The 144,179-nt window shown below is 35.0% G+C and overlaps 1 protein-coding gene and 1 pseudogene across 1 annotated transcript; one reads left to right on the forward strand and one right to left on the reverse strand.

Moving 5' to 3' along the window:
• Positions 1-25,047: 25,047 nt before the first annotated feature.
• LOC118902035 lies at positions 25,048-92,622 on the forward strand (annotated as a pseudogene).
• A 10,163-nt stretch (positions 92,623-102,785) lies between these two features.
• RERGL (RERG like) lies at positions 102,786-111,370 on the reverse strand. Its single transcript, XM_036866884.1, has 5 exons — positions 111,291-111,370; positions 110,128-110,184; positions 105,993-106,066; positions 105,357-105,505; positions 102,786-103,083 (listed from the first exon to the last, which is right to left on the reverse strand). The coding sequence occupies exons 1-5, from the start codon at positions 111,340-111,342 to the stop codon at positions 102,801-102,803; spliced, it is 615 nt and encodes a 204-aa protein (XP_036722779.1). The 5' UTR covers positions 111,343-111,370; the 3' UTR covers positions 102,786-102,800.
• Between the last annotated feature and the right edge of the window lie 32,809 nt (positions 111,371-144,179).

Here is a 144,179-nt window from a genome sequence, read left to right on the forward strand (position 1 = left end):
AAAATATTGAAGCATATTACAAAAGCAAAAGTTGTAGCTATTGTCAGTAACAAAGGATAAATGATTAAATTCATGCAGAGCACATTTAAGACTGATGCAGAACTTGAATGTTTCTTTGTTCATGTGAGAACCTGCATGCCTAATGGAGATGTCTATAAATGACATTCTGGAATGAAAAACTTAGAAAATGTTATTACAATGGTGGAAATTAAAGACATCAAAGAACACTTGAATGGCCTATTGACATTTGATCAGAAGCCCTTTTTCTTATGGTCTTTTAAAATTGAAGATTACAATGGCCTCCGTGCCTACATAGTCTAAATTGTTTTATTCATCTAAAAATTATAAAAGTGTATCTCCAGATGTAAGTGCCACACAGGTGCACATTTGGCAACAAATACAAGAATATTTTTATCAATAAGGTAATTTGGTTAGTATTTGTAGTCACTATTTAGTAGTTTCTCACTGGATATCAAATCAGATTACTTGCACAAGAGCTAGCTAGGTTTCCTATTTTCTCTGGGAATCTAAGTAGGTATATAGAGTGTCCTATATTTTAATTTTGTATTTGTGTTTAAATTCTATTCAGATGACTATACGTTTTCTCTTGGAATTGCTGTCAATTTCCTCATTTCAATCAAGAGTTTCATTTGCTTAAATTAAAGACTAACATAAATGTCTGTGTGTGTTTGTTTATCCCAAGTATAAAGGGACTTTTCCATGTAAATATGTAAATGTATGTACCACCTTCTGAGTGTTTAGTACAATTGGTTGGTAAGCTGTTTATATTTTACTTTCTCATGGATTTCTCAGACTACACTTTTGCTTCAAAGTATGTAAGTAACATATTATGCCAAACATATTGAAGACATGTTCCTTTTGGAGTGTTCAGTTGCTAGGCACCTCTTTCATATCCTTATGCCTCAGTTTTCAGTGGGGTAATTGTATCTACGTTTTAAGTTTGCTGTGAGAATCAGTGCATTCATAGATGTCGAGTGTTCCTGACCTATGATAAGCAAGTTAAATATTAGCTAATCATTTTCCTTAGGTAACTAATGTCTTGCTATCTATCAGAAACACATGGAAAAAAATGCTATCCAACTAAAATGTTTAAACTAATTGATTTCCGAAGTTGGTTATACCTACAAAGTCTTTCTTTTTGTTCTTTTGAATATGTAAATAAAATTTAGATCAATGCCTTGATACTCTACCAAATATCATAAAGTTCCTTAGAACTTTATTACAGCCTTCAGTCATATGAATTGCTACTGCATCCTGCTTTTTATTACAAATCGTTTTTAGTTTCTTAGATATCTTATTTAAATATTTAACTGATACTTATGACAACTTCAAAGGCTCTCCACAATTAGTCTCTAACAAAGTCAAGACCGACCTTCAAGATATTCCATGATTTTGACTCCAGCTTATCTTTCCATTCAGTTTCTTAATAAGGCAAACTGAACTTCTTGCTGCTTTTGATTCACATAGCAATATATGTGATTCCTGTCCCCCCCCTCAACCTACGCAATCCTTCCTCTCATATTGATAGGCTGGATATTCTCATGAAAATGCTAACTCCACACCATATGCAATTAAGCCCTGATCTCAATTATGTCCAATATTTCTTCACTAATACACCATATACACATGGGAGATAAAGTTCTTATTCCAGACTTGTTGGTGTCTATAAATAGGCTTAGCTAAAAAGGCTCCTACTAGTGCATGAAGTGGGTGAAAGCTTATGTTTAAAAAGTTTTCACCCAAGCCCTATTCCAGTGGCACCTTGGAAACATCTCATCTTGGGTGAAATAATGAGGTGGTAATGAAGAAAGCTACTATAAAATAAGCCAAAACAAAGCAAATATAAAGTTACTCACAGCCAGGATATGAACGACAGGGAATGAATTAATAGCAAAATCAACATTAGATATCATAGGAAAGGATTTTATCAGTTATATAAACATTTACTATCAAGTCTGGAATTTGAGTCTCAGAAACTTTTTTTATACCAAAATTTTCACACTCTCACTGGGTGGTTCCAATTCCAGGTAAGGTGGAGTAAACACATGCTTTCCTTTCTCTCTCACTGAAAACTATTATAAAACCTGTACAGAATGTATAGCCTAGCTATTTGAGGACTCTGAAAACAAAATAGCAACAAGCAGTTTGGGGAAGAACACCAGAATCCAATGTACTACCAAATCTGTGCTGAGTTTACCTTTTCCTTTTTTTTTTTTTCTTTTATTTTCTCTAGTATGCCCCAACCTGAAGTCATCTCAGTCTAAGAACCCAAAAGTAAGTAATGCAGGGCAGACTAAGAGAGAGATACGAGAGTATTCTATCTTGAGGAGTAGAAAAAGGAACTCCTTACAACTCAGAGTGAGGAAAAGTCCCATTTTTCTTTTATCCTTTCTCGCCATTCTTTTGTGCTCTAACTCCCAAGGAATTTCACACTGGCAACTGGAGCCTATAGGAAACAATTCTAAGGGATAAAAACTCTCCTCTCCATTCAGTAAAACTGGTGTCCCATGAGTAACTTTCTCTCTCTCTCCATTTCTATCTCTATCTCTCTTACTCTTACTCTTGCTCTCTTTCTCTGTTTCTTGGCTGTAGGTTCAGTGCAATCACAGAAATGAGCAGTGTCTGCTAGTACACCAAAATGTAAGCCCTTTAGAAAGAAAAAGTACTTGGTAGAGAGCAGGGAGGGAGAAGCTTGGGAAACCTACTCCAGGAACTTAAATAGGAACTCCTGAGCTCACCACTGTACTGTGCACCTATGAATCTGACCCAGACTCTCATATCGAAAACTTTGAGAATAAAATAATGGCGGATCTCCACCCAGATCCCAGACTGACCACTGAGTGACTCACAAATAGGCAGATCTGAATAGCACTACAAAGTTTTGAAAACTGAACTGATCTTATAGTACCAGTTCAAAGAATGTATGATGGAATTTTTAGCCTAAATCTAACAAGGTCAACGGCCTGCCAGAACAAAAATATCAACATTCTCCAGAGGATCTAAATAAGGCTCAGTTTCTCATAACATAATATTTAACATAATATTCAAAATGTCCAATATAATCCAAAGGATGCTGACTGAAGTTCAACAAAAAATATTTGAAGAAATAATGACATAAAATTTGCCGAATTTGGCAAAAGACAGAAACCTACAGATTCAAGAAGGTAAGCAAATCCCAAACAGAATAAAACCTAAGGAATCCCATGCTTAGATACTTCGAAGTCAAATTTTGAAGTCAAACTTTGCTAAAAAACAAAGACAAAGCAAAATAAATTAATAAATTAATAAAATCTTAACGGCAACGAGAAAAAAAGAGCACAATACCTACAGGAGAACAACAATTTAAATGGCTGTAAATTTATCAGAACAACACAACCCGGTAAAGCTAGCATAACACTTTCAAAGTGTTGAAACAAAATAATTATAAATTCAGAATTCTGTATCTGGTGAACATATCCTTCAGGGATGAAGGGGAAATCAAGACATTCTCAGAGGAAAGGAAACTAAGAGAATTCATAGCCAGCAGACTTGCTCTAAAAGAAAAAAAATATTAAATGAAGTTCTTCAGAAAGGAGGGAAATGATATCAGAGAAATATGAAACACCAGGAATAAAGAAAGAGTAATAGAAATTGTAAATGTCTGGGTAAGTAAGGTTTTTCTTCTCATGTTGAGTTATTCAAATTTTATGTGATGACTGAAAACAAAAAAATACATTGTCACACTAGCTTTTCAATGTATGTAGATGTAATATATAAGACAACTATAGCATTAGTAGGAGAACAAAGTAACCTATATGGTAGTAAGATTTCTACATTCAATTAAAGTGGTAAAATATTATTTCTAAATAGTCTTTCAAAAGGGAATTATGTATTTTGTAATCCCTAAAACAACCATTAAAACTATTATCAAAAGAGATTTTGTTAAAATCAAAGTGATAAAGTGAAAATGAAATATTAGAATGTTCAAATCACACAAAAGAAGCAGAAAACAGGAAAGGGGAAAGTGGAGAATAAAAAAAATAAAAAAAAGAGGGAACAAACAAAACGAATAGTGGTATAACTAATTCCAAACGTATCAAAAATACTAAGTATACATGATTTAAACACATCTATTAAAAGAAACAGAAAAACTACAGGTCAATTTCTCTCATAAACATAGAAACAAAAATCCTCAACAGAATATTATCAAATTAAATCCAGCAATATATAAAAAGAATATTATGGCATGAAAAAATAGAATTCACTCAGGAATGCAAGGCTGATTCAATATTCAAAAATCAGTCAGTATTATGCACTATGTTCAGTCTAGAAGAAACACATGGTTATCTCAATAAATGCAGAAAAGCATTTGACAAAATACAACTTCTGTTATTGATAAAAATTCTCAGCAAATCAGGAATAGAAGGGCATTCTCTCCACCTGATGAAAGGCATGTATAAAAACTTACAGTTAACAGCATATTAAATAGTGAAAGACTGCTTTCCCTCTAAGATCTGGTACAAGGCAAGGATATCCAGTCTCAGTGCTTTTACTCAGCACTCAATATTCACCACTCTTATTAAACAGTGTACAATGATTTCTTTATAATTCCATTTCTCCAATATTAAATAAGTCCCTCTTTCCTCACACTTGTATGGAGGGCTAAGGAATTAACAAAGGTGACTGGAACCCCATCAGGAGGGCAGTGACAGATTGGGGAACTAATGTGTCACCACCTGATCGCTCTATATCTAAGTTCTACCATCCTTTAGGCTCTCCCAATGCCACCACCATCATGATCTCCTATGTTGAAGCAGTTTCACCATCTTAAGAATGACACTACAATTGTTTTGTGCTTTTCTTCTTTTTTACAACCAATTTTTCTAATAAATATGGTTGTGCATATTTACAGATATTTACATTCTCTCAATGTCTTAATATTTTAAGTATTTCAAGGGCTAAGCCTACACTAATCATCTCTACTACCTAAAATAAACATAGGGACTAAAATTGGCAGGCCGTCAAATTTATTTAATAATCAGTAAATGAATACAACTAAAACCTTTCTCTAACTCACTTCCACAAGTACATTCCATTTACAGAATTTGGTCTCTTGTATTTCTCACCTCTATATTTTTTATAATGACTTTCATCTGCAATACTTATCCAAAGATGTATTTCAAGCAATTAAAATAATTGTCCTGTTCTTCAAGAACCATCCTTTCCATGATGATGCTGCATTTTGTGTATTATTTAGACATCACTTGGCAGTAAAATAAGTTTTTCTTTACTCCATATATCTTTCCTAACTTGAACATAAGCTCCTTGGAAACAGGGACTACGGTGTATGGGGTGTGTGTGAGTGTGTGTGTGTGTGTGTGTGTGTGTGTGTGTGTATCTTTACAGGGAAATTGGCAGTAAACATATGTTGGATATTTGTATGTTTTTTTTAAAAAATTGCAATTCTTTCATCTGGGTTATTTAGAATAAAAATGAGTATTTTCAACCTTCTACTTATTGTTGTTCTATTTAGATTTAGCCATTGAACCTGAGACCACCTATTTGTTAGATTGAATATGATCACAGCATAAATTATTCATTTTCAGAGATACTGCCTTCTATTCTTTGTTCCTCAAATATGGGTTTTGCACTAAGCATATTTTTACTGGCATAAAAAAACAAAATGAGCCTTTCTCCCACACTTTCTAAAATTCCCCTTACTAATATAAAAGCATCTGTGTCAAGCATGTGAATAAGTAAAAGCGTACTTTTATCTATCTCCCCACCCCCAAAAAAATATATCTTGATAAAATTATTATTTAAAGTTTTCCTAAGCCTTTTCTTCTGCTGCCTCATGGTGGAGACAAATTCCTATCAATAAGCAATATAATCGTTAGTATCTTTGTCCCCTTTTCCTGACCTAAGCCAAGTTGAACTATTTTTGCAATTAAAATAAATGCATTGATAGCACATCATGTGGTTATTTGCTATGTAACAAAATAACTGCTTGTTCTGGGTAAGTGGGAATTTCAAAGAGATAATATTTTTAATACTTTCCTAAAATTTTTACTGATACTATAAAAATCCTGATGCTCATTTATATACTATATAATACAAATTTTTAAAAATCATGCTGACTTTATTAAAAGGTATTCTCTCCTTTTTTTCACTTATAAAAACTAAACTCAAATCCCATAGGCTTAAACTCTAACTGGAGTCTATAAGACTATTCAAAATTCAAAGTTGCTTTCTGAACAGATTGCACCAGCTAGTTGATGAAACTTGAGCTAATTACACTAATGTTGACAAATGCACTGGCACAAAAACAAATGTCACATTTTTCAAAAAATTACACCTCTTCAAAAGATGCTAAATAGATTCAGTGATTTGTGGGTGTAACTGAGCTATTTGTGCAAAAACAGTTTCGAAAATTCTGATTTAAGATATAAAAAGTCTAAGTACAGTATGAGTGCTTATATGCCATTTTCAAATGTATTTTAATGAAATATTTGAATTTTTGGAACAATAAAGAAATTACTATATTTGACACTGGAACATTTTCTCTAAGTTGTTTATTTTAAATTTTGTACCATATACAAAAATAAAATCTTTCTATCTTAAGAAATGCCTTTATGTATTATAAATTGAGTTGGTATAGATATCTGAAATGAAAATGCAAATTTGAGTCTGTATACTATTTCAGGAAGAGTATTTCTTTAAATTCAGCCACAAACACAGTTATATTTTCTATTACTTGCAAAATAGCTACTTTGTGCTAAAAGTTTTATGCTAGGAACTTGCTAAAAGTTTTATGTAAATGATCTGATTTGATCTTTCTAATAGTCCTGCAAGGGAGAAGTTTTCAAAATGAGGTACCTGAGAATCAGAGAGATTAGATAACTCATCCTAGTTAATGGGACTGGAATTGGTCCATGGTCTCCTGGACTCTCAAGCTTCTACTGTTCCTACTGCCCCACCAGGGACCTCACATGGAAAGTTTGATCAGCTTCCTTCTATTTCACGTTGGAGAGAATGTTCCAATGATGTTTCCAGAATATGTCAATGATTCTTTTAGAGGTGGGATTTGTCTTTTATTTGCTGTTTTGAACAATCCCAAATTGCTGTTGTGTCATCTTAGAAGCAACCTACGTGGGCTGGATATGTTCACTGAATCTCAAGTAATCAATCTTGTCTGATTCTTTAATGATTTTTAATTTAAAAGATTAAAATGAATGAGAAATATTGATGACAGAAATCAAGCTAGTCATTACAAAATAAAAAGTGAGTTTAAATTACAGAAGTTCTGTTAGTCATGTGGGGAGATAAGGACTCTTCTTGACAAAGACTGTTCTTACTCAGCAACAGAAGGATAAGATTCAACCACTCAGGATAACATCAGCCCTGTGATCAGGGTTCAAAATGGTCCTTCCCGTAGCCTCAGTTAGAAACAACCAAAGTCGTCAACACGTCCTACTGGAGTCGCTGATGCATATGACTGTTTGACCTTTAACTATCATCTACAAACCAATATTAAAGTTATAAAGGAAAATCCAGTTTTCAGGGTAAACATAAAAGAGATAGCAATACTTTTTATTATTCTATCACCTATTATGAGCCAATTAAAATTTCCTATGTATTAAAATTGATCTTCAGTAGATCTTGCTCTTGTCTCTGATTCACTTGGATAGTTTGGATTGTTGATGCCTTATCTTTTACTACCTGACTCTCTGACCCCTAATTTAATCTAAAATTTGTTTACTGTTTCCTAGCTACATAAAGTTCTTGTCCTCCAGACTTTTGTTCCTCTGGGACAACTGGTTTACCTTAGTTTAGGGGAGCTATGAGGCTTCTCAAATATTCCTCTGTATGCTTACCTTCTGGGGGCTTCTGTAGGTTTTAGTCCTTTAGCAACTAGTTGCATTAAGCTGAAATATCTTTCTGGTTGCCAGGCACACAGGCCATCACTCATATCTGAAACAATATCTTTGGGACTAGAGACCACTAATCTGAATCCATAAAATAAGTGAAATTTTTGTATTTATTTAAGATCAGGATTAACGGTTTCAAAAATATATAAATTTGGCTCTTCCTTGAAACCTTTGGGGCTTTTTAAACTGATTAAAAATAACATTCAAAGAGGTCTTAAGTTCAGAAAACTAAGATTACTTCTACTTTTCCTTCATGTTATAAAACTTTCCTAAAGATCATTAATGTCCAGTTTTCAGCATACCTACTCGGTGCTTCCACTTTAGTAACTGGTTTTACAAGAGGACAACTCTCTACATGAGGTGAGGCAGCTGGGGTGGCACCTATTTTTTTTTTTTAATTGGTCTTTCTTATTCACATCCAATAGTAATAAAAATATTATCTTTGTTCATTGGATGCATGTTTCCAATTCTCAATTGTATTATTTTAAGTCTGAATTTTTGTAATATTAACATTCTCTTTTAAATGGTCTAATATTCAGCTATTTTTTATGATGACTTAATGTAGTGCAAAGAGCAAAGGCCTGGGTAAAAAAAAAAAACTGGGTTCAAATTTTAGGAAAGTTACCTACTAGGTACTAGGTATCGAGTTAGTTATTTGACCTTCTTTGTGCTCTACTTTACTTATCTAAAAATAGAATAGTATTCACTGCCTAAATGTTAAATACACAAAATCTTCTCAAACTATAACATGCAGCATATCAAGAACTAACATTCTTAATTAACAGTATACAGGTTTAATGGGATGCTAATGGAAAAACTACTCAAGTGAGGAATTTTGTTTTCAAATTACCAAAATATAGAAGGAAAGCTCACGACTGATATGAATTCAGGTGGATCTCTCTGGGATATCTTGCATTCACAGCTGTTTCATCAGGTTGGCATCTATCACATTCTTTGTCATTGTTCTTTATTATTTCCCTGAATTTGGTGTAAGTATTTTGAGTAAAGCTGAATTCTCACATTTTGTTTGCGTGAAAATAAATATGAAGATATAGGGAGATTCTTTTCTGGTTATTTTAGAATTGATCATTTCTAATTAATTATTTCAAAAGTTTACCAGACAAATCATTTGAACCAAAGACAATGACTTTCCGTAAAAATAAATAATGACTTTCACGAACACTTAGGATGTTCCACTATCTAATTAATGTATCCAGAACTTACTCAATTACAGACTGATTAATGCATCTAATTATAAATTTGATTTCATATTTATATGAAAAATGAAAGATATAGTCATCCAGATGTTTTAAAATATTTATTATCATGTAGGGAAAACATCTGGATGAGAAAAGTTTTCTTCTGGGTGTTGCTGTTCTTGCTTTTGCTTTTCCCTCAAATATTTCAGCATGTTATAGAGATAATCCAGATATCAATCAAAATAGGCACAGTACAGAGAGATCATTATTATCTTTACTGGATATTAAAAATCTTTAACCTGTTGATTTATTCAAATGAAGATAAAGAATAAATATTTAGTTTCAACAGATTGATAAAAGCATCATAAATATTGTTATTACTGTATGAAATTTTATTATAAAAAACACAGTATGTTTAAAAAAAAATAAACTCTAAAAGTTTGTTACCAAAGGCTCAGCAGAATGGGATCTGCTCTGCTCTTGTGCTGTATGCTTGTGATCATATCTAGGTTATGCCTATCATTAAGTGGAAAATTGCTTCTATCCTTAAATTTGAATTTTGATGACCTACATTGCTAAATATACATATTTTTAAAATAATATTAGAAATAACACCTTTGCATATTTCATCTTCGATAGCCCAGATAGAATAGATATAAGCTGTCTCTACCTCTACAGCTGTCCTTCCTCTAATTTTTTTGTTACTAAATTTGATTTTTTTATCTTTATTTTTTTAAATTACAGTATAGTTGATTTACACTACTGTGTTAGTTTCAGTGTACAGCAAAGTGATTCAGTTATGCATATATATATGTTTACATTATTTTTTCAGATTCTTTTCCATTATAGGTTATTACAAGATATTGAATATTGTTCCCTGTGCTATACAGTAAATCCTTGTTGTTTGTATATGTATACATATAGCTGATTCACTTTGCTGTAAAGCAGAAACTAACACACCATTGTAAAGCAATTATACTCCAATAAAGATGTTAAAAATAATAATAATAAATAAATTTGATTTTATGATTAGAGAATAGTCAAGATGTGGATTTGATTTTTGCTTATTGTATTTTTTTTTATTTTAAAAACAAACTGTCACTTCTGTTTCTCCATCTACTACTATTTTATTAGTTTAAAATTAGACTAAAAGAGACTAATAAAATACCTTAAGCTTTCTTCTGGTGATTTTAATCCAACTAGTGTTTAGTAAGCCCATACACTGGCTGATAGAAAAAAATTACTTTTATTCCAGTAGACATTGTTATAAATTATATTGGAAAGGTGAGACCAGATCTTGTTCAAGAAGTGCCCCTGTTGTGAGGATATGGGAAACTTTTTTTTTCCTAAGATATTTAAATTTAGTTTACAAAAGGTTAATTTGGATAAAGTACCCAAGTTAAAAGTTACTTACTCCAATCTATCTATCTTAAATGCAGACTCACTAAGTAAACCTTCAAAATCTGTTCAGTGTTTCAAGTAAGACTGCAGTGAGAGTCAAAATAATAAAGCCAACCTTGAAACAGTTAAATTTTTGTCAATATCTGGTCAGAGAATGAAGGTGATTCATTAACCAGTCCAGTAACTGTTTATTTTCTTATATTTCAAAAATAATAAATACCACCCGAATTTTAAACTATCCAAGATATTAGGAAAATAAATGAGGAATTCAGAATTCAAGGCATATTTATTCAAATAGACAAGTCACATAGAAATAAACCAAAGAAGATTACTGGACCCACTTTTTATGTCCCTGAAATCTAAGGTAATATATAGATTCAGAGAAAGTTCAGTTAAAAACCTTGACCCTTGTAAGGGTCGTCATATCAGTACAAATCTTTTAGTTTTCCATTCTTAATTAGCAGAGCTGCCCACACTGTTTTGATATAAATCTCTAGAGAAAAATGGAATATAAACTCCTTCCCCTATTGTTAATGCTTGTTTTATAGATGATGAAGTATAAAATGATTGATCATGTAATATAATGATGGATAAGGCCAATTTCTGGAAAGGTCAAACCTATTAAATAAATCTTAGAATATATTTAAAAACATCGTATCTGCCTCACTGGAGCATGGTAACTCTTTTCAATGACAGGCAGCCTTCACATCAGAGGAGTAACAGCAGTGGCAGACAATAGACATCCATACTTCACTAAAAGAGTGTTGGAAAAAGAGTGAGGACTGTGAAATTACCACTGCTAAAGTAAGAGGCTATCTTGAATAGAACAAAATAAATAAAGACCTTGACTACAGCTGCATAATCCTGGAACATCCTAATGAAAAGCAATGCAAAACAAACAAAACAAAACAATTGAACAACAACAACAAATAATCCTTTCCAACCCTCAGATATTTGTGGACATTGTAACGTAAAAATACTGGAAAAAATTCTTTTTTTCCACGCCATGCAAAAAAAAAAAAAAAGAAAAGAAAGAAACACTAATAAAGAAACACTAATAACAGGTTCTTTAAAAATGAAAGAAAACACAACCTTTCTAACAAACATGTATTTTTTTCTACCATGTACTCAAAAGCTTTATTTCTATCAGCTTAGGAACTTAGAAAAAAAATTTCACTTAGATTTAACAGAATTATGGAAACCTATAGCTGGAAGGAACATCAATGCTCATCTTGAAGACACAATGCATATTTTTTAAAAATCTTGTTTTTATTCTCTCATACAACAAATTAACCATTCCACCCACCTTCATTTATAACTTAATAGATATAATTTCCTTATCTTTAAATTATTTGTGAGAGATAGTAGGTGGGTAATATTCCACTGCATGCATTCATCAGCCTAATATTAATGTATTTAGCCATCCTCTTTGAAATCTATTCCCAAATTCCAATTTTTTTGGTAGTTGCTTGAATAGGCTAAAATTCTTCATGTTGCTATAGTTTGTATTTGCCCTTTTTCTGCCTAGAATTTCCTATTTAAACTTAATATCCTTAGAAAGTTTCTTCTGATTCTTTGTAACTTAACCCAAGCATCAACTCTTCCATGAAGTCTTTTTAGCCTTTCCCAGAGAGCATTCGGTTCTCCGTCAGGTTGTCACAAGGCTCCTTTATGCATGCCTCATTTATAGGATTGGGTTAGAAAACCCTAAGTCTTTCTCTTTCTCTGTGTGTCTCCTTTATTCTCACACTATTACCACACTCACATTACTTCTGACACAAGATGTATGGAGGAGGGGAGTGGGGTTTCTTACACCAAGCAATTCTCTGTAACATTAGCTGGATGTCCTACAATTTAACTCAATTCTGACACTATCTACCTGGAGAGAACATCAGACCCCAGGTTAAGGACTCAGTCCCACGAGACTGCTTCCACCTCACTTCAGATGTCATTCAATAATCCAGGTTGTCACCTGTGTTTCTGACCAATCCACTGTACATCTGAGGTTCCCATGACTCTCTCCTAGGGTTTAATTAACTCACTAGAGCAGCTCACAAAACTCGAAGAAACACTTAGTTTACCAGTTTATTAAAGGATATGATAAAGGATACAGATGAACAGCCAGATAAAGAGGTACGTAGGGCAAGGTCTGAGAGGATCTCAAGTGCAGGAGCTTCTGTTCCTGTGGAGCTGGAGTGTGTCACCTATCAAGTACATCATGAGTTCACTGACCTGGAAGCTCTCTGAAACCCATGCTATTGGGAATTTTACAGAGACTTTATCACATAGGCATGATATAGCATTAACTCTGTTTTTAGCTCTTGTCCCTTCTCAAGAGAATTAGAGGGGGCAGGGGATGAAAATTCCAAGCTTCTAATCACGGCTTGGTCTTTCCAGTGACCAACCCTCATCCAGGAACCATTCAGGAGTCCACAGAGAGTCTCCTCATTAGAACAAAAGATGCTCTCATCATTTCGGGATTTACAAGGGTTTTAAGAGCCCTGTGTCAAGGATTGGGAACAAAGACCAAGTATATATCTCTTATTACAAATCACAATATCACAAAGATTCAACACATTACTGTAATTACTTCTTGACAATTTTTCTTTTCAACCAGACTTCTAGACTCTCAAGATCTGGGCCTATGGTACAATAATTTATTTATCTGTAACACCTAACACAGCCACTAGTACACGATACACATGTAGTTTACAAACAAATGTGTGAATGACTTAGAGAAGCTTCATATGAACTTGCATAGAGAATGTGGTCGAATGAAGCTATAATGACATACACAGTGCTACCTCAACCACAGATATGCAAATGTCTTACATACTGTATTAGTTTCCCAAAGCCACTATAACAAATTACCAAACACTTAGTGGGTTAAGTAAGACACATTCATTCTCTTATAGTTCTGAAAGTCATAAGACAATTTCGCTGGACTAAAGTCAAGGTACCAGCAAGGCTGGTTCCTTCTAGAGAATGAAGGGAGAATCCATTTCTTTTCCCTTTTCAGCTCCTAGTGGCGGCCTGTATTCCTTGGCCTTTGATGCTTTTCTTTGTGTTCAAAGTACATCACTCTGCTATCTGCTTCTATAACCACATCTCCTTCCCCTCTGACTCTGATCCTCCTGGGTCCCTCTTATAAGAATGCTTATGGCTTCATAGAATCTACCCTGATGATCCAGGATAACTTCCCTTCTCAACATCCTTAACTTAATCACATCTGCAAGGTTATTTTTCCCATTTGAGATAACATTCAGAGGTTCTCGGGACCAGAACATGGACATATCTGGGGGCCATTATTCAGCCTATCACTAATATTCAGTTGCAATCTGATAGAGAATTGTATAAACATAATTTAATCTTTTTTGATGACATAACATCTCCATTAATTTGAATCAATTACTCCAATGTGCTATAACAGAGTAAAATACCCACTGCAGAAAAGAAATACCTTACTCTACAACAGAGTTTTTCAAGCTGTTTTTTGGGAGAAGTCACTATGGCAAGGGTCAGGGAGGAGAAAACATGACAACAGAAACCTTTTCTCAAAAGTAGATTTTGGGAAAAGCCTCTGTATATCAAACAAGTGAAAACAAACTACTTAGATAGAAGCCGAGTGGAGGGTCCAGAGTTCTGGTGTATGGCTCATCTCTACCCCTGCATGGCCTTTAGGTACATCCATAGTACCCTGGGGATATGAAGAATTCAGTTTGAAGGATGCTAACGCCCTCCTCCGTGTTTCTACTACTTGCTGTGGTAGAAATTGTTTCTACCACTTGCTGTTGATTTTATTTCCTTTTGGTTCAAATAATATCTGTTTCAAGCAGCTGATCTTTATTTGCTTAGTATGTTAACCTAATAAAAAGTTAAATTTGGCAAGATTTGTCTGATTGCATGTAATGATGAATCCCTAAAGAGGAATAAATGAAAGATGATTCAAGATTTTAAGGATGAGAAATTTAGAGAATGATGGTACTGTTCAAATAATACAGAAAATTTTTTTAAAAAAAGGATAGAAGTAGAATGAAAGACAGATGAGTTCACTTAAAATATGTTGAGTTTCAGAAACTGGTGTTATGTCTAGGTAGAAATATCCTGCAATTGCTAATGTGAGACTGGATTTCAACAACAACAAAAAAATTAAGATTTTAATTGGAAGTATAGGCTGAGAATCAGCTACACTGACATAATTGAGGCATTTGTAATTATAAACAGGTTTAACAAGGAAAATATTGTAGGAAGGACGAGAGTGTTCCAAGGATAGAGTCTCATAAAATGCCTACAGTTAGAAGACACACATCTTCCTTTACTTAGTCCTCTCTCTTTTTCTCTCTCTCTCTGAGCATAACACTTGGAATGCTCTAAGAGTTTGCCTGGCTGGTTATTTGGAGCCTAGATTCAATACTGGCTTCCTATCACTGAAGTTAAGATTCTGGAATTTGTCTTTCATACTGTGAAGGATATGCAATATTGGAGTGGATCTATTGTATGCAATTTTTTCTGCTATTTCTTAAATGTACACATGTGTAGGGCCCAAATATATTCCCCTTACAAAAGCTTTAAGAAAAAAACATTTATGGTGGAGTACCAGCATTTTGTATAAAGCTCTTTGGCGGCTTCCCACTGTAAGCTGAAGATGGCCATGGTAGATTGAGCCATTTAATTGGGTTCCCCAATTTCAGTGTGAATAATGGGATCCCAAAGTTGTAGAAGCTGGGTGGTAGTGATACTAATGATTAGAGACAAGAGGCTGAAGGGCCAAAGTTGCATTCAAAGAATTTTAACCACAGAATCTGTAGCAATAGTTAATTGATTGTGAAATCGCTATGCATGAAAGAGATTGGTGGTCATTATGATGCTGATTGATCTGTATATTCAGAGAAAAATTCTGTGTCTGGAAATTGCAGTCTCAATGAGTTCCAGACCTAAGCCAGTTTGTACAACGAGAGTCTTTTATTTGTAGGGAAAGGCTAGCTCACTGTGAATAAACCACCTGCAATGGAGGTTCAAACATATACTCTGAATCTTCCTTTAAATCATTACCAGAGAAACTTGGCTATAAGTTGGTGTTTATACACTACTGAAATGGAAATACCTAGAACTGTGTGGGAGTTATTAAATACTCACTCGGAAGTAACATTAATTCCTGTGGAACCAAAATATCACTGTGATTCAATCATCAGTAATGTTTGCTTATAGAAGTTAGGTGACAGATGAAGTCATATCCCAAGTCCAAGTTACAGTGGATGCAACAGCTATTTCTCTAGTGCTTAAAAGTATAGCTAAAGTAAAAATATTTGGCAACTAGCAGAATCCTTACATTTGTTCCCTGACCTATATTTGTAAAAAGATTCAAGACAAATGAAGAAAAATCCCCTGAAAGTTGACTCCCTTCCACCACTACAATAATAATCTAAAAACACATCAAATTGGCATAGCCCCTGACATTCAATATACAGGTATTGCCTCAGCAGACTGGTTTCTTTTAATTCCAAGTAGTTACAACAATCAGAAATAGTTTGTCTTTACCTAGCAGGGACCTCTGTAGGCCTTTACTGTCTTAAATCATGGTTAGGCCAAATCTACTGCATTCTGTCATGATATGACCTATAAAGCATAATTCTTGAACAATACATTGGTAACATTATTTTACTTTATGAGACAGAAGTAGTAAGTACCACAGATGGTAGATGCCATAGTAACTAACATCTTAGTTAGTTAGAAGGTGAGGGAAATAAAACTATCCACACAAGTCTGAGGTCTGCACATTACTGAAGCTTTAGGGGTCCAATGGTCTTGGAATGCCAAGATGATTCTCTAAAACGAGTGACAATTTGCAGCATTTTACACTATCACCATGAAGAAAGAGGCACAACAGATGGTGAGCCTATTTAGGTTTGATGTCTGCTATTCTGATCCACTTACTTAGTAATCAATAAGTCTGTTAGCTTTAACTGGGTCCAATGCAAAATGTGGCTCATGCAGTTATGGGTCTTATGTCAACCACTGTGAGAAGAGCATGCTGTGGTTAGCTGCTGTTTATAGGAGAGACATGAAGCAGACCTGCATATATTATGCAGGATGAAGAATCATCAGTGAGAAAAAAGAATGTTTGTCTTAATCTACAGAGATTTTAGGGTTCTCTGTCATGCATGGTTATCAGAGCAACAGTAGAATAATACAACAGGTTCCGAGGCCATGGTTAGAAAGGAGAAAAGCTTTACTAGGGAGCACATTCATGGAAAATGAGGCTGATCATAGGCATTTTGGGTTTTACATGTCTTGGAATCAACAGGCATCAAGATGGTTATTGTAGGGGTTGGAGTAATGGTTTCCCTATTACCAGGGGAGAGTGGGGTTCTGGTTACACAGTTGGAAGCAAGATATATCGGGAACCTAGGGGATTAAGTCGGGTGACACTTAGAGCTCTCAAGTTCATGAATAATGTTAAATGGAAAAGCAGGACAACCAATAAAGATGGAATGACTTAAGACCCAGATTCCACTGGAATAGTCACTTAGCTAACCTATCAGATAGGGCAATCCTGCCAGCTGGTAGAGGATAAAGAGAATACGAAATAGATAATGGTGAAAGAAAGTTATGATTTTAAATATTGGCCTCATGACCAGAAAGAGTCAGAGATTATAGAAATTTTACCTATCTTTTTTGATTATTTGTTTTCCTCCTTTTCCATGCCAATAGTATGAAAAATAATGATTATACGTATTATTATCATTTAGGTTCTAGATAAGAATAAAGTGATCTGGCATCATCCCATGATGCTGAGTCTGATGATAGTTTATGTTTCCTCTGCACTGTAAATAAGAAATTCTTCATTTGAGTAAAGGACAAAGGAAGTAGCCTATACAGGTTATACGCCATACTCCCTCACCCTAACTCATGCATTCTCTTCCCTGTTCAGCGCTCCAGGTGGTTGATACCATGGACTCCCTGCCAGTTTGCTTTTAGTTAAGTTTGGCAAAAGACAGGCACTAGTGGGAGACTGAAGGATAGGGAAATAGAGAATTCAAGGTATTTCCTTTTCTTTCACAATTTTCTCCTTTTTTTCTTCAGTTCTGTGGGTGGTGATGACCCCTTTCTCTTGTAGGCCTCTGAATGCCTCTGAAATCTTTCTTTATCTTTGTATGCAGTTACCTCACTAATTCCCTTTAGTGTTAACCATCTGACTTGTTTTTATGTCATGCCAGTGCCTTAAATGACACACTTTTCTCTGAGTACCTTCATCCCTCCAGTATAGGCTATGTATTTGCTCCATATACTCCCGAGTCTGGTCCTCTATAAAATCCCTACTGTAATCCTTAGCACACAGTTTTGTCATCATTTGTTTTCTTGTTTGTATCTTATAAAAAGCAAACCTGAGAGAAATCTGGGACTTTTTCTCTTATTTTTACAGTTATATATCTCTAGGCTTGGGTAGTGTGTGACTTATACCAAGTATTCAAACGATCTTGTTAAATGAATGAATTAGTGAATGAAGATTCACAGAATCTCAAGAAGTCCTTTAGGCATTAAGAGGTAAATTAAAATTTTGACCTCCTAAGGAATCCAAGGAAGAATTACATTTCAAAGAAAAAATGATAAGTGGGAAAAAAAAAAGTCAAAGGGAGAACAGAACAATGACTTATGACTATGTAGATATCTCAGTTAAGGAGAGATAAACAGAATAAGTGTAAAAGAAGGGAGAGAAAGAGACTGACCATAACTATTTCAGTAATGGGATAGTGGTAAGAGACAGACTGCTATCAGACACAAAATAAGTTGGATCTGAGAAAATGGAATCTGGGAATAAAAAACTTTTATAATAATTTTGGTGGGGAAATACTGGAAAGTGAGGCAATAATAAAATCAGACGTTATCAGAGTCAGAAGGAAGTGTGTTTAGAGGAATGAAAGAAAAGGTAAGATATCAGGAAGACAATAATTTTGGGGATTTGAAGTAACTGACCAAAGTAGTAGGAGGTAGGAAATCAAGTGATATCAAATATCTGCCTGGTGTGACAAATGATTCCCCCCAAAAAAAGTTGATGGCTGAAGCAAATGGGAATTGTGGAACATCTGAAAATTGTAAGGAGAATGAAGAAAATGTGCATTGTGAATATTAGAGATGGAAAGATAATACGGAATAAAATAAATAATATCTTTTATACTATTAGATATCATGAATGGTGCAGGACAAATTAGCAATATTCACCTCAAGGTTTTATGCATTAAAAAGCACACTGAAATGATTAAGAGAGCAAGACAGCATGGAACTTAGCAAGACTTCCTGAGCCTCAGTTAGGAATCGATACACAAGCCTTCTTCAGACATAATTTTTATTGACCTAAACTAGACTCAGAAAAGATCAAGGCTACTAAATTTCCAGAGATGTGGAGTTGATTTGAAGAGTTTTCCAGGGAGTTTCTATTTTTTGTACAAAACTCATGAGAGTTTCCTAAACCCACCTATGTTCAAGGGTCATCTTAGTACTCCACATATTTTTTTGTGATTTTCATAGTTATTTGGTCTGTATCTATTTGGTTTGGTTGTTCCTATCGGTACTTGGGGTCTTGCTGTGTTAAGCTTATCTAGTTATAATAAACTCAACACCAGGATCTCTGTGGAGAAATATCCATTAAAAATCAGTTCTGATGAAAACTTTCTTTGGTCATTCAAAGCAGACCCAACAAAGCTGACGATTTTCCTCCAGTCTCTTATTTTTTATTTATAACATTTTTGTCTATATCCTTGAATTCAACTCTATATTAGAATTAAAGTTACCAAAGTCTATCATAGCTATTGACTTCATAGCATTCTACAATGTAAGAAGATTGTAATCAGAAGATTAATCTTTGTATCTTGAGTCTTATAGGTGGAATATTTCAAGTAGTGATATTGATATAATGTGATATACATTTGTTTCTATAAGTGGTTGAAATAGAATGAAGATTGAAGCTATTATAGTTATGAAGTGTTGAAGATACAATTAGGTCAAGGTGTCAAAAGAAGTATCAACTTTGGTATTGGACCTTTTGTAAGTAATAATATTTAGAATAGTAAGTACCTTTATTAAATACCTACTATGTGCCAGCAATTAAACAATGCACTTTGGGTAGCACATGTGATATTTCAAGAGCACTAAAAGTAGAATTATGGCCCCATAATCAATGCGCAATAATGCTCTAGTCCTTGTAAGAGGTCCTGCTAATCTGATCCAAGCTTGGTAGATTTTAGCTGGGCTCACCTATGTATTTGCAGCCAGCTGGCCAGTAGACTAGGAACTAGCTGGTCAAAGATGATTTCAGCTGAGATGATTCATCTCTGGTCCTTGTGGTCTATCTCCTTTACTGGATTTGTTATCATAGCAGAAGTAGAGTTCTGAGAAAGAGGTCTCTTGAACCTAGGTTAGAAATTGGCAAACTCTCATATTCCCCACATCCTATTTGCCAAAGCAAGTCACAAATCCACTACAGATATAAAGGTGGAAAAGTGACTTCATCCTTGATGGAAGAAGCTGCAAAGTCATATTGCAAAGAATATTTGAATAAAAGCCATTAATTTTAGTTATCAATGCAAATAATCTATCACAACACCTGTTAGGTAAATATCAGAGCTGGAAAGGCAGGGTTGAAATACATCAAGTCTAATGGGTTTCACCCTAATACCAATGTGCATTCTCTTCCACTACCAATGATGAATGAATAAAGAGGAAAACTGTGAACCAATATGGGAGTAATCTAGACGTTGATGAGCCACACTATTGGGTATTGGGAAAAGCTGGTAAAATCAAATGATATGGACTTCAATAGAAAAGATACAAAACTGACTTTTATCTCTACCACTAATAGGAATATATGAAAAAAGAGCCACATTCACTGGGAATGCTGGCATGGGAAGTGAACAAGGTTGAGGGAAAAATGAGTGTCTGTGAAAGAAAAGAAAATGTAAGGTAAATATTAAGGATTTGGTAATGAAATTTGGTTCTCAGTCTAAAAAACAGTAGACCTTCTAGAGGGGCTGGAATGGAAATGGAGTGAGAGTAAGAAAAAATAGAGGATGTGTAAGCATCATATTTAAGCAATATATAAGGGAAAAAATTGTCTTACTACAATGTAGTATGTGAATGCAAACATAATATATCATTAAAATGAAATGGGGGTTTCTGTTGGTTAAACAGATGCATGTATTATTTCCCTTCCCAAAGCCCCATTCAATACTGGTAGGACATATTAAAAAGGACATAATAACCAAAGAACAAAGTGAATGAGACAGGAGGTATGAGTGCAAAATCTTAGACAAATAAATTCCAAAATAGTCCAAAGTTATTGACTTAGCAGTGAAAGAAAGCCAAGAAACAATTTGATCCCTGAGTTGACAACATACGGGAAATGTGATCACATAGGATCAGGAATAGTTTAATAGAAAAAAAAAAAGCAGCCAGGGGAGAATTGGAAGAACACTTATGTAAAGTTACTGAACTTCACTTGAAGTGATGTAGTATTATTGAAGATAGACTGTAATACGTTAAAGATGTATACTATAATCTCTGAAGCAATCAACAATAAAACAAAAATTATAGCAAATAAGCCAACAAAAATAAAATAGAACCCTAAAAAATGTTCCACAGGTACAAAAGATAGAAAAAGAAAAGAAAGAAAGAAACAAAGAAGAGACAGAATAAATTAAAAACTAATGGCAAGTTGGTAGATATAGATCCAGCTGTATGTCTAATAACTTCAAATGTAAATAGAACAAACACAGGTATTAAAAAGCAAAGATTATCAGATTAGAGTTTTTTAAAAAGCAGGACTGGACTATATGCTCTGAATAAGAAATATATTTTAAATATAAAAATATGAGTAAAACAAAAATAAATAAAGGGAAAAATATACTATGCTAGCACTATTCAAAGAAAGGTGGAGAGGGCATATTAATATCAGACCAGTATAATTTAGAGCACAAAATATTACCAGGTTACAGTGTCATTTCATAATGATTGAGGTCAATTTAAGAACGCATAAAATTTCTAGGCATTTATGCACCTAATAACAAAGTTCAAAACACAAGAAGCAAAAGCTCAGAGAACCAGAGAAGAAATAGACAAATCCACAATTATAACCAGAGATTTTTGCACTCCTATCCAATAATTGATGGATTAAGTAGACAGGAAGTCAATAAGTATGTAGAAAATTTGGACATTAGTACTAACCAATTTGATCTACCATAAAGCATCCCTGTCAACAGAAGCAGAAAACATGCTATCTTCAATTAAACACAGATTATTTGCCAAGACAGACTATATTCTGGGTCATAAAATAAGTAACAATCAATAAATAATTTCAAATCATGCATTGTATATTCTCTACACATCATGGAATTAAATTACAAGGCAATGTCCGAAAGATATCTGGAAACACCCACAAATAATTGCAATCTAAATAACATATTTTTAAATAGCCCACACACCAAAGAAATAATCAGGGGGATATGCAAAACTTTCAAGTGAAAAAAATGAAAACACAACATAAGAAAATTTCTAGGACCAAGCTACAGCAGTACTTAGAGGAAATTTATAGCAATACACATTAGAAGCAGAAAGTTGTCAAATCAATAATATTAGCTTCTTTCACCAGTTGGGAACATCAGTGGATGGCCCCAGACTCCTTTGGCAGTTGCCTTGGGCATTGCTTAGTACACACAGGACATGCTATTACTGCATTAACCAAGTCACCGTGTTTCAAGGGCAATTGGGCATCCTTGGCAATATGCCATTCCACCTGGGCACTAGGGTGTACCCAATCTGCTGTACCTACCAAACTGTCATTGCTACTCAAGCTAGGACATCAGCTTCCTGACTGCCAGGGGATGACAGGGGGTGACAATGCCTTATGATCCGGGATGTGGAAGACAGTGAGGACTGCGTCAGGCTTTTGCAGGCAAACCCAAATGTCTTTTCACATATCCTGACCTGCAAGGGCTTATTCATGATCATTCACCCTTCAGCTTCCCGTTGTCCAAGCCACAGGGTTAATCCCTTTAGAATAACCTAACTCTCAGTGCAAAACATTAACAGCCAGAGCTCGTGGGTGATTACCAGCCAAACCGATCATTGGCTGCTATGGTTCATTCCTGTTTCCATCCAGATGGGGTCAGTGTTGGGTTAAATAGTGGCTGCAGTTCACCTGGATGGATTTCCCCAACTAGATTTATTGTATCTCAGGCATCAGCGGAATTTCCCCCACTCCCTCCCTAAAACCCGCAGGAGCCACCACAGGTGTAGGGATGGGGGAATTTGGAGGTTCTACATACTCACAAAACCTAGTAGCACCCGAATTTCTAAGACTGGCGGGCAGGTTGCTCCCATACTGCAAATAGGCATTCCACTTAGGCAAAGTGGGAGTTTGAGGCATGGTGGAGGTGGGTGGATGGGACATATCCTCATCTCAGGAATCCCTCACCCTTCTTACGTTGTTCCTTCCTGAGAGGCTCTACGTGCAGCTGTGCTCTGCACACTGGGAGGAGCTGCCGCTTTCCGGGTAGAAGCGGTTTCTGTTTCCTTCGAGAGCTGAGACCAATGTCCTAGGGTTTCTCTCTCCTTTTGTTGTCTCAGCCACAGTGCCCAAGCCATACCTTTCAGAGTCACAGACATAGCTAACTCAAACAGCAGCCCTGCTTGGGAGATGCCCAGAGCTTTAATCTGCTTCACTAATATTTCCACCTTCTCAAAGGTGACCCCAGTCACCTTTGATCCCCAGTCTCACATGTGCCCTCTCTTTACCAGGTGGTATAAGGATGGAGGCAGTGTTCCAGGTGGGGAATAAAAATCCTCTAAAATCCCAGATCCCTACAAACTTGGACCTCTTTCACATTCTTGCACATTGGACAGGCTTACACATTAGCAATCACAGCTTCTGGGAAAATACACATCTTACCCGACCAAACAGCTCCCCAAAACTTTAGGGCAGTGCCTCCACCTTGAATTTTCTGTGGTTTCACTGCCCATCCTCTCCCTTGCAGATGTTCCAGCAAGTCTGCAGAGGGTCTTGCAGCAGAGGCAAGTCTTCATATGTTAACATTATATCATCAGGGCCATTTTGCTGATGTGGGGAAGGAGAACAGGCACAGGTCTTGGGCTACCATCCCACATGAAGGCAAACTGATCTTGTGACTCAGTGGCTAGGGGTCTACTGTAAAAAACACTTGATAGTTCAGTGCAGCATGGTATCCTCCTAGAACCCTGGACAAGGAATCTAAGTTGGTAGCAATGTTGAGCTCAGTCACATGGATGGGGACGCACTACCTTGTTCAGTTCTCAGTAGTTCATGGTCATCTGCCACAAGGCTTTTTCACCAGGCATCCTGGGCTATTGAAAGCACTACAGGCAGTGCATACGATAACCACTTGGTGTAGCTCTTGGATAGGTTCTCCTATTTCCTTAGGCCCTCCGGTCTATCTGGACAAACCACATTTGCTTCCAGGTTACTTTCACTAGACTCTTTACAGCCAACTGAGATAGCCTTCGGCTTTCCAGCTCCCTCTCTGTCTTGGATCTTTCTCACAGCCCATACCCATTCCTGGGATTTGTCAGTCTTCCCCAGATCAGCAATAGATCGCCCCACTTCATACATGGCTTGTCCCAGGACTAGACTCAGCATGGATACCAGTGTCCCATGCCTGGTGCTGGGGGCAAACTGGAGTATCTTAGCTTTCATTCCTGCAGTAAATGTGGCCCCATTAGGGCCCTCAAAAACTGGCCATAGATGGCCTGTCTCATACTCAGTTCCCAAAGAAGTTGATATACCTCCTCTATATATTACTAGGGCACCACATGCTCAGGGAGATCCTCCTCGTTGGGTCAAGTCTCCCTACAGGCTAGAATAATCCTATGTATAAGAATGAGTACCTTGAACCCACCGAGCACCATGCAGGCGCTGCAGGTGGCAGGATGGGTGGCGCTGTTGCTCATTTCCTCTGCCTCCTGCCAGTCAGAGAAATGACATCACACCCGGTATCCCGTAGCTGCACTAACCATGCTTGGAATCCATCCCTGGCCTTTTGCTGGAACTTGGTAGCTATCTCAATAAGCTCAGCAGAAGTATATTCTCTCATCGTGAATGTTTCCTGAGCTGGGGGCTGCCCCGCTGGCTGGAGTTGCTGTTGTCCTGCTTTTGCTTTCCTTCATATTAGGGGTTGGACTGCACAGCCAATTTGTCCGTTTCACTGTCAGTCACCACAGCCTCCTCCTCTTCACTCTCCTCACTTTCCCAGGGATCCCACCTCTTGGCGTCCCAATCAGGCTTTGTCACCAGAGCTCAGACCTGAGTCTGCAGCAGCTTGTGCCCTCCTAGCTTTATAAAACAGCACGATAAGGTCTCCAATTTATCATCTCACTCTCCCACATTGTATGCCAGCCTTGAAACTAGCAGAGCAGTGGACAGACACACGTCCTTCTCAAACCTCCGCATTCCTTCCAGCTTCTTAACTCAAGCTCCAGGCTCTAGTTGGGCGTCGATGGTGAGGCCAACTGCCCACAGTAGAGGTCAGCCCACCGCACAGCCATTCACCCCCTTCTCCGATGCAGCACACTCTGGGCAGTTCCTCAAACAAGCACATCAAGCCAGCCAGCGTTTTGGGGCATCCCCATCCTCACATGGTGGTCCACAAGTGTCTAATATACGGGCCACACCTCTCCACAGAGAGTCGACGGCCAACTTAGGATTTCCCCCATGGATGCCTCTGTCCCAAGGCCCATTTCTTCCACCTTCTGGCTGGCTCACCAATTGTTGGTTCCAAAAATGGCCCTTGTACACAGAGGGCAAGGAGAGACTGAAGAAAGAGGCAGATCACTTCAGATGGGCAAGTGGCAGGTTTAATAAGCAAGGGAACTTACATACAGGGCTTGTCTTGGGTGGTCCCACGATGAGTAGATCTCCACACTCGTCCACCAGAATCTTATACAGAGATCTTAACTGGGTTCAGTCTTGTATACCATCCAGATGATCTCAACCCCACTTTACGATCTCAAGGTTGTGTCCTTGGGGCAGCTTCTAGTGTGGGAAAGGCAAGCAGAAGGCACATTCCAAGGAGAGGAGAGTAGGTAAGGAGACTCTGACTGAGCAGGTCAAGCGCACAGGTCAACACCTCAGTCACATCCTCTGGATGACCTCTTCCAGCAAAAGAATGTGAGCTTTCAGTGATGTAGAAAGAACATGTTCTGGAGGTCATGTACAGCAGGGTCACTATAGCTAACACTGTATTGTATACAAATAACACGCTTAAATACATGGAGAGGAAATTAACACTTCAGTAGGGTTTGGGGATAAATTATAAACTACCTACAGTGAGAGGTACTCAGTGTTAAGAAAACTGTAATAGACCATAATCATCTAGACCAAAATCGTCTAGGAAAAGTTGTACAGAAATTAAATGTAATCATAGTATACTGCACAGCTCAACTGTTAAATAATGCTCACATAATCATAATATTAATTATCAATTTAACAAAAACTATGGGTATGACTATACTGGTAATGTAAAGGACACATGTACAAAGGTGGATAAATAAAAAACCTGCAGTAGGAAGTCAAAAGATACATCTAACACTGGAAAATCAAGAAATAAGAGAATAATTATGTTATTCATTATGTTATATATGTAATATGATATTAACAAAATACAGGAATAAAACTTGTGTAAAGGGTTTATTCTGAGGAGCAGAGATTGAGTGTTGTTGCTGTGTAAAAGTATTTAAAAAATTTTTTTTCCTACTATAAACCCTGTAGAACTATTTGACTTAAAAGAATGCACATATATAGATGTGATAAAAATAAAATTAAAATGGGAAGAGGCTAGCTCTGCATAATATACTGATCACAATGAATAGCACTACAGTTCAATGCTAATGGTAACAAAAGTTTAATAGTGTCAAAGTAAAAATAATTTTGAGGTTTACTCTGGAATTATAAAGTTACTAAATCATTGGCATGGAAATGATAGTAGTTGTCTCATTAGGTCGTTCTCATAAGATAGGCAATTTCTCCAAAGTCGGCTTCTCTCTCTCTTTCTCTCTCCTTCTCCCTCTCCCCCTTCTCCCTTAACCTGTGACATCCTGATAAGGAGTGTTTAACCTGCATTCTCAGAAACGTCTACATGTTACACAAAAAGAGACTACCAATCTCTTTGCCGCTAGGCAACTGTCAGTTTTCACTAAGTCCAATTATCATTGGGTCCCATTCTAAGTTAATTTGTTACCTGATTTGTTTCACTACATTTTCAGACCTGTTTTACTTGCTCTTATGACAGATTTATTTCCGCCATTTTAGCAGTTGGATTGAACTGTGGAAGGCAATTGATTATTGAGGAACGGTAACTCAGCTACACAGCAGCGCCATCTTTTGGCCTTCGAAGGAAAATGATCCAAACTTGTCAATTTTGAAGTCTGTATTTCTGGTATGTTCACTATGTGAATCACATTTGCAGTGTAATTAAAGTAAGAAAGTGGCTTCAAAGGGAATGAAATCAACATTTTACATGAGCTAGGATACCCACAAACACAGATCTTTTGAAAGGAAAAAAGAATCTATATTTTATTCATTTTACACAAAGTAATATTTTAATAAATATTACTTTAGAAACTGTATACCCTTGGGATACTTAATTTCTTTGTTTCTACTTATGAAGTGAGTATGCATTAATTTTGTATGATTCTTTAATATTGAACATTTAAAGTTATTTATACTTTTGACTTATAAAAAGACTTTCCACAATTTACTTATTTGTTGAAATACAGGTCCCAAGATACTCTTTCTTCCACTTATGTTGCAATACATTTTTTTCCCAAATATTCATGATTTTAATATATATTTATCAAATATTTCTATCTTTCCACATCCTATTATCAAGTGTCTCCTGAAGAAAATTTGCAGGAAGTGCAAATCCTATGAAAACTAGATTTTAAGTCTGTGTAGAGAATAAAACACATGTTATGTCTGTGAATATCACTTTATTTTGCCATTACTAATTTAGTTACAGAAACTAAATATATAAAATAAACAGAATGGAGCATCAGAAAATGTTTTATTCTGATCTTAAAAATGACTAGCTAGATACAGGAGAGAGGTATTGCCATCTTTGTTATACATAGAGAAATAGTTTCTAATTTTGATCTAAAAATTGCCTTTCTAACTCACATAAATGTTTCTGGAGTATTTTTTATACTGTTAAAATTTGTACCGTGGTTTCTTTAATTTCACCAAATAAAACATTGTGACATTTAAAATCTTTTTAAAATTATATTTTCCCACTATAACCTTTCAGTTTTTCTACAATTTTATTGTACCTATGTGTGTAAAGCCTTAAGAAATGCTTATTTCCACAGTCCTAAGGAAAAATACTTTTTCTACAAGTCTTTTTAATTAAAATTAATCTTATAGTATAAGCTTAACATATTTATTAATAACTTTTTCTCTCTTCCTTCAAGTCCAGTGTGTCATTTAGACCACTGAGTTGGATAATATTCAGAAATAAAAACATAAAACAGTTAAGTGTATTTTTTTTTTTTTTTGGTCATGCTGCATGTCTTGAAGGATCTTAGTTCCCTGACCAGGGATTGAACCTGCTCCCTAAGCAATGAAAGTGCAGAGTCCTAACCACTGGACCATCAGGGAATTTTCAAAACAATTAAGTATATTTTCAAGTTATCTAGATTTAGATCTAGATCTGTGCTGGTTAGTGTAAATAGCCACGAGCCTTAAGTGACTGTTTAAATTAAAATTAAATAAATGTTAAAATTCAGTTTTTCAGTCACACTAGCCACATTTCAAGTGCTCAGTAGCTACAAGTGGCTAGTGGCTTGGACATTGAAGATAAAGAATATTTCTACCCTCACAGCAGTACTCTTGGACAGCACTGATGACTAGTCATATATGAAACATTATTATCTAAAATGTTAGTAGAAATCTAATGGTATGTCAGATTTTCAACAACAAGTTGAAGTATTTAAGACCTATAAACCTTTAAATAGCTATTTTTAAAATAATGGTAAGCATTCAATAAACAATTGGGCATTAAGGTTTTAGCAATTGAAGAAATTAAGCTTAAATCTTATGCTACTTTTCTGTATTATAATTTCCAAAGCTTTTTTTAAAAAAAATCAAAGAACATGGATATTTCAGATAAATAAAGCACATTTTCCTTTATTAAATGACAATTGCTTTGTTTAAAACTTTGTGGCAAAAGTTAGTTATAAGAATTTCAAGTCAAATAGGTAGTTTTTCAAAGAAACTTGCTAAGGACTGCCTGAAAAAAAATTCATTGTATAAAAAAACTCTTTACCTTCACAAAACATCTCACTCAAACCATAAGCACAGGGGTAAAAAATTAAACAGAACACTGTTGATTGTGTTAATTGGGGAGGAACTCTAGGCGTCTTTTTGATTCAGTGTGCTTTTATTTGTTACATAAAGTTAATGAGAGGTTGAGGGTTGGTTATTCCCAAACCACACGCAAATTCTAAATTACTGGTGTATGAATATATTTGAGGTCTTTGGCTTCCCTTGCTTTCCCTTCCCTTGATTTATACGATCAATTTCTACATGTGTGTTTAGATTCTGTGTTTTCCTATGTTATGCTTCTTCTTTGTACACATGGTATATGTGAGGTGCAGTGGGCAATACTTGGGTGCCCATCCAACCTATAAGTATCACCCCTTCCTATGCATGGAGATGTAGACTTGGCAGCCATGTTCTTGTTATATGGCACCATCACAGTCAATTGTACTAGGGTTATGCCAGCTATGTACACTGAACATAAATTAGGTCCACCAAATAATCTCTCTTAGATTTGAAAACAAACTCAGAGATAGTTACTGTTTCCTGTGTCTGGCTAGGACTCTGGAACAAGAATTTTGGTATACTGACACCTAAAAAAAATTCAGTTTCTGATACAAATAATAACATAGTCAAATAGGGATCAAGAAGACAATATACTAGGTTCTTAAAATAATTCATTATCTTAAACCGCGTTAGTCAGTGTAATCTCAGCTATGCTACAGTAGCAAATGGCCCTACAATATTAGTGGGTTTAGCAATATTTCATGCTCAAGATTGTATCCATTTCAGGTCAGCCACAGCTCTGCTTCACATTCTCTGCATTTTGGGACCTCGACTTAAGTAGCTAGCTGGAACATGACAATCTCACTGTAGCAGGAAAAGTATTATCAGAATGCATGATTCCCCTTATTTCTTCTGCACAGAAGAGGCACATACAACTTCCACTCATATTTCAGGGGATAAACCCTGTCGTATTGCCAAGACTGATGACAATGGAGTGAAAAAAAAAAAGAAAACGATTCAACTTCCAGATAGAGACCTGTAGGCAGGAGTGAAAATATATTTAGAATCTACTTCAAGGCTCTTCCTAGAGACTTAATACATACTTACCTTGGATCCTTGAAGACTTCCATAATACAGATATCAGAAAAGATTTCAATTTTTTAAAAATATGCATTTTTTCTTTTTTTTCTTGCGGTTATATTTCTACAGCATAAAATTTATTATTTAACCTGTTTTAAGTGTTCTGTTCAGTGGCATTAGGCACATTCACATTGTTGTACAACACTTTCCACTGTTCATCTCCAGAAGTTGTCATTTCCCACAACTGAAACCATATACCTGTTAGTTACTAACTAACTCTCCATTTCCACCTCCTTCCCCTGGTATCCACCATTCTACTTTCTGTCTCTATGAATTGATTATTCTAGGTACCACATATAAGTGGAATCACACATATTTGTTATTTGTACCTGGCTTGTTTCACTTAGCATAATATCTTCAAGGTTTACATGTTGTAGTATGTGTCAGAATTACCTTCCCTTTTGTGGCTGAATAATATTCTATTGTACGTATATACCTCATTTTGTTTATCCATTCATCCGCCAATGGACACTTGGGTTACTTCCACTTTTGGACTATTGAGAATAATGTTGCCATGAACATGGGCATGCAATAGCTTTTGGAGTCCCTGCTTTCAATTCTTTTGGGAATATACATACAAGTGGAGTTGCTGAATTATATGGTGATTTTATTTTAATTTTTTGAATTCTATCTTATCACCATTTTCCCCAGAAGCTGCACTCTTTTACTTTCCCACCAGCAGTGCACAATGGTTCCAGTTTCTTCACATTCTTGCCAACACTTGCTACTTCCTGTTTTTGTTTTTGTTTTTAAATAACCATACTAATGGGTATGAAGTGATATCTCATTGTAATTTTGACTTGCATTTTCCTAATGTTTAATGAATGTTGAGCATATTTTCCTGTTCTTATTAGTTATTTGTATGTCTTTTTTGGAGAAAAATCTATTCTAGTCCTTTGTCCATTATTCAATCAGATGGGGTTTTTTTGGTTGATATTGAGTTGTAGGAGTTCTTTAGTTATTCTGAATATTAATCCCTTACCCCATATATGATTTGCAAATGTGTTCCTCCATTCCATGAGCTGCCTTTGCATTCTGTTGACAGCATCTTTTGATGCACACAATTTTAAATTTTGATGTAGTCTAATTTATATATTTTTCTTTTGGTGCCTGTTCTTATGGTGTCATGTAAAAAAATTACTGCCAAATTCAATGTTGTGAAGATCTTCCCCCATGTTTTCTCCAAGAGTTTTATACTTTTAGCTCTGACATTTAGGTCTTTGATCCATTTTGAGTTAATTTTGTATATGGTGCAAGGGAAGGGCCCAATTTTATCTTTTGATTATGAATATTCAGTTTTCCCAACACCTTTTGCCAAAGACGTTGTCCTTTCCCCATTAAATGGTCTTGGCAACCTTGTTGAAAATAACTTGACCACATGTGCAAAAGTTCAGTTCTGGCACTCTATTAACATTCCATCAGTCTATATGTCTGTCTTTTAACTAATATTACGCTGTTTCAATTAGTCTGGCTTTGTAGTAAGCTTTTAAATCAGGAAGTGTGAGATCTCTTTGTTCTTCTTTTTCAAGATTGTTGGCTATTTGGAGTCCCTGGAGATCCCATATGAATTGTAAGATGGACTTTTCTACTTCTGCATAAACACTGGGATTTTGATGGTAATTGCATTGGATCTGTAGATTGCTTTGTACAATATTGGTATCTTAAGAATATTTAAGTCTTTCAATCCATGAACATGGAATGTAGTTCCACTTATTTGTGTCCTCTTCAATTTATTTCAGCAAAGCTTTGTACTTTTGAGTGTACGATTCTTTCACCTCCTTGGTTAGGGTTATTTAAGTATTTTATTCTTTTTGATTCTATTGTAAATGAAATTGTATTATTAATTTCCTTTTGGATTGCTCATTGTTAGTGTTCAGAAATGCAAGTGATTTGTGTGTTTTGATTTTGTATCCTGCAACTTTGTTGAATTCTTTTATTAGTTTCGACAGTGTTTTTGTTTGTTTCTGATGTTTGTATAGGTATGTGTGTAACTTTAAGGTTTTCTACATATAGGATTATATCTTCTGCAAACAGACAATTTTGCTTCTTCCTTTCCAGTTTGAATGTCTTTTATTTCTTTGTCTTGCCTAATTTCCTGGCTAGGACTTTCAGTACTATGTTGAAGAGAAAAATAAAAATCAAGAATTCCTGTCTTGTTTCTGATCTTAGAGGAAAAGTTTTCAGGTTTTGAGTATGAGTTATGATGTTAACTGCAGGTTTATCATATGTGGCCTTTATTATGTTGAAATAGTTTCCTTCTATTACTAATATGTTGAATTTTTTTTTTAAATTAAATTTATTATTATTATTATTAATTTTATTTATTTATTTATTTATGGCTGTGTTGGGTCTTCGTTTCTGTGCGAGGGCTTTCTCTAGCTGCGGCAAGTGGGGGCCACTCTTCATCGCGGTGCGCGGGCCTCTCACTCTCACGGCCTCTCTTGTTGCGGAGCACAGGCTCCAGACGCGCTGGCTCAGCAATTGTGGCTCACGGGCCTAGTTGCTCCGTGGCATGTGGGATCTTCCCAGACCAGGGCTCGAACCCGTGTCCCCTGCATTGGCAGGCAGATTCTCAACCACTGCGCCACCAGGGAAGCCCTGTTGAATGTTTTATCATGAAAGAATATTGAATTTTGTCAAAAGGTTTTCTGCATCAATTGCAATGGGTTTTTGTCCTTCATTCTGTAATGTGGTGTACTATATTAATTGATTTTCACGTGTTGCAACATCCTTGTGTTCCAATAATAAATTCCACTTGGTCATGGTATATATTTTTTAAAATATGCTGTTGAATTCAGTTTGCTAATTTTTTTGAGAATACATTTATTTTTAATTCAACAACAACCACAAAAACCATATAAAATATGTAACTCTTTCCATATAGCAAATGTCTTTTAAGGAAAATATGAGGTCCTTAAATATTGATATTTGAGATAATAGATAATATTTTACTCTCTTTTATTCTGCTTTCCTCACTGCAGCCAGAACATTTTATCTAAAGTGTAAGCCTTATCATATTATTCTCTGTGGTATATCACTTATAAAAATGGTCTCATTTCTTCACAGCTCCTGTATCTACACCTTTTAGAATGTGTCATTATAGCTCCTCCTATCAAAGAGGGAGTGTATTTCTCCACCCCTTGCATCTTAGCTGGCCTTGTGACTTGCTCCGGCCAACAGATTGTATAAGAAATGATAATGCACCAGTTCTGAATCCATGTCTCCATAGTCCTTGTGTGCTTCTGCTACTCCTCTTAGGACCTCTGTCTCTGCCATGGGCTAGAGATAAAAGAGTATGGAGCATAGCTGAATCAGCTGAGTTACCCCAGCTGAGGCCCCAGACAGGTAAGGGAGCCTAGACAAGATCAACAAAGCTGATTCTCAGATGATAGAAGGTGCGTGAAGAATCTCAGCCAAGATCAAGAACAGCAACAAAAAAGGCATCATTTCATCTTAATTAACTTGTTGACCTGTAGAATCTTAAGAGAGTCATTTTTTTAAGCCACTAAGCTTTTGGGTGATTTCTTGGGTAGGATTAGTTAATTCATTTTTCTACTTAAACTCCTTCAATAACTTTCCATTTTTTTAAGGAGAAAATCAAATTAATTAAAATAGCCTAATGCATAGTAGAGGCTTGATAAAATACATTTGGATTAATAATTAAATAATTATCTTAATATAAGCTGCTTTTGTTATCTTTAAAATATAAGACATTCAGAAAGATGAAACTGAAAAAGAAAAGAGAAGCTATTTCTCTGATGTGCATAGATAATTCTAAAGTAAAATAATATGTAGCATTATCAAGTAATAAAAAAAATTTCTCCTGTGTATTCAGTGACTGGAGAGAAAATAGTCTGCCTTAATTCCATGAGACCTAATACTTTACCTTATTAGTATAGAGAATGTATCACTGGAAACCAGAATAATCTCATCGTTATAAATGGCAGCTGGGCCTTCAGTTACACCTACTCCCACACACATACAAGTTGTGCCTATGACTTTTTGAATTTTCACAAATAATCAATTTTTTGGCTGACAAAATATTCAGTTCCTATGAACCAGAAGTTGAAAACTTTCCTGAGTTAAATCACCATCTTCATGATTAAACCTTTCCCAAAAAGTGTTGATGGACCTGCCTTTTGTACTTACAGTTAGATAGTGCTTAAAATGAAAACAAAGTAAATAAGTATTTCTTACTATGTTTACATAATTTACAAAGTTGTAGATAGAAATTCTATTATCCTGTTAGTAATGTACTATTGGCACTTAATTGGTAATTTGGCCAATGAATGAATTCTGGTCAAATAACTGAGTTAAATATTTAGGACAACTGATATGATATAATGTCAGTAAGGCTAAAAATGAAAAAAATGATTAAAACCGAACTTTATTTTCTTCTTTCTGTGTTTGCTATTCTCAGTTAATAAATAGTGTCATCATGTTAGAAATCCGGTTAGTTTTGTTAATTCCTCATTCTCATTCATTCACCATTTTCAATCACCAGGTAATATTAATTATGCCCTTTATATACTTCTAAAATCTACCTTTTCACCTCCATGGTCATTGTAATTTCTCTGAATTGAGCCACACTTTCCTACTTGATTATTGAAAACTATAAGTTCAAACCACTAACACCAAGTTGGCTGTCAATTAAATTTCCCAGTTCTATTCCTATTCTCACTCTCACAGACGTCTATTTCATAACCCCCAACAATATCTGCATCTCCATCTTCACTCTTAACTTATGACATTGCTCCCTTTCTCCTTGAAAAAATAAAAATAATTAGAAGACAACTTCTACTTCCTTCCTCCATTTCATCATCCCACCTATAAACTCTGGCCAGTGTATTCTACTTTCTCTTCTGTTGTTGTGTATATCAGTTTCCTAAGGCTGCTATAGCAAGATACCACAAACTATGTGTCTTGAACAACAGAAATTTATTCTCTCATAGTTCTGGAGGCTAAAATGTGAGTCACGATGTTTTGTCCTTGGGCTGGTTCCTTCAAATGATTGTGAGGGAAAATCTCTTCCATGTTTCTTTCCTGACTTCTGGTGGTTTGCTGCCAATCTCTGGTATTTTTTTAGCTCATAGGTATCAGTCCAATCTCTGCCTTCATGTTAGGATGGTATTCTCCCTGTGTATTTGTCTTTGTCTAAATTTCTCATTTTTATAAACACACAGTTATATTGGATTAAGGCTCACTCTAATGACTTCATCTTAACTTGATCATCTTCAAAGACCCAATAGCTCTAAGCATACATCATCTATACTCTTAGCCAAGTTAAACTCTCTCTTTATGATCTTCATCCTAACCCCTCTCACTTATTCAAGGACCTCATTTTCTTATGCACATTTCCTGTTCTTCACATCCAACTTCTCCTTCTCTAATAGGTTGCCATAATCATATAACCATGCTATATAACATTTAAAAAATAGCTCTTTAGACATCTGATTTTAGCCCTACTTGCTCTTGGACGTTGTCATCCCTGTCATTACAGCAAGAAAAATTGGTGGGCAAACTGAAAATCAATGACTTAACACTTAATGGAACCCTTAAATGGTCATTTTAATGAATTGCCTGAGACTAAGGATGGACAGCATAAGACTGAGAAATTCTTGGGGATTTCAATCTTAGGAGGCCCCCAGACTTTCATGAACTTTACACCAAGGAAATCCATCAGTCCCTCAGAGTAAAGCTATGAGAATGTTCCCTCATGGATTTTTCAGGGAGAGAGAATGAGTAATCCCATATTTGGAGAATTTCATTCCTTCACCCCAGGCACCTTTAGCTTTCCTGTCTCACCTGAGAAAGGAAAAAACAAAAACACCAAACATAGTCAAAATGGATTAGGACTTCATGGAAATAAACTGGGAACACTGCAGCCAGATAAGGGTGTAAAGGACAAGGGTTGAAAAAAGGTATATCACTGTGGAAACAGTGGTGAAAGTCACAGCCCTGAGACACAGACCCACTACAACAGAGATTCAATAGAAGAATTGTAGAATAATAACCCTTCCTCACACATTACACCTCACCAATGAGGGTCTGGTATATTAACAGTGGGTTACAGCTGAATGAGCTGCAAAACACAATCTCTCCCTCTCAAGAGGAATACAAAGGGAAACCCAGACGAAAGAGGAGAAGGAAAAAACAAAACCACTAAAGTAATTTAAAGCTTCTGGCATCTATAGCTATAGCAAACATTAAACACAGTCTAACTCTTAACTAGATTAGAATAAACTCTCAGGCTAAGGGCTTATATACCTCAGTACCCATTGCCCAATACAACATGTCTAGGTTTTTTAAAAAACAAAATTAAAACGTGTCTAAAGGAGAAAAGAAAAAAGCAGTCAGAAAGATGAAGTCACATCAGAAACAGACTCAGATATGACACAGATATGGAAATTATAAGACTGGTAATTACCATGATTAATACGTTAAGGGCTCTAACGGAAAAGACAGACAACATGCAAGGAAATAAGTAATGTAAACAAGGAGATGAAAACTTTAAGAAAGAATAAAATGTAAATTTTGGAAATTAAAAACACTAACAGAAATGAAGAAAGCCTGTGACACACATCAATAAATCCAACACAGCTGAAGAAAGTATCAGTGAATTTTAATAGTTAAATAAAAAACATGCAAAGTTGAAATACAAAGACAAAAAAAGAATTAAAAAACAGAAGCATAACAGAACATCCAATATCTGTAGGACAATTTCGATGCATAACAAGTGTGTAACTGTAATACCAAAAGGAAAAGAAAGAATGAAGCAGAAAAAATATTTGCAGTAATAATATTTGAGAACTTTACAAAATTCATGACTGACACAAAACCACAGGCCTAGCTCAGAGAATACCAAGTAGAATTAATGTGCCAAAAAAAAAAAAACCAAAGAAAACACCTAGGCCTATTACATTCAAACAGCAGAAATCTAAAGACAAAGAAAAAAATTCTTTTAATAATGCCAGGGGCTTCCCTGGTGGCGCAGTGGTTGAGAATCTGCCTGCCAATGCAGGGGACACAGGTTCGAGCCCTGGTCTGGGAGGATCCCACATGCCGCGGAGCGACTAAGCCCGTGAGCCACAACTACTGAGCCTGTGCATCTGGAGCCTGTGCTCCGCAACAGGAGAGGCCGCGACGGTGAGAGGCCCGTGCACCGCGATGAAGAGTGGCCCCCGCTCGCCGCAACTGGAGAAAGCCCTCGCACAGAAACGAAGACCCAACATCAGCCAAAAATAAATATAAATAAATAAATAAAAATTTTTTTAAAAAAGCCCGAAAAAAACCACCTTATTTATAGAGGAAAAGAATATAATTACAGTGGAATTTTTGTCAGAAACCATAAAATGAGAGTAAAATAAAATAGTTAAAGAAAAAAATCCAACCTAGGATTCTATATTCAGCAAAAGTATCCTTCAAAACTGAAGGAGAAATAACGATTTTCTCAGATAAACATAAACTAAGGAATTCAGCAGCAGCAGACCTGCCCTGCATAAAATGTTAAAAAGAGTTATTTAGAAAAAAGAAAAATGACATAGGCAGAAACTTGGATCTACAAAAAGAAAGAGAAAGCTGTAGAGAAGGAATAAATGAACATAAAATTAAATTCTTTATGTTTATCACAATTAATTGATTTAAAGTTTCTGTTTAAAGCAAGAATAGTAATAATATAATGGGTGATTATAATCACTTGTGTGTAAAAAACTGACAGCAATGTTATAAGAGATGGGAGGAAGGAATTGGTTATAGGATAACCACACTCCATGTGAAACCATATAGTGTTATTTGAAGTATAATTTAAGGTAAACTTAAATTATTTAAAAACGTGTATCCTAAACTCTAGAGCAAGTACTACAGAAATTATAAAAAGCAGTATAATTGATGTTCTAAAAGAAGAGATAAAATGGAATCGTATAAAATGCCCAATCAAAACAAGAGAAGATTAAAAAAGGGGGGGGGGATAAAGAACAAAGGCAAAAAGTAGAAACCAGTTATAAACATGATTGATATTAAGAAAAGTATATCAATAATCTCTTTAAATTTGAAATTAATTAAATTAAACTAAATTTAAAAGAACTATGATATATATAAGAAGCCCATTTTAAATATAAAGACTTTTATAGGTTAAAATTAGGTGGCACAGTGGTTAAGAATCCACCTGCCAGTGCAGGGGACACGGGTTTGAGCCCTGGTCTAGGAAGATCTCACATGCCGCAGAGCAATTAAGCCCATGCACCACAACTACTGAGTCCACGTGCCACAACTACTGAAGCCCATGCACCTAGAGTCCGTGCTCTGCAACAAGGGAAGCCACCGCAATGAGAAGCCTGTGCACCACAACCAAGAGTAGCCCCCGCTCGCAGCAACTAGAGAAAGCCCGCACACAGCAATGAAGAACCGATGCAGCCAAAAATAAATAACTAAAATAAATAAATTTTTTAAAAAATTAAAGGGATGGAGAGAACCATCCAATAACAACACTAATTAAAAGAAAGGCAACGTAGCTATAATAATTTCAGAGAGAGTAGAATCTACAACAGGAAAAATTAATAGAGATTAAGAAAGGTATAGTAGTAAAGGGGTCAATTGTCTAACAACACATAACAATCCTAAACATGTATGCCCCGAATAGGAGAGCATCAAAATGTCTTAAAAGTAAAAGAAGAAATAGAAAAATCCACTATTTTAGTTGGAGAACTCAATACCCCTCTCTCAGTATTTGACAAATCAAAGAGATATAAAATCAGTATGAACATAGATGACCTGAACTATATTATCAATCAACGTCATATAATTGTTATTTAAAGAGTTCTCCAACCAACAAGAGTAGAGTACACAGTCTTTCCAAACCACATAGAACATTCACCAAAAGAGATGACACGTTGGCTATGAAGCCCACCGGTTGAAATTATAACAAATTATGTTATCAGATGACAATGGAATTAAACTAGAAAACAATATCTGAAAGATAGCTACAAAATCACCCAAATAATTGGAAATTAATTTGCACACTTCTGATAATCCATGGTTTCAAAAAGTCTCTCAAGAAAACTAAGACATATTTTGAATGAAATGAAAATTAGAATGTAATTTATCAAAAGTTGTGGGATGCAGTGGAAGCAGTGCTTAGAGGAAAATGTATTAGAAAAAAGAAAAATCTGCAATGAATAACTTAGTTTCTACTTGAGCAAGCTGGAGAGAGAAGAGAATTTAAGAGTAAACAAGAAGAAAAGCAATAATAAAATTAGGGCAAAAATAAACAAAACTGAAACACAGGCCAAAAATAGAGAATATTGACCAAACTAAAACCTGATTATTGAAAATATTGATAAAATTAATAAACCCTAGCCAGGCTAATCAAGAAAATAGAAGACACAAATTACCAGTGTCAGAAAGCAAGGATGGATCATCACAATTGATCTCATGAATATGAATAATAAAGCAAAATACCAGCAACTCTATGCCCACAAATTTGACAATAAATTTCTTAACATACACAAAGTACCAAAATGCACAGAAGTAGACATAACCTGAATAGCCCTATTAACTATTAAGTAAATTGAACTAAAAATTAATAATCTTCCCCAGGGACTTCCCTGGTGGTCCAGTGGTTAAGACTCTGTGCTCCCAATGCAAGGGGCATAGGTTCAACCCCTGGTCGGGGAATTAAGATCTCGCATTCTGCAAGGCAGGGCCAAAAAAAAAAAAACTCCCCCAAAAGGATAGTATTAAGCCCAGTTGGTTTCACTGATGAAACCAAAGAAATAATACAAAGAAATATACAAAAATAATAAGGTCAATATTACCCTAATATTAAAACCAGATAAAGACATTACAAGATAGGGAAATTATTGACCAAGGTCATCAAAAACAGAAAAGTCTGAGAAACTGTCACAGCTAAGAGGAGACTAAGGAAACATGATAACTAAAAGTAATGTATCCTGGATGGGATCCTGGAATTGAAAAAAGAAATTAGGTAAAAATTAAGGAAATTAACTAGCATATAAACATTAGTTAATAATAATGTGGGTATACTGAGTGTGGGTACACAATAACTCTCTGTACTACAAATTTAACTGCTAAGGACTAAGGGTTTTCTTTTGGGATGATGAAAATGTTCTGAAATTAAATAGTAGTGATGGTTGCATAACTCGGTGACTATGCTAAAAACCACTGAATTGTACAATTGAATAGGATGAATTTTAGGGTATGTGAATTATATCTCAATAAAGATATTATAATTCTTTTAATAAAAAATGAAGTGAATGCATGAACTACACATTTAGAGATCATTGAATTCTATTTTGTTACTTTTATGATATGTTTGAATTACATTGAATTTATACTTGTATACATCACCAATACTCCCACTAGAGGCTTAAGAAATATTTGTTGAAAAAAATCAAACATTATGTCTAGATAAAGATAATGTGTAAACTTTCTTCATTATAGATTCTTAAATATGGAATTCCTCTTTTTTCTTGTAATTTAAATGTCACTGAATTCCACCTTGATGCTAAATTATTCAATCAACAGATTCATGGAGGTACAATCACGAAATACATTACTTCTCAGTTCTATCGCTAACCTACTTCTTTGTTGGTTTCGAGAGATATCCCTTTTATAGCATAGTTTCCTTGACAAAGTTTTATTGCAATGATCCTGCTTTTGACACTGCTTTAAGTGAAAATGTTACTATACTACTTCATAGATATTCAGAATCTTTCAGGTTTTGGATGAAGAGGTCTGATTGAAAATCAGATACAGACTTATACGTTGAAGTTAACTGGAGTGGGCACTTGATTATTATGAAGGTTAGAATTGGATTGAAGAATCATACTTAAAGGTGTAATAGAGCTCAGAAAGTGCCAGACCTTAGAAGTACCTGGCCCTTGATTGTAGCAGCTGGAAGTGATTTAACAAGCACTTGAGGTGACAGAATCAAATGCTTTATGTGATGAATGGGCTGTTTCAATATAGTGAATTATTTTGCTCTTTAAAAATCAGAATTAAATAGTTTATGTTTTGTGGAGGGGGAAAAAAGAGCTCCAGTGGAAGGGCACACAATCACCTACATAACAAATGGGAACTCAAATCACAGACACATTAATACATTTTTCTTTGGCCCACTACCCAGTTTTATGTTCTGTGTTAACTATATGCTCCTTTATTAACTAAAGGAAGTTATGCCTCAGTGATTATCTCTTGCAGCATTTGTTAAGGCTCTGTTCTTTAAAGAAATAATATTGGCTGGCATTTTAAAGCAGGTTGATACTGCTTAGAACTTTCAGACACATTAAAAAGTTATCAATTTATTTAATGTATTAAGGTATCAATTTCTTCCATTTCTCTAATCCATTGACTAAATTGAGTTATACATTTGTTTGTATCTTTCATTTATTTACTCAATCATTCATATGTTTTTTTTTAAAGAATTGGTTTTAGCTCTGTTTCTTTTTTTTAGTTAACTATTTTTTTTAATTAATTAATTCACTTATTTATTTTTGGCTGCGTTGGGTCTTCATTGCTGCGCGGGCTTTCTCTCGTTGCGGTGAGTAGAAGCTACTCTTCCTTGCGATGCGTGGACTTCTTATTGCGTGGCTTCTCTTGTTGCGGAGCAGGGGCTCTAGGCATGTAGGCTCAGTAATTGTGGCTCCTGGGCTCTAGAGCGCAGGCTCAGTAGTTGTGGCTCACGGGCTTAGTTGCTCCGAGGCATGTAGGATCTTCCCAGACCAGGGCTCGAACCCCTGTTCCCTGAATTGGCAGGCAGATTCTTAACCACTGTGCCACCAGGGAAGTCCCCATTCATATGTTCTTGAGCACTAGTCATTTTCTAGGCACTTACACAACTACATCCTAGGAATATAATAGTGAATAAGAGAGTCCTTGCTCTCAAAAGAAATTATCATATATAGATATCAATCACTTTAAATGGGAACCTTCCTATTATGAAAAAAAATCTTTGTGGATTATGTACTGTTTCCAAAATTTCCTTTTTTTTTCTTGAAAATTTTACTAAACTCTGAGCATTAGTATACCTTGATTTGGCTAGTTTTATGTCATCCAAGTTGCTGCTCTATTACCCTTACTAGCACGCCCTAAATTAATGAAGTAAAAATCGTTAAAGTCCCCAAACAACTAATTTCCCCTCTGTGTGTGTGTGTGTGTAACAAGATGTAATTATATAAATGGTAAATTGAACAATATATGATTTAAATAAATATATTTGGCTTTTATTTTACTGAATTATGAAATGTCCTATCAATAGCATTTCTTTGCCCTTACTGTCAAAACCACCAAAACCAAAACAAACATACACAAACTTTGGAAAATCAATTTCTGTTAAACATTTTAATTAAATAATAGTATTAATAAAGAGTTATAAAAGATACATTTTAAATGACAGAATTAAGTTACCCAAGTAATTAATTTTAATCTGAGGCTATAAAATTGAAAATGGAAGGAATTGCCCAGGAAATTTAAGTGACTCTAAACCAAACAAAAACAAAAGAAATTCAGCAGCAACTACATATTTTAAATGAAAAAAAAACTGGGTAATGAGGTGATTTTTGTTTGCTTCATCCCGTTTTACTATTGATCCTGATTAAATTAATTAAATCTACATGCATATTTGAGCTGTGAAGGTCACAACTTTATTCTTCATTTGGAGTTCCAATTCTGCCCTGTGCATGTTTCTCTAATTTTATTTTGATTTTTTAATTTCTTAATTCAGGAATTACAGAATTGAGTGAATTTATTTTTATTTGGATTCACTGATTTTATAGTGTATAATACAGAACCTCAAATCTATTATATACACAGTGGGTTTTAGTAAATAAATGAAATTAGCATCTGCTCTGAAAATAATGATGGTTACTTCTGGGTAATAGAGAAAAATATGAAAATAAAGTTAGTTATTGATTACTCATTCTCCACCACAAATATTTTAATTTTATTACTTACATAATTCTTTATTAATCGCTACAGTTATTTGCCTATATGCCTTCCTCACTCAAATTCAAACTTCCCCATCTCCTTCACCCTTATCATTTCAATTAAACTAATTGTATAACATAAACATTCAAAAAGATATCTGTAACAAATGAATAAAAATATAAAAATTAATAATTCACTGTTATATTTATTAAATAGTATGATATTTTAAGAATAAACAAATACATTTTTTCAGAAATAATTTTATAATAAGGGTATATTTAATAAAGCTTTGTCAATGATTTCTCCTTATAGCCTCAAAAAACTTAAACATATTGGAAATTTTTCCCTGTGACTGCCTTTACATCATAATTTTATGATGCTAAATCTAAACTTTGGTTATGAATTTCTGGATATAAAGTTTAAAATTTTAAAGTCAAATTTAACACTTTCATAATAATGGCATCCTAGGTTTTTAATATAATTTTTCATAAGTCAAGAGATATTTACCCTTTGATTCGTGTTGCTTTACTTATCCCATAAGTTATGTATTAGGTTCAAGTAAATGGCAATTTATTATAGCTATGTTTTTATACAGTGCATTATAAAAGACTATTATATCCTGGGTGGCTATACTCATTTCTCTGTTTTCAAAATGACCCTAGCTCTTCTTAACATCATACTTAACAGATAAATTTTCAATACACATGGTGTATTTTGAAATTATATGAAATATATGATATAATTCTGGAAGCATCAACATGTTTATAAACATCCAGTCTTCCATTCTAAGAACAACAAAGCATCTTGCTCCATTTTCCAGGACTTCTCATATACCTCTAAATAAACTGAAGCGTATGCCTTCATTAACTTCTCATTAATTCTTTTTAAGGTGATTTATTATTTTCCTACTTAGTTTACATTTTTATTGCACACAGCTTTCCCCCTTATACTTTCTTTCTGATTATTTTGATATATAGAAAAACTACTGAATTTAAAAATGTTGATCTCACTATATTACTCCATTAACATGTGTCAGTTGATTCTCTTAAGTGTTCTAGACAAGCAATCATATTCATGCTAATGAAAATGTTGCCTCTCTCCTCCCAGGGCCCATAGCTATTATTTGTCTTTCATGTATCTGATTGGCCAAAAGAATGGTACAGTAAACATTTTAATTATTAGAAGAGTTCTTTTTGTTTGTTTGTTTGTTTCTTCTTTTTTAACATCTTTATTGGCGTATAATTGCTTTACAATGGTATGTTAGTTTCTGCTTTATAACAAAGTGAGTCAGCTATACATATACATATATCCCCATATCTCCTCCCTCTTGCGTATCCCTCCCACCCTCCCTATCCCACCCCTCTAGGTGGTCACAAAGCACCGAACTGATCTCCCTGTGCTATGCAGCTGCTTCCCACTAGCTATCTATTTTACATTTGGTAGTATATATAAGTCCATGCCACTCTCTCACTTCGTCCCAGCTTACCCATCCCCCTCCCCAGGTCCTCAAGTCCATTCTCCACGTCTGCGTCTTTATTCCTGTCCTGCCCCTAGATTCTTCATTACCTTTTTTTTTTTTTTTTAGATTCCATATATATGTGTTAGCATACGGTATTTGTTTTTCTCTTTCTGACTTACTTCACTCTGTATGACAGACTCGAGGTCCATCCACCCAGCAATCCCACTACTGGGCATATACCCTGAGAAAACCAAAAAGTGTCATGTACCACAATGTTCACTGCAGCTCTATTTACAATAGCCAGGACATGGAAGCAACCTAAGTGTCCATCGACAGATGAATGGATAAAGAAGATGTGGCACATATATACAATGGAATATTACTCAGCCATAAAAAGAAATGAAATTGAGTTATTTGTAGTGAGGTGGATGGACCTAGAAGAGTTCTTTTTAAGATCATTCTTAATTGCCTTAAAAAATAAAACTGTAATATTGATTTATAGACACCAGATCATCCTGATACTACTGTAGTCCAAACTATGAGGTATAGTCCTTTTCCCGAGATTTAATCATGCTGTTTATTCAGGTCATGCTGATTATTTTTGCTAAATACATTATTAATTACAATAATTTGATGAGCAACATTAGACAATCAAAAACTTTAAAGACAAAATAGGAGATGCTGCTAATTGCTTGTCTGATACCTACTTTTTCTTGCCAGCAGAATCCCAATTTTGGGAGGATAGCAACACACATGATTATAGACACTGTCTCCTCAGACACCCTTAGAACTATAAAAATCCACTGCTTTCTATCCTGATAAAAAGTTCAGAGATTCAAGAGCATGTGTTTTACCCATTTGCTCATACCCCCATTTTTTAAAATATAAAACATGGGTGTAGTGTCCAGAGCTTCGGTAAACCTCTTGCTATAAGCATTGAGATGATAGCCATGTATTAAAGTTAGCAGATCATGGGGAGGGAGAATTGGAGGAAAGTGGTCAAAAGGTACAGACTTCCAGTTATAAGATAAAGAAGTACTAGGGCTCTAACATACAACATGATGACCATAGTTAACATTGCTGTACGATAAACAAAAGAGTTAACAGTGAATCTTAAAGAGTTCTCATCACAAGATTTTTCTTTTTTCTTTTCTTCTCTCTTTTCTTTTTACTGTACCTATGGGAGATGAATCTATTGTGGTAATTATTTCACAATACATGTCAATCAATCAAGCCATCATGCTGTACACCTTAAAATTAAACAGAGATATATGTCAATTATTTCTCAGTAACACTGGGAAAAATAGCTTTAAAAAACTTTAAAAAATAGCAGACCAGTAAGAAATATGCCTAGATCTTTCAACACTAGAAGCACAATATCAGCTGATTTCAGGAACTTATTACCATCAAATTGGTTACTTGTTTAAGTCACTCTGGTCAGGTTCCAATCACATAGACTTAAATGCAAATCTGCATGTTTAGATAATTTTTTTAAATTTAATTTAATTTAATTATTTTTATTGAAGTACAGTTGATTTACAATATTGTGTTCATTTCAGGTGTACAGCACAGTGATTCAGATATATATATACATATATATATATATATATATATATACACATATATATATATACACATATACATGTTTATATATATTCCTTTTCAGATTCCTTTCCTTTATAGATTATTACAAAATACTGAGTATAGTTCTTTGTGCTACACAGTAGGCCCTTGTTGGTTATCTATTTTATATATAGTAGTGTGTATATGTTAATCCCAACCTCCTAATGTATCCCTCCCCCCGCCACCCTTTCCTCTTTGGTAACCATAAGTTTGTTTTCTATGTCTGTGAGTCTCTTTCTGTTTTGTAAATAAATTCATTTGTATCATTTTTTCAGATTCCACATATAAGTGATATCATATGATATCTGTCTTTCTCTGGCTTAAATAACTTTTAAAATAACTGATTCATTACAATAAAATTAGGCAGCATTAAAAATATCTTTATAAGTTTGTTCCTTTATATTAGTATGTAGTTAATAACTTTTTTTTTTAATCAGTTGGGCAGTTGGTCTTCAAATGTCAAGCTTTTGGCATCAAGGACTCAATTATTTATCATTTAGACCAACCATATTCCTCAGTCTCTGCTTTAGTCATTATTGGTGCTACCAAAAAAAACAAAAAGACTAAATATATCTTATAACCATCTTGCACTCAGGCCTTCTGTTTCTATAGAAAAGAAAAGAGGGTTGTTTTATTTTTTTGAGAACACAAATATCTTTATATTTCTTTTTCTTTTTTTTATAACTCATTCATAAGGAAGTAATATCTGCCCCCTGATTAGAAGACTGAGCTTTTTCTCCTCTTCATAAAATTTATTATTCGACATACCAAAATAAAATGCCCCATCAACTCAGTGTATCCAAAACACCTTAATAACTCCAGCTACACCTTGAGCTAGTAACTTCAATGAAAACCACCTTAAGTGAGAAGATCCGTATCCCCTTACACAGATTCTAGTGTTTAAAAGCAGAGTATTGCTGATTTCTTCAAATGATATCCTTTGACATTTTTGTTCTCCAACTGAGATGGAAATTTTAGAAAAATTGTCTTTGGATGATTTGGTTTCTGTCCCTAATATGAGTGTTCAGTTGTGAACAAAAGCTGAAATATCATACGAGCTATAAGAAACTCTTTTGAACATGAAATGATGCTTGAATTTTTTCTTTTATTTAAATAAAGAAATAAGCTTAGAAAAATCTTTTAAAATATTCAATGCAAAGGATAAATTTAGACAAATACATTTTTACAATAAACTAAAATTAAAGAATATTTTAAAATTAATTATCTATTAAAAGGTTTAAAATACTTAATCAAAGTAATAAAAAGTAGAGTTCATTAATTTATGTTGCTGAACATCTGTTCCTACTTATAACAAAGTTGGAGTGGTTGCAGAGTGTATCTTCACATTTTAGATCATCTAAAATCTGATGCTTTGAAAATTTTTAAGTGTATTAAACTTGGTGATAGATACCACAGTCTTGGAAAAAATTTCATTCTGTATTATTTGTACTGTTGAAAACAGACATTATTTAAAGATGAAATCAGTATTTAAAAAATTGAAATAAAGTTGGCATATACTAAGACATGACAGTAGGGCCCATGAAATGTCTTGTACTATGATATCTACTGGTATATAAGCTTTCAGATTTTTCAAGTTTTATTTCCTATGTACCAGGTATTAGCAAAGTTTGGCACATTGGACTCTATAGTATCCTCAATTTACTGTGGAATGCAAATCTAAGGGTATTTTTCAAATCTGTTAAGCTACATATAAAATATTTCTGTATTTAAATAAATTTCTTTAAATCATTTTAAAGAAGAAAGGCATTCGCTCATACAACACAGGGTTTTCAACCTTGTTTGTATGCCAACAATGTGCTAACACTGTTCTAGGTGCTGGGGATGCAGTAGTAAACAAAATTTTTCTCATACTAGTATGCATTCTAATAAGCAAGTTGCATTCTAATAGAAATAAAAAAGCTAAGCAACAAATTTTATTTTAGCAATTATACCCAGCTGTACACATCTCTTGCGTATATCTAGTTCTACTTAGATTTAAATCATATCTTCTCACTTTTCTATCTAGTGGAAACTACTCAACCTTTAAATTTCACTTCTTCGAAGCTTCCTTTTATACCACTTCTATCACTTCACCCCTGTGTAAAATCAATTACTTCTTCTAAATTCTGATAGTAGCAACTGCATTATATGTGCGTGTGTGTATATATGTATATATATACTCACTAAATTTCTTTATTATTAATCACATCCTTGACTGTGAGCTTTATTATTAATAACATACTTGACTGTAAGCTTTTTAACATATCTTATATGTTTTCACAGTTCCTATACCTAACACAATGTTAGATATATGTAGCCACGAAAAAATATGTATGTCTATTATTTATATATCATATATATACTCCTATGTATAGGAATATATATAATATATATATTATATATATGTAGGAAAAAAGTGAATGAAAAATGAATGGAAAAATTTGGGGATGTCTTCATAGATAGCATATCAAAAGGATAAAATGGTTCAATGAGGAACTAATATTCTATTAGATTCTAATTGCTGCCATAACAAATTACCACAAACTTAGTAGCATAAAATATTAAAAATTTATCATCTTGCAGCTCTATAGGGTAGAAGTCTGACATGAGTGTCACTGGGCTAAAATCAAGGCAAGGCTGCATTCCTTTCTGTAAACTCTAGGGGAGAATCTGTTACCTTGTCTGTTCCAGCCTCTAGAAGCTGCATGCATTCTGTCGCTTATGGTCCCCTTCATCCATCTTCAAAGCCAGCAATATCTCATCTCTCTGACCTGTCTCTCTCTGTCCCTAGCCAAGAAAGTTTCTCTGCGTTTAAAGATTTCTGTGACTAGATTGGGCAAATGAGATAATCCAGAACAATCTCCCCATATCAAGGTCTTTAGCCTTAATCATATCTACAAAATTCCTTTTCCATATAAGGTAAAATATTCACAGGTTCCTGGGATAAGGATGTGGACATCTTTGTTTTGGGGTTGGGAGCATTATTGTGTCTATTACGATTAAGAGCATAATAATAGCTTGGACATGGGTTGTAGTGACTGCTAGTAATATGTAAAAAATAAAAAAGACCAGTAATAGAGTAAGTTGTAATAGTCAAATTAAGACATTATAGAAATGTATCTAGTGAAGATATTTCCTCCATACCTTTTGAAGAATTGAATAAATAAGTAATTGAATAAATGGAGTCAAGGAAAATTACATAAAGAAGTAAGCAAGCAAAAAAAATTTGACAGACTAAATATAGGTCTAAAAGCATCAAAGCCAAAAACAAGGTTTTTTGTAGAAAATTAGTTTCAGAATTATAACTCTCTTCCAATAGAGAAGCAGCAAATATGAGGGGAAATTCAGAAGTCTGAACTTCAGACTTCAGTTGCCAGATATAAGTTTTGAATGTACTGAAAAAAAATAGATCTTTTGCAATTTCCCCAAAGAGGTCAAAGCACTGTTAGGGCAATTGTCCTGATGTCCAGGCTGTAATTTCAGCGGCTCAGTTTTGTCCCATCTCTTCTACTTACATTCCCAGGAGCCATCCACAGGAATTCCTCACCATTTTGATAAACACATCCATCAAATACTACTACTTGTCAATGACATCAATTTAATTTTATTGGAGACAGGGTCAGGAGCAAATATCCAATTGACTACCATCCTCTAAATCACATATAAAAATACCCATATTTGTTGTTGTCACCACCGTTTATTTGAAGGAGAGAAAGAAAAGAAAAAAAAGAACATTTACCCTTGTAAATGTCAGCAAGGAACAAAATTTGGATAAAAGGAGAGTGGTGATCTCTCAAGGAATGATTTTTTTTTTTTAATTAAGTTACTTTTTGAATTCTGGTCTTATTTAAGTTGAAAAGCTGGGGGGTTTTTTGTATTTTTAAACTTTTTTGGCCTTGCCTCGCGGCATGCAGGATCTTAGTTCCCTGACCAGGGACTGAACTTATGTCCCCTGCAGTGGAAGTGCAGAGTCTTAACCACTGGACAGCCAGGGAAGTCCTGAAAAGATGTTCTTCTGATTCTGGTTTTGAGCCTATTCATTTGGCTTTTCAACATCTAACAAAACTGCCATTCAGACAATATGTCTAGCCCCATAAGCATGTGAGGTTTGCTTATCTCCATAAATCAAATGATTAGTTCATTTGTGTAAAATACAGTTACAAACCTGTGCTTTGCTATAGAAGCAAAGTTGCATTATTCTCTATTTTAAAATATAATCAGATGATTTCAGAGTAATATTGTATTTAAGAAATTATCTCATTTAAGCCCACACTTTAGAGATGAGCAAACTGGAGGGATTGAGTGATTTGTCCAGGGTCACATAGCTAGTTGGTGGCAAATTAGGAAGTAAAACTCAGTTTAAATATATTTCAATATTCTTCCTCACAACCAAGCTTACCTTTGGAATTTCTCCTTTTTTCTAGCAACATCAACATTTGCATTCACGTTGTTCTATAATATACGTGTATATTCTCTCTCCTAATTCATGGTAAAGGACCAGATACTACTGTCAGATAACATCTGCCATGATGATATTTGCATTTTTAAAAGATCACTCTGACTTTGGGAACTAAGGCATGGATTAGAAGAGGGGAAAATAGTACACATAAGATGAACTGTTAAGAATAGATTGCAGTAGTATAGGTGGGAGATGTTGGTAATTTTGTCTAAATGAATGTCCATGTAGAAGCAGAGAACATAGTTCTAAATTAGTTAAAATTAATAGGATATGGTGGTGGGATAGTTATGGAGAAAGAGGGAGCAGGAGGTGACAAAAATGATTTCCAGATTTTGGGATTACACAGTTAGAAGTATGGTAATATTATTTACTAAGATAGGAAATGTTAGAGGAGAACCAAAGTATTAAGCAGATTTTGGTAGGCTACGATGCATTAAAATAATTCCCCAATTTTAGTAACTTTTATCAGAACAAAGTTTAGTTTTTTTCTGCATCGTTAGAAATACAGACTCTGGAGTTAGACTATCAGATTATGAATCCCAACCACACTTACTAAATGAATATTCATGAGAAATTTACATAACTGCGCTCTGTCTCAGTTTCCTCATTTTCAGATGAAGAAAGGGGGATTCTTCAGATGAAGAAAATAATTGTAGTTTCTTCCTACAGTTGTTGTAAGAATTATATATATATATATTTTTTTTTTTCAAACAGGACATGACACATAGCAAGATTTCAATGAATGTTAGCTAATATTATTACTATTCCTATAGTCATTCCAATGAAGAGGAAACTAAAGTATAAGAAGTTGTCTATGGCCGTACCACCCTGAACACACCCGATCTCATCTGATCTCGGAAGCTAAGGAGGGTCAGGCCTGGTTAGTATTTGGATGGAAGACATTTCTTACGACCTAGAATATTGTCTTACCTAGTAAATGATTAATGTATACCTAAAAAGAGTGTATATTCTCTTAGAACAGTAGAATGATTAATGGCAAAGTTTCTGGGGGTGAGTGCTTGGATTTGCATCTGCACTTGAGCACTTTCTAATACGTGATCATGGAAAAACACTTAACCTCATTGTAATTTTGTTTTTCTATTTGTGAAATGGGACTAGAATGAAAATACCTAACTCATACATATAAATATCTTGCTCATCTTTTATAAACAGTAAACATGCCATATATGTTAGCTGCTATTTGTTTTATGATTATCATAATACTTGCCTTTGTCGTCATCATCCACAGCAGCAAAAATTACATCAAATAAACTTGAAAAACACATTGAGACTCAGTAACCTGATACAGGTTACTATGTATCAGGTTACTGAGGGTGATTGGAAAGTGTGTGATTGGAGAAGACATTAATAGATCATCTCCAAGGTCATCTTCTCTTCTACTCTATACTTCCTCTATGGTCAATCTCATCCACCTAAATTCACGCAGAACTTCATACACTAAACATACATTTATTCATGATTCCCAGATTTAAAATTTTGAGCCAGACCTCTCTGAACTCCAGCTGTCCTAAGCCACTGTTTACTAAAAAGCATTACTTAGCTCTTTCAAAGGCTCTTGAGGCTCCACATGTCTGTCTCTTTTGATAGACGCACATATATGTCTCTCCATAAGCTCCCAGTTGCATGTCAAAGCTGCATTTTGAAAGATAAACAGTCCTGTGCTGCAGAGGACAAGGTCTTGCACCAGCAATCTACGGTTCTCTGCTGCTACATTCTTAGCTTTTTCCTTGGGACTTGCCAGAAATGACATCTAGTATTCTCATTTTATCACATATCATTTGTTCTAAAGCTTGAATTTGTGCAGAGCTTTCTCTTGCTCTGTAGCCTACTCTATACCAGTGGTCTTTTGAGTCACTAAGTATGTTACTAATGTCTACAATATCCTAAAAGGCCCACAAAGCACTGTGCATCTTTCTGAGAGGTAGGAGTTACAAAGAGCAATGACTTGTTCTTTATCTTTGATGGGATATATTAGATCATTGTACCTCTACAATATTCACTAATAAAGTAGTCCACTGTATCTCTGTTGGATTTATTTTGTATCCTCTCATGCTCATGTCTCCTACTTTGTCATAGTTCTTTCCATCTCCTGCTTCCCAAATATAATTAAAATGTGTCATCAATATAAAAGAACAATTTGAGATTTCATAGAATATCCAGATGATCAAGTTTTCTTTGGACTATATTGTGACAAAGAGCAAGAAAATAATTCAAGCTATAGCATAAAACAATGAAGATGTATTGCTGTCCATTCCAAAGGAACACAAATTGTTCTGTTCTGTTCCTCTTTGTCCATAAGGACAAAAAGAATGCATTCACCAGATCAATAGCTGCATATGAGTGCCAGTGGCTTTGTTGATTTGTTCTTGTACCAAACCCATATTCAGCATATCAGCTGTGATGGGGACTATTATTTGGTTACCTTAACAGAGTCTTCTACCATTTGCTAATCCAGAGGGTATTTTGATGAATTGAACTGTGATATGGTGAGACTACCACACCTAAATCCTTTAAGTCTTTGAAAATAGCACTAATTCCTGCCATTCAACTTGAGATAATTGTATTGCTTCTGATTTTCTAACTGAGCCAAGGATGTGTATACAGTTTCAAAGGCATCCTCTTCAGCTTCCCTACAGTAAAGTCTTGGTTCTTACTCCACAGGAAGTCAGTGTGAAAGTTTTATCAGCTGCTAAGTGTTTTTATCCTTATTATGTACCCATGACTGGAAAAATGACCACTGGTTGGTGTTCTTATCCATTGGATCCACTGTGGGGCAAACTTAGGGCAGGAATGCATTTATCACCTGACCTGTGTGTTCCTCCTCTCTAATGGAGGGCCGTCGTGGTGTTTTAGCTTCCTTGGTATTGCTTAAGTTCCTGATTTATATCTAATAGCCCTTGGAAGACCTATTGCAAGTAAGGAAACTGGATTATGATTTTCCACTGTGGTGACTAACATCAGTCTACTGCTCGCCAGCTGTTTACTGTTTTTGATGTTTAGTCAGATAATGACCTCACTGGCTGCCCGTCTTTCTTAGGTCTAATAACTTAATGGTTTGGCCCCCTTATCGTATATTCTATGTATCAATGCGCCCTGCTGGCCGTTCCAGTCTTGTTGCTCATTACAGTAATTGCATCCACCTTGGGTCTGACAATTATGCGCTGCTACCTGGCTTCTGCTGTTCTTGAACCCAGTCATCCCCATTGACACCATATTTCGAGTGTCATATCTGCACAGAATTGCTTCTTTGGACCTCCTGCCCTTTTCTCCTCCCAATGCCATCCTAAGCACCTATACTTCTAGGCCGATGTTAAATTCATTCTTTGTCATAAAGCATTCTCAGATACACCGGCCAGAATGAGTCAGTCCTACGCTTTCCTCATATTTAGTTTGTAGTAGATCATCACGTCTTCTCAGGGTCTGTATTGGAGGTAGTTATGTATTTTACTAAAGTATAGGATCCTTGAGTAGGGAACTTTGTCCAGTTTATCATTGCATCTTCTAAAGTTCTTTTCCTAACAGTTTGAGCTCCTCCTTTTTGAAATAGATGAAGTCACCTGAGTAAAATTAATGGACATTTTGAGAAAATATGAAACATATAGGACAAAGGTTCTGGATGCTTATCTATTTCAATAATTAATATTTCATTAATTTGTGGATACTAGAAATTAAGAAATAAAAAACAATTCAGAGTTGTGATTCCCTAGATCTATGTAAGGCAGGTGCTAAGGTGTATTCTATAAAAGTGTATTTATTGTATATGAGAATTTCATCTGTAAAGAATGGCAGGTAAAAAGGAAGTTTATTAATTTTAATGGAGCAACTGATATGTATTACACCAAAATCCTTCTACATCTAGTATATTACATTTACCAGTGACTAATTTAAACAAAGTAACATGGATGAAGTACTTGTAATGATCCACTTATATATACATTTATATATTTTATATATCTACACATCTATAGATATAGATATATCTTGAAATTGTTAGAGGAAGGAATATAACAATAGCGATTTATTTATGTTAGCAATTCTGTGCTAGTTTACTTTATCTAAAGATCTCCAGGGCTTTACAAACATTAACATCTCCTTCTTATCCAGTGAGATAAGTATCATTATCTAAGTTTTATAGTGAAATGATGGAGGCACAAAAAGAGATTAAGTGATTTCTTCAAGGTTACCGTCAGTTGTGACAGGAAAAGGATAGAAGTTAGATTTACGAATCTCAGACTTATGCTTTAACTATCCTTGGGCTCTGTGTATTAGTTACCCAAAGTATCCAGGTAAGAAGTTTGAGACTACAGTGAACAAAGACCATATAGGTAAAAACTAAGTATTTGGATATTCAACATCACTGATTAAATAAGTAAAAGGCTTAAGCACAAATCTGGAAAGCAGATTTTATTGAAAAGGAGGTTGTCCATAGTTTGTAATTAAATAAGATTGGAAGAGATTGTGTTACCTTATGTGCCAATCAGTTTGTATATAAGTGTATACAACTGTGCTTTGAGAAAATTCTAAAACTTTATATCAAGTAAAACATGTTTACATGTTTACATCATTTGAACTCATTAACCTGGCTTAAGGCAATCTATAGACCTAAAAGCTACTTTTGGGTAACATGTTTTCATTGTTTTTTTTTTTTTTCCGGCCATGCCACACGGCTAGTGGGGATCTTGGTTCCCTGACCAGGGATCTAACCGGGGCCCTCAGCAGTGAAAACACAGAGTCCTAACCACTGCACTGCCAGGGAATTCTCTCATTGTTCTTTGTTTTAACAACACATCCTGTCAGATTATAAGGGTTAAAATTAAGTGACCTCTACGCAAAGCAGAATTCTATTGTGGAAACAGAACAGAATTTATTCTTGTATTCTGGTGAATCAGACAAAAGAATTATCTTTGTGCAGATTGCCTAAGAAATCATAAATCTGTACCTGTAACATGTATTTGTTTATCTAATGATTGTTTATAAGAAATAAAATTGATCACAGGCAACTACTACAAAGTTCTGGGCATTCTTTTTATTTAAACAGTGGACTTTGAGTCTTTTGAAGGCAAGCAATGTTAGCAGAAAATGAGGCAAGTCATCTGAAGTTTCTTCACCGTGAGCCAGGCTTTCACTTTTGCAAATGAAGGATGTCTGCAGATGCCTTAATATTTGCAGTAGGAGTTCTTCTATATCCCCAAATGTGTTGTCTTCCCACTAATACACCAATACCCTCTTCTATTTGTAGTCAGATGTGAAAGGACAACAAAAGGGAGAAAGGTCATTTGCACCATAGCTCATGGATTACCCAGTCTCTGGCAGGCTGCTGTTCTCCTTCAATCCCTTTGACCCATATCCCTCTGCAAGTAACATAAAATAAACTGCACATATTTAAGATGTATATTTTGATAAGTTTTGACATATGTATACCCCCTTGAAACAATTACCACTGCCAAGATAATGAAACGTCTATCATCCTCCAGGTTGCCCCGTTATAATTCTCCCTTCCCACGGCTTCCTAACCCCACCCCTCCGTTCCCAAGCAACCACAGATAAGCCTTCTGTCACTATAGTCTAGTTTTCATTTTCTAAAATTTTGCGTAAGTGGAATTATGCAACACATACTCTTTTTCATGACTTATTTTACTCAACATAATTATTTTGCTATTTACCTATGTAGTATATTTAAATAGTTAATTTTTGTTTGTTTTTTGAAGTTTTTCCAACTGTCTTCATCCAATTCCCCACCTCCCCATCCCATACTTCCACCGCTTCTAGTAACCACAAATCTGATATCTTTTTCTATGAGTTTGTTTGTTCATTTTTGAAGTATAATTGACCTACAACACTATGTTAGTTCCTGTTACGCAGCATAGTGATTTGATATATTTGTACATTTCAAAATGATCACCACAATAAGTCTAGTTAAGGTCTGTCACCATACTAAGATACTACATAGTTATTGACTATATTCCCCACACTACTTTTCATATCCATGACTCATTTATTTTGCAGCTGCAAGCTTGTACCTCTTAACCTCTCTCACCTATTTCTTTCCTCCTCCAACCCCACTTGCCTCTGGCAACCACCTGTCTATTCTCCGTATCTATGAATCTGTTTCTGTTTTGTTTGTTTTGTTTTTCAGCTTCCACATACAAGTGAAATCATAAAATATTTGTCTCTCTCTGTCTGACTTATTTCACTTAGCGTAATGCCCTCCAAGTTCATCCATGTTGTCACAAATGGCAAAATTACATTCTTTTTTATGGCGGACAAATATTCCATTGTATATATGCCACATCTTCTTTACCCATTCATCTATCAGTGGACACTTAGGTGGCTTCAATATCTTGGCTATTGTAAATAATGCTGCAATGAACACGGGAATGCATATATCTTTTTGAATTGGTATTTTCATTTTCTTTGAATAAATACCCAGGAGTAGAATTGCTGGATCACGTGGTAGTTCTATTTTTAATTTTTTGAGAAATCTCTATACTGTTTTCCATAGTGGCTGCACCAATGTACATTGCCACTAAGAGTGCACAAGTGTTCCCTTTTCTTCACATCCTCACCAATGCTTCTTGTTTGTTGTCTTTTTGATAATAGCCATTCTGACAGGCATGAGATGATATCTCACTGTGGTTTTGATATGCATTCCCCTGATGATTAGCGATGTTGATGTTGAGCATCTTTTCATGTGCCTGTTGGCCATCTGTATGTGTTCTTTGGAAAAATGTATCTATTCAGGTTCTTTGCTCAGTTTTTAACTGGTTGTTTGGTTTTTTGATGATGAGTTGTATGAGTTCTTTATATATTTTGGATATTAAGCCCGAATTGGATATATCGTTTACAAATATCTTCTCCCATTAAGTAGGTTGCTTTTTCATTTTATTGATAGTTTCCTTCACTGTGCAAAAGCTTTTTAGTTTGATGTAGTACCATTTGTTTATTTTTGCTTTTGTTCCCCTTGCCTGAAGAGACATATCCAAAGAAATATACTAAGACAAATGTCAAAGGGCATACTGCCTATGTTTTCTTCTGGAGGTTTTATGGCTTCAGGTCTTACATTTTAGTCTTTAATCCATTTTGAATTTATTTTTCTTCATGGTATGAGTGAGTAGTCCAGTTTTTGTTTTTGTTTTTTCTGTAGCTGTCCAGTTTTCCCAACATCATGTATTGATGAGGTTGTCTTTTCCCCATTGTATCAATATATTTTTGCCTCCTTTGTTGTAGATTAATTGCCCATATAAATGTGGGTTCATTTCTGAGCTCTCTATTTTGTTCCGTTGATCTATGTGTCTGATTTTGTATATAAAGAGCTGATTATTTTATTGCTAGACAATTGTCCATTATGTGGGTTTACCACATTTTAAAAAATTCATTTACCTGCTGATAAACATTTGAGTGGTTTTCAGTTAGAAATAAAGCTTCTATGAATATTTGTGTACAAGTATTTCTACGTACATACATTTTTATTTTTCTAGGTAAATACCCAGTAGTGAAAAGGCCACATCTTAGGGTACATGTATGTTTAAGGTTGTAACAAACTATCAAATTGTTTTCCAAAGTACAATTTTACATTCCATCAACCATGTACAAGAGTTCCAGTTTCTCTACATTTTTGCAAACTCTTGATATAGCAATTATTTTTAATTTTTGACATTGTATTAGGTGTGAAATGATATCTCATTGTGGCTTTCATTTACACTCTCTTAATGACTAATGATTCTCAGCATATTTTCATGTGCTTATTGTCATCCAAATATGTTATTTGGTGAAATACCTGGTCAAATCTTTTACCCATTTTTTTTTGATTAACATCCATCAAAAATCTGAAAGATACTACAACTGAAATCTACAGATGATGTGAGACCAGATCTTTAAAACATAATATGCTTACACAATACTTACACAATCTAATGACCTTACAAATATGGTAGCAACCAGTTGCTTGGTAATAGTATAAACAAATAGATGATTCTCTACATTTTTATTGAAGCCATTGTATTAATTGGTTAACTTTGTCTTAGAAAAATATCCTAAATTTCTACAATATTATTTGCTCCCTCAATGCATTAACCAGGAGTCCTGCATATTTGTTCTTCCAGAAACTAACAGAAGAGCTGGCATAATATTTGAAATAGGCAAATATTTTATTTTCATGTAATTAATAAGGTAATTGGCTAAACAAAATTTTAAAAAACTTCTGTGATCATCTACTATGCGCAAACTATTGCTTTTTGCTGTAATAATAAATAGAAATAAATACATATTATCTAGATGCAGACTCAGCCCACAAAAGCCAGATAACCAAAATATTTATGCCTCAAAAATATTTTTACAAACTTTTAAAAATATTTATAAAATGTCATGCTTGTGCCAATTCATGTTAAAAGTTCAGTGCGGTATTTTTGGATAGATACTTTTGTGTCTATTTTTTCTATTTTTCTATTTCAAGAGTTGTGCATGTCACAAATGTCAAGGTTTTATAAATGGTGATGAATTTCTTTTCTTTTAACACATTTTAAATCTAGTCTGTGTCTTTCCTATTGCGTGATTCTGCAAATTTCTACCAAATTGATAAAACTTCTTGTTCTCTATTTATTTATAGTATATAAATCCTACAATTTTAAAAGACATAGCAATTAGGATAGTTGTTTTAAAGTGCCAGTGGTGTATAATTTGTACTGATTCAAAAAACATCACAACAGAGAAAAACAAAAACACGTTCCACGTATCAGATATTGAAACACATAATATGCTCAATATTCTATATGCACAATGCAATTTTAAGTTGTCTTAGAAATGTGAATAATCATGTGCAGACCAAACTTCCATCTTGTATATTGACAAGCCAAGTTTGATTTTAATATGCAAGAATCTAAGTGTGTATGTGTTTCTCTGTGCACATGATGGATATAAAAAGACATATAGTACAAGGGAAGATCAAAATAATATTATTTGGTGTCTGTCAAAAAAAAAAAAAAAAAGACATATAGGAAAAAATGGTATCCATTCCCTGCAACTCCTCTCTTTTCCCTAACTCTTAAGACAGGAAATGTAGTACATATAATATTCCCAAGTTCCAACAAGTTTTTTGTGACTCAGTCTTTCCTCCCACTGAAATATTTGACAAGTTGTTTTTGTTTGTTTGTTTGTTTGTTTTTAAGCAAATTGCTGTTGGGGGAGGAGAGGGCATTATTATTCATTAATTTTCAGAAAATTGACATAGAATAAAATCTGAAGCGTTTAACCTCATTGATGACCATGATTGATTCTGATGATTTGGTCAAGTGAAGTTCCTCGTCATCCTTTGAGTAAAGGACGCATGGATTGATGCCTTGCTCTACTTATTCCAAACTCCTGCTCAACCTCAAGGTAAGGTCCAGATTCCACCTATTTTCTTAAGCCTTCCCTGATTTCTTTAGAATATTCTCTCTATTAATATATACTGCTTTATTATCTATCTGTCTCTCCAAAAGGCTGTAAGTTTCCTGACTTCAAGTATGGTATTTTTTCATATCAATAAGTATTACATATATATCCATAAATACTACTACTACTACTACTACTACTTCCTCTGTTATTACTACTAATTTTTATTCTAAGTTTTCAGAAATAAAAAATAAAAAAGTATCTTTATAAAAAATTATCTTTCCTTAAGTTTCCTTAAAGTTTAGCAGAATAAATGGGCAAAAAAAATTAGACAGCAATATAATAAGCACTCTGGCAGATATATATATATATATATATATATATATATATATATATATATATATATATATATATATATATATATATATATATATATATTATTTGAGACCATACCCTGAGGGAGTCAAGGAAAGCTTCCTAGAGGAGGTGGCCCCTAAACTGAGTAGTAAAGAACAAGTAGACATTAACCAGGTAAAGGATGGGTGATGAGCGGTAGTCCAGACAGATGGGACAGCATGAAAAGACTTTGAGATGTGGAATAATAGAGGCAGATATAGAACCTGAATGCAAATTTTGAGATTGGGATCAGAGAAGTTGAGACTGGAGCAGAAGTCAGATAACAGACTATAGAAAGCATCTTAACCTAAGCAACCATATATTTCCATTGGACCAGATTTTGTTTGCACTGACACAACTAGAAATAATATTCCCTTTTATTCACATGTCCTAATTTGAACAATAAATTGTAAGGTCACTGTAACTTAAGACTATCTCCTATTTTTTTTTCCTGCAAATAGTAAGAAGCCTTTGAAAGAAGTTTAAAAATATTAATAAGGTCAGGTAAACCATTTAGAAAGATTAATCTGGCACCTGGTTGGAAGATGGCGTCAGGTAAACCATTTAGAAAGATTAATCTGGCACCTGGTTGGAAGATGGCATTCAAAGGAGTAAAGCTGAGGCCAGGAACACTAGTAAGGAGCCTCTGAAACAATCCAAATGAGAAATGGTAAGGACCTGAATGGCGGGAATAGTAAACAGGGCTGTAGAGGAGAAATCATTTCCGGAAGTATTTAGGAAGCAAAATAACCATCAGTTGAGAAGGGTGGAGAAAAACAAGGAGAAAACAACTAGATATTAAATGTTATGCAGAAGAATAAATGCAAATAAATGAAGCCACAGAGATGGGGAAAACTATAGGATGTGTTCTCTGGTGATGGAACCGCAAAAAATTGATAAAGTATGAAATGTGTGTGGAAGTAATTGTAAGGTAACTCTGGTAGAGTTTCTTGGACACAAATACCGGACAACTTTGATGTTAGCTCTTTGAAGTGTGAGGCTAGAGAGAAGCATAGGATAATCAGGAGCCTGTCTGGACCAAACATGTGTGGGGTGAGGGAAGGCGGGCTGCAAAGTTCTGCAGTAATGTCCAGGTATCAGCCGCCCAGTGAGTCAGCTGTCAGAGCCAGCAAATCAGAGCTGGAATCCGGTAAACAATGTATTTTATTGAGACTAAAGGTGGAGAACAAGATAGGCTGAGGATACAACAGGTAATCAGACTAAAGCACAGATAGGAACAAGGTTGAGGACTCCCTACTGGGGCAGGGAACCACAGCTGAGAAAATTGTCAAGAAGAGATGACCATCTGTGGATAGAACTCATATATGTAGTTGAAAAGCTGCTCCCGACCACAGAAGCTGGAAGAATGACAAGGCAAGAAGCAGGCAGAGGAGACAGCATAACCAAGTGTTCACTCAGTGAGGTTAAATTTTACCCCAAAAGGCAAGCTGTCAAATGCTACTACTTAATAGATCCCTTTGTGGATCCACAAGCAACTCCATCCAAGTGCAGTCTATGCAAGGGCAGAAGGTTTTGCTAGGGCCATGGTAATTTAATTTTTTTATGTGCAATTAGGGCAATTAAAAAATAAAATAAAAAATATGAGATGATAAAATATGTGTTGGTAACTATATGATAAGGTCTATGCTTTATAAGATATCTGGAGTATTCTAACTCTTATAATTAGTTTTTATTTTATAGAGGCATATGTAAAAAGTTAAACAGCTCTACCTATTGTCATGTGACTGAATTTTTTCAGTGAAACAAGTTATATAAGTAAAAATTTCTCTTCTGATAGAATATTTTATCTTGTAGATATCCTTATTCATTTTTCCATCAACAACCCTCATATTTTTCAAAAAACTAGGATTTTGCTCCTGCTCAAAAAATCCTCTCTTTAAAAGGATGTGTCCTATTGAGTTACAGTCACAATTAATAATCAACAGGAAGCAAACTGGGTGCAAAAAGCTATCATGACACTAAGGTTTGGAATTTAAAATAACAATTTTCAAAGCGGTAACTGTCAGATGCAAGACAATATGTCTACTCTTACAGATCTGCTTAAAACTAGGATGTTCTATCACTATTTATTGATTGACTGATTTATTTATGCACTTTAAAAGCTTTGTAGATATTTTGCATCATATCCAGATGAATTGTGGCAAAATGCAACCTACCCTCTTATTGAACAGACACTCCGTTAAACCAAAACAAAATGCCAAATCACCTTTTGTACCATAATCTGGAGATCATCTGTTCCAGAAATAACTATCTGTGGCTCTATGGTTAGGGAAGATTACACACAAAGAACTGATATATTAAGGAGCAATAAAGACAATAAGTATGAATGTAATCTGTAAAAAGCCAACATAATTAGTATTTGCAAAAGAAAGTGCTTATTTTAAAATTTGGTTAATAGGATTTAAGCAAATAAAGTTACTATTTAATTCTGAGTTTTTATACATAACATAATTAATATGTCATTAAGGCCCCTTGTTAGTTTCACTGGGAAATTATCTTTTCATTGCATATGTCCAGGCTGAATACAATTCATTTTATTGTCGCCCATAACTCACTTCTTCTGGTTTTATGAAAGCAGATGTAGCAGTTTCACCTCTGGCTCTACCCTCCATCACAAACTCATTTAAATAGTGATATTAATGATTTTAGAAATCACTACAAATGGCTGGCAGCATCGTTGTCGTTAATGTCTCAAGGGAGCCACACAAGTGAGTTTTATCAGCTTGAGGCTGAGGTATTTGATGAAGTAATAACAAACTAGCTCTGAATTGTCTTTCATTACCCTTTATCTCTCCTAGAGAGAATATAATCTTATTCAAATTATAATGGCCTTTGTTATCAATGAGTTTTACTATTTATTTACCTGCATCCACACGTGCAAATGCCCATGCATTCTGCTTTTTCAAGTTACCTATAATGAAATTTCTTCACTATCAGAATCATGCACAATCACAAATTACAAACTAGTTACTAGTATAATTTGCTTAGCATAAAAAAACCCTACTCATTCTTTTAATATACTATCTTGATTAAAGGAGTAAAATCCAATCATTAGGGTTGAAATACAGTAGATGCTAAGCAACTTTTAAAATAAGAAGTTAAATTGTGCTGAGGCTAACTTAGGTTAAGTAGAAAATTGTTAAAGACTGTGGTTCTCCTGTTCGGCACAGATCACCTGGTATCTAGATAATTACTTTTTGTTTTAGCCTTTATTTATGATAATATTTTGGTATTTGTGTAAGCTAGATAATGTCAAAGAGCTTTCATACTCCATATCAATTTTATCCCCTTAACCAATCTGTAAAGCAGGGTAAGGAGGTATAGTTATGTATAGCTGACAGAGAGGAACTGCAATTCAGAGATGTGCTCTGATGTCATATAAAGAGAATCAAGGCAAGAGTGTCCACTAGGCTATTTTTCTTGTCTCTCTGACTCGTCTGCTTTTCACCTTGACAATAGTTCTATCTTCCTTGTCTCTTTTAACATATGCTAACAATGCAAAAAATAATTCTTACAATGAAGTTAATGGTGATCTGTAAACTAAACCCCTTTTTAAAATTGATTCATTCATACAACAAATATTTACTGACTACTTACTCTGTGCCAGATACTGTTCTAGATATGGAGGATAATGCAGTGATGATATAGACAAGAATTTCTACCTTCACCCTATTATATTGCAGGTGATAAATATGTAAATGCTGTGGAAAAAATATAAACTCATGTAAGGTGAAGAGAGACTGCTAGTGGTTGTTTTTAATTTTATAAAGTATAATGGGGTAGTCCTCAATGCAATAGTAATGGACTAGAAAGAGAGGCGATAGTAAACCACCTTATAGAAAAAATATCAGGTATTTGTAATAATAATTTCCAACGGCTTATCGTCTTCTATTTTGCAAAATATTCTTGATATATCATCAGATTCAAGGCTATCAATAACCTTACGAAGTACGCAGAACAATTGTAACTACCCTTGTCTTAGAGATGAGAGAATACATTTGAAGAAGTTGAGTGTCATAAACAATACCTGTATTAAATTTTAATATTCTCAGGGCAATGCACCAGCTTCATTTGGGATTCTTTCAAATCAATGAGCTTTCCTAAAATTAAAAGATTAATATTATACAAGGCAATAACATCCACAAAGGTGGGATTATGTCTGTTTTATTCCCTAATAATTTGATTTCATTAAGCTTATGACTGCCCAGACACACTGGAGTTCCTCCTGGTTCTCAAATACACCCCTTAATTGTTCTCCCTTCTGCTTCCTCTGGCTGGTAAGTAGTCAGAGTCAGTAGTCTCTGACTTGCACACATACTCTCTTTTTCCATCTATCCATTTGACATCAGATCTTTTTTAACTGATGCTGTTTTCTCAGATTCTCAGTTGCAAAACGCCATCTTATCATCTGGGTCTTAATTCTATTATCACGTTCAGATTATTTATTGTCTGCCTACTCTAACTAGAGTATGTGCTCCCTGAGAGCAGAGATACACGCACCATGATCGCAGTGCAGGTTTTCAACTCAGAACTTCACAAAGTACATTGTAAGCACCTTGTCTTTGTTGGGCTAATGAATGAACAGCTATCAAGTCATCTAACAGTTCCAAATATGTTCTAAGCATCAGTAACTAGAAAGCACTTGAAATTAATAAAACTAATATTCATTATATCACGTTCTTTTCTTAGCATTAAATGATTGAAACACCACTACTGTTATCATGTTTCAGATCAGAAAAGTGAGCCACAGAGGGAATTTTTCTAACAGCCAACAACACTCAGTACCAAGATTTGGGTACATAATCTTAACTACTTCACTCTATAAAATTGCCCTTTGAACTATCCCAAAAGATTATGAATATTTCCTTTGAAAGACTGTAAATGTTTCCAACACATTGCCCAAGTCTAGGGAGTGCCATTTGCATTATTGTTACATAACCACAGAAAATAATGTGAATAAATTCCCTTGGGTTGGGCAGTATGAAGGTCATTGTTTTATTTGGAATGCTTTGAACAACGTCATCTTCTTCCTAATTCTACTTTCTTCTTCTCTTTCTGACTGGTGAGTAGTTAAATACTTGCCCACAAACTCTATTTATCATTTTTCTATTCACCACTAGAAGAAATGTTAGAAAAAGTGTAAATATAAGAAAAAATGAATATCTTAATTCTACAATGTTTGTATTTAAATATGCATTGGAAAGCTTGGATTTATACCTGGAGGAAGGAGGAAACCCCATCAAAATCATAACACAAATTTTGGTGATAGTTGCTAAGAGTTGGGTAGGCTTATGCAAGACTTTTCCACATACTATGAAAAGTGAGCTCTTTCCTCTTTGCCTTAAGGTGAAAGGAAAGGTGTAAGATAGAGGAAGCATGTCATTAGCTTGTACGCTTCATGAGGATCTACGTAATGGCATGAAGCTCTATACCGTGTGCCCAGAACACAATGTTTATGAAATCACAGAAGTGAGCAATAATTCCTCAGTGATCTATATTAGAGTTATTCAAAGTGTATTCTGCAGAGCACATAAGTAGAATATTAAGAAGTGTTATACAAAACAAAATTCTAGCAGATACATTTTAAAAATGCTTTAAGTTAGTCAAGTGTTATTTCTGAGAAACTTCTTGGAAGTTTTAGTATACCGATGTGAGTTGTAAGTATTCAAGAGATGGTTATAGGTTGCAGTGCTTCCCACGTTAACTTGAACTCAAAATTACGTTTTCATAAAAAAGAATGATGAACCTTGGAGTTTACTTGAGGTTGCTGATTATTCTGATTGGTAGTGATAGGAAAAGCAAATTAGCTTATCTCACTCACCAGTTAATCATGTAAAAATAGTAACTAGTATGGTTATGATGGATAGAAGATAAATGGAGAAAAATGACTTGATAGGATTTTGATATAAGGTGTTGACTGTTCCTAGAGGTAAGATTCTCTATATTCAAATACAGGTTAAATTACATTGCTATCTTCTTAGAAAAAACTTAGGGTATATTAAACTGTAGTTGAAGATTTTAAGATTATTTCCAAAAATGTATTTTAAAAGGGTCTTTTTATACCTAGATATATGTATTTCTTTTAATTCTTCTTAGAATTAATTATTGCTTATATGTATTATTAAATTAAAAAGATTTGTAAAAAATCACTAATAATCGCAAAAAGGATGTGTATTCCTATAGGCTCTATTTTTTAGCTAAATGACAAATTTAGCTTTTTAGACCTTGAGCTCATTCTAAGAATAGATACCATTTATAAGTAGCAGTTTTCTCATATTAAGTACTGGTACCCAGAAAGAAGTAGCCTCTAGAGTTCTAATTTTGCATATTCAGTCAATAAAATAGTAGAACATGTGAGACTAAAATTCACTAACTAGGTCTCTTCCTGAATCTAGGATATATGTTACAAATAAAATACTGAAGAGATGAGTATGAAATTTATTTCATAGAATGTTTTGAGTCTTGGAAATGAAGAAGATTATACCAAATAAATGAAAAATCAAATGACAAATAAATAAGAGATCAAATAAATGAAAGATCAAATGAGAATACTGTTACCTCCCACTTCCCACCTGGCCACAAGCAAGCCCATAGGCTTCCTTCAGCTAATGCCCAGAGCAAATATCTTAAGGGACCTCTTCCCTTCGAATACTGGATGTGACCACCAAAGTAACTAAAGATAAATGGTGATGCCTGGCAGAATATTAGAGGGGTTTAAGGTAGGAAGGAAAATATGGTGAAAGAAAGGGGAATCCATAGAGCCTGACCAAGTAGTTAATACAAATATAGTGTTTGGTGAACTTTTTAGGAATTTCTAAAATATGTTTTATTGAAGGATAACACAAAAAAAGGAAAGAGTAGATAAATCATTAATGTGCAGTAAAATTAATCATCATAAAGAGAACACAGCCAGGTAAAGATATAGAACGTTACTGATGCCAGGGAAATGCCCTTGAATCCCTGCCAAATATAACTACCCCTCTCCTTTCCAAAAGAAACATCATAGATTTTCTGGTCTCCTTTTGAATTGAACATAAATGGAATCATATACTATGTACTCTGCTTTCAGTCAACATTATGAGATTCATCCATGTCATGCCATCATGTGATGACTGTACTGATTTGAAATTTTAAAAAATAACCAAGTTACTTATGGCAAATCATAGACAGTAATATACAAAATTTCCAACATTTTGAGACAGATGTTTATTTGGGTAAACCAATGACTTTTTTTCTTTATTTCAAATACGGAGCCGATGATTAATAACTAAATGTAAGCCTTCAGTTTCCTACATTACACTGGACATAGAATAGGGCTAAATATTTTCATCATTGGGCTATCATCAAAAGCCAAAGAATTATCCTGAGTGCTTTACACAAAATTATGATAAAAATTAAATACAATATCACATGAACATAGGAATTCTCTTATGCACATAGGAAGTGTAACTACAGTGTAGAAAGAGTGATTTTCCTGTATGGTCTATAGGATCCTTTTTGTTTCTTGGCCTTTGAATCATGGGACCTTTTGAGAATCTGGAGATCACTTACATTGGAAGATCATTCACTGGAAAATTTTCCATATCTACATACACAACATTCTGCATTTAGCTTCAGAGTGTCAGAGACCACGTGAGGGAATTCACAAATCTATGATGCTGAGATGAAGAACATTAATTTTGAGTTATACTTTTGCAAATGTTTCTTTACAAAACCATGAAAGACTGTTTAGAACAATACTCATACTCTTCTGTAGAGAGGAAAGTCACAAAGGTTTTTGTCATCTTTTAAAACATAATGATAAGTCGGCAAACAGTTTGCTTTTCTGGTAACTGAAATGAGGCCACTGAGGTAGAACTGCTCTTGCCTTTGAGTTGTCTAAGAATCGTCTCCTAAATCATTTCAAATTCCCTTGTTCTACGCTTGTCCCATGCTTGTCCCCAGATACAAGGTATCGGGATTCTCTCTCAATTTCTTCATCCTTCTCCCTCTCTCTCTCTCTGATACTCTATTCTAACAGGTAATTTTTTCAAACATCTTCAGAAATTCTTCGCTTTTTCTCATTTTATCACTGAATCATTTTGTGAAAATACTGGCATCAGTCAGGGTCTAGCTCGCAGCTACCAGAAACTGCTGTAGGTATTTCTGCAGAAAAGGCACTTAAAAGGAATTAAATGCTAACAAAAATCAATGTTTGGGCCTCTTTGAATAATTCCAAAATCACGTCACAGAATTGACCACTAGACTGCCAAAATCAGGAAATGAAAGGAAGACACTGCTCTCCCAAATTCTGGCTTCAGGATCACAAAATCTTAGCAGGAACTTGGAGAGCAGAGAGCTGCATTGCAATTGCTGGTTTGGGGAACACACGGTCTGCTGTGATCCAGGAATAAAGAGGCTCCACCAGAACGGCTGGCTGCAGGTTCTGCTCCCCCAGCCAGGTTGATGCTAGGCCCTTCTCTCCACTTAGGGCAGCTCTGAATTCAAGTCTTACATGAGTACACATGATCAGTAGAAACCAAATTACATCCAGAATTCTTGCTACAAGGTAGTCCTGAAAATGCAGTCTTCAGCATTTCACATCTGCACAACACAGGAAAGGCCACAAGGAAGTGGAAGAGGTGCTGATAAGATAATTTACTTTATGTGCCACGAATACCTAGCAGCATTCAATCCTGGTTTCACGACCATTAGGATGTGAATATCACAAGAACAGCAATAAAACTCCAAAATAAACTTGATTTAAAGGCTATTCATTTTTTTAAAAAAAGGTTACCCTGTATTTAAGCATCAGGGCTATTATAGAACTAAAGCCATGTCTATTGAATCACATACAGTGAATAACAGAGATTGTTCAAAATATCTTGCGCTACTGAAATTATTGTGCATTAAATATTGTTTGAAATAAGAGCTTGAAATCTGCTAGGACTTACCTTTTTGAAAAAATGTGTGTGTGTTCTGCTTACAGAGGGATTTTTCGCTTCATTAGCATTTTTTGTAATAGAAATTGATATTCATGTTCCAGACATCTAGAAAGACAACAAGAAAAGCAGAACATTATTTTTTTCTGTATTTAAATTTTTTCCTTACACAAGTTAAAAAGAGTATTGTATTATAAATATATTTTTTAAACATTTGCCTCAATAATGCTCTATAAAAGTAATGTCACATATGCATTTCCTGAAAGCAGATGTTTTGTTTTTAGTATATAAAAACAAGAGATCAGAATTTTTTGTTCATTCTTTGAATGTCCAGGTAGCTGATCTAAGTGTCAGGCTGCTTTTGAACTCTAAAGAAAGGGCACTTGAATTAGTTCCTTTTTTTGGTAATTTATGTATAATAAAAATAATTCTGGTTATAATCAATAGCTAGAAAAGTTCTTGTATAGCATGGTAAAATATAGGGGAAAATAAGTTAGTAACTGAGACATTCATCATATGTCAAATATAAGGTGTCAGATACATCCTTATATCTTTCATTCATTACGACTAAAAGAAAAACTCTTTGGTATGCTAATACAGTAATTTTTAGGACATTGCTCTGTAAAATTGACCTTTATATATAAGCCTTGTTAGTAGGTGATAACACTATTTGATATACGACCTCAGTTAACACTGAATTCCACCCAAACAGGTAGGAAAAGATGCCAATTTGAACAGCCCAAAACTACTGTATAGGCATCGTTAAAGCAAGATTATAAACAATAATATATCAAACAAAAAACGTGCAGTGTAATGGAAGCTAAATGCATCCAGAGCCTCAATTATAAGAAAATATGCCTGCATTTCTCACAATTGCAGAAAGGAAAGTGTGTCTTCATTTCCACCACCGCACTTCTCCACTCTGACTTTCCAGCAGGAGGTGAGAGAACCACAGTAGAAGACCTCTGGCCAGTCAGCCATGCAGCTTGGTGCCCTGATCCCACCTCTGGCGATTTCTGGTGTATCTCACACTGAGAATCTTTGATCTTTGTGTGTCTGTGTCTGTGTGTCAGTGGGAAAGGGAGTGTCAGAAAGGGAGTGTCAGAAAGTGGTGGGGATAATGAAAACTCTTTCCAGTGTTGTCATAATTTTTCTCAACCCCTCCTTCTACTATCAGGAACTATCAGCACCCCCTACTGGGGAGAAAGGATGTAAGCCTGGGTTGAAATTCAGCCTCCAGTGCTTTCTAATTCTATTCCCTGGGGCCAATCCCAGCATTTGTGAGTGTCAGAAAGGCTATTTACCCTTAAATACAGAAGTCCTATCTTCAAAGCTATTGTAAGAATTACATAATTGTATGTAATATGTATAAAAATGCCAAGCCTCAAGGTCCAGGGAGAGTACATTCTCAATACACGTTAGTCCCCTTCCTCTTCCCCCAGCTCACACAAGTCTGTATTTGCCCTCCGCCTAGTGGCAGACCTCCCACACGCTTTATTTGCGTAAATTACTCACACCAAACACTGTTTTGCTTTCAACAATCCGCCCAAAAAGTCAAAAGATAAGACAATATTATGACCAAATTAAACACTGTGGAAAACAAACAAAATGCAGACCTTCTAGAAATAAAAAGAATACAAATACTAAATGGAGTAATTCTTTTAGCCTGAAAAGAAGATAAAGATGAGAAAATATAAACAACATAATTACAGAGAAGGAAGCGCACGTGCTGCTTGCCCAGCCTGGATGTAATTTTTGGTTCTGGTTGTCACAATTACAAGTTAAGTAGCATTATATTGTTCATGGGTAATTTACTTCTGGGCTGTTTGAAAGGACCAGCTCTCAGTGTGTTTTTTGTGTCGACACATCTGTTGACACGGCCGCCATCTTAGAGTCAAACTGCAGAAGTTGATGATGATTAGGGATTCCATCCTCTGCTTAGAAATACGACTGCTTTCTAAGAAACTTTTGCTTCTGTATTGCAAAAATCTCTGCTGTAATGTCAAACATTGCAAACCATGTTTTTTTTACTATAGCCCTATTTCTCTCTTTTAGTGTAATTTTATTGGTCACGTTTTAAGGGTTAGACAAGAGGTAACTTCTTTGTTCTTCCTGTACGTAACATTGACAGTGTTGTCCAGTCATTCACAGAGGCTTTTTATTTTTATTGTACAAACACCAAAAAAGCAAAATTTTTTAAATTTCTAATGGGTATGAATGGCTTAAAATTTTTATTGACTTGTGACTTAAAAGTTAAATTCTCTTAAAGAGAATAAAATTTTACCTGAATATATTTTTGAGAGAAAAAGAAACTTTAGTAGCACCTTTTATATCTATGTTCAAATATCTCTTAAATACCCTGAAAAATTCATATTTAATGTTTATTAAATAAAGGTTTCTTGAATATTATTTCTAGGAGATAATTAATATTGGAGTTACAGAATTAGCTATTTTGTGGTGACTTTTTTCCTCCTTTATAACTCTACTTATCTTCATTTGTTGTCTTTTACAGTTAAGAAACATTCAGGTCAGCCACATCAATAGGTTTTATTACAAAAAAACAGATGTTATCATCACCTATTATGTCAGTTTAATTAGAAATATTGAAATGTGTTATGTCCCTGTTAAGCTTGTTTTCCAAGTTCTTCAAATTCTTATACAGCGACTACTTCAAAAAATGAATCATTGTTCACACTTTAATGCGACCAGAGAAGAAGCAAAATTTTGGCATTTTTTTAAACTTTTAAACAAATCATCTAGAATGTTTTAGTAAGGTCTGATAGCATTTAACATTGATTTTAATCCTACAGATCATGACACTATTTTAGAGGCATAAGCCCCAAAGAGATGAATTTTAACAAGCAGACTTTGCAAATTTCCTCTCTGTCTACACACCTAGTTCATGCTATAGTTATTTATGGTGAGAGCTCCCTTCCTGGAACAGGTCCTCTGTCTACATTCTTTTTGGCAGTTATGGGGAAAGTCAGAGTTTCTTCCTAAGTCTTTTGGGCCTTAAAAAAAGTCAACCTAAATTAATTCTCATGCCAAAGGGACACCATTTGGGGTGTTGCTCCCCTACAACTCTGTCCTTCAAAGTACTGACAGCTACACAGCAACAATGAGGTCATCTAAATAGTGGGCTTAAAGGGGAAGGCAAAATCTTCTGTTCATGAGTTTGTGACTTTTTTATATATATTTGAAAGATTTCTTCATTGTACTTCTGATTCTCAGCTACATTTTGAATTAAGTTGTTAAATAGAAAAATTCTGAGTGATTTGAGTGCCATATGGAAAGTACAGTTCAAATAGGCAAAGAATCGTGCATATACACGCATATACAGAATAACTGTTGTATAGGTATTTAGATGTAAGTGCATATTTCAGAACGTCTCATTAATATTCTCCCTAGTTAAAGTTAAATCTTGCCCAGTGAGCATACATTTTTTTTTCCCTGTGTTTACTGGTGTGCACTCGTGTAAGGCTAGATCCAGGTTGGAAGAGACCAGCACATTCCAATTTAAATAGTTTTCTAATTCCCTGTTGCTGTCTTAAATTGGAAAACAAGTACTTTAATGGAACGAAGCCACTGAATCTGCAAGAGTGCTAGAGAACCACTCAGCAAATAAGAAAAAGACTTTCATGTAAGTGCAGAATATGTCTGATAGACTTGGCTTCCTAGGTATAACAAATAGCAAATTAAGGTTTGAGATTATCAGAAATACAATATTTATGAAACAATAAAATCCTGGCATAGACACAGAAATAGAGGCTCACACACACACATTCATGCACCAAGAAAATCATCTTATACAAAATTGCCACAAACAAAACTGTATAAAAACTATTTCTATCCCATAGAAAATATTTCCAAAGTGTGTCCTAACTTCCCAACAGGAAAATTAGCCTTTCTTATGGAGTGTGATATTAAAACTGTGCCCAAGGAGAGCAATTCACATTCAGAGAATACCATATCTGTATTCTGTTCCCTCATGAATGAAGGCATTGAATTAAAATGTCAGAGTTGGAAACTGCAACTAGAAAACCTGGAGTTCATTTTTTCCAGCTTCAAATGCTAGTTAGGAAAATTAACTTCAAATTCTTATTAGTAAAATTCTGCAATTAATTGTTTTCTAGTGATTGATGCTTACCATATAACTTAACCCACTGAATGAGGCAAGTAGCTAGTTAAGACATGTTCTCTACAGTAATATTTTTTCAATTATTTAGTTTTATTTTAAAACTAGTTTCTGATTTGTTCTACTAACATATTAAAGACAGCCTGAAAAAAAAAAAAGGTTGTGAAGAACCTAGGGGCAGAACGGGAATAAAGACGCAGACCTATTAGAGAATGGACTTGAGGACACAGGGAAGGGGAAGGGGAAGCTGGGACAAAGTGAGAGAGTGGCATGGACATGTATACACTACCAAATGTAAAATAGGTAGCTAGTGGGAAGCAGCCGCATAGCACAGGGAGATCAGCTCGGTGCTTTGTGACCACCTAGAGGGGTGGGATAGGGAGGGTGGGAGGGAGGGAGACGCAAGACGGAAGAGATATGGGGATATATGTATACGTATAGCTGATTCACTTTGTTATAAAGCAGAAACTAACACACCATTGTAAAGCAATTATACCAATAAAGATGTTAAATAAAGAAATAAATGAAAATTTAAAAAATAAAGACAGCCTGACAAAATAGTTGACAATGACAGTGTGTCCGCTGCCAGCACAGTCTAGAAGTTTTCAACATCCAAAGTAAAGAAATACCTTTCCAAACGATACCTACAGGCTCAAGTAAGACAATAGATTACTATAAATAAAATTACACTTATGGAACATGATAAAGAAGACTGCCAAGAGTGAAATTCCTCTAAAACAGACAACAACAAGAGGATTTGGAAATCGAAAGACTGAAGTTCTAATCGCTGCTTCACTTCTTGCAACACAAATTAAGTGATTTTTTTTTTCTTATAACAAGAGTACTAACTCAGAGCCTCAATATCTTGATCTATAAAATGAGAATAATAACACTAAAACAAGTTTAGTATTTATTATTTAGTGCAAGGTAGTGTGAGTGAACACAGATGTGAATATAATCCAGAGGTATATTAGTTTAATTTTCACACCAGAGTATCATTCACTTTTCTGAATTGTATGCAAACCTCATGTGTTCCCTTCCTAGATAAATAAGGGTGAGTTATGTACCTGAGTTTGGAAACCAGGAGAGAAAGAAAATCCTCACTTTCCTACAAAGATGCTCTCGGGATGTATCAGAAATGCCCCAGGTCAAGACAATGTTTCTGAGTCTATTAATTGCCTCAGTGCTTGGTCACAATAACTGATATCAAGATAGGAGTATGATATTTTGCAGTTACCCTCAAGGTGTTTCTATCCTGCATAACGTCAGAGCATTCTGAAGACACAGTTCCTGAAGAACTGTGACCGTAAATAAAAGCATGATGTGATAGAACCACTAGAAAACTCAGAAAGCATGATTATACCGACTTAACAAGATGACAGCAACAGGACATTGGAAGCTATCGTTGGAGGAAAAATATTCCGAGCAAGTAGGTTGTTCTTGGTTGCTTCTCCAACATTCATTTCCCCTTTATGTCTTCTTAATGAGGCTCTGAATTTCCAGAGGGTGTCCCCTGACTTGGCTAAATCATTCGATGTATGCCAAAACCCCTTAGCTGCAGTGTAGGTGTGGGGATGGTCACTTTAGCCATAAATACTTGTTCTACTTCAAACCAGTCAAAGGAAAACTCAAGATTTGTTGTTGATAAAGGAAAGAAGACCTCTCTTTTTCTGTGAAGGAGGAAGCCTTTAGCCCCTGAATTGACAGAAGTCATCTTGTTGCCATGATAAAGAAGCCAGTTGCAAATGGAGGGCAAAGGTGAGATCCACAGAAAAGCCTCAGTCATGAGCTTCTGCTGCTGGATATTTGTTCATGTGAACAAATCCCAGTTTGAGTTGCATTTGTCTATATCTCGCTACTGAAACCATCATAACTGATACACAAAAGTAATAAATCTGCCACCACAATTTGATGCTTCGTGATATCATGCAATGAAATCAGACTGATAATGATTAACTTAAGAATGGTATTATAAGCAAAACCTATGAGGTAGGGAAAGATATTAAGAATTGGAAAGAAACAATATGTAAGTGTGTAGTAAGAGGAGAAGAATAATGAGAACTTGCAGACAAAGTAAAAATTCAGAAGTGGCTGTGAGCACATTGTAGCATTATTCACAATAGCCAAGAAGTGGTAGCCATCTGGATGTCCATTGTCAGATGAATGGATGAAGAAAATGTGGTATAAATACACAATAGAATATTATTCAGGCTTAATTTAAAAAGAAGAAGAAAATCCTGCCAGATGCTCCAACACTGATGAACCCAGAAGGTATTATGCCAAGTGAAATAAGCTGGTCACAATAAGACAAATAGTGTAGGATTCCACCTGTGCAAGGTATCTAAAGCAGTCAAACTTCAGAAACCGTAAGTAGAATGGTAGCTGCCAAAGACTGGGGTAAGGGTGGGCAGTTGTTGGTGAATGGGCACAGAGTTTCAGTTTTATAAGATGAAAAACTCCTAAAGGTTTGTTGTACAACAGTGTGAACTCGGTTAACATTGAACTGTACACTTAAAAATGGTTAAGATGGTAAATTTCGTGTTACTCGTTTTTACCACAATTTTTAAAAAATGGCTCTGGAGTGAGGGGAGAATGGAGATAGATAGCTTAGTAGGCATGCAGTTTTCTTTTGGGGTGATAAAAAATGGTTTAGAACTAGGTAGAGGTGGTGGTTGCATAACATGTTGAAGGTACTGCATACAAATTTACTAAAATGGTGAATGTGAATTTTTAATGGTAACTTTTATGTGAATTTCACATCAACAAAAAATAAAGGAAAAAAGTGACTTCGAAATCTATTCAAAGCAGTAGCAAAGCTCACACATACCTAGGGTTTACTCTGACCCAGTCAAAATTTAACTGCTTTAGATGTACTAAAATCATTTAATTATCACAAGCCTATAGAGTAGGTGTTACTATCATCTGTATTTTACAGAAGACGAATCAAAATATTTTCCAAGAACACAAACTTGTAGGTCACTCTAGTGAGGACTGAAGTGACGCTATCTGCAATACCGCTTCTTGGGAAGGAAATAGAAATGAAGCTGGTCTCCAGAGGCGTTTCATTTACTGAAAGAATTCTTCTCCCAGGTTCAGTCCATGTGATTCCTAATTACAAATCACATGTTTATTAAAGCAGCTGGAATGAGTCTCGGTTCCTTGCAACCAAATGACCCTACCTAGAACTCAAATGGAGAGGGGATTATAGAACAAGATGGGCCTCTGTGCTCAGAAGAAGAGCCTGAAATCAGGGTCAGATTATCAGCGAAGGAAAGGTGATACTGAGTAAAAACAGCAGAGGATGAAGAGAAGCGGGACCTGGAAAGACCCAATTGGTCAGAATCAATTTATTTCTGCTTGATGAGGTGAAAGTTGTAGTGGATTGAAATCAAGTTTAGTCAGATGGTTGAATCGGAATCTCAAAAATTTTAGATAGGACTCTCACCATCTATATAGTCCCTGGAAAGTAAATTAATTTTGCTTTCAGCTGCACCTGCAAAAAGTGATCATGTTGTTCATAGAGGGATACTACAGCTTAGGCTATGCTATTTTCTGCAGTATTATTAGTTATGCGCTCATGATCCATCACCCTTTTAAAAATGTGAGGTCTTGGAGTTAGAATAGTTTGAGTCCAAGTTATCACTTACTAGTCAAACCATTTGAATATGTCCCTGAGTATCAGTTCTTCACATGTAAGATGGAGACGAAAATATGTTCCCTGACAAGCGTGGAGAAGGATAAAACAGAAAATATGTAAATTAACTACCCAGTGCCTCATTGGTGATTCCAAGTGGTTCACTATTATGTCACTATAATACCCATGATTATCATTACATGTGTAAAATATCCAACCACATAGAAAAATTCCTAAAATAACAATCACTCTGTAAAAGCAAGTTCCGATTTTTTCCACATATTAATTAATTAGTTATATTGACTATATTTCCCACATTGTATGTTTTATACACATGGCACAATTATTTTGTAACTGAAAGTTTGTACCTCTTGATCTCCTTCCCCTATTTCTCTCCTCCCTTCATCCCCGCTCCCCCTGTGGCAACCATCTGCTTAGTTTCTGTATCTATGACTCTGTCCCTATTTAGTTATGTTTGTTTCATTTCTTTTGTTTTTTTAGATTCTACATATAAGTGAAATCATTCAGTATTTGTCTTTCTTTGTCTGACTTATTACACTTAGCAAAATACCCTCTAGGTCCATCTATGTTTTGGCAAATGGCAATATTTCATTTTTTATGCTATATATGTATATACCATATGTGTGTGTGTATACATATTTATGATTTTCAATGGTCTTAACAGTATGTACTTAGGTGTAATTTTTACTGTATTCATATTTATTGAGTTTTTCAGTACTTCTTGAGTGTGTTTTAACTAATTTTTCCAATACTTTCTAGTATGAAGTATTCCACTACTTTCTAATATTAATGGTTCTTATATTAATTTTCCCCCACATCCCATGTCCTCTATTCCTGGACTTCATCAATATCAATGTTAGACCTTCTTTCTGAGTCTGACATTTACTCTGACACTCTTTTTTCCCCAATGTTTATAATTTTTCTCTATGCAAATGTTCAAATATCTTCCATTGTCATAATATTTAGTTCTGTAATCCTATCATCTGCTGTATCTAATCTAATGTTAGACTCTGTTAATGAGTCATTTTGCCTAAAGATAAATAAATATATAATAAAAGAATCTACATCTGTCTGCATTACATAGAAGTCCATTTATATTTTCTGTTTTCCTCTTGGTTTTTGTCCTTATGATACGGTTTTTGCCGTGCTTTTTAACTTCTGATTGAATTTCAGATATTATGACTCTAAAATATTGTAGAGTTTCATATCATATTTTCAAATGTTATTTTCTATATCTGGGAAAAGCCTATCTTTCGTTTCACTGTACAGATAGAGCAGTGACTGATCATCTTAATCCAACCAGATTATGATAAATTAAAGGGGGTGAAGTTCTAGTAAGGTTTAATCTACCTCTGATTTATACTGCTTTCTAGGTTTTTGTTTTGTTTTTATTTTTAACTAAGAATATGGTGTAGGCCTTCCCTGGTGGCGCAGTGGTTGCGAGTCCGCCTGCTAATGCAGGGGACACGGGTTCGAGCCCTGGTCCGGGAGGATCCCACATGCCGCGGAGCAACGGAACCTGTGCGCCACGGCTACTGAGCCTGTGCTCTGGGGCCCGCGAGCCATGGCTGCTGGGCCCGCGTGCCACAACTACTGAAGCCCGCGCACCCTGGAGCCCGTGCTCCGCAATAGGAGAGGCCGCCGCAATGAGAGGCCTGCGCACCGCAGCGGAGAGTAGCCCCCGCTCGCCGCAACTGGAGAGAGCCCGCGCGCGGCAATGAAGACCCAACACAGCCAAAAATAAAATAAAAAAAAATAAAAAAAAAAAAGAATATGGTGTACTCTGTGGGGTGCTTTCCCTACTAGGTAAAAAACTCTAATCTCTATTCTCATGAGAATGCTGAAAACTCTCTTATGTTCTTCAGTTTTTTCTGCTATTCTTATCCTTGGACTCCATGGAGCCCCAGCATTTGGCAAGTGTACTGAAGGAAAATTAGCAATGTACTTGAGTCTCTAAATTTACATCCAAAGTCTTTGATTTTCTCTGCCCTTTCTCAGTAACTTCTCTTGGATTTTGTAATGGACTTCCAGCTTCTTCAAATGCCTGGGCTTAACAAATGCCCACAGGTTGTTAAATGTTTCAGAAGCCATCTTTCATCTCCAAGTTTTTTCTCCCAGAATTTTCTTGAGTTCTTTTGACCCCAGCAACCCTCCATTTCCTTCAGGTTTTTTTTTCTGTATTTTAGCTATATTTGATGTATTTTATTTTATTTATTGTATGTATTTTATTTATGTTTGTCTATACTAGATGGGAATGCTCATCTGCTGTTAACTACCATATCTTAATCAGAGCTGAAAATTCCCAAGGCAAAAATCATAAATACATTTGTAACTTAACAATATATAAAATTAATTATTTTCTTTAATCTTCTTCTGAAAATTCATGCTCTTTTCTAGCATTCTAGTCCTGTTTTGAACCTTTATCTATTCAATTGACATAATATTCTTACTGTTTTACACTGTCATTGTTTCTCTAGATTCAACTACATTTACAATATATCTGATGCATTACTGTTACATATTGGACTTTCCTTCTGGGGGTATTTTTATGTTTCTTATATGTACATCCTTTGGATAATAAACATAAATCATAACTAATTAAGTCTGCTGTGTAACTGCCTGAGTTTCTAGGTGCTACTCTGTTTAACTTTGAAATCTAAATGAAAAATAGACAATTGTAAAAAAATATTAATGCACTAAGCTCCCAAAGATAGTTTTAGAACCAGGAAAGGGTCACATTCAAAATTATATACATTATTATTTGTTTATATCTTTTGTCTGAGAGCTTTGGTGTTACTCTGCAACTATGAGACTCCATTAAATTAAGTCTGGTTTCTTCTCATCTTTTCGTGAAACTAAAGCTAATGATGCTGGTTTTTAAAGTGCTGCCTAATCTATGTTAATAGAATGCAGATTATTATGGAAGCTATAATAATCACAGAGAAATTGATAATGACTTGAATCAGTGCCTAGCTTGTTAATTGTAAAGCTTTTACTATAAAAGGAAATTATTTAACAACTGCACTTAACTAGTTATGAAGTTTTAATAGACATAGAGATTAATGGTTCTTATGATATCTAGCACAGGATATAAAACATTATTGTGTTTATGGTAAAACTGTGATCTTCACACGTTGATAATCTATATCCAGGTAAAGATTTGGAAATCATAATGTTTCATTTTTTCCATGATTATATATTTAAATGATTTTATTGACAATAATATAGTGATAGAAGTTTTGTGACTAATAGAGCCAAATATTCAAATAGAGTGACACTTGGACAACACAGGTTTGAACTGCTCAGGTCCACTTATACACAGATTATTTTCAATAAATACATACTGCAGTACTGCATGATGCATGATTGCTTGAATCCATGGATGTGGAAACTTGGAAACAGAGGGCCAACTGTAAAATTATACGTGGATTTTTTATTTCACAAGGGGTTGTCACCTCTAACCCTTGCCATTGTTCAAGAGTCAACTGTATTATCACCTCCTACAGATAAGACTTACTGAAAGAAACTGTATCTCAATTCCACCAGCTTAAACATTTTAGAATCCCCTTTAATACAGAATAAATTTGATACTTTACTATTACATATAAAGCTTAAAATTTGAAGGCCCTCAGAACAAGCAATTCATTCACAAAACTCCCTTTAGTGTAATTTCCTGATATTAGACCCTTTCAAGAAAATATATTTTAATAAAGAAAAGTAGGTGAAGAGGTAAGAAACACTTATTGACTGGCTTTTGCTTGTTGTACAGTATACTAGTTGCTTTAAATATGCTAGCTGATTTAACACCTCCAATTTTATAAAATAGACATTGCTATTTTTATGTTCAAGATGCAACAACTGCAACAAACAAAGTTTAGCACCTTGCCACAAATCTTGAGGCTACTGAGTATGAATCTTTAATTTGAAAAGCAGGTATGTCCAAATTTTCCCACCCAGTAGATATTAAATGTAAAAGTTACAGACAAATAGAAGGTGGAAAGTTTTAAAGGAGGAGAAGAAGACAATGAGTGCCTAAAAACAACTTCATTATCTTCATGAACTTCTGGTAAGGCAGTGCTATAGATTCCCCCAAATCCGATGACCACTTGCTTAATTTTCCACATTTTCTCCTTCCATTTTATATATAGTCCATTTTATTGCTTAGAAGATTCCATTAGGAATGACCTAAGAGAAGGAGGTGTAGAGAGAAAGAGTGGGAGCGAGAAAGAAACAGAGAGAGACAGAGACAGAGAGAAAGGATGCGCTTTGAGTATATTTGGTGGTGTTCATACGATTACAATATTTACCATCATCCAAATTAACACCAAGAATTAACTGCAGTCCTTCTCAATGACTTTGTATTCTGTAACTAGATGAGGCCCAATAGGTTGACACAGGAAGATAATAGAGTAAGCATTTCAGGCCACGGTAAAGATTATTGACTTTAATGGCAAGGAAGCTTCTGGAGAAATGGCCAATTTGTATTTCCCTTTGTGAAACATTTTCTGATCTGTACAAGAGAAAAAAAGAAGGGACAGAGACCTAACAAAGAAAAACTAAAAAGGAAAGAAAAAAAAAAGAATAGGAAATTAAAGAAAAAAGGAAAAGAAGGAAAAATAAAATAAAATTAAACAGAAGACAAGAAAACTCCTCTATAGTCCCAAGGCACTTTTATACCACTAGTGTGATCCAGATAAACAGCAAACTTTTCCCCTTACTCCGCTATATAAGGAGATTTCTAGCTGAAACTATTGAGTTATTTGTGATAACGGAAGGAGAGTTGTCAAGTCAAGGGCAATTAAATTAGGCTATAAAATAATACAAAAGAAAGAGGAGAAAATATTACCAAGTTAGGACTAGTGTTTTGAGAGAGGAAAAGACTTTTGTTTTAGATGGAATTAAAAAAAATTGTAGGAGGACATCTGTAATATTTAGGACTTTGGGGAGACTAGCAAAGGTAAGTGGAATTTTAGGGGGTTTGCTCTGTGACATGTGATATAATTTCTTTTGCCACTTATCTGAGAAATTTTAGTGAAGATATAAATTGCTTTTCGGTGCTTTGCAGACTTCAAATTGGTGACTCTTTTGAATATACGTTGATGCTGAAATTGGCTTCAGGACAGCTCAACAACTAGAGCAGTGGAATGGATGTTATGTTAGAATTAGTTGTAGGTGTTCCCACTGATAGTGAATTCCTCGAGAATAAGTGTCATTTGCCTTGGTGCTTATTTTCCCAGTCCTTTCTCTTCTATACTATAGGTGACACCATTTCCTCTTGCAGGCTCAGGTGTATCCATGTGTAGCCCCGACTATGACCTCAGTCAATAGAAATTTAAGAGCCTGCCGAGGGTTCCTTATTCTTACATGAGAGAAATGCACACAAGCATGTCATCTGTTCTTTATCTAGAATTTGCAGGTGCTTATGTAATTCACTGTCTTCCTCCTTATACAGCTAATGACCCTTATATCAAGGTATTCTTCTGAGGGAGTAGTGAATCTGTTAGGTCCTAGTTTGTGTGAAACCATAAACTAGAAAACACATACAATAGCTACCACAAGAGTACTTTTAGCAAGTAGTATATAAGATTTTAATTAAAACTCAGTGAATGTATAGATTAAATGAATTCTGGAGCATCTGTTTTATTCTTTAATTCCAAGCTCTCAATTCTTAAAGAAATATACACTTCATTAATAATAAAACCACGGTTAGTTCAAGACTGCAGTTAAATTACTGCTCGATAGAGCTTATTTTGTGACAACTACACTAGTTGTTCATCTCTTTTATGGTTGTGTTCAGTGAATAGTTTTATAAAAGTATTCCACTTGATCTAAGAGTCTTGGAACTTTAATTTTACTATGTAAGTGTGAGGTCTCTCTTTCAGTTCAAAAAGGTAAAGGAACACTATTTGGTGCCTATGGAAGGAAAAGAGTTTCACTCTATATCCCTAGAGAATTATTCTTCCTAAGCCTAGACAGCCACCCATGTGCCCATAGCTTGTCATCCTCACTTGTCAAAGTGGTGAGTACTTTCTCCTATGTAATGATACTTCCTAATCTTCATATAGGACACGTATATCATGGGATGATTCTAGTAGCAGCAGCTAACACATTCTGCATGCTTCCTGGTAACCCACAGTAGTAAAGAAAGAATCTAGAATGATTCATTCTGCCTCATGTATGGATTTATTCAAAGTGAAACTGAAAACACTGTCTTCTCTGACTACACATAATACAAACATCTATTTCACTACAGTAGCAGTTATACTACAGGATAAGGAAGAAAGTTCTTATCAATGTTTAAAAATGTGCTTTTAAACAGTTGACTTTGGTGCACCAACAGAAAGCCAAGAATAAGATAACCAAAATACCAAAATCTTTTATTCTCATATATCATGTTATGCCATTCAAAACATACTCTCATCAGTTCACTCCTTAAAACTCAGAACTCCCCTAAGATGTAGGAAAAACACTTATAAAAGTGAGTGGCTTTTCCAAGATGAAAACTTTCTAGAGATCAGCTGTACAACATTGTGTGTAGAGTTAACAACACTGCACTATACACTTAAAAGTTTGTTAAAAGATAGATAATATGTTATGCATGTTTAACCACAATAAAAATAGTGAGTGACTTGTCCACAATATCATATATTAGTGATAAAATTAGAATCTAGTACCCTGCTTCTTGGAAATACTTACCTTCTTCTCTCTCTCTCTTGTTTTCTCTCCCTCTCTCTTTTCTTTTCTCCCCCCTACCCTCCTTAAAATGTATTTTTTAAAAATTTAAATGCATAGCTGCAAAAGTAAGAAAGTGTCATGTGGGAAATTACTTTCACACAAAGGTAGCTTCCAAGCACCCTACCAGACAAGTTTCACAGAGATCAGGGAAAGGAAAAAATCACGGAAAATTGAATTCCTTTAGTCAACTTAAAGCACACAGCACAAAGCAAAGTGGAAGAGATGGGTGAGTTAATGGGCTTAGGATATCATGCAATTAAATTGAAAGGACACTTCCTGATTCCAGGGGATTTTAATATTCATATGTCTCTCTGCCTCATCAGCCTTCCCCACTGATGGTTTGGACGCAAGGATAAAAAGTGATGTTTGAGTGTTTCTTGGGTGGAGGATTCGTGGGGCCATGATGGGAGTCATCAAACTTTGGCTGAATTAAGACTAAAGGAATATTAAATGTCTCATATATATTTCGTATGTCATGGAATACCTAATGTCCCAGGTACCTCGTGAATATTAGGTAGGTATCTCTGCGCTCTTCCATCCCTTTCTATTTCACACATATATGACCTACTTTGTCTTCTAAAATGCATCACAGTTTACTAATTTATCTCTGCTTACCACGTAAATTATTCCATTCACTTTCCTTTCTTCCATAAGAGAATTGAATATTTTCAAACATAGAAAATGCACTTTAAAATAAGAAAAATCCCCTGGGGACTAAATGTAGGAGATGCTGAGAAACCAAAGAAAGAATGGATAAGCAAATGTGCTATCATACAGTGCTGGAGATGGTGTAAGTTTGAAGACTTTCCAAGAAAGTAATTTGGCAATATGTATCAAAAGTCTTAAAACAATGCATGGCATTTGACATTCTCCTATTCTAGAATGTTATCTTATTTATATAATGATTCTATGGAAAAATACATGCATGATAATACATATGACAGCATTATTTATTATAACAAAATTGAAAAAACATAAATGTGTATCTATAGAGCATTTATTAAATAAGTGTTACACTCATAAAATAAGATGATGAAATTTAAGATAATTATGTGAAAAAAATATTGTCACATAGATGGTTAAAATCAGATAAAATATAACTTTATAATTTACTTTGTGGAATTTTTTAATGTATAAAACTGAAATGGTAAGTAATATTATGCTAAAGACACAGCATCTATAAAATCAGCAATATGTATTAATTGGATAATTAGTGAAAACTTTAACATTTCTTATTTTTCCCATGAAATGAAAACAATTTGCAAAATGATTCCTGAAATAGTAAGTATTTCATGACAAAAAGATACAAATATTATTTCACAATACTGAGGTGTATGTGTCTCTGTGTGTCTTGAAGGAATTGTATTAAAGGGGGCATAATTTCCCTATGTATTATTTCTACCTTCCCCTCCTATTTCACGAGAAATTTAGAACTTCCAAGTTGTACATTTAATCCTTAAAATACCCAATGAAATAATAAAAGAGTACACTGGGAGGGGTAAGAACTCTTACCAAAAGTCAACTTGGACTAGGCTTTGAAGTAAATGTGATCTATTAAAAGAAAAAAGTTAGAAACAATGATTAAAGTGCAGCTAATAATTCTGACCCAAGTCAATATTGGGTTTGGAAAACAATGGGTGCTATTTTTAAAAATCTTAAAAAAGAGAAAGAAGGAAGGAAAGGAGGGAGGGAGGAACTTTCTTTAGGGTCTTAAATATATCTTAAGTATTGTATATAACCACTCCAAAACATATCATTTAAACTTCAAAGACAATTTGCATACATATACTTTCTGTAATCAAATGGAATATAACTATGCATAATGGTACAAGGAAATCAGAATTTATTTCTCCTTTTCACATGAAAATGTAACTGAAATAATTTAAACTTTTTAAAAAAATTATAGAAATTCAAACCAACCTACTAATTTTGGTATGGTTTTGACTATTCTAAATTTGAAAATTTGTATAAAATCATAGGGTGTATACCTTTTGTGGAACTGGCCAAAATGAAAAAAAAAGGAATATACATACATTTTCTTGTCCTACCCCTCTCTAAATTTAGTAATAGAGTAACAATTATGTCAGAAAAAAGTGAACAATAGAGTTATTTAAAATGTTATTTTGTGATTTTAATTTGATTTTATTTTTTCATAAAACACTAAATCTATGCATTGTCACACACAAAGATGAAGAAAATCAGAGTTTTAGTACATAGGCTCTTGATACATAATGACAAATAGATTATGTGAAATTGAATCAATGTGTACGCTACCAGCAGGGTATGGAAATGCCAACCTCACTGTACTGGTTTTGGCATTGAACATTATCTTCATCTTAACATTTGTCAATATGATAGGCCAAACAATATTTTCAGTTTCGTATTTTAATTTCTCTGGTTAAGAGGAACTTGAATGATTTTTGATCTATTCATCGGCTATTTGTATTTTCTTCTTTGTGAACTTTACTCATTTTATATGGCATTGCTGCTGTTTTTATTTTCTTTTGATTTATGAGATAACATTAAGTATTGAAGACATGACACTTATCACCTAAAAATTAAAGAAATATGCTCTGGAAGTTCACTGGTTTTATTTATTTCTTACCACAAATAAAATATTTAAATTTTTATGACATCCTTACTCATCATTAACTGAATTTTTTTTGCAGCTCTTGACTTTTATATTTTGTTTTTAATACATATAATGTGTGAGAAAGAACACTTTCTGATCAGATCCTGTGCAAAGGCAGATCTATTATAGTGTCTTTTGTTATATTTTTCATTATTTCTAAGGATATAATAAACCTTAAATTAGAAGAATTTTTTACAGTTACATTGTGAGATGTTTCAATAACTAAAGTATATTTACATGACAACTTCAATGCTTCTGTAAATAATGGTCAATTTATCTATCCCTTTACTAAGGGATACTCAATGATCCAAAATGGTCCAGTGCATTTTGAAAATCCCCCCCAAAACATTAATAAATGCAGAGAATAGAGTGGGGCATTTTAATATCAAGCCCTGTTCTACAAGACGGGCACTTTCTATCACAGGGACTAGGTTATCAGTGCCAACTTAAATTTTCTGTATCTACTTTATACAAAATACTATTCCCTACTTGAATAATTCTGAAATTTCATTCCCTTCAATAAATGATTTTTGCATACTTATTATATTCTTAGACCATGCATGTAAATTTCCTACACCATTATGGCTTCATAATATTATTAATGGACAAAAATACATCTATCAAAGATTAATTTTTTCCACACATCTATTTATAAAAATCTGAATATATCCACTTAGAAACAGCATAATGAACTAGAAATATTTCATGCATTAAGAGACAGTTATAAAATAGCCCAGTGGTATGAAGGAAAGAATTAACCACTAATACTACAGAGAATGAAAAAAGAAAAAGGAACCTATTTGGCTAGAGTATGCTGGAAATGTTTATGGAAGAATAGGAAATTGAGTGGCATTATTAGGCACTGAGATTACTCTTCTAATAAGAGACATAATTGATCCTGAGAATATTCTCCTCATTAATTTTAAGAAAATAATATCAGCAAGTTCATATCAGGCTACCAAACTGAAATAAGGCTTAACCCACCATTTGAAATTACTATCATAAAAATGCCACTCTCTGAAAAAAATATGTTCACAAAAATAAATAACCACAGATTAGATTAGTCATATACAGACGTTTTCCCAGAGATGTATACTTAAGAGAGAATTTCTGGGCAGCATGAGATAAAGGGGGCTGCCTAATCTTCATTATGATTCCTCAGTGTTTCTCTAAAAATGAAGATATTATAGAGTCTTTCAAGAAGCAATATAAGTTATGGTAAGTTTTCATAACAAATGAAAAATACTGAAGAAAAAAAGAGATGAAATGGCCATTCAAATCCATTTAGAAATTTTATCCTTAAATGGAATACAAATTTGGATGCAGAGGATACTTAGGAAAGCCAGACTAGACAAGTGATCTTTAAGTGATTTTTCCTACCTGTTTGTACTCATTGTGAGGACTGGAATCATGATTAAAATTGTAGGCTTCATGAAAGTAAATACATTTATGCCATATAAGTATTACAATAATATTATAGACCCTCCAGGTTCCAGGTTAACACTCTCACCTGGTTTTCTTCCTGCCTTCTAAAATTCTCATTTCTCAGCCTCCTTAGAGAAGGGCGGTTCCTATGTCCTGGCTGGTCTGGGTCAGAACCCATTTATGCCCATCACCTCTTATCACTGTAATTATTACTAGTGTCTCTTTCACTCTTGAGTGACCTCTTTTGAAAAATAAATTATGTGTTAATAGTCTTAGTTATTTCCTCCTCTGCCTGTTATTCCTCTCAAGCTTTCTGTACTAGGCCTGCTTTTCTTCTCCCTATATTCAAGTCTCCAGACATTAATGTCCATTTATAAGACTTTGAATTTCTCCTATGTACATCTGACTCTTCAAACTGTAACACACACACTTATATCCTGAACTCAAAAATGTTATACTCATCTCCTACTGGACATGCTACATGGATGTTCCAGAGGCACTGTAAACCCCATGTCTAAAAATGAATGTATTCTCTTTCCTCTCTAACCCACTCCTACTATATTCATTTGTGCCGGTGAAAAGCATCATAATCCACCTCAAATCCCAGGCATCATCTCATCCTCTCTATCTCTTTTGTCCTATAAGCAACCATCAATCCTATCAACTCTACCTTCTATGTAGCTCCCTATTCTGCCGCTTCATTTGTTAGACAGAATAACATAGCTGTTAAGAATATGGTAGCTGAGTCAGAGAGATGTGGATCTCAATCCTTATCTTACCATTTACTAATCATATAAATTACTTAATTACCCTGAGTTCAGGTTTTCTGTTTTGTCTGTATAAGGATAATAATAGTTCCCATGTACCTCATAGGGTACTTTTATAACATAGGTGAGAAATTCTTGTAAAGCACTTTTCCTGGTGCATAACTGTTCAGAAAATGTTAGCTTTGACTTTTAATATTGTTAATTGTTATTAGTGCAAGTCACTACCACCTCATGGTTAGATCATGGCAACCACCTCCTAACTCTGGTTTCCCTGATTCCATTCTTTCCTTCACATTGCCTTTCTTTATGTTGCAGGTAGAATCGTATTTTTAAAGCACAGATGTGTGCACATTACTCCCTTGCCCCGTGGGTACCCGTTAGTTTCAGCGTAAATCCCAAACCCCTAATCACCATGCCTAACCCATTCCTGACCTGTCTCCTGCTTATCATGCCAGATTTTTTCTTGCATTCTTCTTTGACAAAAAGGTTTACGAGCTTGAGTGTGCCAAGAATTACTAAAAAGTATATTCAGACTGATTCTTATCATATACCCACAGATTTTCATTTAGTAAACCCAGGGTGGAGCTCAGAACTTTGCATTTTAAATTAACTTTACCTCCTGCACCATCTCAGGCCATCCCCACCCCACCACCGCCAAGAGATTCTGATGAGGGGACACAACTTCAGAAACTTTGGCTTGTATTGTATTATACTCCAAAGGCCTTTTTCAGCATTTCTTGCCTAACTGCCTCTTATTTTTTTTTTACTCACCATAGAAGTCACTTTTTCAAGGAAGCAGTAAAATGTTGAGTTTCTTTTATTTTAATTCTTTGGAGAAAAGCAGACTTCTGATATTAATTTTGTCTCTTATACAAGTTTTCCTATTGAGAAGATAACTCATTGTGTAGTTGAAAGTTACTACATTTCCTCATTTTACATTAATAGTTTGTCATCCTAGTGCACGTGTCTCTCATGACTTTGGTCAGCATGAATAAAACGTTCCTGAAATCTGAACTCTACCAGGCAAAGCAGTAAAACTGAGATCATTAATATTTAGAAATGAAGAGTAGATCCTGAAATAGAATACATCTTGTGAGGTATCGCCTAAAAACAAAACAAAAGGACACGCATCTGTCTTAGGTTTGGCTTATTTTCAACAACATCTGGGATGAAACATAACTGTTGTCTCTCTGCACGCAGTGGCTTTGTACCTTTTGTCCTAACGGTGGCATTTCTATTTACTGAAATACTCAGCCATTTCATTGAAGACATAAAATTTAAGAGAATTAATATTATTTATTGTTATTTTTCCCCTTTTACAACGGGAGTCATCCCTTGCATGCTCTTGATTTTATTTAAATTTTCCCTCAGGTCATAAGTAATTTGATAGCTACGTGTGTGTGTGTGTGTGTTTGTGTATATGTGTTAGAGAGAGAGGGAGATAGAGCAAGAGAGAAAGAGAGAGAGAGAGAGAGAGAATTTGTATCTGTGTGATTTATTTTTTAAAACTCTTCCCAGTAAAATCAGTAAGATTTTGCCTTTTTTTTCTCCCAGCATTTGACAGATATAGACATAGAGATAAGAATCATGATAGGCTGTTGAATAGTTTATCTGTTTGTAGTTTAACTTCAAATATATGACTCTAAATTTCAGAATAGATATATCACTTGGTGTAGTTCAGATAATTGATTCATAAGTCAGCTGCATCAGGCAGGTTTTGATGGTATCTTTATAAATAGGCCGGAGCTTTCAAATGCCTGATCGTATCTCTCATGCTGACATGAAAGGCACTTAGAGGTTGGAATATGCTAGCAGTACAACTTGTATTCTAGATACAGTTCATGAGGCCTATTAGCTTCCTATGGTACAAGTAACAAAATATCACTGAATGTAATAAATTGAATGATAATCCCAGAAATGCTTTTCTAATTGTGTTTTAAAGGAGCAATGTGAGTTATGACTTTTACATTAGATGTTTAGAAATAAAAACACAAGCCATTTTAATACGTTTAAAGCATAAACCAGCATGATAATAAAATAAGAGGATTAAAAATTCCAGAGACATATCCACCAGTGCATACTGCTAAGATGGTTTCTCATCCATATGCGAGTCAGATGGAGCCTGCTTTTACAAAGTGCATTCACTCAATCTGTCTTCATAATTCCAGATGTAGGCACACACATCTTTTACCCTAAAATTAGGTAAAGGATTAGGAATTTGCATAGTGAGATATTTGTCAGACAACTGTAAACATACAAGATTCTGAGCTAGAAACAATATATTAGACAAATTTATTTGGTTAATTCTAACCAGATCCCCTGTACACTTTGTGAATTTCTTTGGGGCCAAGCATACCATACATTATACATCGTCTCCTCCCTGACTGCTGTCCTAACCTGACTTTCTGGTCAGTTCTCATGTACATAGAGGATTTTTTTTTTTTTTTTTTTTTGGATAGGCTTGAAATACTTCATTCTAAGTACTGTTTCCCCACTCCGTTCTGTACCACAAAAATAAGCACAGAACCCTATAATCCTAGAAGATAGCTATATCCGTTCGAAGGAAATCAGAATAGGTCACCCCAAAATATGCCACTTTGGCATATTGAGTATTTTGACTTCAAGGCACTTAAACAGCAGGTGAAAGAAAGACTCTTACCCTCTTTTTTCTTCCAAAAAGTTCCTCAGCAAATATCAAAAAGTGCACAACAGGAAACACACTGGGGAGAAAACCTTCTAGCGCCCCAAATTTGGAATGTGTTATCTTCCAAAGGAGAACATCTTGAAGCATGAAGCCCGGAGTTGTCTGAACCAATCGTAACAAGTCTTCACGTGCGGGAAGTGCCTGGAGGCCTTCTGCTGGAGGAGGGAGCTGCCGGTACACTTGGCATCCCACACGGGGGACATGCCCTCCAAGTGCTGTGCCTGCTCGCAGCAGTTCAGGAAGAAGAAGTTCATGCAGAGCCAAGGGACCAAACTGCATGGAGCTCCCAAGCGCCACACCTGTCCCACCCGGGCCAAGTTCCTTTTGTCCCAAAGGGAACTGCAGCTGCACCAGGCTTTTAAGCACTGCGGTGAGCTGTTGGCATGCAAGGAGTTCTGTTGCGTGCAGCCAGAATGGCCTGCAGATGCACACCAAGGCCAAACACAGGGATTAGAGGACATGTGTCTGCAAGTTCTGCAGCCACGCCTTTACCCAGAAGGCAGGTCTCAACCTGCACCTGCGCAGGCACGCGGGCCAGAAGCCCTTCCAGTGCCACCTCTGTGGCTACACCTTCTGCACCCAAGCTGGCCTGGAGAAGCACGACAGCACCACACCAGTGAGAGGCCTGCAGCTGTGAGTTCAGCACCCAGAAAGGCCCCTGCTGAGAAGCACGGGACTGTTATCAAACGCGAGGCCCTGTGCCTGATGCACAGTGAGGCTGAACACCACCAAAACGTCGGAGTTTGGAACACAGAAAGGTTGATTGCAGGGTGATGCAAGAGAAGGGTGGCTCACGCCTTAAAGACCCCGAACTCCCCGAAAGCTTTCAGCAAAGCCCTTTTATAGGAAAGGCGAGGGAGGGGCGTGGCTAGTTGGTGCACACTTCTTGGTGTCAGAGCCTTTGTTCTTGAGGTCAGGTCACCATCAGGTCACGATGTTCCTGTAAATTTCCACGAAAACAAATGTTACTCTCTGTTCTGAAAAGAAAGGGCAAGGTCCCAAGGCTCAGCTTTCGCCCTCTGAGGTCCAGGCCCTGGCTAAGGGGGAGGGAGTGGCCTGTGCAGGCTGGTCACCCTGCCTGGGGGCACTCATCCAGCACCCGGTCTGGCTCCTCCTGCCAGGGCCCAGGCCTGGCTGAAGAGGCAGATCTCAGCTGACGGCGCCTCAGAGTCAGGTGCCCAGACCCTGCCCAGCTGTCATCACCGAGGGAGCCAGGAGTCACGACCCAGCCAGCCCTCAGGCTTTTCATTTAAACTGGAGAGAATCATTTGTAGAGGATCAATAGGAATACAGGCTGTAGCAAATACCCGTCAGGTGAATTCCCAGCTCACAGCAATTGCCCTTCTTTGAGAATAGCCCCAACACAGAGGTGGACCTGAGGTAATGATGTGCAATGTCCTTGCTACTTAACCCTGACCTCTGGCCAGCTCCTAGCGCTAGACAACTGATGTCAGCTGGACCAAGTTTTGAAACTTGCACAGAGAGACTGAAGCTGGCTGAAGCTGTCACCTTAATGGCAGCATCCGTAGTCTCCAGCTGCCGAGGCCTCCGTGGACCGCGACCCATGGAGACGGCTGCCGCCATTAGGTCGCAGAGGTGGGGATGGGGGAGAGGTTCGCCGCTACTTCAAGGCCAGCGGGAGGCCCTGGTGAGGGCTCTGGAGCTCTGCAGGACACAGCCCTTAGCCTGTCCCTGGCCCCCAAGCTCACCTGCCGGCCCGGAGGCCAGAAGGCCTGGAAGGCCCTGGGGAGAAAGCCAGAATCCACCTTCAGCCACATTCAGTGCACCAAGGACCACTGTTGCCTGAGCAGGACATCTGACCCCCGTGCTGATTGTTGAGCAATGATGGTTACTCGCTAATGGCTGCGTGCCCACTCTACCCTATTACATGACTGGCCGCCACCAGCAGGGTGCCACCAGGAGGGTCCCACTTCTGCCAGATCTGTGGGAAGACCGTTAAAGTGATGGCTCAGCTGCGTGGGCACGTCAGACAGCACAAGGGAGTGAGGAAGTTCAACTGCACCGAGCGTGGCTCCAAGTTCACCCAGTAGGCCCACCTATGACCTGTGCAGAACTGCAATCCACCAGAGCACAAGCTGGACCCTGGTCATTGAAAACCAGGCAATGGTGGTGGGCTCAGCTGAGATGGTGAAGTCCCTGGCCCAGGGCAGCCTGGTCAGCATCTTTGTGCAGAGGAGTGCCAGGGGTCCTGCATCCCTCGTTCATCCTCATGGCTGCCATCTCTGAGAAAGGTGACACGTAGCTCCCCTGCCCACCACAGCCCACTTGGCCCTGGCCCCCAATAAGCCACAGGGCTTTGGACTCTAAAAACATAAATGCATTTTTTTTGAATGCTTTACTCCTGACCACCTTCATGTTTTGCTCATAAGATCTTCTCAAGAAGTCCATACCTAACTCCCATTTAAAATAGCCACCCTGCTTTCGCCTGTGCACTCAACATTATCTAACATCCTGTATCATTTACATACTTTCTTTATCATTGTCTCTTCCCATTAAACTATAGGCTTTATGAAGTTATGGCATTTAATGTATTTTGTTTGCTGCTGTATCTCCAAAGCTTAGAACAAAGCCTGACCCGTGAGAGATTATCGATAAACATTAATTGTTTTATTTGTTTTTTAAAAGAATATACGTGTTTTATGTTTGTAAGTGCAAAGATAAGAATGAAAGAAATACACCAAACTAATAATATTGACTACTCTGGGAGTGATCATTTGAGAATGGTATAAGAGAACTACCAGCATTTTTGTTCTTTATACGTTTATATTATTTTAAGCACTTTCTTCTTATTAACAGCATGTATTTCTATCACCAAAGAATATTATAATAAAACTAACCATTAAAAAAATCGCACAGTTCCTGCTATATAGTGTGCACTCAAACATTTTTTTCAATAAGCATGTTATGGGCTCCAATAATATGCCAGACACTGTGATAAGACCCAGGGTAGATGGTAGTGAAAATGAATCACAAGAACTCCACTTTCTTGGAGCTTGAAGTAATGTAATATGGGTCTGTTCATTGCCTAAAGATTGCATGTACTTTCTATTGTGTATAAAGTTACACTTGTATTTGTGAAAATACAGCAAACTGATTTTCAGATTGCTTGGAAAGGGGCACAAGGGCAGTTTCCAGAATGATGGAAATGTTCTACATCATGATTTGACAGCGGTTACACAGGTGAATACATTTGTTAAAATTCACTGAACTGCGCACATAAAATATGTGCATTTTATTGTATGTAAATTGTCTTAATCAAAAATGCAAACGTGTATATATTTTGTTTTCTAAATTATAACACCTGGTCTTGTAGAAAATTAGTGAGAGGTAATCCATCTTTAAAATAGAAAATTAATAAATGTGATTAATAAGATTTGGGATTAGATTTAGATTGACAAATAAAAATCTATAGATATTAGTAATAAACTGAGGAGAGTTTTAGAATCCATAAAAAATTTTACTTTGCAAATCAGCCCAATAGACTCTTTCAATATTTGTAAATATGAAATAATCTTTAGTTGTCCTTTGATTACAAAATTAATCAATGTTTACTTACAGAAACTTTGGAATCACAGATAGAAAATCATCCAAGGGCTAATAATCATTTGGCATATTCTATGGCAATCATTTTTCAAAGATACGTTTGTACATGAATGAAATTATACTTACCTATACTTTTGTATCTGGCTTTCACATTTATTATCAAAACATAGGCATCACCCCCCAAATTAAAAACCATTTGTAGATAGGATTTTAAATGTGTGTCTGTTTTTCAGTGGTATTGAGGGAGTGTGGTGTGGTAGAGAAAACAGTATATAGACCCAGCTACATTCCTTTCTGAATCCCAGCTTAGCCAATAGCTAGCCTTTGACTAGATTAATCTTTTTGTCTGTGTTGAGGTGTGTAAATGATATAACTAACTTAGGCAAAATGAGATAACAATATCTTCTTTGCAGGGCACCTTTATATATTTATATAAAATGTATTTAAACCATCTAGCACTGTGCTATGTACCTAGCATGTACTCAATAAGTGATTATACAGTTCACATACCACAATTATTTTAACCACACTTTTAGACAATGTTATTGTTTAAAATTTTCTCTGTTTTAATGAAGTGTACCTGAACTAGTCTGTTTTTCTGATTAACCATAGCCTAGATGTCAAGACTTGTCAGTTTAGGGTCACTGATGATAAAAAAACATCACATATATCCTTCTATGCATATAATCAGTCTTTTCACAATTTTTATACTATAGCCTTCTAGTTCTTAAACTATTAATTTTAATTATTCTCTGTTTATTGGAATTGAAACATTGATAATCTTTCAGTAATACTAATTGAGTATATTTTTCAGAGCACTTGCATATTTGAAATTCTTTGTCTTCATATTTCAACCAGAATTTTTGTCTTTATAACTAGAATTTTGCAAAAGTTTCCCTCAAAATTCTTTAGACTTTTCACTTTTCTTAACTAACTTATCATGTAGTTGCAAAGAAACTTAAGCCATATTAAATTTTTCCATTTACCTGCTTTTTCTTTCTGGGAGACCAGACTATGTAATTTTTTTTTTTTCTGAAACACGCTGAATCCTATTTGAGACTTACAATTTTACCTATCTCCTTGCATTACGAAGGCAGGGACTGTTGTTTCTACTATAGATTTCTGAGTTTATTATAATTATTTTAGGCTAGATTCTAATCTTCATGCCTATAATATTTATTTATATTGTATTATGATATGTTTTAATATATTCATTTCTTTGTCCTTCTTTGGATTCTAAAAAATCTCCTCTTGTTTTACATCAGTGTCACTTAACTGATTTTCTGTAATGCCAATGCAACTCTTCGTTGCCTAAAATGCATATTTTAAAGTCTGTTCTAGACTTTCTATTTATTCTTCATTTTAAAAATTATTTTAGGATATACACTTTCCCATTTCAGATTAATATTTCTATGCTCTTGTCTTGAGTAATATTTTCAGAAATCCATTATTATTAATGTGTACGTATGGTGGGGGGGCATTTAACTGTTTGTTCTGTTTTATGTTTCTTGATCCTTATAAAAGGAAGGATATTTTGTGGTCCGGTTTGCCAACATATGATGCTTCCATTTTTATCCTTATCTTCATCACCCTCTCAATCATTATTTTGGAAAGGGATAGTGTAGCTTTCTCAAATCTCATACTTGAAGTCTGATTGTTGTGCCATCTTAGCATAATTTCTATGCATAATCAGAATTGATTGAGTTTGGCTGTGCTTTGTGGAGGTGGAGAGGGTTCCCAAACTTGCCATCTTCTCATTACAAGGAAGAACAGATATATAATGAATAACATGACACAAATTGTTTTGTTTTTGTCTATTTTTAACAAATGCTATCCATGAATAATTCTAAATCACAGCTCTCTGAAACCCTGCCCCAACATTTCCAACAACCAAATCTCTACCTCATCTGTGTTTGCCTTTATCCATGAGTACAATACAGATTAAGAAAGTTTGCCACTATTGTTCTTCTTATTCCTCAAGCTGTGCATGTTTAAAGAAAGATAGATGTTGGTAGTGGGTCCTGAGTAATAAGAGATAAGGTGTATGGTTCAGAAAATCACTCTCATGGAGGGAAGGGGCAGCTGGTCTCTTTTCTGGTTGTGCAGAGCTTATGTGAAGCGAGGAATTAAGAAAAGGGTAATATAGGCAAACTGCATTTTTAGTCCAGAAGGTAGCAGAAAGATAGCTATGATTTTATCTCTGATTTCTATTCTCGATTCAGTTAGTGAAACACTGAATTTCTGTTATATGACTTCTGTTATATGAAATTTCAATGTTATTATAAAATGTCATTATTCAACTTAAAAAATTGAATTTTAACAGAAAATTGTGAAATGGCAGACTCAGTCCTCTTAACTAGTCAATGTCTCAATTAAACCCCCGTGATTAAATAATATATGCCAATATGTGTCCAATATTAAAGTTCTGTAATAGATGATCCCTTACTGGTGGTTATGTAAAGGTGAAATAAAATCACAAAAGCTGTGTTGTTTTATATTTTTCTTATAGATGAATTCAGTTTGTTTAAATATATTTAATAAAAGAACATCATTAGAGAGATATAGAGATAGATATATAGTATAGATATACAGTATATCTATATACACTACACCATATGTGTGTATTAGTTTTAAGTCTACCAACAAATATGTTTATCTTCAAAAAGATGTTATTAAGAAAACAATAAATATTAATTCAGAATGACCAAATTCCAAAATTTTTAAACTATTTTTGAGCAGGTTTTGCTCAAAACCTCTCCTGTTGTGGAGAACAATATGAGTAAAATATAGACTTCTTTTACGTAAGGCTTCAAAATCTTCTGATGAATGTCAACCAACTGGTTATTTTTTTACAATTATTGTTTGAATGAATTAAACTTTCTGTCCCCAACACCAAAATTTTAACCCCAAATATGTCTGTGTGTAGAAATAACCCCAAATTTTGCAAACCTAAATAATTTCTTACCTTGAAAGTAAATTTATATCTGGAAAAAATATCAGTTTAATTTAATATGTGTTTTGAAATGTTTTCATGTATCTAGTTGTTTAATACTCATTTTTAAAACTGAGTTGACTAAACAACTAAAACTGAGTTGTTAAATACTCAGTCTTATAAGATGGTCTAAAAACTACAGAGGTAACGCATGGTCATACTTCCACATAATGGGGCAAATAATTCCATATCTTACTCTTCTTCAATTTTCTGTTTTATCCTAATTCTTTATGTCTTAGTTGTTCCAGGATTACTAAAATGTTGGTCAAATTTCACATTGCAACTGATACTTTTCATCTGCTAATTCCCTCCTTACAGGAACTAATAGTTCCATTATTAAAAATAAACAAATTATATCTCTATCCAAAATAAACAAAAATAATGTTTGGTGGTTTATACATTTGAATATTATGATGAACTTCTTCTTTGCTTTGAAATAATATGTTGTCATCAAGAAGTATATTCCCAATTTATAGTGTCTTTTTTTTTTTCCCTTGGGAATTTAAAATACTTTAAATAATTTGGGCTTTGCCTGATTCCCCCAGAAGTGTAGAGTATGACTGATAACTGCCTTTAGAATCCCTAATAGCTAAATTACAATTATTATGCAAAGTCCTACAACAGACAGTTATATGGATTGTTAAATGACTTTGCCTTTTTTGCAAACTATAATCATTTTCCTTTATTAGCTGAAGGATTTCATAATTTAAGGAAAATGAAAAACCTATAAGTCACACTTTCAAAGAAGGAACATGGATATTGCAAACATTAAATTCCCCCATAAAAATGTTAAGGCATCATTAAACTAGGTTCAGATTAATACAATTCAGTCAACTCTAGACAGATATCTCCCATAATAAGCTGAAACAATACCTAGTGATCTAAGATGTAAAATATTTTACTACAGCCAATTTATAAGCCTATAAAACATATAGGTATCATTCAACTTCTTTATTAATAGTGCATGCCTTGTATTAAATCAAACCGTTTTAAAGGCCCCTCCCCTTTGACATTCCCTTCCTCAGCTGTTGCCCCTCATCATGTGTTATCTCACTGAAGCTCATCCAAAGTGAATGACAGCATCTTTTTTTACTAAAAGCAGCATAGGCAATTCCCAGTCTAGTGCTACAGCTTAACTATCTTTGAGATTTAGACACACTTGCTACCTTCAACCTACAACATTCTATGGCCTTATGTTGATGTATTTGTTTCTCTGCTGTAAGTAGATGTAGTTTCTCTCATTTTAGAAAACTGCAATTTATTATTTTTAGGTTTTTGCAAGTTGCTTTACACATGAATTATATTCGCAAGAAAACTGATACTGGGAGAACTTTATGTTGTAGACAATCCTTTTTTTCACCCTGTTTTTGCCCAATAAGAAAGCCAAACATTTCATATTGGCTGAGTTACTGGGGGTTTTAATGAGTCATCGGTTCTGGTTATCTATTGCCACATAACAACCTTCCCCTAACAAAACAAGGATACATACTGGGATCACAATTCTGCAAGTGGGGCTAACTCATCCCTGCTCTACTTGGCATCGGCTAGAGTAGTCCAAGGTTAGAGGCTGAGATCACCTGAAGATTAGCTTGTCTGTTTGTCGGTTGTTTGGTCACTAACCCCATGTGGTATCTCTGGCCTAGTGCCTTCAGGGCAGCCAGGTCGATCCATGCTGATTCTGAACAATGCAGAGTCCCAGGAAGAGATGGGAGCTCGAGCTCTTTCCAACCTGGTCTCATGAGTCCTTCCCATTACTTCCACCTCATTCCGTGTGTTAAAAGAGAGTCAACAAGGATGATCCATAATCAAGGGGAGGGGAATCCGACTCAACATTTTCATGGGAGAAGTATCCAAAAAATGTGTGGACATGTTTTATAACTGTCACATTATAAAAGGGGAAATTAACCCAGGACTTTTAAATATCACTATGAAAAATAATCAGTGGTTCATTTCTAAAGTTGCCTCACAGAAACTATTTTTGAAATATAAATTCTTTTTTTAATGTAAAACAATTTTTTCAGCTTTAACGAGGTATAATTGACAAATAAATTTTCAATTTATTTAAAGTGTACAACATAATGATTTCTTATATGTATAGAGTGTGAAATGATTACCACAATTAAGTTAACTAACACATCTATCACCTCACATAGTTATCTTTTTTTTTCTTTTTGGTGAGAACGCTTGTTCTTATTCCTTTGTTCCATAGACTCCTTATAACAAGATGTGTCATCTCAGATCATCTTGCTAAAAAATCAGGGTATAATAAGGAAAAGAAATTTAATATATACAAATATGAGTAGTATACTTACCAGAGAAATTTTGAACTCTGACTCATCACAGATACATATGCTATGAAATTAAGATTAAGCTATGATTAAGATTAAGATTAAATCATAGATTAAGCTATAAAAGAATTTTCATACCATTTTGACAGTAGAGTTCTTCCATATAACATGGATAAATATGTTATTTTTAATGCAAAATCATCCCAAAAGAATCTTTCTTTAACTAGGAAAAGAATTTTAAAGAATGAAGACCAAAACTCTAAGATTATTCAGGCAAATAATAAGAACAAAATAAAACCAAAAAATGATTAAAGTATAAATGCTTAAGCTGATATATATGTACATACACATATACTTATATAGTCAAGATTAATATTATAAAAGATTAATAAAATCCCTATAAATAGTTGATCAAAAAACTATATAACTGAATTTACTAGAATAACTACACAATAAAAGTTTATTTCTCATTTACAAAGCAATCTAATCTGAATATTCCTAGTTGGTAAGAAGCACTCCTCACTTAAGCTTGATGAGTTAGTGCTAGGCAAAAGAAGACTGGGCCTCATTACAGTTCTGCCCAGAGGTAACCATGAAGCTCATCGGTAAAAGGAAATTATCCCATTTGCCAAAGCTTCAAGAAGTACACTTTGTTGTGTACCTCATAAGTCAAGAAAGGTATAATGTGGTAGAGAGCCGTAGGCTGTGATCAGTGGTTTCGCCAGTTGGTCAGAGGTATCTGTAAAGAGGTAAGACTGGAAGAACAGTGCCAAGAAGGACTGGAGAATAAGCATGTGAATGGATCTCTCAGAGAGGGCATCATATTTACAGATCTTTATGTATCACTTTAATGCCAACCGGAAAGCATCCACCAATGAGAAGTCACTTTACAACCAAATGGACAAGATGAACTGCCCTACAGATAACCTGCCTTTTTCTTGACTACCTTTGTGCTTATATGTAATGGACCCATGGTAACAGTGGCCTTGGTGGCAGGGATGGGAGCAATGCTTGAGCCCACAATATGGACTTTGTCTCAATATAGCCTCTAAGTTTCCAACCAGCCAGCATCAGAAATGGAGCTTCTACCCTGGATATGGCACTATTTCTCTGGGGGCTGAGTGAGTGGGTAAACAGGTTACGAGGTTAAACAGGCATCAGGTTAAATGCTGGCATCCAGATTCTGCTGTCCCAGGAGTCTATCATCTGTCTTAGTATCGAGGAGCGCAATTCAGTGGAAGCATCCCGACTGTCAACTCTGACTCATGGAGCACAGTCACTAGGAAGCTTGTCAAAGTTGTCTTTGCCTCCTCACCATGGCTTTCCTCACTTCCTTAGTAAAGGAAGCTCCTCTGAATCGTCCCAGAGAACACAGTCAGATGGTGGGTTCTTGGGTCCAACCTACCATAGCAATTCTAACTCCCCCATCTTCATGAACATTCTGGACTATTTTGTATACTACCACACAAAGTTCCCTTACTTTCACTCCTTTTACTCTAGTGCATCATCCAGGTTAGATTTCCACAGAACAAAAAAAGCTAAATGTTGGATCGTGACTCACGATGAACAAGACCATGTCGATGACTTAATTCTCTCCTGCCCAGACTAATAGTCTGTGTCACCCTCCCTGACTCCAGTCTACCACCCTCTACTCAAGATCTTCTACGTGGTCCCCAGGTTAGTGCTGACACATGTTAACCAAGTGTGCACGCAGCATTGCATGTACGCCCAGGTTAACTTCTCCAAAATCTAACCTTACTTATCAGCGATTTGGCTGAAGTGAGGCCTAGGGCTGCAACTTGAAACGCAGCAGGTGACAAGCTCATCAAGGACAGCAGAAGGGATGCTGCAGTCCAGGAGGTGGACAGTTGACTTCTGAAGGAAATTGTACCCAACGTAATCTGAGAAGGCCTAAAATGTTTGTATCTAATACAATATTTCTTTCAGGACAATAAGGCCTTCAAGGTTATATATTTACCAACCAGTTTTTACTTTTTACTTTTCCTATGAGGTATGGATTTCTAAATGAACTTAAAAAAAAACCCTAATTTTTTAATCTAAAAAGTATCTTAGTTGTATAAGTTAATTTCTCTATGATAATTGCCCTTGTTTGCTTAGCATACAATAAGGAAAGGCAGACATTTTCATCATCAGACCAACTGTAAACTATGTACTTACGGGCAAGGAGTTTAACTTCTTAAGGCCTTAGTTGTAAGTAAAATTTATGTAATATCAAATAATTCACTGGTTTATTATAAAGACACTTTCAAAAATAAATCCATGCATTTCAATTAAATAGATCATGAATTTCACAAATTAATAAGTTAAGCCCTATAATATATTAACTATATGCATATAACTATATATTTCATTAAAAAGATATATATAAAATAAAGGTAAATTGAGCCCTGTGGAATGGTAATTTAATAAAATTATATAGTAATCCACCAATAGGTTATACTTATTCTGTGTAATAAAGAAAAGGTTAAGTGTGAAGCAAAATGTACAAGATACAAACAACTAAGAAGGCAAACTATATATTTGAAAACACAGTTGTGGTTCATGGTCAATTATTTCATATCTCTAAGAGAATTTTTTAATTGCATACAAAGGGTAAATTTAATTACCATACAAATGTTTGAAACTCTCTGATATAATAAAAATCCCTTAGGATCACATGTCAATTAAACAGATTTCCTTCTCTTTCCAAATACATTATTGATCAGTTTGGCCATGGATTTAGATCCACTGGGTCTTCTCTTTTCTTTGAGTTTGAAGTTTGTCAGGATGCCCTTGATAATTCTGATAAACATCACTTCCACCTCCAGAGACTGCTCTGCTGCAGACAGTTCACAGAATTGGCACCGGTTATCCAGTGCCAGTTTTTGCCCTTCTTCCCAGCCAACCTCTCGCACATGACAGAGATCTTGCTTGTTACCCACCAAAAGCACAGCTGATTCCACAGCTCTGAAACACAGATACACAATTCTTTGGCAAGACTGTTTTAACAACTCTTTTTTTTTTATTAAGTAGGTTTATATCAAAAAGAATTATGGACCAAAAAAAAGAATACTGTGTGTGTATGTGTGTTATTTGTGGTCATGTGTGTGTGTATCTCATTTACTTATAAAAATTATTTTAGATAAAATGTGTAAATGACACAGAAGCAAGAAGGCTCTTAAAGCATAACATTTGAAGTGGTACAAACCTATTCCCAGAATTATGGCTCTGTTTACTAACAAGACATGATTGTAACATTTTCCACTTTCAATTCCCTTATATGTAAAAAAAAAAAAAAAAAAGGTAAAATAGTCCTCGTTACACAGAATGCTCACAGAGGTTAAATGAAGATGTGTATAAAAATCTAGCCCAGTGCCAGGCAATAAAATAGGCTTACTAAGTATTATCTTTCATTTCTTTATCAACTGAAAGAGAAGGACTAACTAATGCCTCTTTACTAATTCAATATTTGTTGTTGTTTGTTAATATTCATTATAGCATACTTTAAAGAAAATTTTACAGTCTCGTGACCCTGTACAATTTTTCTGTTTATTGAAGAAGTATATTGCTTTGGTAAGGTAATGTCTGGCAAATATCAGTATAATCTCCTCGGTTACAATGTAACATTCCTAAAGCAGAGTTTCATTTGAAGAATACAGTAAGGCTACTAGGTCTTAAATGGCATGGAACTCTGCCAAGATATCTCCTATAGGGAAGAAATGGGAAAATGAAAACAGTCTTCAGGCTGGTTTCATTCACATGACAGTGTGAGCCGTAAGGGAAAAAGCACTGTATGTGTTGGATTTTGAGGGCACTAAGAGTATCTTTTTCTATAGAGTTCAGAAAATTATTGTGAAGAATTAATGGGGAAGAATAAATGAAATATTTTGAAGGGTGAATCACAAATATCAGACGTAATTTTATAAAACAATGCCATAATTTTGCTTTTTATCTACAAATAAGAGACTCTAGTTTACCTAGAGATTGAGAACTGGAAAAACTCAAAAATTATTTGGTCAATACATTAAAAAGTTTGCCTGAAAAATGTCAAATATAGGAATTTTTAAAATATACATATTTTTTGCCTATTCGTGAGTGATTCTTTTGATTTGTAAGAATAGAAAGTAATTGTAATTACTTTCCCTTACCTAAGTTATGGTGCTTAAATATAAGGCATTTAACACTTGAAACAATGGAGGTCCCTCAAAATCAGTAATATTATAGGAAATCAGAGCCATGAGGTACCTTAGTAAAATCACATTCTTTTCTCCTACCGTGTTTCTATCAGTTTTACAGTCAGAAAAAGGAGGTCTAGAGATTAAAGGGTTTACCCAAGGTCAATCAAATATAAACAAGAATTTAGATCAAATGACTCTAGGGAAATATAACTTATCAATTATTATCTGATGATTTATTGACAGTAGGCATTTAAAATAGATATAAAAAGCACAGGTACCAATTTTCAGGAATAATATTGTGCTTTTTTGCTTCTCAGATTAGAATGCTATTTTAGATTTTAAGGGCAAATCTGGTTAAGAGCACAAAGAATCCCTTATACCAGCAGGTTAAACAAAAATAAATATTTTAAATGGAAAGGCTAAAACAATAAAAAAAAAGGAAAACTAAAATGGGAAATTCATAGGTTTACATTTATATCTACTAATGCAAAATTAGTTTAAGGCACAGTTATGTTTTCCTTCATAGTCACTTGTGTCAAGACATTAACAATCCGGAGTCGTTGATCAGCTCTTTGTTTTAGGAGGTGAAATGGAGAAAAAGGTATTCTCATACTTAGAATCTGTAACAGTTTGATTATTCAGTCTATTTTGCTTTGATTGACTGAACAGCTCAATGACTAGGAATTGGATGCCAAGTGTAATAAATCTGGATTTATTTAGTATCCTTCACATTTTTGTGGGCATGAAAAAGAAAGGTGGAAAGGGAACTATCTTGTGTACAGAGGACCATTATTTTGCAAGTGAATGGCATGTTAACAATAGAAGCTGTCTTGTAAAATAGCCATTTACTCGGGGCAAGTAACTGTTTATGTCAGCCAGGATATAAAGTATTCTCATCTTATTCCTTTTACTACATGTGTAACTCCTGTGGAATGGAAGGTGGATTGTTCAGGGCTGTTAAATTTTGTAATTGGAAGCCTGTATTAAACTCTTCCTAATGATGCTTACAGCTCTACGATGATTTATTAAAAAGAAAGGAGAGAGGAAAGAAAAATACCTCACCTTTTACAATGACTAGTCTGTGGCTCCCGAATTCTGCAGATTAGTGCTTTTGCAAAAGCAAACGAAGACCTGTCACTGATGTCATACACAATAACAAACCCATCTGCCCAATGCAGCTCACTTGTGAGGGAAAATTTTGCTTTCTGTGGCTGAAAATAAACCAAGCACATTGAAAGTGGTGGGATCTGATCCCTGTATTTTACCCGTTAGACAGTTAATTAATGGAGACCCATTTCACCTGGAAGAGAATTCAGTAAGCCAAATACTGATATTTTCTAAAATGTAGTCTCTGTTTCTTTTTTATCATCCTCTTTCTTTAAACAAAACTGATTAAATTTTAAAAAATAAAGAACTATAATAAAGTTATATGCATCTCATTTGATATGTTTTTTCTAAAAAAACTCTTTCTGAAAATTTGATAAGCCCTAATAATTGCATTTAAAATCAATATCCACATATATGTTTGAAAAGAGATGATATTTTCTATCCTTATTAGTAAATGGAATATGTATTGATTTTTCGTACTAGATTTAAATCAGTAAAAAAAAAACAAACAGTATTGATAAGGTTTAGCTAAAAAGATTTGAGGGATATCTTCTTCAAATCATGATTGAAAACATATTTTGTTTTACTTACCTGAGAACAAGAGTCGTATATTTCTAGATTCAATTGCTTCCCTTCCAAATACAAATGCTTTTTATAGATAGATTCTGAAAAATATGCATATACTCATTGTCAGTATGGAAATCCTCCAGAATTTAAAAAATGGCCTTATATTTGGATCGCAGTCCTGCAAAGTCAACCAGCCATATTTTAGTTGAGTACTACAGTAGCTTTTCTTTATTGCTAGTGGTCAAAAAAACATATATTTGCTAATGTATATTTCTTACAAATGAACTTTACCACTATATCTATTCACCTACATGTTTTTCTGCCTATGTACTTATCTTCCATTCTATTACTATGGATGAATTATCTGTGTTTCTAAGGCCAGTGCATTCACTATGAACTAGTTACTATTTCCTCTGACCTGCTGAAAGACCTGGCTCCAACAATTCTACCTCTCTCTCCTGCACCATAAAATTTTCCTCTTTATTATATCATTACTAGCAGCTGAATTTCTCCTAACTTAACAACCCTTTGGATCCCAACTATTGCTCTATTTCTCTGCTGGCTTTTTGGTAAATATCTATACTCCCTGTGTCCAAATTCTCTCCTTCCATGACCTTCAAATTATTACAATCAGGCTTTACCTCCAATTACTTGACTAAAACTGTTCTTATCAGGGTTATGGTTTTAGACTCAGTGGAAAGTTCTTGATCTTACCTGCCCTGTCAGTAATATTAGTATAGTTGATCACACCTACCTCCTCAAAATGTTTCTTTCACATGGCTTTCAAGGCAACATACTCTCCTGGGTTTTTTCTTTATTCCATATTGCTTTGTATTAATCTTTTTTATTTGTCCCACAATATCTTCTCTCACTCCAACTGTGATTCCAGTTTATGGATTTCTTCTCTATCTACACTCACTCCCTTGCTAATCTCATCCAGTCAGAGTCTTTATGTAACAATTATTGCTGATAAACCCATTTCTGTAGTCTGGACCCCTTCCCTGGACTCTAGGCATCTACCACCACTGGGTGCCTCCAATTAGATACCTGATAGACATCTCAACCTTAACATGCTTAAAATGGAACCTCTGATCTCCCCGCAAAGACTGCATATCCCACAAGTTTCCATTTCATTAAATGACATATCCATAACTAGTCTCGCGAGTTAAAAGCGTCAAGGGCATCCCTGATTCTTTCTTTCTCTTACATCCTATATTTATTCTATTAAAAATTCCTTTTTACCCTATCTTCAAAGAATATTTTGAATTTGTCTGCCTCTCATCACCTCCTTTGCTCACATTCTGGTCCAAGCCATCATTACTTTTGCCTGTATTATTAGAAAACCTCCTAACTCAGATCTTTGCTTCATTCCTCCCCTAACTCCCTTCTTGCTCTCAGTTTATTCTCAATCCAGGAGCAAAAGCCAATTTGCAGCCAGATCATGTCACTTGCCTGATCAAATCTCTCCAATGGCTCCACATCTCATTTGGATAAACCTAAGCTTTTAAAATGCCTGAGAATTTCCCTAGTTATCTAGTCTCCCATTACCCCTAGGATCTCAGTAGACCTCTTTGGCTATTGTCTCTCACATTCCTCCACTGAAGCTACACAGTCCTCCATACCATTCCTCACATTTTTCAGAAAGTTCCTTCCTCTGAACTTCGGCAACTGTTTCTTCTACCTGGAATGTAATTGCCCAAATATCTTCATGGCTCAGTTTTTATCACCTGCAGGTCTGTTGAAATGTCTCCATCTTAGCCAGGTCTACCCTGACTACCCTATTTTAAATGACCACACACCACTCCCCTATGCTTTCTTTTCCTTCATAACATTTATCACCATAAGACATTATATATATATATATGTAGATATATATATGTATAGATATAGATAGATAAATGTATTTTTAATTAGCTGACCCTTCCCTCCAGATTGTAAATCTTATGAAGGCTCGGATATTTGTTCATTACTATAGCCTCTCCACCTAGAAGAGTACCTGCCACATGACAGGTATTCAATAAATATTTGTTGAATGAACGAAGGACTTCATTTCTGTAACTGTCCCTCCAGTGTTTTAATACAAGACCTACTTCTCTCCAAAACTGCATACTGACACAAAATCATGACCCATTCTGGCAAATACTCTGTAACCTGTGGTTAGCAAAATGTAGCAGACATTTGGGAAAGCCGACTTCAGGAGGTTAGGGATGAATTTTAAAATCCTTCTAGGTTACATTTAATGAAATTTGTTAGTGTTTCATTAAATCTTAAAATGTCTTCAGACAGTTTATTCTAAACTTTATAAGCTTACTACTGTGAACCATATACTTTCCTTCTAAGACATTTTAAAATACTCACTCTCAAAACTCAAAGACTGCCAGCAGGGGTCACCAGCTCTTAACTTTTTAGAATTTTATTATTTTCCCCTTCTAGCCCTCATTTACAAATGGGGTCATTTTTTTGCTAATTAATCCTCATGTGGTGGTGAACTTTTGTTCATTTGGTTGTCTTTAAGAATGTCTCTAGGTCTTATATTTTTAATACAGATGCAACAGCCAGAAATGTGTACACTTCATTTGCTTATGTACCTATTGATATACCTATATATCTATTGATATATCTTATAAAAGATTAAGGTGATGTTTTTATTTTGTTGTTGCCGTTACTGCTTTTTGTGTGTGTTCTTTTATTTATGTTTTGTTTTATAGTTTTAGAACATTTTCTCATGCCTGACTCCTAGTTTGTGTGTTACCTTTTTTGACTGAGGCTGTTGACCTGAGAAATGAAACAATAAGAATTTCTCTTCCTATATATTTCTTCTTTCTATAATCAGTTTTCAAGTGCTTGCCCTAAAACATTTACAATGGCATACGGACTGAAATACTATGGGCTACATGTAGGAAACTATGCAATACTTTAAAGTTATTTTCTAAAATACTCTAATAATGCTATATCATAAATGAATGCTAAAGATTTTTGTTGTTTATTTCTCATGAAAACACTTCCAATCATAACTTCTTCTTACTCTAAATCAGTATTATTGAACAAAAGAATAATTTCCCTTTCTCCCAATTCTCATATTTCTTAAAATCTTCGTTCTTATTAAAAAAACCCACAACACCTTTCCTCACCACACCTTCAGTCAGGTAAGATATTAGTAGCATTACATAGATTAATTGCTGAGCCAAAAATATATTCAAACCTCTGGTAAAATTCCCCACTTGCTATTAATTCCCCACTGTGGCATTTCCCATATGTCATGCTAATTCTGATCAAAATAACAGAAATTTATAGTAGAGTTAGTGAAATGATCCTAAGATTATATCAAGGTGCCCTGGCATCTGTTTTAGAATTTCTCTGAAACTTACATAAGCAACCTAGCTAATTATGATATGATCTTTAATCATAGTATAATTTTCCAGTTATTGTCACATGGTTTTGCAATAAAAATAAGCATTTATTTTGTAGTTACTTGTGCTTTTATAATTAATTTGTCTTTATTTTTCAACAGATGTTGCTTTAATTTCAAATTGTTTCATAGCTTACAAAAAAGCCACACTCTCATGCTCTACAACACTTGGTACAGGCAGCAGGTCCCAGTTTTAATGTTTTTCTGGTTCTAGACTGAAACCAACTGGATTTCTAATCCATTTTATTTAACATGAAATTGGACAACTTTTTATCATAAAAGAACAATTAATTCAATTACTTATTTGGGCTTGTCTAACCAGAACCCATGAATAAATAAATTGCTTAAAAGTGCAAAAATGGGGGACTTCCCTGATGGTACAGTGGTTAAGAATCCGCCTGCCAATGCAGGGCACACGGGTTCAAGCCCTGGTCCGGGAAGATCCCACATGCCGCAGAGCAACTAAGCCCGTGGGCCACAACTACTAAAGCCCGCACGCCTAGAGTACATGCTCTGCAACAAGAGAAGCCACCGCAATGAGAAACCCGTGCACCGCAACGAAGTGTAGCTCCCGCTCACGGCAGCTAGAGAAAGCCCGCGCGCAGAAACGAAGACTCAATGAAGCCAAAAAGAAATAAATAAATTTATTCTTTAAAAAGTGCAAAAATGGAAGATTCTATTAAAATGTTTCTCTGATATTAATTATGATGCTGAAGTTTTAAGGTGAAAAAGTCTAAAGTAGTGACTTACCAAAATTAGAAGCATATTCTCCAATAAATCGCTTGGTAAGAAACCTTACTGTAAGGGCTGCAAAACAAAACAAGCTGGATTTGGGGTCTTATCTGTTTTAGGATACAAATAATTCAGTAATGTACATAAGCATCTAGCATCTCAGCTCAAAATTTACTAAGTATTAATGAAGACCTTAAAACTTTACTAAATTCTGGTCCAAGAATTTCCACTGTACAGCCATAAAAATTAGGAGGCTACAAAGAAAGTGATCTCAGTGTGCTGCCCACTCAAATCACTGCATAAGTAATTTACGAATGCAAAGACACGTAAGACAACTCACCTTTGTAACAGAGACAGATTTCTCATTAAATATGAGATGCAAGAACTATAACATCTCTATATTTTCTTTATAAAATTAATTGTGGCTCCATGGTGCTGCATGCTAATAGTGGCCAGGACGGTATCAAGCATTTGCAATTGTTTAAGGAAATAAGGGACTTCAAAATCCAGGAAACAGAGGAACGACCTCTAGTGTTGGTTTATCTTATTGCAGCTCCTGGGTCTGGCCCGTTGTTAAGATTCATTAGGCTACGGTGGTTCTATTGGTGGCATGGTTAGTACCATCATAATGTGACCAAAAACAAAACAAAAGAAAACAAAAACATAGCTTCCAAGGTCTGGGCACTTCTTGCTCATTTCTGGGCATTTAAAAAGCCATGCCCCTCCAAAGTTTTTCTCACTTTGATAATGTGAAAAAATGGCATTTAAAAAATAATTCATAGGTCTCCACGCACCTCTCTCCACCCTTAGTCTTAGGGCAGCAGAATCTATTCAAGGGCATTGTTTGGCCACTGGTAGGTGTGGAGGCAGGTGTGCTGGAGTGAGAAGTAGGTGGGATAGTGATGGGAGGGATTTCCTGTTATTCCAATGAATTTCAAACATCAGTAGAACAAGATACAAATTAATACTTCAAACAGTTATATTCCTCAACCTGTATATAAATTTTACATACAGGTAATTGCATTACTTGCTTATAAAATGAAAACTCCTACTTAAAAATAATATATAGTTATATCAAGTTTATCTACATATAATATGTTATAATGTAATACATATCATGTCAATATATTTCTCACTCTTTATGTACTCTACACCATGCCACAGAAAACAACACCACTTACCAGATTTGCCCGTTCCTTCACCACCCAAGACAGCAAGTTTCACATCATTCATCTTGCTTTTCTGCTCCTTCTTGGTCCGTCCTGACTTCTGGAGATAAACTGACTTGAGTCAAGCATATGTTTTCCAAAATCCTTTTTATTATTGCTGCTCTCATTTCCCTAAGGTCAACTCCACCCCATACTCCTACCATCCAATAATAACTTTAAAAATATTTTCCTAGAGTAGTTTTGAACATGTCTCATAAAAAAACAGTGGGCTTACTATTTAGACACAAAGGTTTACTAAGCCAATAGTTAAGAGTTTAACAGAAGCATAGCTCCTTATCTTCTACTTTCATGTACCTGGAATCTACCTTCTCCTAGAACCTAGAAAAATGATCTCTCTTCATTAAGAAAGTTTTTAGAGGATGGGTAAACATTCCTGTAAATTTCCTTTGAGTGGATCAGTTTTGCTTTTTCTATTAATACCTGAGGCTACATCTTCTTGGGTTTCTCCTGTGAAAGACAAGGGGGAATAAGTTAATTCAATCATGAAAAGAAATGAGAGAAGGGAGAGGATGGCTCTCTTGGATGGATTAGTTTAGTGTTGACAGCAATGCACGTGAATATCCAGCCCATGTTTCTGTGTCATTTGAGGCTCTCAAGGAGAAATGTGGGAACCCCAGAGTTTCACCTTTCCAATGTCTTCCTTAAAAAGTAACTTTTCTCTTTCTTTTTAAAAAAGTGTTATACCAATAGACAACAGTAAGATTTCTGGAAAAAACAATAAAGCAATCAGCCTCATGTTGTTTAAATAGCACTAAACAGGAACATGTCATGTTTCCTTACACAGTACTTTTTTAAAAGAAAAGAACATTTGGAAGGGGTGTTCTGACATAATTCACTCCTGCTATGAAATAAAAAGGCAAATTTGATATGCACAATTATCACTCTCTTATACTTCTTTTCATCAATTGTCCCTGCTACTCCAAGTCCCCAAATTATTTCTTCCCTTTCTTTCTCCCCATTTGTATATGTATAAATTTGAAAGTTGAGAAAAGAGTACAACAAAAAAATAGAAGAATTCTACTTTTGTGGACTACATTTTAAGACTGAGGCAAAGAAGTTTCATTTCCAGGTTGGGTCTATCACAGAAATACATGCTTCTTAAAAATGCATTTATTTAACAAATATTGATTAATTGCCACTCTCTGTTAAAGCTATATTTGGTTTAATTAAATAGGTCAACAATTAAATAATGAATTTTCTGACCTGATGGAGTCTACAGTCTACCAAGAGAAAAATGGAAACAGAATTACAATGAATATTATCATTGCTAAAATGGGGCTCTGATCAAGAGCTGGAGAAAGCAGATCAGTAGATAGGTCTTCAAAAAGTAGGTAAAGTTTGAAACATGATCAGGACCTACAGAGAGAGGAAGAAAAAAGTGATTGGGGAAGGAAAAGAGGAAGGAAAAAATGATTGGGGAGATGTGTCTGCTCTAAAAGAAGAAACAGACTCTATAAAGAAAAAAAGGCAAGAGAGAGTATTTCAGTTTGTGGGATCAACAAGGTAACATCTGAATAACTTAGATTTTTTCCTTTTATTACAAATTATAAAAAATTTTAAAATAAGCTATGTTTTCTCTTTAACCCATGCCACTGTATTAAAAGTAACAGTTTTTTTTAAGGAAGTTTAACAGTTGATTTAGTACACTATGGAATTAAATGTTTTTCTTCTTTTTGGAGGAATCCTATTCTTATCTTCCTAAGAAACTTCTGATTGATGTCTTTAGGAAGTTTAGTATATCTACTGATAGGAAGGAAGAACTTCATTTCATGACATGCATGACATTGAAAACAACATATGAAGGGTTGTTATCAAGACACCTGAATTCTTTCATCATAGCCTCTTCCTCCCTACGTCCATTGGTATCCCAAAGTAAATCTAGTTAAGAAAGCAGCCTGGGGCTAGAACAGAGTGAAGTTATAAACCTGAACAAAGAGAATATAGTTATGCACATACTTTTCTAAGAAACAGAGTGCCAATATATATATATATTCTTTCGACCTCATGTAAAGGGTGCTAAAAAGTTAATATTCTGATAGACACATTATTATACTACCTAGAATTTTCTCACATCTCCCTAAAGAAACATCCATTCGCAACCAAAGCAAAATCATTTATTACTTTATTCATTTACTGAATGAACAAAAATCTATTGTCTACTATGAGCTTGGCACTAATCTTCACTGCTAAAAACATATCAATAAACAAAGTATTCATAGATTCTGGTCATAGGAGATGGACATGTAACACTAAAAAAAAAAAAAAAACTAGTTACGTATCGGTATTCATGAATGTTATAGTTTTATCTGTTTAGTTTTGTTTCTCTGAGGTCAGATTAACCAGCCCTTCTCAGCTAATCTCATTTCCCTATAGTTTCTGTTAGAGTAGATGCATAATTTCCATCAAAAGCTTCAGATTCACAAGAGCAGAGTGATTCAAACAAATACCTAAGGAGAAAGGGTATCTTTGTTCCATTATCCTGTTCCAGATTTTGAAAAGATGAAATACTTCCCAACTTATTTTCTGTGTCTATCATAAACCTAAACCAGACATAAATGGTATACACACACAGAGAGAGAACAAAGAAATAACCAATGTCATTTATGAATATAGAGCCCAGTTCCTAAGAATATGAGCAAATCAAATCCAGAAATGTATTTAAAGAGCCTAGCATTATGAGCTAGTAGAACTTATTCTAAAAATGTCAAATTGGTTGAACATTAGGACACTTGGTAGACTATTTTAATACATTACCAAGATAAAGGAGAAAAGCTATATGTCTCATATGGTCCCAAAAGCATTTCATGAAATTTAACAGCTACTTAAAAAAAAACCTTTTGTAATCTAAAAATAAGGGATTACTTAACGTGATTAAGGTTATAATTTTTAGAAATCCAAATATCAAAAAAATGCCTATAGATTTATTGCTCCTAATTTTCCTCTAAAAAGAGGATATTGTCTGTTACTTTTTAGCATGGAATTGGTAGTCCTATCCAACACAATGAAGAAATAGCACATATGAAAAAGAGGAGACAAAATGATTATTATCTACAAATGATAGTTTCCTATAGCTATATTATCTGCATTATTAGCATGCATTAAAACCATTCAGTAAGGTGGCCAGATAAAAGATACCATAACAAAAGCAATAATTCCAAACAGTAAAACTAGCAGCTATCACGTGTTTAACACAGTATAATAACAGGCAATTTTTAAAAACGTTTTCCAGGTATACAACATTTAATCCTCTGAGAAACTTCATGAAGTAGGTATCATTAATAACTTCTAACATGATAGAAATACAGTCCTTTTCACAAAGAAAGAAGAGGGGAAAAAGGATGCAAAGAAGAATAAAGCTAAAAGGGAATGTATAACATTTATATGATAAATTCTCTAATCCTTTACTGAAGATTATAAAACAAGCTTTGACTATGTGGACAAACATGACTAGAAAGACTCAATGTTGTAATTACTGCCAAATTAATCTGCAAGCAAAATGTAATGACAATTAAAATCCCAACAAAGATTGTTTAATTCAATGTGGACAGCCTGTTTTGGAAAAGAAAATATGCAAGAATAATTAAGAAATTTTAAGGTAAAATAGTAAGAAAATATCTCTTATGAGCCAAATCATACCAAAAAATAATTAAATGCTACTTTATTAGAACTGGATTGATATGCTCATTAATAGAACAGATATTTGAGTATAGAAATTGAGTTCATAGAAGTTAATTTTATTATAAATATAAAGTTTTTAGTATGTGCTATCATTAAATTGCATTGATACTATCAGAAAAAGTCACTGAATAATGTTATGTTTGTACCTCACATGCAGAAAAATGAATTATGAATATTAAAAACCTTAGCATGAAAAACTAGAAAAGGGTCAAATTGACATATATATGGGAATCTTCCAAATAATCTCTAGGAGGGTAAAGTCTTCCTAGGCAAAAACGAATCCAAAGAAAAAGGAAAAATATATATAGAAAAAAATAATCCAGTGACTTTTCATAATTGAACTTTAAGTGTCAGTTATGTTAGTCCCATGGGATTATTTACCAAAGTGAGTGCATTTGTAGATTTATTAATAGCACAATAAGTATCTACATACAAATGGATCATTTTTAATCAGAATGGAGGTACTCATCTCACCTCTAATTATAATGCAAGTTACTGAAGGAATTAAAGTTCTAGCAGAAACAAATGTTTTTAAGATGGAATTACTTCTGGATACTTTTATGTGCTAATATGGAAATTCATCATGGAAGAGTAGTGGATTTTTTTAAGAAGAAGAAAATGCTATTCTAATCTCACAAAGCACATGTTTTCAAACAGCTAACAGATTTAAACTGCATTGAGGTGTACGAACATTTGCACATTATAGTGGGGTTAGGTAAGGAATCTAAAGGGGAAATTTTACAGAAAAAACAACAACAACATTTGATTGCTAAGCTCTGTTTTTTTTCTGTTCTCAAAGCACTTTTTGCAATTCATCATGGCACGAGTAGCACAGGTAACATTCTCAGCCAGAGATCAGAAGCAATTTCTCTGCAATCACAAATCCTCCAAAACCTCTTCCAAAGAAATTATTCAAATCCAGACATTTACTCTAATAACCAAATGATGAAGATATTGTAATAGTGGCTACAATACAAAACTTCCATTAATATGAAAAGTAGTTACTATGAAGAAGAGTGCTTTCTTGTTTGCCAGTATTGTAATAAAATACTTTATACATTAAATTCAATTTACAGAAAAAGATAAAGTTTGATAACGTTTGTAGTAGAATTTGTAACTGGACATAATCCTCATCGTAATAAAATTCACCTTTATGAACTAGTATTGTTCTATGTTACAATAAACATTTATGTATTAATATATTTATAACATATGATTTTTTTCTCTATGATAAGTGTGTGTGTGTGTAAATTGCAACTGAACAAGGTAAAGATGTTTATATCATCCCCAAGCAATTTAAAAACTCAGTTGACATCATTAATAGAATTGACCTATGACACTCATGCCTTTATTATTCTAAATCACTTTTAGAACAAGGTTTGAAAGATAATCTTTCACTAGGGTATCAAATTCTAAAGAAATGTTTTATTCAATATGTAATGTTAGTAATTAACTAAATTACATGGGCTTTTTTGGCAAAAGAAAAATGATGAATACTTCACCAATTTTCAAGGGTTTTCAAAGCATATGTGAGACTAAATAATTGAATGGCTTTGCTAGTTTTTCTCAGCATGTATACTTTAATTGCAATTATCTTTTGAAGGTAATGATTCAGTATTTATTTTACTCTTTTAAATTATTCTTGAGGTGTTTATTGTTTCATAAGGTTTTAGTTTCCCGCTACGTTTATAATAGTTAAAACATGATAGCTAACAGTAATTACAACTCAGCTAGTCACACTCTTTGTCTCCTCTACAAATTTATGTCATCTTTCCACAGACATGAGAAATCTTTGAAGCTACTTTAGTTCTCCTCAAAAGTCATAAGTAGGCTAAAATTTTAGTTAGCTCTTTCTTAATCACTTGAAGTTGGCCAGTAGATACAAAAGCGTGGTCTTCAAAAACAGTCTTCCTTCTGTAACACAGCTGCTGCAACAGGAAGCCTGATTGAGCGCACATTCTGCAGAAATAATGAGTTTAAAAAGCTGAGCAAGGCAGATGTGAGAAAAATGTCGTTCATATTTTCTCAACTCTTTCATTATCCTTTAGAAATAAATATTCCAAAATTAAAATTAAATTTTCAGAATTAAGATTGCTGTGTTGCCATAACATCTTAGGGAAAAACCCGAATGAACTTTTCGGCCAAACTAATATATGTATATGTGTGTATATACACACACACACATATCTATCTATCTATCTATCATCTATCTATCTATATCAGACCCTATTGTCTCTGTTCCTCTAGAATACTCTAACAAAACTTCCAAGAAGAAATTTTATTCTAATAGTATACTTTGAGTTGTAATTTACTCAGGGTGACACAAGGAGTAAGTATTGAAGCCAGGTTGGCACAAAGCCTGCAGTCTTTCCACTATAACACCCTGCCACCCACTGCAGATCTTCCCTTTCCCTGCCCCTTTGTTCTTATGTGAAGCAGACTCTTCCCTCTGATATTTTTTGCAAAATTCTGATCATCTATGCTTTAGCCTTAATGATGTTTTTCTAACAGGTTTATAATACAAGTTTACATTTGGCTTTTTTCTTTTACCCATCTCCTTGGCTTTTTCTCAAAAGTTGAGCCAAGCCCATTAGAGTGCCCTCTCTTTATATTCATAAAGTCATGGTTAATTTTTTAGGAGTAAATGTAAATGAATTTTTTTCACGTTTGCTTTATATCAAGCATTTTCTTCTATGATTTCTACTACTCGAAGATTCTGAAATGGCTTTCTAACATTTCTGCCAATGCTATATTACAAAGAAAGCTATGTCCTGCATTAGATTGCTTTTGCTGCAAACTAATTACCACAAACTTAATGACAAAACAACACATACTTATTATTTCACAGTTTCTATAGGTCAGAAGTCCAGGCAACTGAATATTCTGATTCAGGGTCTCATCAGGCTGCAACCCCCGTGTCAGCTGGGGCTGTGATCTTCTCTGAAGCCCTACTGGTGAAAGAGCCATTTCCACTCTTCTTGTGGCTATAGGACTCTGGTTCCTCTTGTTTTTTTCTGGTTGTCATCCAGTGGCCTCTCTCAGCTTTTGGAGGCTACCTGCAGTTCCTTGCCACATGGTCTTGTCCATATGCCCATGCACAACGTGGCAGCTTACTTCTGCAAAGCCAGCAGTGGAGGGCCATCTCTCTAGGGCATGCTGGCAATACAAAGATAGATAGATAGATAGATAGATAGATAGATAGATAGATAGATAGATAGATTGATCTTGTGTGTGTGTAGCAGTGGATCTTATATATATATATATATATATATATATATATATATTTATCTTGTAACGTAATTATAGGATGGATATTCCATCACTTTTGCTGTATTCTAGTGGTTAGAAGGGTAGAGGATTATACAAGGGTTTAACTCATTGGGGATCACCTTAGGGCATATGTGTCACATGCCCTAACACCTTATTTGATGCTACTCCTGAACAAAGCATACCTTTATTGCATTTTATTTACAGATGTAAGTATTAATGGTGATAAGATCACATTTCACATTAATAGATAAGCATGTAGGTACATAACTATTGTTTAATGTGGTAATCTGCGTCAGAGTGCTCTATATAATTCCATTGGCCGGTTATGTCTTGGAATTTTTATCCTAAGAAAATGAATTCGTAAACCAGCATTTGAAAAATGAAGTATTTTTATTTACATTATTTTATTAGCTAGGGTCAGAAAGCAAGCCACGCTGGCTATGAGGTGCTCCAGACAGGGAGAAAAGCATGTGCTCTCCTTCTTGTTCTTTCCGTCTGAGTAAGTCATCCATTTTGAAAATAAAAGAGCAGAGCTGACTTCATTTCAAAAGTTCAAGAAATATGCATTAATTGCCTACTATGTGGCAGATACCTTGCTAGGGCACAGAGAGTAAGAAAGGAAGATAAATAAAATCATCCTCTGGCCTTGAGGAAGATATAATATTTGTATATCAATTATAAATTGAAGTAAACATAGGGTGCCATGGGTGCACAGATAAAAGAAACCTAGCTAAATTCTAAAGGGATAGTATAATAGGCTGAATAATAGCCCTCAAAGATATCAGGTCCTAATTAATTTCTGGAACCTGTAAATGTTAAGTTATATAAGAAAAGTTATCTGCAACTGTGATTAAGTTAAGAATCTTGAGATGCGGAGATTATCGTAGATGATCAGGGTGAGCCCTAAATGCAATCAGAAGGAGGCAGAGGGATATTTAACAGAAGAAGAGAAGACAATGGGACCACAGAAGCAGAAATTGAAGTAATGCAGCCACAAGCCAAGGAAGGCTGGCAGCCACCAAAAACTGGAAGAAGCAAGGAACAGACTCTCCCCTAGTGACTCTGAGGGAGCAGGAGCCGGTCGACACCTTGATTCCAACCCAGTGAAACTGATTTTGGACTTCTGACCTAAGTAGTTGTAAGAGGACACATGTATGTGGTTTTATGCCACAACATTTGTAGTAATTGCTTACAGAAGCCATAGGAAACTAGTAGAGAAAGTATTATAGACAGAGAGAAAAGCCTGAGCACAGTCAGGAAAGGAGGAAGCAGATGAGAGATACTGGGCACTGAAAAACCTCTGCATTACTTGAGAGCAAAGAATGAGTGAAAATGGGGGGAGCTGAGGCTCATTTAAAAGACAAGGAGAAATCAGAGTGGCCTTATACACCATACTAAAGACATTATCCTGTAGGCGTAAAGAGTTAGCAAGAATTTTTAAGTAGGAGAGAAATGCTTTATTATTTATTTATTATTATGTATTATTTATTATTATTATCTATTATTTATACTCTACTCTGTAAAGTAATATAAAATACAGTTTGGAGACAGTGCAATAAAGGAGGTAAAAGAAGCTGAAGAAGTAGAAGCAGGAACACCTCTTAAAAGGCTATCTTATATTCTCAAAGGTTCTGAGTTAGAGCAGCAATGAGATCAAAGGAAACTTGTTTTGAGAAACACGTAGCCAATAAAAATAAGAAAATCTGGAGAGTAGTATGAGAAAGGCAGAGTAAACCATAGATGAGTAGCAAATTCTGATTTAAATGATTAGGTTGAGAGTGGTGTCATTAACAGGTTTTTGTTGTTTAATTTCATTATGAGAAGCAGTTTGAAGGAACAGACGCTTCCATTTTTAGACATGTTAAGTTGAAGATACCCTCGGGGCTGTGCAGTAGTGAGTTGGCTGTACAAGTCTAATGCTAGTGAGAGAAGACGCAGAGCTGGTAGAACATGCAGTTCTTCTTATCAATAAATTTTCAGTTCAGAGTTAAGGTTTTTGTTTTTTGTTTTTTTCCGGACAGGGTTTTCAAATTGATGTATGAAAGATTTTTTGAAAAAACATCCACTTTGATCTCTGGAGAAGAGAGAAAGATGTTCACACAGACTTTTCCACATTTGGTTTTTTAGATGGTTTCTTAAACCAAAGGGCCCTAGATATTTTGGAAATTCTAAAAAACATATTAAGTAAAATACTTCTGCTTATTTTAACAACCCCTTAAATAGGCATTATAGATCGTATTCGTCCCTGTTTATAGGCATACATGCTGAGTCTCAGAGGGGATTTTAAGTATGCAACACAGAGAAACACTCTTAGTAAGTAGAAGTTCGAATTTAAGCTACAGTTTCTTTGATACATAATCCCAGTGTTTTCTACTCCACCCTACTGTCTCTTGGCTTTAAGATATTTTTTCTCAAATCTAAATGATTCTTGTTCTTAACATTTGTTGAAGCTGATTTTTTATCAGCTTTTTAGCACTATGTAACAAAACCAAAAATGTGACAGAAATCAATTTTAGAAACAAATTATAGTCCTATAATATATAGCATAGCATTTACCATATAGCAGGTCTTACAACTGTCATTCATTCACTGCTGTCTGAAAATCTGAGTGTTCACAATCAAACCAAGGTTGATTGCTGAATTTGTATTTTAATAGATGAGATGTATATAGCCAAGTTATTATTCTAACTTCCGTTACAGAGAGATCCTTTGTTTCTGATAGACATTATCTATTTATCTAAGCAAATATTTGTGCTCTGTCACTCTTATAATTAAGTTCTTCCCAAAGGAACTCCAGCTGAGAACAGAAACCTTCCCATGAGAATCTGAAACAGTATTTCCTTTTGCAAATCTGTGTAATCTCATGGTCCTTATTCTTAGACTTGTTTTCCTTATTCAATGATGACATTATTTAGCTATGTTCCATACAAGTTGCAAACAGAACTGTATTTTGTTATAGGAATCTTTGAAAATACAATCACAAAAAGTATATTTGATCAAGAAAGAACACTGACAGTTGCCTTCCTCAAGAAAATGGTTTTTCCACGTTACCAGTGCCTTGTTTAGTTTTCTGCCCTATATGTACACATTTTTAGAAACCATTTCTACCACTAGCCTGGTTCCTAAGAGCTTGGATTTGTTCCCACTCTTCGCTGTCTACCTGATTTAAAATTGTCATAGTGACCATTTGGGGAATTTGAGTTGGGCAGTAGTTCTCCACTGGACTTTAGGCCCGGACAAGCCAGCTGCTTCTCAGGGACTTGTCTCTGTGGCTGGGATTCACATACCCACCTCCATCCCAACCAAGCATAGCCCTCAGTCTGGGGTGCTCTATACCTTAGTGATCGTTGATAACAAGTAAGCTTTAATATTTCAGTCAAGTCCTGCTGAATCTGAACAGAATTAACATATAGAAACAAAAGATGTTCAAAGATGTTCAGGACACCATTAATGGTAATAACCCCAGGGCTAATCAGTGGTAATGAAAATGAATGAGAAATTCTGAGAAATATTTGTGAAAATTTGTTTGCAGAAACAGAATGGCTTAAGGATGATAAAAAGTTTTCCGGTCTGTAATACAGGGATACTAACTGCCTTATTAACAGGAGTGGGGAAATCGAGAAGAAAAGATCATTTAAGTTCAAGATATATTCTATTTGAGAGTAAGCTGATTATTTCAATAGCTATTAAATTTATTAAGTAAGAAATATATTTCATAAGATCTCAGTGACATTACTCAGTTTTAGAAAAGGGGAAAACAGGAGTGTCTGGATGTGAATATGAACTAGTTGTTTAGATAGTTCCTATGAAGAGATGTTTTATTTTTTAAAGATATATTTATTTTAAAACTTTCAGATATTTAACTATTCCACGTATAGTGCCTATATACCTCTTATTTAGTAACCCTCTAAGTCTTTTCCCAACAGGTTAGGTTCTGGTAAAATAGTTTTCTCCAGAGGGCAGGCCTTGTTAAGAACAGAATGATCTGGCATATTTCAAAATGGTTCCTTGTCCTCTCCTCTTGCCAGAAGGGGTATTTTTTCCCCTTGGGTACACACTGTAAGAATCTGATAGAGCTCCTGAGAGTAAAACTCACAAAAACATAGGGGCTTCCCTACAACTGGGTTCCCCTGGAGATTTTTACTGTCACACTTGTCTACACTGAGCCCCCAGCAATTCATCAGTTACAGTTCAGGTTTTTCTATCACGGCACTGGTTCCCACAGAGATTTCTGCTTGTGGGTTTCTGTTCTGGTAAGTTGTGATTCTCTGTATTTGCCTATCTGTCTCTTTAATTTTGGTGCATTGGTTTGCCCTGTGACCTCATTTTTCTGATGGATCTAAGAAAAGTTGTTGATATTTTAGTTTGTTCAGCGTGTTACTTGTTGTTAGGAGTGAGTGGTGACTTCTAACCTTCTTATGTACATATGAGACCCCTATAATTCCTTTTTAGGGAAAAAACATTGGTAACAGAAATCTATATAGTATGCTGGTTGAAATGGACAGGGCAATTATTATTATACTATTTTACAGTTGCTAAGAAGATTCTGGGAGGGATTAAATAATTACCCCATGATTACACATCAAAAATCGGCAAATCTATGCTTTCAACAAGCTTTGGCATTACTATTACACTTTAGACTTTCTTAGAAAAGGGAAAGCACATTTATAGAATTTCCAACATTTCTTAAGTTGGAATACATATTTTTCAGATAGCTACCATCTTGTAAGTCACCAATCAAGAACTCAAATGCATTTAAGTATTAGGCAGGTAAAACAAATGTGTGAAATGACATGAAATGGAGTGAGATAAAGCAAAGGAGGTTCTGCACATGATGGTTAACTGAGGAGTGAATGCCTACCCCCATTTAAAGGTGTTCAAGCACAAATTTAGGGGGAAAAAAACAAGCTAAAAATTCTCTGGCTGGGCTTGTGCCCCAAGTCACAGTTTTTAAAAACCTCTGTAAGTAATCAAATTTTCTTTTCTTGATGAATTTTTAAATTTTTAAAATGATATAAGACATAATTAGATTATGAGTTTCCATCATTTTGAATGCGTCCAAACATAAGAAATCAAGATTTATGCCCTCAAACTACTCTACTGGTTCAAATCCAGGACTAAAATATCTCACAGAGAAAATCAAAAAGAAAATGAATACATTACCAAAAATAAAGTTGAAGATAAATTATAAGACAAGCTAAAAATAAAACATATGGGAACCAAACAAATATACTTATCATGAAGGGAATCTGATTATGGGACTAATACCCTTTTTAAATATTTTATAGGTAAAAATATAATATGAACTTCTGCAAACCCTACATCATTTAAACCTCACAATAATGATATCAGTAATATAGCTCTTTTTCTTAATCCTTAAAATCACATGGTATTACTATCATCAGTTTTTATAGTCCAAGTGAATTTTTTTAGATTTATCCTCATCATACAAATGTCTATTATATTTCAGATCTTCCCTATAGAATAATTTCCTTCTCCTGAAATTATATCCTTGTAAGTTCCTTTGGTACCAATCTATTGGAAGTAAGCTGTATGCTTATTTTGTCTGAAATTGTCTTTACTTATCTCTTGTTCTTGAGAGAAAATTTCTTTGAATATATTGGTTGGTATGTATTTGCCCTCTGAAGTGATCATACCATTTTATTCTGCCTTTCAATGTTGCTATCGCTACTGTCAGACTTTGCAGGTAATCTCTATTTGCTTTCTGGCTTTTTTTCCTCTAGGATCTTTATCTTGCACTTGCTATTCTTCAGTTTTATGATAATGTGTTTATGTGTGTATTTTGTGTAACTTGTTTTGTTTGGGGTTTCTGTGTTTTTATTCAATTATATAAAGTCCTCAGCTAATATTTATTTAATTACAGCCTCTCAACTTTTTATTTTATTCTTCTGGAACTCAACTGGATATGTGTTAACATTCTCTTTAGATGTACTATGACATTTAACCTCTGTTTCATGTATTTCTCTTTTAATATTTGCAGACCATACAGTATTCTATGCAGCTCCTTCAGATCTATATTGCAGTTCACTAATTTTCTCTTCAGCTTCTATTTAGCCAGTTTATTAAAATATATGCGATATTAAGAATGGATGATTTATGACATGTTAGTAAAGATACTACTTATAGGATTTAGGGAAAACAACAAGGAATGGTGTAGTATCTTAGGGAAAAAAAAATCTGGGAAGAGTTACTATACCAAAGTCTGAAGGCATAAGAGAAGACAGCAGTCTTAAGAAGCTGTAAAGAAAGCTGCTTGGACAGCACAACCTAACAAGATGTCTGATCTTTGTAGAATGATATAGCCAAGCCAAAGCAACCCAGCAGAAAGCGATACTGGAGGACAATACCTCAGCCTCATTCTTCTGCCACCTTCCAGTTTACTATAATTTACTACAATGGGTCCCATTGGTGTAACCCAACCAAAAGCCAGAGGGCAAGAAAGCAAGCCAATACAATTCATTCTAGTCAGTATCTCAAAGCACAGAACAAAGCAGAAGAAAAGGGAGGAGCAAAGAGAAAACATCCAGCACAATAGGACATGTTATGATTACCTTAGTCTACATAGTATTTTTGATTAAAGCTCTATATATGATCACTTTTTAAACTGTTCTTTCAAAGGAACAAAAAAAAAAAAAGCAAGTGCTGTCATTGTATTGTATGACAGAATGTTCCTTCAGAAATGTTTTAGTTCTTCAACACAGAGATCTGATATAGTCCTAAGTTCTGTCACTCACCATTGAGGTCAAGAGGTTCATTAAAGTACTGGGGTAAAGTATATATTAGATTTCTTCATTAAGGCATTCAGTTTTGGAATGAATGTGGCAAAATTTTCTTTTGCAGAAAGATAAAAGTCTAATACTCACCTGTTTCATCTTTATTTTTTATTTATCCCTTCAGTTGAAATTATCATCATTGTTATCATCATCAAAACCTCTGTGTGTGACTGAATTTAAAGTTAAGGAAAGCATTTCAATATTTTTTCATGTAAGATAATCTAGAATAATGCCAGATAAAAAATTAGGATAATTAATTTTATTCTCTGACTTAAATTCTAGTTTGTCGCAATACACTAGTTTAAAAGTGTAATCCTTGAATATTCTCAGTGCAGCTTCAAAAAACCTAAAATCTGGACTCATGAAATTAATTGCTCTTTCCTTCTCTTAATCATTTTTAACTCTGATCCAAATAAGCAATTTAAATATATCTGTGAAAAGATAATTATGCCAGTTAGATTTAGTTGATCTAAAAACTTAGAGCCCAGTAAATTACTCTTTATATATTGCTAATTCAAATGTTTTGTAATGTTTAGAGTTTAATTTATATTGAGTATTTTAACTTAATTTTTGTACGAATAGAGGACTAAAAGTCTATGGTTTTTAATAGGAGACTCTCTCTTTAATTCCCCATTCCAGCTTAGTAGGAGAGCCAAAGAACACGAGTAAATTCCAGAATCCATTGTTTCAAAGACCTATTATAAACATATCTAATACTTATTCACACCTTACCCTTTTTCCTGCCTGTTTCATATCAGTTCTCACACTTCCTCTTTTCTGCAAACCACTGACTTTTTTTAAACACTTCTGCTTTTGGCCTTGGCTCTGATATATGTAATTTCTGATCCAGTTTTTGCCTTCTGGCTCATAGTTTGTCTCTATCCAAAGCATGATCGTATTTGAGACAAATTCCCAACTAATTCACATATCAGATTTGGCCTTTGGCAAGTCTCATGAGTTCTTCTTAGTGTGGATTCTGCGAATACAGACCACCATGTTTAGAACCAAAATCTCTCCCAGCTTTAAGTCTAACAGATTCAGATTTTTAACATCATCAGGTCCTCTATTTTGTAGATCGACAGGACTTGGAAAACAAATAAATACCGTTAACGTCATTTCAAATCAGCAAGTTGCCTATTCTACAGAAAGTATCTGATCTGTGGGTGAAAATTTCCTGTTACGTAGTTTACAGAAAATATGCTGATAAAGTTGACCTTTTCTACAGCAGGGCAATCTCAAGAGTATGCTGTGTTTCATAAAATGATCCCTGAGATAATAGGAGATCCAACAAAAATGTGTAGAGGTTAAGAACGTGTATATGTGTATATATATACATATATATATGTATAACTGAGTCACTTTGCTGTAGAGCAGTAATTAACATAACATTGTAATTCAACTATACTTCAATAAAAAATTAATTAAAAAAAGAATCAAAAGTAAAGAAAAATCCTATATATACTATATCCCTTGAAGTTTTTATCACATAACTATGAAATATAAGCTAGAAATCAATAAACTCTCTTCTACAAAAAAAAGAAAAAGTGTAGAGTTTAAAACACTAAACTGAATTCTCAGCATCCACCAATTATAAGTATACAAATTTGGAAATTTTTCTTAACCTTTTTTTGTATCAGTTTTTTCATGTATAAAATGGGTATAATAAGAGTGATTCTGTCAAGGGGCTGATGGAGGAATAAGTTAATGCATAGAAGTAAGCACTCAACAAGTGCCACATCATTATGATTTCACAGTTCGTTTTGAATTTAGGAGCCTTATGATTCTCCAAGCCTCTAGTTTCCTATGACAGGCTGAGAGATTTTCCTGTTCTTCTATTCTTCTAGCAAAGGGGAAAAACATATTGTATCAAAAGACACAATAACAAACAGATATTTACTCTGAGTTCTGGATTCTGAGTGTTTCTATAGGATCTACTACATCTATTTAAAATGACAGAAGACATGGATGACACATCTATATGATCTGTCCCAGATGACAGTATAATAAGTGCAACTTTTGTTGGCTTTTGGGGTAAAAGCCCTATAAACTTCTATGCAATACATTTACAACCTCAAGTCGAGATTATACCTGGAAAAATGATTTTCTCTTAAGTAGGGATCCAAACGCTTTAGTGTATCTAAACTCCTGGAAAAATTGTTAAAACACAGTTTCCAGGGCTACAACCCAACCTACTCAATAGGAATTTCTGCAGAGGCTGGCCTCAAGAAAATGCATTTTACCCCTGGGTTGGGACACACAATTTTAAGGGTACTAGCCTGCTGTGGCCCTCTTTGCCTGGCAAAACAATAAAGCTATTCTTTTCTACTTCATCCCCCCCACAAAAATGCATTTTAACATGTACCCTAGGTAATCTTGAAGCAGATGGTAGGTGGCTCAAGTGTAACTAGAAAACACTTCTCAAGGTGCTGTAACTAAAGGCCCAAGAAAATGAGATGCCTATGGAGACCTAATAAGAGTATTTATCCAATTAACTCATTTGTAAACAGAGATTTGTCCACCATTCACACACGCTTGACAGTTCCCAAAGTAAAGCCTGCCCAAGTATATTCTATGGCCATTGCCCTAGAAGATGACGCATCTGGTTGGTGGAGCGGGATGTTCCTCAGTTGTATTTTATACAGTGAGCATGGGAAAGATGGAATGATGGACCATTTTGCATATTTGGTGTGTCTGAGGATTTGAGAACTCATACTACTTAATGTAGTAAATCAAGGAGGAGAGTTTATATTAGATGATATACAAATAAATATAGGGCAGATCATGGAATAAGTTGTAGGTTAAAGTAATGATTTTGAATTGTATTTTGAGAACTAGGGGAAGTCTTTATAGATGACCACTTTTGCCTGTGTGTAGGGAATGAGTTATAGGAGGCAAGAGTGGAAGCAGAAAGATTAGATAAAAGGTCAACCCAGCAGTCTAGGCAGGAAAGAACAATGGCTTGATTAAAATGAAGCAATAAAAATGGAGAGAAGAGTTTAGATTCAAGATGTATGAAGACAGAATAAACAAAAATAGGAAATAAATTGAAAATAATGAAAAACATAAAGGAAGAAATCAAGATTCTTCAAGAACTTTGGATTGGGGAAAATAGGATTTATGGTACCATTTACTGAGATTAAAAAAAAAAGAGTTGGCAGGATCTGGGAACAAATTGGAAGATGTGAAGAATCAAGAACTTCATTTTGAACCTCTTGAAATTTAGGATATTAGATCTGAGTCAGCTTCTCAGAGAAGATTCTGGATAAAGCTGTATTTTTGTAATCATCAGCATAAAAATGGAGGGTCGACATGAAAGGAAATATTTCTGCCAATCTATAGAAATTTAAATTGCCTGAGAAACAATTATTGTCATGTATCCAGTTCATGTATTACAGTTTCTTGTAAAACTGCATTTGAAAGGATAGTTTTCTCTCTAAGAATGCTTTTTGCATTGAATCAGAAGCATCAACATAACCTGGGAGCATATTAGGAATATAGAATTGCAGGTCCTACTCCTGGCTTACTGAATCAGTCTCTACATTTTAACAAAATTCCTAGGTGGTTCATATGCACATTAAAGTACAAGATAGTACCACTTTAGTTTATGGAATGGTGGGAAAGAGGGAAAAGAGTTAAGGAAAGAGTATACTCCTATACATGGGAACCTGGGGCCACTGACCTGGCCTCCAGTGCTTTGAAATTTCTCTTTTTAAAAAAAAAAAAAATTACTTATTTTATTTATTTATTTTTGGTTGCATTGGGTCTTTGTTGCTGCATGCGGGCTCTCTCTAGTTGCGGCGAGCGGGGGCTTCTCTTGTTGCGGAGCATGGCCTCTAGGTGCACAGGCTTCAATAGTTGTGGCACACAGGCTTCAGTAGTTGTGGTTCACAGGCTCTAGAGCACAAGCTCAGTAGTTGTGGCGCATGGGCTTAGTTGCTCTGCGGCATGTGGGATATTCCAGACCAGGGCTTGAACCCGTGTCCCCTGCATTGGCAGGTGGATTCTTAACCACTGTGCCACCAGGGAAGCCCTGAAATATCTCTTTACTATGCATTTGTGTGCTGCTACCGCTGCTACGAGGATTATACAAAAGAATTCACCAACCTGTACAACAAGAACAGTGTATAGTTTCCACTGAGGTCAAGAATAATATTTTATTCATCTGTGTATGCTCAGTACTTATCTAGGATATATATGTAAATGTCAGTATATAATATCTCCAGGGAAAAGTGGAATGAATGAAGGTAAGTTACCAAATTCAGAGCAATTTTTCCCTAGAATCATAGAAAGTGTAACTAAGGGAATCTCAGAGATCATTTAGCTCAGCCCATTTAGCTAACAGGCATTTTAAAGGAGGCTCTTTGCAGAATTTTCTCAGTTTACTATTTGATCTTATACATTTATATCACTTTAATTCCAGACCATTTGTTTTTCCTTAATTACTATTTTGAAATTTTATGTTTGATGAAGTCTGTATAAATCAATATGTTTCATGGCTGTTGTATCACTCTAAATTACTTTTATTATTGTTCTTTCTCTAAATTATTTTTATTATTGTTCTTTAATATTATAATGTAATTTTAACTTCACAATATTTGTGTCATTTTAATTAAAAATTCTTCTTTTTAAACTAAAAGCTACACTTTAAGACTAAATGACCACTGTGTGTGTATATGAATAGTTAATATAAATACATCAAAATGAGTTACAGACTAATTAAATTAGTTTAAGAACATTTATAGATTTATAAAAGCTTTTACTCATAAATAAATACTGTAGTTATCCCCACAGGCCCAAATGTACCAATCAAAAATTTGGCTTGGGTATTAAGATTGATAGCACACATCAGGAGGTTCTGAAAAGGTTTATTACTCATATAATGAGGTTTTCTGGGATAGCAGTGCAGGCTCCCAAGCAGATCCAAAACGGCTTAGGAGCAGGGAAAGGAGTCGATCTTAGCTTTTACTGTGATTAGAATGGGGCTGGGTTGAGGGTACCAGTGTACATGGCCAGTGTTTGAAGTGTTCAAACTTCCTGCTGGCACCAAATGAGGAAGTACCTGGGCTGTTTTATCAGCTTGTGCGCATATGGGGTAGAGGGGGCAAGGGGAGTTGTGTGATGTGAAATCTATCAGCAGTCAAACATTAAAAATTCAGTCAGAGTTTTATTATAATAAGAAATAAACATTTTTATTTTAAATATTTAGCTGCATTGGTAAAACTTAAAGAAAGAATAATTTCTGAGACATCTTTAAAATATACATCATGTATTTCCCAATAATTGAACTAACTGCAATCAATAGTTACTAAGGGATTGCCAAAAAATTTCAATATGGAGATAAATATAATAATTTCTTTGATAACTCAAATTTTTCACCATTCTTTTTTTCCATGTTGCAATCTGTTTCTCACAGTTCAAGATGTTTCTCACAGTTAGAAGGTTTATGATTTAAAACAAGAACATGCAAATATTTTATATTGGTTCAAACAGTTTGATTTATATTTGATTACTTTAAGTTACTTTAAATATTTTCCATCTTTTAAAAAAAACTTTATCCTTTTAACTAACCGTCTTATTTACAGATATAATGGTTACAAATCCACACACAAAAAAGTGTATTCTAAAATTCATAAGGTTTTATCATAATTTTAAAACATGTTACATGACTTGACTTTCTAATATTGACTCTTATCCTCTGAACTGAAGAAGCACTTACTGTATTAGCAGAAGGTTATCCTAAAACATCAGCATTTCTACCATAACGAGAGAACAGAGGCTGAAAAGTTCTGAGCCTACTCATGACTTAACTGTTTCTACTTTTAGAGCAGGACTGACCTTTCTCAAGCACAGGATTTGAAGGGGCATTCATACAACTTTTGGGGACTTCAAAAAGTTAGGAACTTTCACCCCTGAGTTTAATATGATTCATGTCCACACATTTCAAATTTTAGAGCTTTGGTGAATGGCTATGATGAAAATCAATGTTATTTTGACTATTTGGTGGTAAAAAAAAACCTCTAAGGAATGTTCTTTTCTAAAAATATCACAAAATGTCTATTATGGGAATATGAGACTGGTTAAGCAAATGCTAGTTAACTAGAAATTATCATTTCGATTATATATTCATTTTGTGTATGTGTGTCCTCTTTTCCTTTGCTGAGATATAAAAACGTACATGAAAGAACAGTGATTTATATATGTAAACTGACATATGTTGAAAGAACATAATGAAGCTAGAATATGCATTTCTTCTTTTAAAAAAGAGCAAGAATATTTCTTCTGTTGAAATGTTAGTGCCCATCAAGCCCAGTTCAAAATTTGCTTTGTCATTCATATTTACCCTGGTCTACCCAGATATATTTAATCTCCCTTCTACTTAAAGATTTAAAGAACAACGACAAGAAACAACCAAGCTCATAGATACAGAGAACAGATTGGTGGTTTCCAGAGGCAGGGGATGGAGCGTGAGCAAATGAGTTAAGGGGGGGTTAAAGGGACAAACTTCCAGTTATAAATTAAAGACATCATGGGGATTTATTGTATTTTTGAAAGACAGTAAGGGAGTAGATTTAAAAAATCCTCACCACAAGAAAAAAATTTATGTATGGGGATGATATTATTAGACTTATTGTAGTGATCATTTCACAATATATATGAATATTGAATCATTATATTGTACACTTGAAACTAATATAATATTATACATCATTTATACCACAGAAAAAGATTTAAGTGTTTATCCTTCAATTATATCATTTAGTCACATTCTGCCTTGACTATTGCTTTGAATTTATTTGCCTCTACTGAAGCTTCTACTACAAAAATCCAGTCTTACATTAATATGATTCAAAGAAATATATATATGTGTATATATGTATATATATGTATGTATATACATATATATGTGTATATATGTATATACATACATACACACACACATATATATACAATCTTTGCAAGATTGAAAGATAGATGAGAAAGTAATCTTGAGGAGAAGCATATGAATAGCATATGACTAGACCTTTGGGAATGTGCACAGTATATAAGGATATTTGTGTCCCATTTGTGCTGACCAGAGAGCACCCGTGAAGAGGAGACTTTTAATAATTAAGTAAGATGACCCATCCTATGAAATTCTGTCAGGTGCCATCCTGTGTACTTATAAAGCATCCATGACAGCAGGAAGAAAGGCTATGCATGGTCTCTAAATACATAATATCCCTCACCAAGGCTCATCTTCCAACTACCACTATTAAGGATCCTGTTGACAACAGCAAAAACAAATTCCAAGTCTTTGATCTGGCATAATTCCCTGGGAGTACCAGACGTGGTGGCAGGTTGTTTCCACTATCTCCTTGCATCATCGAAGGAGTAATGGTTTACCCTCAAATGAAGAGATTCGTATACCAGATTAATATACAGATTTGTTTTTCCAGTCTGAAACTTTTCTGTCAGCACCACCATTCATGCTTTATCCACCATTTTGACATTCCACACATCATCATGGGATTCAGTTCATGGCAAAGGAATGGTGGAATAACGTACTGGAGGCTCAATACAAAATCATCTGGGATACATAAACTATACATTTGGGATGCTATTCTTTAAGATGTGGTATATTCCTCCAAGGAGAGGCCACATATAGTGCCATCTACTCTAGAGCCATCTACCCAGTAACAAAGGAACAGAAAAGAAAATGTCCCCTGTCACTGAGAGCAAACAAACCACATTCCCATATCTGTAAAGTTGATCAGTTGGTTGGGAGGTTTTAGTGCTTAAGAGAGAAATGTTTCCACTAGGGCACAGTCAAGGTCCTATTAAATTGGAAGCTGAAACAGGCCCTGACCATCTTAGGCTCCCCATGCAGATTCAGTCAGGCAAAATATGGGAGCATTGTATTGGCTGATGTGTGACTGATTCTAAATCCTCAGGGCAAACTGAGCCACTGTTACTCAATGAGGATAAGGAGAATATATTGAAAACCAGAAGTTATTACTGATGCACTGCCTAGTATTCCTTTTATGAGAATGCTAGCACATTGGAAATTTTTACGTGACAACTTGATAAAGACATAACCACCAAGGATTCAATCTACGTAAATATGCAGGTTTCGGTCACCTCATGGAAGAGGAATCTTATCTAGCTGAGATACTGATAAAACGTAATCCTCAATCACAAGCACTGAGTATAATTATTTTGCTATTACCCATTACAATCTTGATCAGCCAAAAAAAGGTTTTGATTCACAGTCTTTTTTTCATGTATTTTAGCGGCAGTAAAATATTTTGCCATTGGAAGATTAGACATATAATTACTTAGATAGCCATCTAATTATTTGAATTTTTTACCTTTGACTCTTAATCCATTTGAAATTTGATGCGTAACTTGAGGTATTTATGTTTCTACCTTAAAAATTAATAACCTTACCGACTGAATGATTTTAAATTTATTTAATTATAATATATAATGAATGATTTCTCAGATGGGTGAAGTATAATCTTTATTATTTACGAAATTATTTTGCATGAGGCAAAACAAATACATATTATTTCAACTGTTGGTGACAGAGTTTCTTTTAGTATAGAACCTTCTTTGGGGAGGAGCATATGTTGGATAAATTAGTTAAATGATGTAGAAATTTTTCTGATTAAAAGTTAGAACTGGCGAACATTTTATCACAATCAGTACAACCCTTTCTCACGTCCTTTTTTCCTTCCTCCACTTGCACGTGTCCCGTGTAAATCTACCATTTCTCTTGTTCATTCTATTCCATGTCGCTCATTAAAATGTTACATTTTATACCCAGTATTGTTCGCAATCTACAAGGTTTTTATCATTTAGATAAAAGCAATCTACTTCATGCACAGCTGGTTTCCGGTATGATCTAACAGCTTTAGTGGTATGTCTCAGACACCTAATGCCACACAGAGCATCGCTGAGCTTTCCCCATAAGTACATTATATTACTTGTAGATGAACTTCTTTTATAACATGTATCTAGAAAGAGTTTCAGCTCATTTAATGAAATGTCTAACATCAAATTTCATTGAAAATGTGCTTGCAATCACTATTTTCCGTTGCATATATATCTCTGATTTATTTTGTTTTTATCACATATTTCTAAAACATAACTTTGTATATGAATATTGATGTTTTAAATGTTTATACCACATGTTATGCCTTTATTTTAGTGATTTTTTATTTTCGATTGCAATGTATTACTTGAAATTTGTAGTTAAGTTTAATTGAACTGTAGTTTTTGTTTGGTTTGCATGGTTATTTTATTGTTATTAATATATGTCATATCACTTAAAGTCCATGAACTTACATTTTTGAAAATTAGCTAATTGGCTTTAATTTCACATCCCTGCATCATTTTCAAGAGATCAAAATTTTGTTGTCTTACTTTAGATCATGTTTAAATTTTAAATTGGAAATTTCAAGTTGAATGCCATAACCCATTAAATGTTTGCATCCTTTTTTATGTGAGTGAAATACTTTTCATTTTAATCTTATGAAGTGTTTTGGGAAAAAATACATAGGCAAAGAGGAGCAATAAAATCAAGTAACGGCTCTACTGAAAGTTTAACATGATTACCTCCATCTTTCACTTTAGAAATGAGTTTTGGTGAAAAATAATCATGTATACTACATCCATTACTTTGTATTATCTTAGTCTAATAAAATATCAAGCAGAAGCACGGAGTGGATGGGAACTAGTAGGAGAGAAACATTTGGCAGGTAAAATGAAATGAAACCACTGAAAAAGCACTTATTCTTAATTGATTAAGAACTGAGAACCTGACATTGCTGGGGGGAAAAAAACATTTACAGAAAAATTTTTTAAATTGATCTTTATTGGAGTATAATTGCTTCACAATACTGTGTTAGTTTCTATTGCACAACAAAGAGAATCAGCCATATGCATACACATGTCCCCATATCCCCTCACTCTTGAGCCTCCCTCCCGCCCTCCCTATCCCACCCCTCTAGGTCATCACAAAGTACCACGCCGATTTCCCTGTGCTATGCTGCTGCATCCCACCAGCCAACTATTTTACATTCCGTAGTGTATATATGTCAATGCTACTCTTAGTTCGCTCCAGCTTCACCATCTCAACCCACGTCCTCAAGTCCATTCTCTCTGTGTACATCTTTATTCCTGCCCTGCAACTAGGTTCATCAGTACCATTTTTTTTTTTTTGGATTCCATATATATGTGTTAGCATATGGTATTTGTTTTTCTCTTTCTGACTTACTTCACTTGTATGACAGACTCTAGGTCCATCCACCTCCCTACAAGTAACTCAATTTCGTTTCTTTTTATGGCTAAGTAATATTCCATCGTATATATGTGCCACATCTTCTTTAATCATTCATCTGTCGATGGACATTTAGGTTGCTTCCATGTCCTGGCTACTGTAAATAGTGCTGCAATGAACATTGTGGTACATGTCTCTTTTTGAATTATGGTTTTCTCAGGGTATATGCCCAGTAGTGGGATTGCTGGGTCATATGGTAGCTCTATTTTCAGTTTCTTAAGGAACCTTCATACTGTTTTCCATAGTGGTTGTATCAATTTACATTCCCACCAACAGTGCAGGAGGGTTCCCTTTTCAACACACCCTTTCAAGCATTTATTGTTTCTAGATTTTTTGATAATGGCCATTCTGACTGGTGTGAGGTGATACCTCATTGTAGTTTTGATTTGCATTTCTCTAATAATTAGTGATGTTAAGCATCTTTTCACGTGCCTCTTGGCCATCTGTATGTCTTCCTTGGTGAAATGTCTATTTAGGTCTTCTGCCCATTTTTTTTTTTAACATCTTTATTGGGGTATAATTGCTTTACAATGGTGTGTTAGTTTCTGCTTTATAACAAAGTGAATCAGCTATACATATACATATATCCCCATATCTCCTCCTTCTTGTGTCTCCCTCCCATTTCCGCCCATTGTTTTACTGGATTGTTTTTTTGATATTGAGCTCTATGAGCTGTTTGTATATTTTGGAGATTAATCCTTTGTCTTTTGTTTCATTTGCAAATATTTTCTCCCATTCTGAGGGTTGTCTTTTTGTCTTGATTATGGTTTCCTTTGGTGTGCAAAAGCTTTTAAGTTTAATTAACTCCCATTTGTTTATTTTTGTTTTTACTTCCATTACTCTAGGAGGTGGGTCAAAAAAGATCTCACTGTGGTTTATGTAAAAGAGTGTTTTTTGCTATGTTTTCCTCTAACAGTTTTATAGTGTCTGGTCTTACATTTAAGTCTTTAATCCATTTGGAGTTTATTTTTGTATGGTGTTAGGTAGTGTTCTAATTTCATTCTTTCACATGTAGCTGTCCAGTTTTCCCAACACCACTTATTGAAGAGGCTGTCTTTTCTCCATTGTACATTCTTACCTCCTTTGTCGTAAATTAGGTGCCCATATGTGTGTAGGTTTATCTCTGGGCATTCTATCTTGTACCACTTATCTATATTTGTGTTTTTGTGCCAGTACCATACTGCCTTGATTACTGTATCTTTGTGGTATAGTTTGAAGTCAGGGAGCCTGATTTCTCCAACTCCGTTTTTCTTTCTCAAGATTGCTTTGGCAATTCAGGGTCTTTTGTCTTTCCGTACGAATTGTAAAATTTTTTATTCTAATTCTGTGAAGAATGCCATTGGTAGTTTGATAGGGATTGCATTGAATCTGTAGATTGCTTTGGGTACTATAGTCATTTTCACAATATTGATTCTTCTAATCCAAAAACATGGTATATCTCTCCATCTGTTTGTGTCATCTTTGATTTCTTTCATCAGTGTTTTATAGTTTTCTGAGTAGAAGTCTTTCGCCTTAGGCAGGTTTATTCCTAGGTATTTTATTCTTTTTGTTGCAATGGTAAATGTGTTTCCTTAATTTATATTTTTGATTTTTCGTTGTTGGTGTATAGGAATGCCAGAGATTTCTGTGCACTAATTTTGTATCCTGCAACCTTACCAAATTCATTGATTAGTTCTAGTAGTTTTCTGGTGGCATCTTTAGGATTTTCTATGTATGTATCATGTCATTGGCTAACACTGACAATTCTACTTCTTCTTTTCCAACTTTTATTCCTTTTATTTCTTTTTCTTCTTTGATTGCTGTGGCTAGGACTGCCAAAACTATGTTGAATAAGAGTGGTGAGTGGACATCCTTGTCTTTCCTTATCTTAGTGGAAATGCTTTCAGTTTTTCACCATTGATTATGATGCTTGCTGTGGGTTTGTCATATACGGCCTTTATTATGTTTAGGTAAGTTCCCTCTATGCCCATTTTCTGGAGAGTTTTTATCATAAATGGGTGTTGAATTTTGTCAAAAGCTTTTTCTGCATTTATTGAGATTATCATATGGTTTTTATTCCTTAATTTGTTAATGTGGTGTATCACAGTGATTGATTTTCATATATTGAAGAATCCTTGCATCCCTGGGATAAATCCCACTTGATCATGGTGTATGATCCTTTTAATGTGCTGTTGGATTCTGTTTGCTAATATTTTGTTAAGGATTTTTGCATCTATGTTCATCAGTGATACTGGTCTATAATTTTTTTTGTGTGATAGCTTTTTCTGGTTTTGGTATCAGGGTTATGGTGGCATTGTAGAATGAATTTGGGAGTGTTTGTCCCTCTGTAATATTTTAGAATAGTTTGAGAAGGGTTGGTGTCAGCTCTTCTCTAAATGTTTGATAGAATTCACCTGTGAAGCCATCTGGTCCTGGACTTCTGTTTGTTGGAAGATTTTTAATCTCAGTTTCAATTTCAGTGCCTGTGATTGGTCTGTTTATATTTTATATTTCTTCCTGGTTCAGTCTTGGAAAGTTGTACCTTTCCAAGAATTTGTCCATTTCTTTGTGGTTGCCCATTTTATTGGCATATAGTTGTTTGTAATTGTCTCTTATAATACTTTGTATTTTTGCAGTGTCAGTTGTGATTTCTCCTTTTTCGTTTCTAATTTTATTGATTTGCATCCTCTCCTTTTTCTTGATGAGTCTGGCTAAGGATTTATCAATTTTGTTTGTCTTCTCAGAGCAAGCTCTTAGTTTTATTGATCTTTACTATTGTTTTCTTTGTTTCTATTTCATTTATTTCTGCTCTGATCTTTATGATTTCTTTCCTTCGACTGGCTTTGGGTTTTCTTTGTTCTTCTTCCTCTAGTTGTTTTAAGTGTAGGGTTAGGGTGTTTATTTGAGATTTTTCTTCTTTCTTGAGGTGAGATTGTATTGCTATGCATTTCCTTCTTAGAACTGCTTTTGCTGTGTCCCATAGGTTTTGGGTCGTTATGTTTTCGTTCTCATTTGTTTCAATGTATTTTATTATTTCTTCTTTGATTTCTTCAGTGATCTCTTGGTTTTTTAGTAACACACTGTTTAGCCTCCATGTATTTGTGGTTTTTACAGTTTTCTTCCTGTAACTGATTTCCAATCTCATAGCATTGTGGTCAGAAAAGATGCTTGATATGATTTCAATTTTCTTATATTTACTGAGGCTTGATTTGTGACCCAAGATGTGAACTATCCTGGAGAATGTTCCATGTGCACTAAAGAAAGTGTATTCTACCACTTTTGGGTGGAATGTTCTATAAATATCAATTTGATCTATCTGGTCTATTGTGTCATTTAAAGCTTGTGTTTCCTTATTTATTTTCTGTTTGGATGTTCTGTCCATTCGTGTAAGTGGGGTGTTAAAGTCCCCTACTATGATTGTGTTACTGTTGATTTCTCCTTTCATGGTTGTTAGCATTTGCCTTATGTATTGAGGTGCTCCTATGTTGGGTGCATGACCATTTATAATTGTTATATCTTCTTCTTGGATTGATCCCTTGATCATTATGTAGTATCCTTCTTTGTCTCTTGGAATAGCCCTTATTTTAAAGTCTATTTTCAGCAAAGGAAACCATAAACAAGACAAAAAGACAACCCTCAGAATGGGAGAAAATATTTACAAATGAAGCAACTGACAAAGGATTAATCTACAAAACATACAAGCAACTCATGCAGCTCAATATCATAAAAACAAACAACCCAATCCAAAAATGGGCAGAAGACCTAAATAGACATTTCTCCAAAGAAGATATACAGATTGTCAACAAACACATGAAAGAACACTCAACATCATTAATCATTAGAGAAATGCAAATCAAAACTACAATGAGATATCATCTCACACCAGTCCAAATGGCCATAATCAAAACATCTACAAACAATAAATGCTGGAGAGGGTGTGGAGAAAAGGGAACCCTCTTGCACTGTTGGTGGGAATGTAACTTGATACAGCCACTATGGAGAACAGTATGGAGGCTCCTTAAAAAACTAAAAATAGAACTAACATATGACCCAGCAATCCCACTACTGGGCATATACCCTGAGAAAACCATAATTCAAAAAGAGTCATGTACCAAAATGTTCACTGCAGCTCTATTTACAATAGCCAGGACATGGAAGCAACCTATGTGTCCATCAACAGATGAATGGATAAAAAAGATGTGGCACATATATACAATGGAATATTACTCAGCCATAAAAAGGAATGAAACTGAGTTATTTGTAGTGAGGTGGATGGACCTAGAGAATGACATACAGAGTGAAGTAAGTCAGAAAGAGAAGAACAAATACCATATGCTAACACATATATATGGAATCCAAAAAAAAAGAAAAAAAAGAAAATAAATGGTCAGAAGAACCTAGGGGCAAGACGGGAATAAAGATGCAGACCTACTAGAGAATGGACTTGAGATACGGGGAGGGGGAAGGGTAAGTTGGGACAAAGTGAGACAGTGGCATGGACATATATACACTACCAAACGTAAAATAGATAGCTAGTGGGAAGTAGCCACATAGCACAGGGAGATCAGCTTGGTGTTTTGTGACCACCTAGAGGGGTGGGATAGGGAGGGTGTGAAGGAGGGAGATGCAAGAGGGAAGAGATATGGGGACTTATGTATATGTATAACTGATTCACTTTGTTATAAAGCAGAAACCAACACACCACTGTAAAGCAATTATACTCCAATAAAGATGTTTTAAAAAAAAAAAAACCCATGTGAAAGATGCCAGAGCCAAAGGTCACATACTGTATGATTCCATTTCTGGAATAGGTAAAATATCTGGAATAGGTAAATCAATCCAGAGACAGAAAGCAGACGAGTGGTTGCCAGGGGCTGGAGCTGGGGGAGAACGGAGAGCAATACTTAATGGGATTTTATTTGGAGGTGTTGGAAATAGTTTAGAACTAGATAGAGGTGATGGTTGCAAAACACTGTGAATGTACTAAATGCCACTGAATTATTCACTTTATTTATTTTTTTGATGTGGACCATTTTTAAAGTCTTTATTGGATTTGTTACACTATTGCTTCTGTTTTATGTTTGGGGTTTTTTGGCCCCGAGGCACGTGGGAGCTTGGCTCCCCGACCAGGGATCGAACCTGAACCCCCTGCAGTGGAAGGCGAAGTCTCGACCACTGGACTGCCAGGGAAGTCTCAAATTATTCACTTTAAATGATTAATTTTACATTGTGAAAATTTCCCCTCAACAACAACAACAAGAGTTGGGGGACTGAAACAATGGTAAACTGAAGAGTACATGCTCCTTCCAAAAGAGGCAACTGCTGCTCATGTCTGCCAGGCTTCAAGAAGAAATGCAAGCTCAATGTTACCAGAGTTTTTAACTTTTCAGGAGAAGCCAGAAATCCAAATTTGTATGTAAACTCTCCCAACTTTTATGCATTGATAACCAATTACAAGTTTTTAAAATCTCAAAGAAAAAAAATAAGAAAGTCTATTTTGTCTGATATGAGAATTGTTACTCTAGCTTTCTTTTGACTTCCATTTGCATGGAATATCTTTTTCCATCCCCTCACTTTCAGTCTGTATGTGTCCCTAGGTCTGAAGTGGGTCTCTTGTAGACAGCATATATATGGGTCTTGTTTTTGTATCCATTCAGCCAGTCTATGTCTTTTGGTTGGAGCATTTTATCCATTTACATATAAGGTAATTATCAATATGTATGTGCCAATTACCATTTTCTTAATTGTTTTGGCTTTGTTATTGTAGGTCTTTTCCTTCTCTTGTGTTTCCTGCCTAGAGAAGTTCCTTTAGCATTTGTTGTAAAGCTGGTTTGGTGGTGCTGAATTCTCTTAGCTTTTTCTTGTCTGAAAAGCTTTTGACTTCTCCATCGAACCTGAATGAGATCCTTGCTGGGTAGAGTAATCTTGGTTGTAGGTTTTTCTCTTTCATTACTTTAAGTATATCCTACCACTCCCTTCTGGCCTGCAGAGTTTCTACTGAAAAATCAGCTGATAACCTTATGGGTATTCCTTTGTATGTTACTTTTTTTGTTTTTCCCTTGCTGCTTTTAATATTTTTTCTTTGAATTTAATTTTTGTTAGTTTGATTAATATGTGTCTTGGTGTGTTTCTCCTAGGGTTTATCCTGTATGGGACTCTCTGTGCTTCCTGGACTTTTGTGACTATTTCCTTTCCCAAGTTAGGGAAGTTTTCAACTATAGTCTCTTTTAATATTTTCTCAGACCGTTTATTTTTCTCTTCTTCTTCTGGGACCCCTATAATTTGAATGTTGGTGTGTTTAGTGTTGTCCCAGAGGTCTCTGAGATTGTCTTCAATTCTTTTCATTCTTCTCTCTTTATTCTGCTCCTCAGCAGTTATTTCCACCATTTTGTTTTCCAGCTCACCTATTCATTCTTCTGCCTCAGTTGTTCTGTTATTGATTCCTTCTAGTATATTTTTCGTTTCAGTTATTGTGTTGTTCATCTCTGTTTGTTTGTTCTTTAGTTCTTCTAGATCTTTGTTAAACTTTTCTTGTATTTTCTCCGTCTGTGCCACCATTCTATTTCTGAGATTCTGGATCAGCTTTATTATCATTATTGTGAATTCTTTTTCAGGTAGATTGCCTGTTTCCTCTTCATTCATTTGGTCTTGTTGGTTTTTACCTTGCTCCTTCATTTGTGACATATTTTTGTCATCTCATTTTTTTTTTTTTTTTTTTTTTTGTATTGTGTTCCTGTCTTACTGGTTGTTTGCCCTAAGGCTTCCAACACTGGGGTTTGTAGGCTATTGGGTAGAGTTGGGTCTTGGCGCTGAGATGAGGAACTATGTGAGACCTCACTCCGATGAATATTCCCATGAGTCTTAGGTTCTCTGTTAGTCCAGTGGTTCGGTCTCAAAGCTCCCACTGCAGGAGATTCGGCTGGACCTCGGGCTTGTGAACCAAGATCTCGCAAGCCACCTGAGGTGGCATAAAAACAAAACAACAATAACAAAGTAATAAATAAAATTAGACTAGGAAACTAACAGATATGTTAGGAAGAATATAAAAATAAAAATATAGATGAATCAACAACCAGAAAGTACATCAGTACCACAGTAGTAAAAAAAGAGGAGAAGGGAAAAGAAAAAAAAAGGGGGGGGGGGGTGGGGAAGGCCTTGGCTATGGAGGGCAGGGCCTAAGCAGTGGCCAGGTTTGGGCAGTGGGCGGGGCCAGTGCTCAGGACCCACAGGGCTGGAAAAGGCCCTGAGGGCTGTGGGGGGTGGGGCTTAGGCTCAAGGAACAGAAGGGGCTGAGGCGTGTCCCCCACCCCTAGTCTCAGAGGGCAGGGGACCTCACCTGGGAGTCCAGGAGGCTTCCTGGGCTCGAGTGGGCAGGGCAAATGAACTCCTCTCCTCTCCTGCTCCTCCTGTCTGGGAGGGCCCCTCCCACCTTCCTCTCCTGATCTCCCTGGCCTCCCTCTTATGCCCACAAGGATGCACGTGGCCTGCAGGAGGCCTTGGAGGGCAGAGGACCAGCCTGGGAGCTCAGCAGGCTCCCTGGCCTGAGTGGGCCAGGTGATCACCCTCCGCTCTCTCCCGCTCTTCCCAGAGAGTTCCTCCTGCCTTCTTCTCCAGATCTCCCTGGCCTCAGGGGCACCGATCCTGTCTGGCCTCCACTTCTCCTCCCTCCTCAGTCCCCCTACGTCCTACTGGTTCACTTTGGGGTTCCTCCTGTCTCCTTGGAGGTCAGAGTCCCCCACCAGTGGCCGGCAGGTGCTTAGTTGTAGGGAGATGCTAACTCCGCGTCTTCCCACACCGCCATCTTGACCCGCCACTTTCATACCCTTTTATAGCAACAATCTACAGAAATTTTAAAACCTTGGTATATAAACACTAATATCTTTCACCTAAGTTTAAACAGGCATGTATTTTATGTGATTATCCTATCAATGCACACATAAGACATGTTTGCCTATAATTTACAAAAAGTAATAGCTCCTTATAGGATCTACATCTCTTTGTATTTTCAGCATAAAATCACTTAAAATAAGTTTGTAAAGTTCTAAGATGTGTAAAAATGCCAGAACTATGTATAGCAATAGAAGAAATTAGATACTTATGAGTATTGGAAGCAATCAAATAGTCTAGGGGACTAAAACGGAACTATAATGACAAAGATGGATCAAGAATATTGATGAGAGACAAGCACAATTAGAAATTAGGAAGAAAAGCAAACCGCCATAAGACTAATCAAGTTCTAGAAGTATCAGACGAGAAAGTTCAATAGGTTGTAATCACCATGAAAGACATAGAATATATGTGTTACATTTTTGCACTATGAATTTAAAGATTTGGGGGCAAAGTTTAGAAACATTAAATATATGTGCAAAATGTAGCCAGGGTAGAAAGAATTCAATCAACCCACATTTTAAAACACTTGCTCTATTTTAAGAATTGCTTAAGCGAGACACATGAGAAGCAAAAAGTATAGAGAACATACACGAGGATAACAATTTAGAAAAAAATTTACATGAATAGATAGCAAGATTAAACCACACGCTGAAAATAACCCTTTTTGTGTCAAATACAAAGCTTACTAACATAGTTTAAAATCTGCTAAGAATGGCATAAATTTCCCAGCATACATCTAGTTATACTTTATGAAAACAGAAAATATGGGCTAACCAAAGCAAGCGTATGGTCAGTATGATCATAAAGGAAACTCTTATTTGATATGGATGACCACCTCTTTTGACGTCTCCTTTGGGACAAAAAAGGAATTAATAAGTGTCATCATCTATACTGTCTTGTATAGGTTAC

The sequence above is a fragment of the Balaenoptera musculus genome, chromosome 10, assembly GCF_009873245.2.
Source record: "Balaenoptera musculus isolate JJ_BM4_2016_0621 chromosome 10, mBalMus1.pri.v3, whole genome shotgun sequence".
NCBI lineage: Eukaryota > Metazoa > Chordata > Mammalia > Artiodactyla > Balaenopteridae > Balaenoptera > Balaenoptera musculus.

Bases quoted from the DNA above. Each gene is read 5' to 3' on its own strand.
- RERGL (XM_036866884.1), bottom strand. From the start codon at position 111,342: ATGAATGATGTGAAACTTGCTGTCTTGGGTGGTGAAGGAACGGGCAAA. The intron at 106,067-110,127 runs GTAAGTCACTAC...CATATTTTTCAG, and splicing joins AGAATATGCTTCTAATTTTG to AATCTATCTATAAAAAGCAT. The intron at 103,084-105,356 runs GTGAGGTATTTT...TCTGTGTTTCAG, and splicing joins CAGACTAGTCATTGTAAAAG to AGCTGTGGAATCAGCTGTGC.